Here is a 144,179-nt window from a genome sequence, read left to right on the forward strand (position 1 = left end):
TTACAACTCACTCACTTAAAGCACACTTCATAGTTTATAGTATATTCATAGCTGTGCAACCATAGATATAATTCACGTGAGAACACTTTTATCAATTAAAAAAAAAACCCTTTAGCTATGATTCTTCTGCCCCATCCCCAGCTACACTAGCCCTAAGCAACCATTAATCAAATTTGTCTCTATAGATTTGCCTATTCTAGTTCATATAAATTAAATCATATGGTATGTAATCTTTTGTGTCTGCCTTCTTTCCCTTAGTGTACTGTTTTTAAAATTCATCCAAGGCCAGGCACAGTGGCTTATGCCCGTAATCTCTGCATTTTGGGAGGCCAAGGTGGGCGGATTGCCCCCTGACCTGAGATCAGGAGATCGAGACCAGCCTGACTAATACGGTGAAACCCAGTCTCTACTAGAAATACAAAAATTAGCCAGGCATGGTGGCAGGCACCTGTAATCCCACCTACTCAGGAGGCTGAGGCAGGAGAATCACTTGAACCCAGGAAGCGGAGGATGCAGTGAGCAGAGATCACAGAACTGTACTCCAGCCTGGGTGACAGTTAGACTCCATCTCAAAAAAGAATAAATTTTTAAAAATAAAACCGTTTATCCAATGTTGTAGCATGTATCAGCATTTCATATTTCTTTTTATATCTAAATAATATTCTAATGGATGCATGTACCATATTTTATTTATCCATTCCTCAGTTGATGGGCATTTGGGTTATTTGTACTTTTTAAAATTTTTTTTAGAAACAGGGTCTCACTCTGTTGCCCATGCTGGAGTGTAGTGGTGCAATCATAGCTCACTGCGACCTTGACCTCCCACACTCAAGTGATCCTCTCACCTCAGCCTCCCAAGTAGTTGGTATATACTCTCCTGGGTATATACCAAAGAGTGGACTTGCTGGGTAAATGGAAATCTGTTTAACTTTTCAAGGAACTGCCAGACCGGTTTCCAAATCAGCTACACTACTTCACTTCCCACCAGCAGCTTAAGAGGATTCCAATTTCTCCTCATTCCCACCAACATGATTATTATGACTTTTTGATTACAGCCATTTTCGTTGGTATGAAGTGGTATCTCATTGTGGTTTTGATTTGCATTTCTCTGATGACTAATGTTTGGCATCTTTTTTTTTTTTCCTGAGACAGAGTCTTGCTCTGTCACCCGGGCTGGAGTGCAGTGGCACGATCTCAGCCCACTGCATCCTCCAACCTCCACCTCCTGGGTTCAAGCAATTCTCCTGCCTCAGCCTCCCAAGCATGAGTATCTTTGCATGGGCTTATTTGGTATTTTATATTCTCTTTGGAGAAATGCCTATTCAGATCCCTTTGCCCGTGAAAAATTTCTTTTTAAAAGGTTAAGTGCAGATTAGATTCTTATTCTCTGGATAAGTCCTAATTGGATCAATCAGAGTTCTTCTGGTCCTTTGTAGTTCAATGAATCTATAGTTTAAAAGAATGTTCATATCTGAAGTTTGATTTTTATAGAATAAAAGCTGAAGACAAAATGCTACACAATGTTCTGTCTTCCGCAGAGGTGAGTTTTTTGAGTTGAGGGTCTGCGGAGATGCGTTTCAGGAAGATCCTTAGCTTGAGGGGCAAGTCCTGCAGAATGGGCTCTCCGTATTGGTGCAAAACCTGGCACAGATCGGAGCCAGGGGGCTAAGGGGCTTCATTTCCTTGGGCATTTTAGAATGACTGCCTGGGGGGGAAAAAAACTCGATTTTGTCTGAATTACAACATCACAGGCTGATTCATCTTCAACCCCCACTGAAAGGGTGTAGCTGAGTTGTTTCACCAAACGTATGATGTTAAAAATATTTTTAAGTGCTGTTTTTTTCTTTCTTTTCTTTTTCTTTCTTTCTTTTTTCTTTTTTTTTTTCAACACATGATTCCTTTCATGCTTCCTTGGGTAGCATGAAAATATGCAGCCCAAGAAAGGCAGTTCGGCAGGGTCTCCATATAAGAATGCTCAGCCTTGGTGGAAACGCCAGTGCTTGGCTTCCAGCCCTTTCCCTTTCTTCTAAATGAGTTGCTCCATTTATGTGTGAACACTTTCAAAATATACATAAACATTTTTGTTTTTGGAGACAGGGTATCTCTCTGCCTAGGCTGGAGTGCAGTGGCACAATCTTGGCTCTCCCTGTAGCCTAGGCTGGAGTGCAGTGGCACAATCTTGGCTTGCTGCAAACTCCACCTCCCGGGTTTAAGTGAGTTTCCTGCCTCAGCCTCCTGAGTAGCTGGGATTACAGGCACACACCACCATGCCAGGCTAATTTTTGTATTTTTAGTAGAAATGGGGTTTTGCCCAGGCACAGTGGCTCATGCTTGTAGTCCCAGCATTTTGGGAGGCTGAGGCAGATGGATCACCTGAGGTCAGGAGTTCAAGACCAGCCTGGCCAACATGGTGAAACCCAATCTCTCCAAAAAATACAAAAAATTAGCTAGGTGTGGTGGCAGGCACTTGTAGTCCTAGATACTCGGGAGGCTGAGACAGAAGAATCACTTGAATCAAGGAGGCGGAGGTTGCGGTGAGCCAAGATCGCGCCATCGCACTCCAGCCTGGGTAACAAGAGCAAAACTCTACCTTAAAACCAAAAACAAAAACAAAAAATAACAAACAGGGTTTTGCCATGTTGAGTAGGCTGGTCTCAAACTCCTGGCCTTAAGTGATCCACCCACCTTGGCCTTCCAATGTGAAGGGACTACAGGCATGAGGCACCATGCCCAGTTAAAAATATTTTTAAGTGCTGTTTTTTTCTTTCTTTTCTTTTTCTTTCTTTCTTTTTTCTTTTTTTTTCAACACATGGTTCCTCTCCACTGTCCAGGCTAGAATGTAGTGGGGTAACCATGGCTCACTGCAAGCTCAAGCGATCCTCCTACCTCAGCCTCCCGAGCAGCTGAAACTACAGGTGTGTGCCACCATGCTTGGTAGAGGCAGGATCTTGCTATGTTGCCCAGGCTGGTCTCAAACTCCTGGACTTAGGCAATTCTCCCACCTTGGCATCCCAAAGTGCTGGCATGAGTCACCATGCCTAACCCTAAGTTATATTTTTAAAGCCTGCAGTCTCGGCATTCCAAAAACTAAGACTAATGATGTTAGAAAGGAAATAAGTATGTACCTGTTTGTATGTAAGTTGATGTGGTGTTAAGGTTGAGAGTTAGAGTAAAATGTTCTACTTCAGGGGCAGCTGAAGGCACCACAGCTAATCACGTGAACACGATATGAGCTCATCGAGTAAGAATTAAGGAAAAACATATTTCTTCCTTTCTCCTCTTTTTTTTTGTTTGTTTTGAGATGGAGTCTCACTCTGTGACCCAGGCTGGAGTGCAATGGCACAATCTTGGCTCACTGCAACCTCTGCCTCCCAGGTTCAAGTGATTCTCCTACCTCAGCCTCCCAAGTAGCTAGGATTACAGGCACGTTCCACCATGCCTAGCTAATTTTTGTATTTTAAGTAGAGATGGGCTTTTGCCATATTGGCCAGGCTGGTCTAGAACTCCTGACCTCGGGTGATCCACCCACCTCAGTCTCCCAAAGTGCTGGCATTACATGCATGAGCCACTGTGCCCAGCCACTGGTATGTCTTTATCAGCAGCAAGAAAACAGACTAATATACCAAGCAACTGGTCAATATCACAGGGGCTAGAGAAACTTCTAGGATTTGTTATTTTAAAATGTTCTTCAAGATGGGCACAGTGGCTCACCCCTATAATCCCAGGAGTTTAGGAGGCCAAGGTGCTCGCAGCTCACTTGAGGCCAAGAGTTCAAGACCAGCCTGGGCAACATAGTAAGACCCTCCCCAATGCTGCCCCACCCCACCCTGCAATGTCTACAAAAAATTTTTTAGAACATTAGCCAGGTATGGTGGTGCATGTCTCTAAGCGTTCAAGGGTGCAGTGAGTCATGATCACACCACTGGACTCCAGTGTGGGTGACAGTGCGAGACTGTCTCTAAAAAAACTAGTAAATACATAACTAAATAAAATGTTCCTCATACATTTTGCAGTCACCCTGTAACCATTCAATCACTGATTCTGAATCTACATAAATTCGGATATCAGACTCTTGGTAAGACCCTTGAGCAAAATGACGTGAAGACACCTGGCCACAAGCCAACATGTTGGAAGGAGCAGTCCTGGCCACTTGGGAGGCTGAAGCAGGAGGATCTATTCAGCCCAGGAGTTCGAGACCAGCCTGGGCAACATAATGAGACCCCTGTCTTAAAAAAAAAAAAAAGTGTCATAGAATGAGCATGAAGAAGCAAGGGAGGAACAGCGCTGAAGAACTGATAGGCTCTGCGGGGTGATGTGCCCTACAGAAAGGAGTCCACATGTCTTATGAAACAATTTAAGAACCAAAAATGTGGAGTTTGGCTTTAACTAATGCTCTGAATTAATAAAAAACAACAACAAAATGCTATGCCAGGTGCAGTGGCTCATGCCTATAATCCCAGCACTTTGGGAGGCTGAGGCAGATAGATTGCTTGAGGTCAGGAGTTCAAGAGCAGCTTGGCCAACATGGCAAAATTCCATCCTACTAAAACACAAAAAATTAGCGAGGCATGGTGGTGCATACCTGTAATCCCAGCTACTTGGGAGGCTGAGGCAGGAGAATCTCTTGAACCCAGGAGGTGGAGGTTACAGTGAGCAGAGATCACAATACTACACTCCAGCCTGGGCGACAGAGTGAGAATCCATCTCAAAAAAAGTAAGAATAATAATGCTAAATAGAGCAAAGCTAGGGCATCGAGAACCAGGAGAATACAAGGCAAAATTGATCTTTTGTTTTGTTTTTTTGAGATGGAGTCTTACTCTGTCTCCCAGGTTAGAGTGCAGTGACAGGATCTCGACTCACTGCAACCTCCACCTCCCAAATTTAAGCAATTCTCCTGCCTCAGCCTCCAAAGTAGCTGGGATTAGAAGTGCCCACCACCACACCCAGCTAATTTTTGTATTTTTATTAGAGATGGGGTTTCACCATGTTGGTCAGGCTGGTCTCGAACTCCTGACTTCATGATCCACCCACCTCGGCCTCCCAAAGTGCTCGGATTACAGGTGTGAGCCACCACGCCTGGCCAAAATTGATGTTAATCTGTCATATAATATAATTACATCCCATAAATATCTACAATTTTTTATTTTATTTATATTTGGTCTCTGTTGCCCAGGCTGGAGTGGTGCAATCACAGCTCACTGCAGCCTCAACCTCCCTAGGCTCAGATGATCCTCCCACCTCAGCCTCCCAAGTAGCTGGAACTACAGGTGTGCACCACCACATCCATTTAATTTTTGCATTTTTCATAGAGGTGAGGTCTTGCCATGTTGTCCAGGCTGGTCTTGAACTCCTGAGCTCAAATGATCCTCCCACCTCGGCCTCCCAAAGTGCCGGGATTACAGGCATGAGCCACCCCCTACAGTCAATATTTACAATAATTAGGTGTCAATTAAAATAGAAGAAAAAAATAATTACAAACCCAGTTGATACAGATTTATGTAATATGGAATTTCCTGTTGTTTCCATACAAATTTATCTTTGCCTATTTGACAGAGCAATTTCTCTTTTCAGTATTGAGTAGTGAATAGAATATCAAAATCTGTAGGCAAAGAACCTACTCAGATAGTTTCAAAACTGAATTTGATGACACATTTGTACCCAATCAGAGTGGCTGGCCCCCAGCAACATGAGCTTTGAATTCTCAAAGGCCCATAGCTCCCTTTCCTTGCAACACCTTTGGGAGCTTGGGCTAGCCTGCAACATCTAAATGCCTGTGCAGTGTGGGCCCATGAAGCTGGCAGGATGGGCTGTAGAAACGCCCAGGGGCAGGAGCCAGCTGACCTGCTGTGGGTCACAATAGCAGCCTGGTGTCTCCATGGTGACCTCTCTTGAGTCAGGAGGTCAGAACTGTGGGATTGATGACATTCCACAATGATGTCATCCCACAATGATGGACCAGCCATAGTGCAGAGAACAGCTCTGACTGCAGTTAAGTCATCCCAAAACCTCACATCCAGGTAAGACAGTGTAAGAATTTCATCTGCACTGAGGAACAAATTAGCGTGATACTGGAGGGAGTTTCGCTGTGAGATCCAGGAGGTCCCTTTAGCTCGTCTCCTCGAGTCACCACAGTCATACCCAAAAGGAAAGAAAGGTCAGAGGAAATGATTTGTAAAATCTATTACACAGAAACCAAGTATGAAACAATGACGATTTCATGATGGCTCATTGTTCCTTGGTATCGTGCCTTACACGAGCTGGAGACTAACTCTGTGTCCTCAAGGAGGCCCAACTCTTGATTAGAGTTGTCCAAAAGAATGCTGGTTATTATCCTAAGGATCTGCGTAGCCATCCTGAAACAGTCAGAAATGAGTCTTTATTTCACTTAGGTGGTTCCAGGGAGAAGCCTTTCCAGGACCCATGTGTAGTCACAGCAGTTTTCCCTAATCAGCATCCTTGCAGCACTCAAGTGAGTAGAATTATCAGATTTTCTTGCCTCTATTCACTGTGAATTCTATTCTTCATTTCCTTTAAAACAAAAAGCTCCTGCTGTTTTCTCCTATAATTACAATATTTGTTTCTTGATCATTTCACCTTCTATTCACCAATTAATTGAAATCCAACCATTAGGATTATCTACCTTGCTTTTTCCTACTGGGGGAAAAAAAGTGCATAAAAGCAGTCTGGTTTTTACTGCCTTCAGTTTCTCAAGTCTCAAGATGTTCTGTTTAAAATCTTCAGAGTCTCTATTTTGTCTTCCGTATATTATGTTTGTATCCCCTCGGAGGCTGAGTATATTTTACCTTATTTTTCAGAGATTGATAAAGTCAAGTAATTCATTTTCATTACAGGAAAACAAAATCAATTCCTAAGTAGTCAAAAGACTACTTACTTAAGGAACCACCTGTTTAACTTCTTTTTTTTTTTTTTTTTTTTTTTTGAGATGTAGTCTCACTCTGTCGCCCAGGCTGGAGTACAGTGGCTCAATCTTGGCTAACTGCAACCTCTGCCACCCTGATTCAAGCAATTCTCCTTCCTCAGCCTCCCAAGTAGCTGGGATTACAGGCTCCTGCCACCGTGCCTTGCTAATTTTTGTATGCTTAGTAGAGACGGGGCTTCACCATGTTGGCAAGGCTGGTCTTGAACTCCTGACCTCTTGGTCCACCCACCTTGGCTTCCCAAAGTGCTGAGATTATAGGTGTGAGCCACCTCGCCAGGCCCACCTGCTTAACTTCTTCTGGAACTTGATCCGCTAACTAAGGGTGAAAAAGCCTCAATGTCATCTTATAAAGAAAAGTATTAGTTACCAGGGACTTGTCAGATGGGAATACCTTTATTACACAATGTACAATTTAGATCTTCCTAAACAGTTTTGCTTTCTTCTGTCATTTGTCTGTGATGGAACCTCAAAGACACTAACTACTATACAAGACAGTTTTGTGTTGGGGCATTGTGTTAGCTTTCCAGCAGAGTTAAAATTCTGGAATGCAGTTATACGCCTCCAAATGAAAAATACCAGCCCGGTACAGTGGCTTACACCTATAATCCCAGCACTCTGGAGGGCTGAAACAGGAGGATCACTTGAGCCTAGGAGTTGAGGTCAGCCTAGGCAACATAGTGAGACCCTGTCTCTACAAAAAATAGAAAAAATTAGCCAGGCTTGGCCGGGAGCAATGATTCATGCCTGTAATCCCAGCACTTTGGGAGGGCAGATCACCTGAGGTCAGGAGTTCAAGACCAGCCTGGCCAACATGGCGAAACCCTTTCTCTACTAAAAATAGAAAAATTAGCCTGGCGTGGTAACTCATGCCTATAATCCCAACTACTCAGAAGGCTGAGGCAGGATAATTGCTTGAACCTGGGAGGCAGAGGTTGCAGTGAGCCAAGATCATGCCACTGCACTTTAGCTTGGGCGACAAAAATAAGACTCCAACTCAAAAAAAAAAAAAGAAGAAAAGAAATTAGCCAGGCATGTCGGAGTGCATCTGTAGTCCCAGCTACCCAGGAGGCTGAGGTGAGAGGATTCCTTGAGCCGGGGAGGTCAAGGCTATAGTAAGTCATGACTGCACCACTTCACTCCAACCTGGTGACAGAGTGGGACCATCTCAAACAAAAAGAAAAAGGAAAAAGAAAAGAAAGAAAGGAAGAAAGAAAAAAGAAAAATGCCTAAGTGGCCACATACCTTAAGTTCATGTCTGCTACTCTACGGGAAACATACTCAGCTCTCTTCTCTGCGCCGGGTTCATATACTCTTGTTCCTAGTTCACACACGCTTGGTCACCTGCCTTCCAAAGCACATGGCAAACCAGATGATGAGAGCAGCTGACATGTGGAGACAGCTGTCATTTTATGTTGGCAGCTACAATAAATGACATTGTCTGATGGGGGAAAATGAGCAGGGAAAACACTTCCAAAAAACAGGCAGAAATATAAGAGGTGAAATCCCAGAGTTTCAGAACAACTTTAGGGCAAGCAATCCTATGTGGCCTCTGTCTTCACCACCCTACTACAACACAGGGAGAGGACTGAGTTTATGGTCCCCAGATGCTGGAGTCGGGAAGATCCCTATGGTGCTGTCCAACTCTCCTAATTTACAGATGAGGAAGCAGAGGCCTCGGGAAACGCTGAGAGTCCAGTTCAGGATCACAGCTGGTTAAGGGTGAAACTACGACTACAACCAGGATCCCCAGACCCCAAGGGCCAATGTTTATCCTATATGCCCCATGCTGGAAAAGTGAAAAATAATTCAGCGTTTCAAAGGGTTTTAAAAGGCCAGGAAAGAGTTAATAAATGTTTAAAGAATTTTGTTGACAAAAATGGTTGAAAGCTCATTGGTTACATATAAGAATTAAATGAGATAAAGCATAGAAGGTTATCACTCAAACGCAAAGAAATCAACATGTCATTAGTTATTATAACTTAAAAATCTGGTATACAAAAAAGTGCTTTTTATAGAAGTCAGAGGAAAGTAGGTTGAGCTTTTTTTTTTTTGGAAGGAAGACGATCTTTTGACCTCTTAATATTAATTTCATCTAACTTCTTTTTTTTTTTTTTTGAGATGGAATCTCACTCTGTTGCCCAGAGTGGAGTGCAGTGGGGTGATCTTGGCTCACTGCAGCCTCTGCCTCCCAGGTTCAAGCTATTCTCTTGCCTCAGCCTCCTGAGTAGCTGAGACTACAGGCACTCGCCACAACGCCTGTATTTATTTTGTATTTTTAGTAGAGACAAGGTTAATTTTTTTTGTATTTTTAGTAGAGAGAGGCTTTCGCCATGTTGGCCAGGCTGGTCTCTAATTTTTGACCTCATGCAATCTACCTGCCTCCCAAAGTGCTGGGATTACAGGCATGAGCCACACACCCAGCCTGATCTAACTTATTTAAAGGATCATTCCATATCGTTAATGTTTTTAATGAGAGGTGGGGAAGTATATTAGATGGTAGGAGGCCTGAATCGTTGAAGACACCTGAGAAAAAACTAGTTATTTCCTTGGCACAAAGTAAACCTACTACTCCTGAAGTATAAGAAAAAATATAAAAACAATAAAAATAACCCTCTTGATCAAATAATTTTTTGTAATCAACTCGTCCTGATTATTAGTGCCTACGTGTTCATCCTATTATTCTTACGTGCATTAGTGAATTCCTTTACTTTTTTATCTCTCAAGATTCCAGGAGTAGATTAGTGGATTCCTTAAATGTTAAAGAAACCCTTGTCTGTAATTCCAGCTACTCTGGGCTGAGACAGGAGAATTGCTTGAACCCAGGAGGTGGAGACTGCAGTGAGCGGAGATTACGCCATTGTACTCCAGCCTGGATGAGTGAGTGAGACAGAATGAGACTCTGTCTCAGAAAAAAAAATAAAGAAAGAAACCCTTGCAATCACAGAGAAAAAGGGCATTAGAACGTAAAGTGACTAAAGTTAAATATACTACCACCAGTTTCCTGCCAATGGCTGCAACTATGAGATGTGGATCGATGTCACAATTAACACTCCATTATGTATGTCCTCATAATGCATGAGGTGAAATGTGTATGTCATGTGTCCACATTGTAAGATACTTGCTGTAAGCAGCAAAAAGATAGGAAGGAAATTCTACAGGCCAAATCACATGTGAATCTCCCCATTCTCCCTCTCCCCAAATATTGGTTTAGGAATTCTCTGAGGTTTGAAGGTTATGAATGTTATCAACCAAGGATTCAGAATTGAGGTAAAAATACTGTGAAAGATAGAGGGAAAAAAATCAGTAATTGAGGTCTAAACCAATATCTTTCTTCTCTCTAAGGAAATGTATTTTTAATATAGTAGTTTTATTGAGATCTTAATATAGGCTGGGAGCAGTGGCTCACGCCTGTAATCTTAGCACTTTGGGAGGCCGAGGCAGGCAGATCATGAGGTCAAGAGATTGAGATATTCATAGACCATGAAGTTCAAACTTTTATTATTTTATTTTATTTTATTTTATTTTATTTGGAGATGGAATTTCACTCTTGTCACCCAAGCTGGAGTGCAATGGCACGATCTCAGCTCACTGCAACCTCTGCCTCCTGGGTTCAAGCGATCCTCCTGCCTCATCCTCCCGAGTTGCTGGGATTACAGGTGCCCACCACCACACACAGATAGTTTTTGTATTTTTAGTAGAGACAGGGTTTCACCACGTTGGCCAGGCTGGTCTCAAACTCCTGACCTTAGGTGATCCACCCACCCAAGGCCTCCCAGAGTGCTGGGATTACAGGCATGAGCCATCGCACCTGACCAAAAGTTCAACCTTTTAAAGTGCACAATGCAGTGTTTAGTATACTCAGTAGGTTGCACATCCATCGCTATCACTCTTTCATCACCCTGAAAGAAAACCCTGTATTTAGCACTCACTGCTTCCCCAACCAACCCCATGCCCAGGTCCATGCTTACATCAATCTACTATCTCTATGGATTTGCTGATTCTGGACATTTCCCGTAAATGGGACCAAAAAAAGTTGTGGTCTTTGTGTCTGACTTCTTTCAGGCAGTCTAATAAGCTTAAGGTTTACCCATGTTCTACATATATCGTTACTTTATTCTTTTATTGCCAAGTAATATTTCCCTATATAGTTTGACCACATTTTGTTTATCCATTCAGCAGTAGATGGGCAGTTGAATTGTTTCCACTTTTTGGTTATCATGAATAATACTGCCATGAACATTCATGTACAAGTTTTTGTGTGAACATATGTTTTTATTTCTCTTATGTATATACTTAGAGGTGAAATTAGTGAGTCAAATGGTAACTCAGGCTGGACTGCAATGGTGCAATCTCAGCTCACTGCAACCTCCGCCTCCCAGGTTCAAGTGATTTTCATGCCTCAGCCTCTTGAGTAGCTAGAATTACAGGTGTGCACCACCACACTCAGCTAATTCAGACTGTTTTCCAAATTGGCTGTACCATTTTATGTTCCAGTTAGCAAAATATGAGGATTCAAATTTCTCCACATTCTTGCCAATACTTGCTATTGCTTTTTTTATTAAAGCCATTCTATTGGGTGTGAAGTGATGTCACATTGTGGTTTCCATTTGCATTGCCCTAATGGTGAACAATGCTGCACATCTTTTCATGTCCTTAGTGGCCATTTGTATATTTTCTTTGGAGAAATATCTGTTCAAATGTTTTACCCATTTTTTAATTGGGTTGTCATTTGTTATTGGGTGTAGGGTTTTTTATATATTCTGAATATAAGTCCCTTAATAAGATACATGATTTGTGAGCTTTGCACAGTGGCGGTATCGTAGCCATTGAGGTTTATCCAAGGTGCGATTATTGCTAATTGAAAACTTTTCCCAATACTCCACTATGATGACTTGAAATATGATTGGCACTGGCAATTTTTGACAGTCTCTATGGAGACTGAATTAAAAAAAAAAAAAAAAAGATAAGTGATTTGTGGCCAGGAGCAGTGACTCATGCCTGTAATCCCAGCATTTTGGAAAGCCAAGACAAGTAGACTACTTGAGGTCAGAAGTTCAAGACCAGCCTGGCCAACATGGCGAAATCCTATCTCTACTAAAAATACAAAAATGAGCTGGGCACGGTGGCGCATACCTGTAATCCCAGCTAATTGGGGGCTGAGGCAGGAGAATTGCTTGAGCCTGGGAGCCAGAGGCTGCAGTGAGCTGAGATCACGCCACTGCATTCTAGCCTGGGCGACAGAGTGAGACTTCATCTCAAAAATATATATGATTTATATATATTTTCTCCCATTCTGTGGGTTGTCTTGTCACTTTCTCGATGGTGTCTTTAAAAACACAAAGGTTTTAATTTTGTGAAGTCAAACATATCTATGTTCCTCTTTTGCCTTTGTGATCTATCTTGATGTCATAGCAAAAAATGATTGCCTACCCCAAAGCAATGAAGATTTAGTCCTATATTTTCTTGTAAGTATTTTATAGTTTAGCTCTTACATTTAGTCTATGATCCATTTTGAAGTTTGTATGACGTGAAGTATGAGTCCAGCTTCATTCTAGTGCATGTGGATATCAAGTTGTACATGCACCAATCTTTCCACAGTGAATGGTCATGGCTCCTATATTAGCCAGGGTTCTCAAGAGAAACTGAACCAATAAGAAATAGGCTGGGCACAGTTGCTCACACCTGTAATCCCAGCACTTTGGGAGGCCCAGGCAGGCAGATCACTTGAGGTCAGGAGTTGGAGACCAGCCTGGCCAACATGGTGAAACCCTGTCTGTATTAAAAATACAAAAAATTAGCTGGGTATGGTAACGCACGCCTGTAGTCCCAGCTACTCAGGAGGCTGAGGCACAATAGCTTTAGCCTGGGAGGCAGAGGTTGCGGTGAGCCAAGATCATGCCACTGCACTCCAGCCTGGGTGACAGGGTGAGACTCGGTCTCAAAAAAAGAAAAAAAGGGATCAAGATTTATTTTAAGGAATCTGCTACATAATTATGAGAGATGGCAAGTTCAAACCCTGGAGGGCTGGCTAGCAGGCTGGAAATTCAGGTATAAGCTGATGTTGCAGTCTTCAGTTTGAAATCTGAAGGGCAAGCCAGCAGGTGGAGATTCTGGCAGGGTTTCTGTGCTGTGGTCTTGTAGCAGAACTTTTCTTCCCCCGGAAACCTCCATCTTTGCTTTTAAGGCCTTCAACTGATTGGATGAAACCCACCCACCTTATGGAGGGTAATATGCTTTACTTAAAGTCAATAGATTATAAATGTTAAATCATATCCACAAACACTTTCACAGCAACATCTAGACTGCTGTTTCACCAACAGCCTAGCCAAGCTGAAATATAAAATTAACCATCACAGTACCCTTGTCAAAAATCAATCTGACAACACATGTAAGGTTTATTTCTGGAGTCACTATTCAATTCCATTGATCTATATGTCTATCCTTTATTTCTAGAGTCACTATTCAGTTCCATTGATCTATATGCCAGTAACACAGTGTCTTAATTATTATAGCTTTATGATAAGCCTTGAATTCAGCAAGTGTGAGTTTTTGAGTTTTGTTTTTTTTCAACTGCTTTGGCTACTCAGAGTCTCTTGTAACTCCAGTTGAATTTTTAGAATCAGTTTGTCCAATTTACATCCCCACCAACAGTGTAAACGTGTTCCTTCCTATTTCTCCACAGCCTCGCCAGCATCTGTTGTTTTCTGACTTTTTAATAATCGCCATTCTAACTGGAGTGAGATGGTATCTCATTGTGATTTTGATTTAGATTTCTCTAATAACCCAGTGATTATGAGCTTTTTTTCATTGTTTGTTGGCTGCATAAATGTCTTCTTTTGAAAAGTGTCTGTTCATATCCTTTGCCCACTTTTTGATGGGGTTGTTTATTTCTTGCAAATTTTGTTTAAGTTCCTTGTAGACTCTGGATATTAGACCTAGGTCAGATGGATAGATTGCAAAAATCTCCCATTCTGTAGGCGATTCTCCCACCTCAGCCTCATGAGTAGCTTGGATTACAGTTGCCTACCACCACGCACAGCTAGCTTCTGTATTTTTAGTAGAGACAGGGTTTCACCATGTTGGCCAGGCTGGTCTTGAACTCCTGATGCACATGGGTGTGTTACCATATCCATCCCTTTGATGATAGTTTCTTTGGCTGTGCAGAAGCTCTTTAGTTTAATTAGATTCTATTTGTCAATTTTGGCTTTTGTTGCAATTGCTTTTAGTGTTTTAGTCATAAAGTCTTTACCCATGCCTATGTGCTAATTGGTATTGCCTAGGTTTTCTTCTATGGTTTTCATGGTTTTAGGTTTTACATTTAAGTCTTTAATCCCACCTGAGTTAATTTTTGTATAAGGTGTGAGGAATGGGCCCAGTTTCTGTTTTCTGCATATCGCTAGCCAGTTTTCCCAACACCATTTCTTATATAAGGACAGTGTGGTGATTCCTCAAGGATCTAGAACTAGAAATACCATTTGACTCAGCCATCCCAGTCTGGGTATATATCCAAAAGATTATAAATCATTCTGCTATAAAGACACATGCACATGTATGTTTATTGCAACACTATTTACAATAGTAAAGACTTGGAACCAACCCAAATGCCCATCAATGATAGACTGGATAAAGAAAATATGGCACATATATACCATGGAATACTATGCAGCCATAAAAAGAATGAGTTCTTGTCCTATGCAGGAACATGGATGAATCTGGAAGCCATCATTCTCAGCAAACTAACACAGGAACAGAAAACCAAACACTACATGTTCTCGCTCATAAGTGGGAGTTGAACAGTGAGAACAAAGGGACACTTGGAGAAGCACATCACACACCGGGGCCTGTCAGGGGGTAGGGGGACAAGTGGAGGGAGAGCATTAGGACAAATAACTAATACATGTGGGGCTTAAAACCTAGATGACGAGTTGATGGGTGCAGCAAGCCACCATGGCACATGTATACCTATGTTACAAAGCTGCACATTCTGTGCATGTATCCTAGAAGTTAAAGTAAAATTTAAAAAAAATTCAGCTTGTCCATATCTGAAAAAACAAAAGCAGGTGAATTTTAATTGGGATTACCTTGAATCTATAGATCAAGAAAGGGGGTATCACCATATTAATAATATTAAATCTCCTAATCCATGCATACAGAATGTGTTTCCATTTATTTAGAGCTTCTTTAATTTCTTCCAACAATGTCTATAATTTTCAGCATACAAGACTTACACTTCTGTGAAAGTTACTGAATGTTACTTTGTTACTGACTCTTATTCTTTTTTGATGCTATTGTAAATAAAACTGCTTTCTTAAATTCATTTTCGGACTGTTTATTGCTAGTGTATGGAATTACAATTGAATTTTATATATTGATCTTGTATCCTGCAACCTTGCTGCACTTGTTTTGTTTGTTCTAATAGTTTGTATGTGTGTGTGTGCTTGTGTGAATTCCTTAGGATTTTGTTTATATGAAATGATGCTATCTGTGACTAGAGAGAACTTCCAGGCCGGCGCGGTGGCTCATGCCTGTAATCCCAGCACTTTGGGAGGCTTAGGTGGGAAGATCACAAGGTCAGGAGATAGAGACCAGCCTGGCTAACATAGTGAAACCCCATCTCTACTAAAAATACAAAAGTTATCCCAGCTACCGGGGAGGCTGAGACAGGAGAATTGCTTGAACCTGGGAGGCAGAGGTTGCAGTGAGCCAAGATCATGCCACCTCACTGCAGCCTGGGTGACAGAGCAAGACTCCCTCTCAAAAAAAAAAAAAAAAAAAAATAGAACTTCCAGTAAAATATTGAGTAAAAATGGTCAGAATAGACATTCTTGTCTTGATCTCAGGGAGAAAGCATCCAGTTTTTCTCAACTAAATAGGATGTTAGCTGTGAGTTTGTCACAGCTGGCTTTCATGAAGTTGAGGAAATTTCTCTTTATTCCTAGTTTATTGTGTGTTTTAATAATGAAAAGAGATTGGGATTCTGTGAAAAGCTTTTCCTGTATCAATTGAGATGCTCATATAGTTTTGATACCTTATTAATGTGGTATATTATGTTGATTTTTATATATTATGACAACCTTTCATTCCTGGGATAAATTCCACTTAGTCATAGTAAATAATCCTTTCTATATATTATTTAATTCAGTTTGCTAGTATTTTGTTGAGAATTTTTGTCAATATTGGTCTATAGTTTTTTTTGTTTTTGGCAGCAGGGCACCAAAACAAAATTTTGGGCCTTATAAAAATTATTTACTATATCTAAGCTTTGCTTATATTTTCTGCAAAGTTTGAGAAGGATTGGTGTTAATTGTTGTTTAAATGTTTGGTAAAATTCACCAGTAAAGCCACCTGGTCGGGGACTTTTCTGTCTTTTAAAATTACGAATTTGGCTGGGCACGGTGGCTCATGCCTATAATCAAAGCACTTTGGGAAGCTAAGGCGGATAGATCACCTGAGGTCAGGAGTTTGAGACCAGCCTGACTGAATGGTCAACCCCATCTCTATTAAAAATACAAAAATTAGCTGGGTGTAGTGCCATGTACCTATAGTCCCAGCTACTCAGGAGACTGAGATGGAAGAATTGCTTGAACCCAGGAGGTGGAGGTTGCAGTGAGCCCGCATCGAACCACTGCAATCCAGCCTGGGTGACAAAGGAAGACTCTGTCTCAACAAATAAAAATAAATAAGAAATAAAAATAAAATAATGTAACTAATTCAGTCATTTTGCTGAAGGTTTTTCTTTGTGAATCACTTTTGATTTGCATTTTTCTAGAAATCTGTCCACTTTATCTAGGCTGTCTAATTAGTTAGCATACAATTGTGTATAGCATTCTAATTATTTTTATTTCTGAAAGTTGGGTAGTGATATCTCCTCTTTCATTCCTGATTTTAGTGTTTGAATCTCTCCCTTTTTTTCCTTGGTCAGTATAGCCAAAATTTGTCAATTTTGTTGATCTTCTCAAATAAACAATTTTTGGTTATTTTTATTTTCTTTTTAAATTTTCTATTTCATTTATTTCCTTTTTAGTCTTCTTTCTTTTTCTTCTTTCTCTTCCTTCCTTGTTTTATTTCTTTCTGCTTGTTGTAGGTTTAGTTTGCCCTTCTTTCTTTAGTATCTAATGAAGCAGGTTATTAATTTCTCCTTTTCTAATGTATGTGTTTACAGCTCTAAGTGTCCCTATGAGCACTGCCATCACTGCATCCCATAAGTTTTGGTATCTTATATTTTCATTTTCATTCATCTCAAAGTATTTTCTAATTTCTCCTGTGATTTTTGTTTTTCAATATAGAGAAGGGGTCTCACTCTGTCACCTAAGCTGGAATGCAGTGGTGCGGTCATTACTCACTGTAACCTTGAAATCCTCGGCTCAAAGGATCCTCGCATCTCAGCCTCTCAAGAATCTAGGGCTACAGACAGTTGTCATCATGCCCAGCTAATTTTTTTATGGAGGCAAGATTTTGCTATGTTGCCTAGGCTGGTCTTGAACTCTTGGCCTCAAAATATCCTCCCACCTCAGGCTTCAAAAGCATTGTGATTAGAGGTGTGAGACCCCATGCCAGGCCATCTTGTGATCTCTTCTTTGACCCACTTGTTATTTTGGAGTATGCTGTTTAATCTCTTGCGAATTTCTCAAATTTCCTTTTGTTCTTGATTTCTAATTTTATTACATTGTGGTCAGAGAACATACTTTGTATGGTTTCAATCCTTTGAAATTGACTGAAGCTTGTTTTATGGCCTAACCTCTGGTCTACCCTGGAGAATGTTCCATATTCACTTGAGGAAAATGTTTACTCTGCTGCTTTGGGGTGGAGTGTCTTACACATGTCTTTTAGATCTAGTTGGTTTATCTTGTTCATGGTATTCCATTTATCACTGGTCTATCTAGTTATCCTGTCAGTTATTGAAAGGTGGGAACTGAAATCTCAAACCATTTTTGTTGAATTATGTATTTCTCCCTTAATTCTGTCAGGTTTTGCTCTGTGTATTTTGCTGCTGTTAGGCACATGTGTTTAAATTTGTTCTATCTTCCTGATTTTTTATTATAAAATTGTTCTCTTTATCTCTACTGACATTTGTTGTCTTAAAATCTATTTTGTCTAAAATTAAGATAGCCATTGCACCTGCTTTTGTCTTTTTGAGATGGAGTCTTGCTCTGTTGCCCAGATTGGACTGCAATGGCACCATCTTGACTTACTACAGCCTCCACCTCCCAGGTTCAAATAATTCTTGAATCTCAGCCTCCCAAGTAGCTGGCACTATAGCTGCCTACCACCACACCTGGCTAACATTTGTATTTTTAGTAAAGACGAGGTTTCACCATGTTGACCAGGCTGGTCTTGAACTCCTGACCTCAAGTACTCCACCCACCCCAGCTTCCCAAAGTGCTGGGATTACAGGCGTGAGCCACCATGCCCAGCTTTTGTATTTTTAGTAGAGACAGATTTCACCATGTTGGCCAGGCTGGTCTCAAACTCCTGATCTGCCTGCCTCAGCCTCCCAAAGTGATGAGATTACAGGCACCTGCCACTACGCCCAGCTAATGTTTGTATTTTTAGAAATGGGGTTTCGCTATGTTGGCCAGGCTGATTATCTGCTTTTGAATACTGTTTGCATGGTGTGTCCTTTTCTGTCCTTTTACTTTCAACCTATTTGTGTTCTAAAAAAAAAAACATTTAACTTAAAAATGAAATATTTCTACTAGGTATATTTTTGTTTCAGGTTTTAAAATGCAACAAATTATTTTTTAAAATCCATTTACCACTTTTAAATGAAAACAATTAACATCAAGAAAATAAAAGGTATTTTTATTTTCCCCAACTCTTAACCAGTCTTTGATTTAACTTATAAGGATTTAGTCTTCAAAATTAATTACCATCTAATGGTCCACAATTCTGTTTATGCCAAATCAGCAGAGGAAAGAAATTCCTAACCAAGGAATGCTGCTCAGAAAGTACTGTACCATGTCTCCAAATCCCTGAGGATCAAGTTGGAAAACTGGAAGCAACAGAAAACACAATAAGGTAACTGATTTCACCTGGGGAAAAGTCACTTCCTTTTTTGTTTTTCTTTTAAAAAGACAGAGTCTCACCATGTTGCCAAGGCTGGTCTCAAACTTCTGGGCTCAGGAAATCATTCCACCTCAGCCTCCCAAAGTGCTGGGATTACAGGCATAAGCCACCATGCCCGGCCAAAAGTCACTTCCTAAATGTCAATGTACAAAGTATGTAGGACACCTATGTGTAGCTAGTTGGCTATTTTATTCTCTAGCAAAGCACTGCCCAATCAAAATATAATATGAGCCACAAATACAAATCACATATTACATTTTAAAGTTTCTAGTAGCCATATTTTAACAAGTAAAAAAAAGTGAAATTAATACATTTAACAATAGTTTATTAATAAATATAACTAATATATTTTATTTAACCCAATATATTAACATTCCTACATGTGACCACTGTAAAATTGTTATTCTTGATTTCCTACTAAGTCTTTGAAATTTACTGCGTATTTTACCCTTAAAGCATGTCTCAGTTCAAACAAGCCATATTTCAACTGGTCAACAGTCATAATGGCTAGTGGCTACCTTACTAGGTATTACAACTGTAGCACTGAAAGTTGGAAATAGCCTTTAAATGCTCTGTGATAATCAAATCAAACCTGATTTTTTTTTCTTGACCACAGATTTTTTTTTTTTTTTGAGACAGAGTTTTGCTCTGGTTGCCCAGGCTGCAGTGCAATGGCAGGATCTAGGGTCACCACAACCTCCACCTCCAAGGTTCAAGCAATTCTCCTGCCTTAGCCTCCCAAGAAGCTGGGATTACATGCATATGCCACCACACCTGGCTAATTTTGTCTTTTTAGTAGAGTCAGGGTTTCTCCACGTTGGTCAGGCTGGTCTCGAACTCCCGACCTCAGGTGATCCGCCCACCTTGGCCTCCAAAAGTGCTGGGATTACAGGTGTGAGCCACTGCACCTGGCCTTAACCACAATTATTGTACATTCCTGTAACATGACCACTTATATAATGGGAATACAAAAATGCAATAATCTAACAGGTAGATCTGCAATCAGAATTAAAGTTACAAATTTTAGGGGCTGCAATCTGTATTAGCAATGACAGTCACCATTTATTAAGCATTTACTCTGTGCCAGGCACTATGCCAGGAATTTTAATCGGTAATAAAAAACACTTCTGTTATGCCTACTTCATCAAAGAGGAAACTGGGCTTGATGAAGGTTAACTTGGGCAGATTACAGAGCATATAAGTTGTGAAGCTATCATTTAAACTTGCATATTAGCTGGCTCTGGAGCCTCTGTTCCTTGCCTCCCTAAAATGAGTCCCTCCACCTGCGGATATCCACTGAACCTGAAATACAAAATCAAGAGAAAATGCAAAAGAAAACAACCAAGTCAAAATTTTCCTGGCCTGTGTTCCATTCCACAATTCACTGAGGGCTTCCTGTGCACCAGGTCCTTCAGGATTGTTAGGGTCCCACTTGCCCTGGCTGGGGTGCACTGACTGTATGTAACAGAGTGCTTCAGAGCAGGAACTTGAAAGTTTTGATAAATAGCTGAAAAAAAGGCAAATAGTTCAGCATATTTTCAACAAACAATTTTCCAACCGCTCCCATTTTTTTTTGCTGGCTCTTATCTAGGCAACAGGTAACATCGGTATTAGAGTCAGAAATCTTACTTATCATCCAACTGTCTATTGAATATCTGTCATCCATTCCATATACTATTTTACTCTGCACAATTGGGAGACTAATAGAAAATATGCAAATAGATTTTATATAAACATAAATGTGATACACATGACTATGCAGCAGATGCAGCTTTAAGAGTAATTGTCTAAGGCGAGTCACTGTGGCTCGAACCTGTAATCCCAGCATTTTGAGAGGCTAAGATGGGAGGATAGCTTGAGCCTGGAAGTTCAAGACCGGCCTGGGTAATTTAGCAAGACCCCATCTCTAAAAAGCAAACAAAAAGAGTAATTACTTGTTTAAGGTCTCATTTAACTCTCAAATCCATCTTACTAATAAAAGATGATAATTACTGAGTATCTACTTATGCAGACACCATATAAGTGACTTTACCTACATTATCCTAACTTTCAAAATAATGAAGAACTATTATTCCAATTTTACAGATAAGAAAACAAAGCCAGCATTCTTTTTCATTGTACCCAGTTAATTATTAATAAAAATAAGAATGCCATCAGCTTACACTGGCATAGTTACAGATTATAACACTTTGATTTAAATCATCTAAATTGACCCTCATAACAAATTGTGGTATCAAGAGCATAAGAGCTTAAAACTACCAGGATGAGGACTCATAGAGACCTGAGGCAACTTAAAAAAAATTATTTAGTTGGGAGAATCTTATGTTACTTACATTCAGCACTCTGCAAACCAGAAAGGGCAGACAAAACCAAATTCTGTCCCAGTTGAGAAAAGCTTCCACAGAGGTCTTATAAGCCTAACTTCTCCAAACTTCTCCCATTTCCAGAACACTTGCATCAAGATGGGAGCCCATAAAACTAAAAGCATTAGGAGGAGAGGATTCTGATGCTCTCTAGTTAAGGAGCCTGGTCTCCTGCTGTATTACAAATAGGTCACACCCAGGCTGAGCAGTACTTCCTAACAGCAAAAATGCTGGACTACCTAGGATTTCATGTACCATTGAGATAAACTTTTCTTTGCCCCCCACCTCCTCCTTTTTTGTAAGGGGTTGCAAATGCTCTAAGCAAATGTGCCTCCAGCACTTAATGAAAGTAAGTCTAATAAACTGTAAGGGAAAGGAGCTGGCCATTCACAAGATAAACCACTAAGTACATTAATTTGGGGCAGTTTTGGTTTTTATTTTTATTTTAATGTGGCCAAAGCAGCTAATACGGAGTGAGCAAGACTCAACATTTTCTATCCTTGCATTTTTACTTCCAATTATAAGGTAATGCTAGAAGAACTTTTACAATAATATACTTTTTATTATCCCTATTTTATAGATGAGAAATTGAGGCTTAGTGATATTAAGCACGCAAGGTTACATAGCTAGTAAGAGACTAAAGATCCAAACCCCCTAGACTCAAGTTCAAGGCTCTTTACCTTCCACCATTTGATGTCCTTGGGAAATAAGTCTATACTCCTGTGGGTTGCCTTTATGCAATATCTACGTTCTTTTCTTTTCTTTTCTTTTCTTTTTTTTTGAGAGGGAGTCTCGCTCAGTCGCCCACGCTGGAGTGCAGTGACACAATATGGCTCACTGCAACCTCTGCTTCCTGGGTTCAAGCAATTCTCCTGCCTCAGCCTCCCAAGTAGCTGGGATTACAGGCATGTGCTACCACATCCAGCTATTCTTTTTTGTGTGTGTATTTTTAGTAGAGTGGGGGTTTCACCCTGTTGAAACCCCTGACAGGCTGTTTTAGAACTCCTGACCTCAGGGAATCTGCCCACCTCAGCCTCCCAAAGTGCTAGGATTATAGGTGTGAGCCACCACACCCAGCCCCTGACTTATTTTTTTTTTTTTTTTTTTTTTTTTTTTTTTTTTTTTGAGACGGAGTTTCGCTCTTGTTACCCAGGCTGGAGTGCAATGGCGCAATCTCGGCTCACGGCAACCTCCGCCCCCTGGGTTCAGGCAATTCTCCTGCCTCAGCCTCCTGAGTAGCTGGGATTACAGGCACGCACCACCGTGCCCAGCTAATTTTTTGTAATTTTTAGTAGAGACGGGGTTTCACCATGTTGACCAGGATGGTCTCGATCTGTTGACCTCGTGATCCACCCGCCTCGGCCTCCCAAAGTGCTGGGATTACAGGCTTGAGCCACCGCGCCAAAAATACTCTTATAAACAATAAGAGTTTATGGGAAATGGGCTTCTAAGTGCAGTCTCCAAAATGGCAAGCTTGCAACTGAAAATACAGTCCCCACCTAGGAGGTTTTCTGGACACCAGAACTGGTCTCATTGTTAGGACACCTGCTATCTACCCCAGGTTTACTGGAATTGCTCCTACTTGGGAGGGGGTGTCTTTTCATTCATTAACCTTAAAATTCTTCTTCCCTTTTGATTGGATATTTAAAATGTTAAAATAAGGCTGGGCTGTGATTTCATGTTCTAGCAGTGGATGTCACCACTAACACAAAATTGTTTTGTTTTTATCCTGCCTGAAATAATATTAGGTTTATGCTTTGCTTCATTAGAAAACAAGCTCTGGGCCGGGCGTGGTGGCTCAAGCCTATAATCCCAGCACTTTGGGCAGCCGAGGCGGGTGGATCACAAGGTCAAGATATCGAGACCATACTGGTCAACATGGTGAAACCCCGCCTCTACTAAAAATACAAAAAAATTAGCTGGGCACGGTGGCGCGTGCCTGTAATCCCAGCTACTCAGGAGGCTGAGGCAGGAGAATTGCCTGAACCCAGGAGGCAGAGGTTGCGGTGAGCCGAGATCACACCATTGCACTCCAGCCTGGGTAACAAGAGCGAAACTCCGTCTCAAAAAAAAAAAAAAGAAAACAAGCTCTGGCCGTGCATGTGGACTGAGGCCTGTAGTTCTAACACTTTGAAAGGCAAAGGCAGGAGGATCACCTGAGCTCAGGAGTTTGAGACCAGCCTGGGTAACATGGCAAATCCCCATCTCTACCAAAACGACAAAAATGAGCCAGATGTGGTGGCATGTGCCTGTAGAACAGCTACTTGGAGGGGCTGAGGTGGGAGGATTGCTTGAGCCCAGGAGGCAGAGGCTGCAGTGAACCCAGATCACATTACTGCTCTCCAGCCTGGGTGACAGGGAGACTCTGTCTCAAAATAATAATAATAGGCTGGGCGCAGTGGCTCGCGCCTGTAATCCCAGCACTTTGAGAGGCTGAGGCAGGCAGATCACGAGGTCAGGAGATAGAGACCATCCTGGCCAAGACATGGTGAAACCCCATCTCTACTAAAAATACAAGAATTAGCCAGGCCTGGTGGTGCACGCCTATATAGTCCCAGCTACTCGGGAGGCTGAGGCAGGAGAATTGCTTGAACACTGGAGGTGGAGGTAGCAGTGAGTGAATATCACGCCACTGCACTCCAGCCTGGTGACAGAGCGAGACTCCATCTCAAAAAATAATAATAGTAACAAGGTCCTTATTTTGACAAAGCTGCAAACTTAATTGGAATTTCTATTATTTAGTAACTATTAAACGAATATATGTAATCTACAGACTCATTGCCAATAAAAACACATATCACAACAGGTGCTAAAAAGTAACTGGAGACCAGGCCAAGCCCTAAGCAAGCCTCTAGGCAATTTATCGTCTTTTGCTGTTAACCTCGTCATTTGAATGAGTTGTTTTTGTCTGTAATTCTTAAATCGTAATTACCTTAGCTGATTAAGAAACCTCCTCAGAATCTAAACACCCCCACTACACACCAAAAAAATAATCAAAATTAAAAAAAAAAAAAATACTGCCCCAAAGTAATGTGCATAGTGGTTTGTCCTAGAAGAAATAAGGTGGCATAAGAATGAAAACTTATCACATCTAAGAAATATAAATTCATGAAACCCCGTCTTTATTAAAAATACAAAAATTAGCTGGGCATGGTGGTGCACGCCTGTAGTCCCAGCTATTCAGGAGGCTGAGGCAGGAGAATTGCTTGAACCCAGGAGGCGGAGGTTGCCGTGAGCTGAGATCATGCCATTGCACTCCAGTCTGGGTAACAACAGCGAAACTCTGTCTCAAAAAAAAAAAAAGAGAGAGAGAAATATAAATTCAACAAAGATAGGTCTGCAGACCTCCTGTAGAGAAACCATCGTCATGGCCCAAAACTTTCTAAGGGAATTTTCTCTAGGAATCAATTAGAATTCTTAAAAAAAAAAAAAACTTGGCTGGCCATCACAATTGCACGTGGATCCCAGGGCTCAGCCTAGATTCTGGACACAGTGGCCAAGATTTAAAAATCATTCACCAAAGAGCAAATGTTTTGACTTTCAAAGAGCAGAACTACAGCAGAATAAGCAGAATAGCCAACAGGAAATTAAATTCCCTAAGTTAAATACTAAGTACTGCCAGCAGTACAGAACTACTCTCCATCTCACCCAATATAAAACCTTCTCACTAGAGATATAGTGTCCCTTTGAGGCAGAAGTGAATTTAGTATCTGGGAGCAGTGGCTCACACCTGTAATCCTGTCATTTTGGGAGGCCAGGGTGAGGCGGGGGAGATTGCCTGAGGTCAGGAGTTCAAGACTAGCCTGGCCAATATGGTGAAACCCCGTTTCTGCTAAAAATACAAAAAAGTTAGCTGGCCATGGTGGCGCACACCTGTAATCCAAGCTACTTGGGAGGCTGAGGCATGAGAATTGCTTGAACCCAGGAGTTAGAGGTTGCACTGAGGTGAGATCGCACCACTGCTCTCCAGCCTAGGCGACAGAGCGAAGCTTCCACTGTCACCCTTAGCCCAATGTATTGGATACAACAGGGTCTCAACAGAAGTACCCTTTGATTTGTGCACTGCTCTCTCTGCCTTTGGCAGCCCCAGCAGTTAAAGAACATTGAGTGTATTATCTACGCATTAGAATGCTGAAATTGAAATTATGCCTCTGGGTTCCTAGACTGAGACTGAGGTAGGTATCAGCCCTGTATATCAGTGCTCCTTTAGGAAGAAAGGTTTCTCTCTGCATGTTCCCCAAGCATGGCGAGAACAGAACCCCAAAACAAGGGATTCAAGGAAACAGTTACAGATCCTGGGGTGGGGGCATGTCTGCTACGTGGATATCCGAGGATGACCGATGCCTGGAGGGAGAGCCCAGGGCTGAGTAACCCCTCTTCTGGGCAAGCCCGAGGCGTGAGTCACTGGCGAGCGGGAGAAAGGGGCGGCCTGAGTCCACAGCCCTGAGGGAGGTTGGAGGGTCTGACAGCGCGAGGAGTCTGTGGATGGAAGGGAGGTAGTAGTGGGCCTAAAGGGGCCGCCTTCCCGGGGATGAAGGGCTGGTTCCCAGGGATAAAGGGACCGAGGGGATGGGGCCTGCTCCAGCGGCCGTGGGGAGGGGCCGGGAGCCCGCAAGGAGGCCGGCCAGCTCGCGGCACCGAAATCTCCCGCGCTCAGGAGCTGGCCCCTCCTCCCCGGCCAGGCCCCAGGCCCCTCGCCGCGACCCGGCCCGCCGGCGGGCTCCTCCCGCAGTCCCCGCCACGCAGCCCCGGCCTCAGCCCAGGTCTCGACCCCGACCCGAGCCCTGGCCCAGCTGCGAAGCCGCCGGCCGGCCCCACCCGCGCACAGCCAGGCGGCCCACGGCGCGCGGACAGTGACGGCACCGCAGGGTGCGTGGCCAATCGGCGCAGCCCCCGAGGAGGCGGCCTCGGCACCGCCCCCCGCTCCTAGGACCAATGAGGCGGCGGCGCCCGCGGCCCCAACGGGGTGAGAGGCCGCGAGGCCCCGCCCCGTCCTCCCCTTTCCCCTTTGCCCCGCCCTTCCCGCCCGGCCCGCCCCCCCGCCCCCCCCCGCGCCCCGCGCCGCCGCTGGTGCCGGTCCCCGCGCTGGGCCCGCCCCCGCTCCTCCCGCGGCCCGCCAGCGCGCCTCACGGCTCCTGTCTCCCCTCCCTCCTTCTCTCTCACGCCTAGCGCAATGGCGGCGGCCGCGGCGGAGCAGCAACAGTTCTACCTGCTCCTGGGAAACCTGCTCAGCCCCGACAATGTGGTCCGGAAACAGGCAGAGGTAACCGAGTTCGCCGCCCCCATCTCCGCGCCCTGGCCGGCGCGCCGACCTTTCCCGACGCTGGCCCCGCCGGGCCTCCGCTGGTCCGCGGCTGCCGCGGAGGCTGGGCCCGGCGGCCGGCGGCCAGCGGCCGCGCAGCCCACGTGTGAGGCGGCCCGTGGCGCCCGGTCGTGCCCCCGGGCTTTTCCGGCCATTGCTGCCGCGGCGCCCGGCGCCAGTTAGCCTCCCGCCGCCGCTCGCACCCACGTGCGGCCGCTCCCGACCCGCTGCCCCCGCCCAGGTGTGGGGTGCCGGGCGGGCCCCGGGCCCCAACTTCGCTGGCCACCCCCACTTCCGAGCTGCCCGCTCGCCCTTTTCCCGCTCTCTCCCAGCGGGAGCCCCCACCAACCTTCCAGCAGCCGTCCCCACCCAGCCTGGCGCTGTGGGTCTCCCAAACCCTGGCTGCTACCTGACCCGTCACCCCTGCTTCTGCCCCCTGCTCATCTCCACACCGTCTGTCCCTCTCTTTGAAATGTGTGCCCTGCCTTGTCGCTGCTGCCTTTCCGCTTGTTTCCATTTAGTTTTCTTTACCATTTTAGTTCCTAACATCAGAAGCCAAATTTCCCTACCCTCTTCCACCCTCGTTTTGTGAAGTTGCCTTTAGGGTTTCCTTCTATGCAGTTTCCACCTTACTCTGGGTTTATAATACGCTTACTCTGCTCTTCCTTCAGATAAATTTTCTTTGCTCTCTAGAGAATCGTGGGATAAATGGGATGTAGTGGGACTTCCGTTGTTTAACTGGTCCGGTACCATATGTTTAAGTCTTCAACTTCATGAAATCTAACATGAATCTTTTTCAAGCCACCTCTGGTTCCTGGCCTCCAAAATGTGGAGATAGTTTCAAGTGACAGTATTTTAAATATCTGTAAGCTCATTTACCAAGTTCACTAGAACACTGATGGTACATTGTAAGTGTTGAGACCACGATTCTTGTGAGATACTTAAGGGGAGGGAGAAAGTTTATAATGTATTATCATAGCTTACTGCCAAACTTGATTACATATGGAGTTTTTACAACCATGCGATTGAAGAGTTTTATAAGGTTAAGTGAAGGATGTTTAGCCAGATATTTTTACAGAGCAAAAATTAATTTTACATATAGCTAATGAAATTGATGACAGGTCCTCTTCTGAAATCAAGACTTTTACAGGTGTCTTTAAAACCACAGTGTTGTTAATACTTATTTTGAATAGATGGTGGATATGCTGGTTACACTTAGAGGTTTTATATTAAGTAAACACACTGAAAATTCTGTTATACCTGAAAAGGAATTTTCAAATATTCACTTTATTAACTTTTTATTTATTATACGTGTAATACATGTTCAGGGTAAAAATTCAAACAGTTAATAGGATAGTTTTTTATCCCATTTCCCAAAGCTGACCACTCTTAAATGTCTCATGAATCTTCTCTGAAAATATATCTTAACATACACATTCATTTTTTACTTGAATGGGCTTATAATACACACTATTTTGCAACTTGGATTTTTCACTCAGTATATTTCACATTGGTTCATAAGTGAGATTTTTGGCAAACTATAATTTATACATCATATGGATAGATATTTATATAAGCAACCCTCTATGAAATGGATATTGAGGTTTCCAGTGACCTGCTCTTTTAAAAATAGTACTATGCCCAGGAGTACATGTATACCTATCTTTGCAGTTTGCCAAGTTTGCTTGTAGAATACTGAAAAGTAGCATTATTCCTAGAAGTAACATGCATGTATTGCACCAGTTTGCCTTGGGGATGTGATGATGTTAAAAAAGGAAATTAATGCTTTCTGCTAACTCTTGAGATAATTTTTCGTCAAAATAAGTTTTTAATCCCAACCCATAATAGAAATTTCCGTGTGTTACAAAGCAGAACAGCATTGTAATTAGTAAGCTAGTTTAATTCTCCCTCTTCCCTCCAATTGCTTAAGTCTATTGTCAAGCCTAGTGGGGAAGCTCTCTTCTATTGAACTAAATACCAGTGTCTGGTTTAGCTTGAATTCCAATTGGTGCCTGTTGTAAATCTTTTATCACTTACATCACTTTGGGGATAGTTATCAGCATTCAGCACATTTTCTCATCAAGAGCATTTGGAAATTAGTATTGTTATTCTTTTAGTCTCTATTCCTAGTGAAAAGATTCATATACGAGGTTTTGACTTTCTTTGTGTATCCTGAGAATATATTAATACGTAAAGTAAGTACTGTGATACAGAATTTTCTGGTTTGACCCCCAAAAAAGTAAATATGAAGCGAAGCTCCCTGGTGCCATATAACACCCTTTTCTTTTTTGCCTAATGAAACAAGCCTTTTGTAAGAAATCAAATGAAATAAAATTAGCATTAAGTCTGATATAGCAAATATAGAAATATTTTCTGTGAACTAAAGAATTGGCCAGGGCTCAGTAAATACCTTTGTAATTTACTCATTCAAAATAAAAATACTTAGTCAACACATAAATACCAAATTGTTGACTAAGGCGACTTCTTTTGTATTCAAATATGGTTTTATGTTTGGTTGAAATCATTGAAGGGACTTCAAAACTCTAAAAAGTTAAAACTTTTTCCATTGTGTGCACCATTAGACAGGCTTTATATTTTATTTCTATTGTGATAATGTGAATAAACTTGAATAAATCATTGACAAGTAGTACAAAGTAGAGTTTTTATGGTATTTATGACTAGACTTTTTATATGATATAAGCTTAAGTATTTACTAATCATTACTAAGGTTCTCCATACAGACTTTATTCCTCATTGATTCTAATAGCAAATTTCATTTAGTGTTTTTTGTAGAGACAGGGTCTTGCTATGTTGCCCAGGCTGGTCTTGAACTCCTGGCCTCAAGCGATCCTCCCATCTCCCAGTATTGGAATTACAGGCATGAGCCACCACACCCAGCCCATTGTTGAGATTTGAATGGACAGACGATAACACTGAAAAATATACCTGCTTGTTGAGGAACCAGGGTCTTAATAGATAAAAGTCATGGGTCCCCTTTTTTCCTTTTCCTCATACAGGGTAGGCTTTATGCAATGAGATAAGTACACATGAGCTTTTCTTCTTCGTGGGCAGGGAAGAGGCGGAGGAGAAGTCTTTGCATTGTGTGAATTGTATAAGGTGGAAACAAATAGAATTGAAATTTTGTTTGCCTCAACACTGGTAACATTCACTGAACCTAACTGGACTAGTGCTAGGAATAGTATTAGAAACAGTCTTTATAATTGCTATACTCTAATGTGCTAGATACTCATATGGAAAGATAAAGAGGTACCATCCCTGTCTATTTGGAAATTAGACTGCGTAACCATTATCCTTGACCATTGTGGTGGTATTGATAGAATACTGTATTTGGATTACGATAATGGAACGTATCAGATGGAGAGAACCCTGTCTCAGCAGAAATCATCTGTCACTCATACTAAACTCTCACACTATGGGCTTCTAATTCATTATGGAGTAGAGTTTAATATTTGACCCAATGTTAAGTCTACTAGAGTTAGCATAGTCACACCATCAGTTCCCCCTGGGCAGGAGTAGAGAGCCTCAGGTTTTATATTAAGTTTTCTGAGAGTGCTAGCCTCATAAAGGAATTTTTACAAAAACTTGATTTAGACCACTGGAAATGTAAGTGTTAAACACTGATCACATCATCAGTGTATAGTTGGCTAAGCTGGGTGCTTTTTATTGTATAGTGAGATACTTTTTAAAAGGAAACATACTACTGGTATAAGCAGTTGCTTTGGTAAATAATAAGTGAAAAGTCTCAAAGGTTCATAACGATTTTGCAGTCAGCGTTTGAATATCTTTACATAAATTATCCCTTCGGGATAAATAAATTCAGACCATCTTCTCTCCTCAGCTGTGAATACTTTTTGGCAGTTTTCAGCATTGTTATCATCCTATGTGCTTTTTACTAGAATGGAAACTTGAGGTTATCAGAGGATCTTGAATCCTCCTTTCCCCCCAAAATCTTTTCTTCCCCAGACAGATGATATTTGAAAAGTTTGAAAACTGCAGCACTGTATAAATAAAACTGTTTTTTTAATGAAGTGAAATTGAGAGCTTTCGGTACCAGAGAGATTTTGAATGTGGTTGGCCTTACAGGACCAGAGTTCTGTCTGCCATTCATTGTCTGTGATCTTGGGCACATCATTAACTTGTAAGCTTTTGTTTCCTTATCTGTTAATATCTCACGGATGCCATGTGGCCCTGAGTAAAAGCTTTAAGGTAGATGTGGATTCAAAATAGCCTTGTTTTTCCTCCCTTGTCACTTTGTTCCAGAAAAGCCAGGTAGCTATAGAGGTATGGTAACGGTGAGGGCAGGTGAGCGCTAAAGAAACCCTAAATTGCTAGATAATGATGGATTAACATTTACTTACTAAGAAGCTTCTTAGAGGAAACAATTCCAAATGTACTTAAATTGATTTCTTTTCCATAGTGAACAAATACCATTAGAATTCTTGGACATGAATCTGCACTTTTCTGGACAGCGTATAGTGGTTCTTATTTTTTAATCTGTTCTGATCATCTGTCTGTTAATTGGTGTCAGCTTTTTATTATTAACCAATTTGTTGTGATTTTACTTTATTAACAGACAATAGAGTGTCCTGAGTCACAAACCTCTTGCTAATAATCTACAAAAGACATTAAAGCCTCCTGACCAAATTTATCCTGACCACATTCATTTATGTATGTAATATGGTTTTAGTATGATCTTTGCTTGGAAGAAATGTAACATAAAAAATTTGAATACTTTGTTTCTCTGAATACTTTGTTCCTCTGACTTACTTCCAGTATGTGTCTGATGGTTCTAAGTAGTGGTAATTTGAACCAGTGGTACATCATTCAATCTAAAAACTGTTAACAGTTTCTCATAATGTAAGGTGATTTTAAATAAGCACTAAAATTTGCAGCACAATGGCATAAGTCACATTTGGCAATTTTTTGACTCTCTTAGGCCTTGAGTTTTGTTAACCAGGGAGCAAAAAATTGGGAAAACATGCACACACATGAGAAACATTTGTTTAAGAGAAAGGAACTTGGTAAGTAACCTGGTAGACATCTTCTATTCCCTAACATATCTGAAGTATATTTCATGTCACAGAAGGTGTTAACACCAGACCTAGATTAAATAATTACTGATGCATCCTTCCCACTCTTTATTTCTTTCACTGGTTTACCCATGGAGTTTTCTAACATTCTTTCCTATTTTTTTAAATGTAGGAAACCTATGAGAATATCCCAGGCCAGTCAAAGATCACATTCCTCTTACAAGCCATCAGAAATACGACAGCTGCTGAAGAGGTACTATCTTAATATTTGTGACTATTACATTCTTAGAAAACAAGTTTTTAGATAATGATCAGAGTAGAAATGAGAATTGTGATTTTCCACATAGACTTTACTAGAACTTTGAACTTATTGTTTACTGAAAGCTACCTAGGAGTTAATCATGTAATTTTTTTAAGTACTTTGTATTAAGAATGAGAATTGCCTTTTTTGTATAAGATAATATGTCCAGGATAGATGAATATTAATGGTTTTATTAAATTTAAGTGCTTTGAATTTTTTTTTTTTTTTTGGAGATACAATCTTCCTCTGTTGCCCAGGCTGGATTGCAGTGGTGCTATCTCGGTTCACTGCAACCTATGCTTCCTGGGTTCAAGCAATTCTCCTTCCTCACCCTCCCTAGTAGCTGGGATTACAGGCATCCACCACCATGCCGGGCTAATTTTTGTATTTTTAGTAGAAACAGTGTTTCGCCATGTCGGCCAGGCTGGTCGTGAACTCCTGACCCTAAGTAATCCACTCCCCTCAGCCTCCCACAGTGCTGGGATTACAAGCATGAGCCACCCTGCTTGGCCTAATTTAAGTGATTTTTGTAGCTAAAAATTTTCTTTCCTTGAAACAATTCGTTGTAAAGGAGTAACTTAGTTCAGTGTTTTGATATGTTACCAATCTTTTGCCTATCTTTAAAAATTTATGCTTATAACTAGCTCTAGATGAAGTGTGTATACTAAAGACATACTTAGGAACAGATACATTTTCTAGAATATTTTATTAGAATCATGGTTTTTAGCTAGTTACCTGGTTACTTTACCAAAATCAAATTTGCTTTTGTGTCCTTTCTTTTTTTTTTTTTTTTTTTTTCTTTTTTGGAGACAGAGTCTCACTCTGTCACCCTGGCTGGAGTGTAGTGGCTTGACCTCTGTTCACTGCAGCTTCCACCTCCCAGTTCAAGTGAGTCTTCTGCCTCCGAAGTAGCTGAGACTAGAGGCGCATGCCACCATGCCCAGCTAATTTTTGTATTTTTAGTAGTGATGGGGTTTCGCCATATTGGCCAGGCTGGTCTTGAACTCCTGACTTCTTGATCCGCCTGCCCCCCCCACCCACCACCACCTCAGCCTCCCAAAGTGTTGGGATTACAGGCATGAGCCAACCTACCCAGCCTGCTTTAATTTTAGGAATTCTTTTTCCCTATGGTAAAACAAGGCTATTTTCTACGATTTTATAGTTTTCTGCTACTGGTGGAGGCATTTCATAGCTGATTTTCCCCCCATGGGTTAATATCCTCATAAATATTGAATATCTCTTTACTTTGGGAAAGGTATAAAAATGCCCAAGTCTAGAAAATGTTCTAACTACAAAATACTACGTTTAGAGTCATAGTGTAAGAATTTTTTGCTAACAGTCAAACTGTATGTAAAGTGCTTATCCTTCATGGAAGTAAAATCACACCAAACTTCTACATCATGTTTCACCTGACTTCTTCCAGTAACTTTTCTCTAAGCAGATGAATAGTCAAGCAGTTTAGATAGATAGCAACTTCTTGTTCTCTCATAGCACTTTAAAAGCCATATAAAAGTATCCTAGGTTTTTTTTTTTAGATGACAAGAGGTACTTTGCTTTTGTATCATGGTCTTTTCTGTAACTCAAAATGGATGTCAGATGTGAAGAAGAACCATATGCAGGGTAGCTTCTATCACTAAAAACAGATGACTGTTCTAATTATTGAAGATTAGTGCAAGTTAGCTAGTAAACAACTTTTAAAGCCAAGAAGAATAATGAAAATTACTGAATTTTATTTTTTAAACTTGGATTAAGCCTTATTTAAATCTTAACTTGATTTAAGAATTAGTGACAGCATCTTGATTGTGGCTTTATAGTTTTCAGTATATGTGTGAGAAGAATTGCACATGAGTTTTAACCACTTTTATAAGAATTGTAACCACTTTCTAGAACATGTTAAATATTTGTAAAGGTTTCTACCTACTATAATTTTCAATAAAGAGATTTCTCAGTGAAAAGTAATGGAGAAAAAAAAATAGCCAATTTTATTTCCATAGCTTAACATTTTTTGTTGGTCAGATTCCCAAAGTAATAATCGTGATAATGAGTAACATCAGCCTGGAGAAAGCAAGAGCAGGAAAGATTAGGTTCAATGTTCTCAATAGTTTATTGGTTTGATTTGATAAAATTTTAGAATGGCATTTGTCTTAGCGTTTCTTTTGATAATCTCAAGTAATGTTTTTGTTGTTGTTGTTCTTTGAGACGGAGTTTTGCTCTTGTTGCCCAGGCTGGAGTGCAGTGGTGCAATCTTGGCTCACCGCAACCTCCGCCCTCTAGGTTAAAGATTCTCCTGCCTCAGCCTCCCAAGTAGCTGAGATTACAGGCATGCACCACCATGCCTGGCTAATTTTGTGTTTTTGGTAGATACAGGGTTTCTCCATGTTGGTCAGACTGGTCTCTAACTCCTGACCTCAGGTGATCCACCTACCTCAGCCTTCCAAAGTTCTGGGATTACAGGCGATAGCCACCGCACCCGGCCTGATAATCTCAAGAAATGTTTTACAGAAAATACCAAATGTAATTACACAGATTTGAAAATGAGTATCTAAGAAGGCACATGTTGAAATGGATTAGCATGTTTTAGGTAGTGGGAACTTGTAATGTTTGTTTGCTTGAAAGAAGCATTTTATCTAAGATGCTAATGAAAGGGCAGTTTTATAACAAGTTAGTCCAGGTTGGGAGCCTAAGGTTGGATGGGAAAGGCACTTGATATTCTGGAATGAGACCAGACAGAGAAGTAGGAAAAGCATTCATTATAGGGTTTACAATTTAAGATTTGTTTTTCTGCAAAATCATGTGTTAAAAATAGGAATTAAAGACAGGTTTATCATTGCTGAGATATGTGTTCCTAATTGAATTGTAATGTGTTTAAGAGTTTTCCTTATATTAAGTAAAAATGGCTTATTTTGTAGCACTTTCTATATAATAGACTAATGTAATTAGAAAAAGTTACATATGTTACTTCTTTAGGAAACTGACAAGGTACCTTGAAATACAAATATACAACAGTGAAATACATCAATGGCAGAATGAATCTAGTTATTAACAATGTTATCTATTTATAGGCTAGACAAATGGCTGCTGTTCTCCTAAGACGTCTCTTGTCCTCTGCATTTGATGAAATTTATCCAACACTTCCCTCTGATGTTCAGACTGCCATCAAGAGTGAGCTACTCATGATTATTCAGGTGGAAACACAATCTAGCATGAGGAAAAAAATTTGTGATATTGCTGCAGAACTGGCCAGGAATTTAATAGGTGTGTATGCAGGTGCACTTGTGTTACCAAAAGCATGGGTATATTCTTCCTTTGTTTTTTTTGTGTGTGTTTGTTTGTGACGGGGTTTGGCCATGTTGGCCAGTCTGGTCTCGAACTCTGACCTCAGGTGATCCGCCCACCTCGGCCTCCCAAAGTGCTGGGATTATACCATGCCCATCCCCCACTTTTTTTTTTAATGGAATCTTTTAGAGTAAAATTTACAAGTACCTGAGTACCATTTATTCTGTTCAAAATGAGTGTGATTATGGATTTTGCATTTAGAGCCAGAAATTACAGATGTTCTGAAATCCAGTCATAGGACTCACCTGTTGGTATTCAAAATACCCATGTGAGGCTGGGCACAGTGGCTCACGCCTGTAATCCCAGCACTTTAGGAGGCCAAGGTGGGCACATCGCTTGAGTCCAGCAGTTCAAGACCAGCCTGGGCAACATGGCAAAACCCCATCTTTACAAAAAAATTAGTGGGCGTGATGGTGTGCACCTGTTGTCCTAGTTACTTGGGAGACTGAGGTGGGAGAATCACCTGAGCCCCAGAAGCTGGAGGCTGCAGTAAGCTATGATCATGCCACTGCACTCCAGCCTGGGCAACAGAGCAAGACTGTCTCAAAACAAAAAACAAATCCATCTGGAAAAGTAATTTCATAATTTGCTTGAAAATTGGCAGTTATATTCCCTCCTAAATTTATAATGTTTTAGAAGCATGGGCTAATTAATGATGTAACCTACTTTGTACATTAAACTTGCCAGTTGAACTAAAAATTAGTGACTCCAGTGCTTTTGCTGTTGTGTATGTATGCTGACAAATATATACATATACTGTTATACGGCTGTACTATGTAAAAAAAAATTTATTTATTTTTTTTTTTTGAGATGAAGCTCTTGTTGCCCAGGCTAGAGTGCAATGGTGCCATCTCTAGCTCACTGCAACCTCCACCTCCGGGGTTCAAGCGATTCTCCTGTCTCAGCCTCCTGAGTAGCTGGGATTATAGGCATGCGCCACCACACATAGCTAAATTTTTTTGCATTTTTAGTAGAGACTGGGTTTCTCCATGTTGGTCAGGCTGGTCTCAAACTCCTGACCTGAGATGATCTGCCCGCCTTGCCCTCCCAAAGTACTACCATTCTTGGCCTATGTACATTTTTAATGCCCAAAAATATTTTTTTAAGTGAGGTAAAAGGCAAACATCATTAAAAATGCATTTTGCTAAAGGTAAAAATCCTTTTTGATCAACTAAAAATACTAATAATGTAATCGAACATGCTACTTTTTATTCTTGCTCAAAAAGCTTTATTTCCACTTGATCTAGGTCTTGGGAGAGGGTTCCAGTGTGGTTTAAAAGCTGCCTAATTGCTGGAGGGAGAGGCTCAGGCAGAAGGCCTGATTCTTTGATTGGGGGAGGACCCTTAGAGGTCACTGGACTTTTAGTGTTGTTTGATGAGCCTTTTGAAGAGACACTTGCCCAACTCAGTCTAGGAGCCAACTAGTCTATGTGGGTCAGTCAGGTTTCACTCCCTCATCTAGGAAATGTCGCTCCAAGAAGTCACAGAGATGGGGATCTGTGCAGGCTGAACCGAGGGCATGAAGATTCAGAAGGGCCTGGTTCCTGGTTCCAGTTCTTCTCCAGGGCCATGGCTGCTTCCATGGTGTCCTGGGTTTGCCCCACTCATCTTCAGACTTCTGCTCCTTCTAGAAGAGGGTGTGGCCATGGCCACTTCTGGGTTTTTTTGTGGGTTTTTTTTTTTTTTTTTTTTTTTTGGTGGAGGAGACAGGGATTTATAAATGTGATTGTAAGCACAGCTTGTTTAGATGGTGTTTTTAATAGTTGAAATCAGAGCTAAATGGTAGATTATTGATTGAGCTTAGTACATTATGACACTAATTTTAAAATCTCACCAACCAGTAATGCAGTAAGTTCTTACTCAATTCAGCTAGCAGATTGTATCCTTTCTTGTATCAACCATTTCTTAGAAACTAATGGGGAATGTGTCAAGTTTTGTATTTTAGATGAGTTCAAATTAATTTTGAATGTTTTTTAAAGGAAATCTTGCTCTGTTGCCCAGGCTTGAGTGCAGTGGTGTGAACACGGCTTACTGCAACCTCTACCTCCCAAGTTCAAGTGAATCTCCTGCCTCAGCCTCCAAAGTAGCTGGAACTGTAGGCATGCACCAATATACTCAGCTAATTTTTTTCTTTTTGAGATGGAGCTTTGCTCTTGTTGCCCAAGCTGGATTGCAATGGCGCAATCTGAGCTCACCGCACCCTCTGCCTCCAGGTTCAAGCAATTTTCCTGCCTCACTAAGCCTCCTGAGTAGCTGGGATTACAGGCATGTGCTACTGCAGCTGGCTAATTTTGTATTTTTAGTAGAGATGGTTCTCCATGTTGGTCAGGCTGGTCCCGAACTCCTGACCTAAAGTGATTCGCCCACCTTGGCCTCCCAAAGTGCTGGGATTACAGGCATAAGCCACCACACCTGACCAATTGTTTTTTTTTAGTAGAGACAGGGCCAATTGGGTTTCATCCTGTTGGCCAGGCTGGTCTCAAATGCCTAACCTCAAATGATCTGCCCTGCTTGGCCTCCCAAAGAGCTGGGATTATAGGCGTGAGCCACTGCACCGGCCCTAATTTTGAATATTTTTAAATTGCTTAGAAAAATTCTACTTCAGGTTTTAAGTATGAAGATATGAATGTTTATAGGTGACATCGTTTCTCATTCAGAAACACTTAATAATGGAAACATTTCCAAAGTATTCAAAGTGCTCTCATTTTTTAAAGCAGTTATTTTATTTCCCCTCAAAGCATCAACTTTAGGTTGAAGAGACAGATTAAGGATGTTTTGTTTATTTAATGTCAGCTTATCAGCACACTTGTCATTCCACAAAAGTTCAAATATGGGGGGATGTTTAAAAAGAAAACATCTATAATTCATCTGTAAGTTGTATAACTCTTAAGGTCTTCATGGCAATATAACCACAGAGTGTTATAAGTGGCACAGTAGAATTTTGTGGTCACTTATTTTTATTACAAAGTATTATTAAAAATCTTTTAATCTCTTTAAATAATAAACATATTAATAACATTCTCTGGTACTGTTTGCACCAAACTGCAAAGTGTGTGAGTACCCTGTATGGGTCCTGAGATTCTAACCCTGATGTCTTCTCAAGTTCCAGAGTAATTGTTACTTTGGTTTCACGACCTTGCCATCAAATACTAGCTTTGCCTGCTTTTTAAACTCTTCTGTAACAATGGTCTATATAAAGGGGTCAAGCAATCAAATGTTTGTACCGTTAAAAGTGGTGCCTTCTCTTCAAATTCCACTCCTTAGGAATAACCTCTGCTGGCCAGGTGCAGTGACTCAAACCTGTAATCATAGTACTTTGGGAGGCCAAGGCTGGTGGATCAGCTGAGGTCAGCAGTTTGAGACCAGCCTGGCCAACATCATGAAATCCCATCTCTGCTAAAAATATAAAAATTAGCGAGGCCCAGCTACTCCAGAGACTGAGGCAGGAGAATTGCTCCAACCAAGGAGGCGGAGGTTGCAGTGAGCTGAGATTGCGCCCTGGCACTCCAGCCTGATTGAAAGAGCGAAACTCCATCTCAAAAAAGAAAAGAAAACGGAAAAAGAACCTCTGCTAATATCTGTGTTTATGTAATCCAAATATAGAGTTGTTTGGTTTGTTGGTTTGTTTGGTCTTTTTATTTATTTATTTACATGGTTATGATGCTATTTCTTATTTTTATGGTTGAAGGACAGAATATCTTGGAGTTTTAAAAAATAGCAACAGTGACATTTTTCAGTAATCCATGTTTTGAATGAGGCTTATGAAATGAAAGCATTTACTCCTAGTCTATTGAAGTTCTGACTTAACGCTTTATGTCGGATTTGTTTACTTTTAGATGAGGATGGCAACAACCAGTGGCCTGAAGGTTTGAAGTTCCTTTTTGATTCCGTTAGCTCTCAGAATGTGGGACTTCGGGAAGCTGCCCTTCACATTTTCTGGTATATACGTTAAGCTACTTTTTTGAGACCTTTGATTTCATGAATGCCCTAAACACCTTTTAATTGATTATTTTAGCCTAATTTAACTTTTTATACTTAAAATGAAAATAATGCAAGTTTTCCACCGCTTGCTTGCTTTCTCTTTGTCTTTTATGATTCTGAAAGTTTTATTGAACAGTTTCCTCTCCTTTACTTAGAGATTAACCTAGTACTGAATGTAGCTTCTGTGAAACCACTTTAATAATGATGTCTTGAGGAGGAGGAGCATGCAGGTGAATCCCCATTACGTGTTCTGGGTCTTCTGACCAAGTTTTATAATAGCTTATCAAACCAGTATTTTTATAAGCAAATGGTCTGAGTTTAGAATTAAGTGATTATTCTTTGCCCCACTGTGTTACTTTTTCTACTGCACTTAGAATGTGGTCAGTATATTAGATTTATACATTTTCAAGATCATACACATTTTAGGCATTATATCATTTTCTGCTTTAGTTGCCAAGTGTATCTTTGTTTATATCAGTAATTCAGATTAGAGAATGCAGATGGTCAGAGAGCATCGTTAACTGTAGTTTTCATCAGAAAACCTGTGGTTGCTCTTGTCCCATCCTGCACTCCAGGTCAGCTTTCGACTGAGAGTAATAAGGATAAAAGCATGTAGCTGGGAATGGGCTGCTGAGTAGCCTCTAACCCAGTCCATACTTCTCCAGTATGTTTTCATTCACTTAACCCAAAATCAAGATTGCTTAGAGGATGGGTAGATGATGTTCAACCTAAGGATTAATGCATACTGAGTCAGGTAAACAAATAGTTCATTAGAGATTCTAGTTCATACTTTACTAAGATATTAATATAATGTAGCTTTTAAAGAATGTTTGGATTATCTTTTAGGAACTTCCCTGGAATTTTTGGGAACCAGCAGCAGCACTATTTAGATGTCATCAAACGGATGTTAGTTCAGTGTATGCAAGATCAGGAACACCCATCGGTAAATAATTCCAATCCTATTAATATTACCATCTATTTTCATCTAACTTTTGAAAGAAATTAGTGTGTTAGGAGGTTGTTTTTACTTTTATACTTTAAAATATAAACCTCAGTTTTACTGATAAAAAATAACTTGATCTTGAGTAGGAAATCTTAAATTTGCATTTATCAAAAATTTTTTGTGTTTGACATTTTTTCTTCATTTTAGATCAGGACATTATCTGCTAGAGCTACAGCTGCATTTATACTTGCAAATGAGCATAATGTTGCTCTGTTCAAACATTTTGCAGACTTGCTGCCGGGATTTCTACAGGTAGGAAAACAGTATAGAATAACTCATAATTATATCTTACTTGGTTTTCATTAGCGTTCTTTAATGCATTCATTCATTTATACAACAAATGCATATTGCCTCTTAAGTTCTGGCACTAGGGATACAGGAGTGAACAAAACATAGGCAAATCTCAGTCTCCATTGAGCTTATGTTAACTGCCTGTAAGGACACTTTTAGTCTCTTACAATATTTATAGTTATAGATGTTTTTTGTAATGTAAATGGTGGAAGCAGTTATGTACTTATTATTGAATATGTAGATTATTTTAGTTAAATAACCTGTGAGATTTAATGCCCATTTTACGTAACGAAAAACTACTCTTGACTACAGGATGTGTAATAGTTTGTGTTATAATGTAAGTTTTTGGTTAATTCACATTATTGTTAAGGATGTTAATGTTTTAAGGATACTTTCTGCTTTAATCAAAGCAAAATAAGATTAGACAAGGTAGAGCATATGTTCAAGACAACTTGTATCTATGCTGCTAGGAAAAAAAAATTTTTAAATAAAATGTAAAATATTGGACAAGTTAGTGGTTCCCAATCTTGTCAGACTCCCAAATCCCTCTTTTATGACAATCTTTTGGTAATTTTTCATATACTTCTTAAAAAATGAAATGCATAAGTAATGTAACATATATATATGCACAGTATTTTAGAATATTAATATATGGCCTTAACTAAATACAAAGAAGAAAATTTAAAAAGGTATAATAAAATGACATGCTTTTCCTTATGTAAATGATCAGACAGGACTACACTAAAAGACATAATAGACCGGGTGATCTCTAAGTGATCTGTACAAATGCAATAGCTAAAACTGGACTGATAACAAAGATGTCATTGGCAAGTCATAAGATTTCCTAAAATAGTAAGGTTCTGGACAAAGCAAAGTAGAAATTGAGTGTCTCTTATTCAGAATGCTTGGGACTAGAAGTATTTCGTATTTCAAAATTTTTTCAGGTTTTGAAACACTGTATTGGTATTATACTTAGCAGTTGAGCATCTGAAGTCAGAAATCCAAAATACTCAAATGCTCGTTTCCTTTGAATGACGTATCTGTATTCAAAAAGTTGAGGATTTCAGAGCATTTTGGATTTGGGATATTCCACCTGTATGTATCCATTCGAGGGGGGATAACAATTGTTAAAACCGGACAAAAAATAATATGTGGGTTAGGTTTTAGGTTCAGATCATTATAAAGAGTTTTTTCTTTTTATAAGTGTCTGGAGTTTGTAATAATGTGAAATGCATGATGAGAAGATCATGTAAGTCCCTTGTGCTTGTGTCACAGATGCAGGACATTTAGCATCCATGGCCTTTGCCCATCCTCCACCATGTGACCATCAAGAACTATCTCCTGAGAGAAAACCATTCCTCTTGAGAAACACTGAGTTAGAGAGGATTTAGAGGAGCTAAAATTGAGTTTCCACATGAAAAAAAGTTACTTAAAAGATTTAGTGAACACTTCTCTCTCCATGCTATCACAATGAAAAGATTGTTTTGTGACAAAGTGTTAACTATAATATACTATTGCTTTAGTAGTTTATTATCTAAAATCTACTTACTGTTGAAATCTAATCCCAGTTTTCTTCCTCTGGAATTAGAGTAAGTTAAAGGAAATAGATAACAGTAAACACAAAATGCATATGTTAATACCACAGTGAGCAAACAACATCAAAGAGAAATAAAATGGATAATATTGGACACTTTAAATGTATTACAGGTTCTGCTACTTAACTATGTGCATGAAAAAAAGTACATGGATATAGAAAGGACAGAAGAGCCAGGTGTGGTATTATATATAGCTCACATGTATGGTCCTAGCTCCTCAGGAGACTGAGGCACAAGAGTTGAACGGTACTGTGAGCTATAATTGTGCCACCACACTTGAGCCTGCACAACTGAGCGAGACCTTATCTCTGAAAAAAGAAAATAACAAAGGAAAGGGACTCTTGGTAGCCTTAAGTTTTATTGTAGTGGTTATTATAGTTTCACTGATTGTCATTTTGACTCAGATGTAAATCTGTTTTGTATGTTTCCGGTTAACATCCATCAAAAGGAAGGTATACATGTGCCTGCAGGTAGAACATATGCATAATGTAGACTGCTACACTATTTAGTGAAAACAGTTTAGTAATGTTTCTCTATTGTCAGCATCTTAGGAATGTTTGGCTAATGAGGCATCATAAAGTGAATCTTCAGCAAAGACTTCCTATTTCATCTTTTTTAGGCTGTAAATGACTCGTGCTACCAGAATGATGATTCTGTCCTAAAATCCCTAGTTGAGATCGCAGATACTGTTCCAAAGTATTTGCGTCCTCACTTGGAAGCGACTCTACAGCTAAGTCTAAAGGTAAATTAAGTACATCAGTAAATGTTCTGTTTGTTATTTTCAGGGACTAATCTAAACTATCAAATGTATACAATTATGTCTTCTTTGTAGTTGTGTGGAGATACTAGCCTCAACAATATGCAACGCCAGCTTGCCCTTGAAGTGATCGTCACCCTCTCTGAGACTGCAGCTGCTATGTTAAGAAAACATACCAATATTGTTGCACAGACTAGTAAGTCAACGGTCTTCAGATAGTTAATGTGTAATGTGGCCAAATTTTTGGATAAATTTGATGAGGGTTTTGTAATTTCTCAGATTGTTGAGAATAGAATGAATATCCTTTTAGAATCTTATTAATTTAGGGAAATGCATCTCAATACATGCAAGCACAGACCCCCACATTGTGGTTATGCCTTTAAGACTTTGCAGACACCCTGAAATCTGGTGTTAAAAATTACATTTCTAGAGTGGACTGTGACAGACTCTATCATTTATATGTTAAATATTGGACACAGTTAAGAGTCAAAAATAATTCATAAGGGATATATAGATATACAGTAGCAAGCTGCAAAACAAGATAACATGTCTGGTACTTACCAGTGAAGATAGGATTAGAACAAGGTCTAACACTTTCGTCATGGCTCTGTCCACTATATTATGTTGCTGTGTTTCATAGACCCCTATTGCAGCAGAAACTTAAATGACTGTTGTGCTATGGAAATAACTACTATAAAGTTTCATTGTGCTGGGGTAAGGGTCTGAGAACCTGATCGTTCTCTGGCCTAGCCATTTCTTCATGAGCTAATGAGTACTTGAACACTTGATTTAGAGGGTAAATACATCACCAGATTTACTTTGTAGTGGTACCTACACTGGGCACCACTACAAAATTTGTCTTACACTGAGATACTGGTTGGAATTTTAGAAACATTCCCATTAAAGTCGGGAACAGAAAAATATCTCCCTTATCACTGTTTTGTTGTACTGACTGCCCCAGCTCATGCCAGTAATCCTAGTACTTTCGGAGGCCAAGGTGGACGGATCACCTGAGGTCAGGAGTTTGGGATGAGTCTGGCTAACATGATAAAATCCCATTTCCACTAAAAATACAAAACATTAGCCAGGCGTGGTGACACGTGCCTGTAATCCCAGCTACTGAGGCTGAGGCAGGAGAATTGCCTAAACCTAGGAGGTGGAGGTTGCAGTGAACCAAGATCATGCCATTGCACTCCAGCTTGAGCAACAAGAGCAAAATTCCATCTCAAAGCAAAAAAAAATTGGAAACAAAAATACTGCTTATTTGTAGGCTATGTGATTATTGTCTACAAAAAATTTTAAAGACTCAACAAATAAACTGCTAATCAAAGGGTTAAACAAGATTCTTAGATATGAGAACATTTTATTGTAAGTGTTCCATTATGCATAGTAATCACTTAGAAAATTTTATAGCAATGAGTTGTTGTAACTGGGAATAAATAGATGTATAAGACCTTTATGAAGAAAGTTGAATAACATACTGAAAGACTAACAGAAGAACTAAGTATCAGTTCTCAGATTAATCTAGGGTTAATATAGGGTTAGGATAGAACTGATCCTGAAATTTTTCTGAAAGAACATCGGGCCTGGAGTAGCCAAGACAATTTTAGCGAATAAAGTGGTGATCTTGCCCCCTCAACTGACTTTAGAATGCACCTAATGGTGCAGGTGTTGACAGTGGATCGGATGGTACAAAGGGTAGAGTGTAGGAGCAGATCCACTCACATGGGAACAAAGCTGTTTTAAAAAGATAATAGATCAAAAGTTTTTGGGGCCAGGCATAGTGGCTCAGGCCTGTAATCCCAACACTTTGTAAAGCCAAGGTGGGCAAATTGCGTGAGCTTAGAAGTTTGAGACCAGCCCGGGCAACATGGCAAAACCCTGTCTCTACCAAAAATACAAAAATTAGTCAGGCATGGTGGTACATGCCTGTGATTTCAGCTACTCAGGAGGCTGAGATGGAGGATTGCTTGAGCCCAAGAAGTCAAGGCTGTGGTGAGCCAAGATCGCACCATTGCACTCCAGCCTGGGTGACAGAGCAAAAAGAAGAAAAAAAAGCGTTGCTAGGATAACTGGTTCTTTCTTTTTCTTTTTAATATGTTTATGGGGAGCAGGTGGTGTTTGGTTACATGTTCTGTAGTGGTGATTTGTGAGATTTTGGTGTATCCATAACAGGAGCAGTGTACACTGTACCCAGTGTATAGTCTTGTATCCCTCATTCGCCTCCCACCCTTTCCTCTGAGTCCCCAAAGTCTGTTGTATCATTCTTATGCCTTTGCATCATCATGGCTCAGCTCCCACGTAATGAATTGAAAACATAACTGGTCATTTCTATGGAGAAAAGATAATTCCATCTCTAGACAGCTTATTAAAAAAATAATTTGAGGGGTCAACCTAAGACCTGAATATTATCTTGCATGCTGGAACTAGTTAAAAAAGTTAAGACCTAAGTACTACAGATATGTAATGCTTAATAGTAGAGAATTTTTTAAGACTGAATCACAAACCAATGTTGTAAACATTGCCAAATTTGCAACTGCTAAAACAATTTTTCCACCAGATACACCGTAAATGAAAAGATAAGCCGCAAACTGAAAGAAAATAATTACAGTGCACACAATCAAGTTTTGTTATCTAGAGAATACACAAAGCCTGAGAATAGGACAATCATTGCTTTTTTTTCTTTAAGACAGGGTCTCACTCTGTCACTCAGGCCAGAGTGCAGTGACTTGATCTCAGCTCATTGCAGCCTCCCAAGTAGCTAGGACTAGTGGAATGCACCACCACACCTGGCTACTTTTTGTGGTTTTTAGTAAAGATAGGGTTTCACCATGTTGCCCAGGCTGGTCTTGAATTCCTGGGCTCAAGAAATCCTCCCGCCTCAGCCTCCCAAAGTGCCAGGATAACAGGTGTGCACCAGCAGGCCCAGCCAGGAAATTCATGGCAGAGGATTCTGAAATAGCTAATGAATCCTGCTAAGTCTCAATAAAAACAAGTGTAATTGTGGAATAAAAGTTTTGTCCAAAAGTTTGACAATATCAATTGTTGATAAAATCTGTATGTGTTGCAAAAAAGCAAATTGCCAAGGTACATATGTTATACCATTTATTATACAAAAAAATGAAGTCTTGAGGAGTTTCAGCAGGAGAATCACTTGAACCTGGAAGGCAGTGGTTGCAGTGAGCCAAGATATTACCACTGTACTGCACTCCAGCCTGGGTGACAGCAAGACACCGTCTTCAGAAAAAAAATCTTGAAATAGTACTATAATTTTGTATAGAGATATAGAAATTGGTTCAAATATAGAAAAAAAATTGAGGAATGAATCATTGGTTTTGTGATGATGCTTCTTACCTCTGATAATGGGGGAGAATGTAAACAGATTTGGGAATTTGATAGGAGGGCTTGCCTTATGAATGTTACTTTTTAAAGAAAAGATATAAGCAAATATGACAAAAGGTTAAAATTTAACCAGATTTTGAGGGCACAGACAAATAATTGTCCTGTCTTGCTCTATTAGAGGCAAAGTAAATCTTAAAATTTTTGTTTATAAATAGTGATATAGATAAAATGAAGTCACAGTCTTCAGAAATAATTGTTTACTTTAGTTCCTCAGATGTTAGCAATGATGGTTGATTTGGAAGAAGATGAGGACTGGGCAAATGCGGATGAACTGGAAGATGATGATTTTGACAGGTAATCAAACCTAGTGTCCAGGGTGGCAGTGAGAGCCCTAGGGCTCCAAGGCCCGTCTTCACCATTGCACCCTGTAACCTGAAGGTAAACTTTCAAGCCTGAAATATGGGGACCTCTGCCTTGCTGTTGTATGCATTGCTGTATCACATTTTCTTAATAGTATTTTCTTTAGTTTTCATGTATAATTTATATTAATAAAATTTATGTTTCTTGCAAATTCATAAAACGTACTTTAACAAGTGTGTAATCAGGAATGGAAAGATAACTACAACAACAAACAAGGAGGCTTGTCTTTTTAAAAAAAAGTGTGACGTGAAATACAGCAAGTAAAGTAGCTATGTTTTTTACTTACTCTAAATTATTTTCAAAACTTGTAATTTGTTTTTTAAAATGTGTATAAAGAAGCTTTATTGTGATAAATACTTTTAAACACAGAGACTTCACTTAGAATAATTGTTTCAACAAAATTCCCTGCAATATACATCATATTTTCCTAGTAAAAAGCAATTTAACTTTAGGATAGAAAAGAACCAGTGGTGACAAGATCAGAATCACACTGGGTGACAGTAACACTGGAATTACTATTGTACTTATTTATTTCAGCTTAGGAAGTCCCATGAATACAGAAAAACTCAACCAAAATCTGTATTCACTATGAAGTGGTAGTGATGGCCCCTTACATGTATATGAAACATAGCACCTCAGAGCTATGTTATTTTAATCAACTTTATTAGTAGTCTCAGAGGTATATGAGAAATGGAGACTGAAGATTGAGTGATTTGTCTGAGGTTATGTAGCCAGTTAATGAACTGGGGTTAATTACCATTTCTTTCATTCTTCCCAATGCATTATACTACCACCTTTTCTTAAAAAGAGCTGAAATTGGGTGGGCACGGTGGCCGATGCCTGTAATCCCAGCACTTTGGGAGGCCAAGGCGGGTGGATCACATGAGGTCACGAGTTCGAGACCAGCCTGACCAACATGGTGAAACCCTGTCTCTACTAAAAATATAAAAATTAGCCTGGTGTGGTGGCAAACACCTGTAATTCCAGCTACTCAGGAGGCTGAGGCAGGAGAATTGCTTGAGCCTGGGAGGTGGAGGTTGCAGTGAGCTAGTTGAGATTGCGCCATTGCACTCCAGCCTGGATGACGAGTGAGACTCCGTGTCAAAAAAAAGACCTGAAATTATTCCCCTAAAAGGCTTGGAGTCAGTATAAACTACATTTTGAGACTTAATCCCATTGTTAAAAATGACTGATTTCTGTCTTTAATACTGTTTTATGAAAGTAGTCTTTCACTGGAAATCACCTGATACCGCTGAAGAGAAGACCAGGGCTAGGTCAGATTTCCTTTCTCGGTCTGTTACTGTAATGTGCTGCTACCTGTCCTTTAATTTGCCCTGTAAATGGCACTTGAAGTTATTCAGTTTAAGAAACTATGTTTTCTAGACTAGATGAATAAGATTTTTCTAATCTGTGAGTAAACAGGGCATAAATATATTTTCAAGATGAGATTTTTTAAGTCTAAAAACCTGTTCTGAAGGTAATTTATAGCTTCATGTTTATATTATTGTCTGTTTACACAGTAAAGATAATGCACGTGAAATTCGCTACTGATCTTGTAGTTCCAAGCCAGCATAAGTGCAAATGCATTTATGTCCCCATCTCTTCAGTTTTCAGAGGAAACAGTAGAATTGAGTTTCACATAACCATGCATGGTTTTTGGCAGTGCAGTTTGTACCCCTTTAAAGGTGAATAAGCTCACAGCGGGGAAAATTACGCATTTTCTGCACCCTTTTCAGTTTTCTATGTTCTGTTCATTGATAAGGTTGAAGACTGTGTTTCTAGGAAATGAAATACACAGGGCTCTTGCAACACTGCTTTAATGGGAGTCTTGAAAATGTCAGAGCTGTTTCTGAAAACAGTTTTGAGCTAGTCGGGGGTAGGGGTGGTCTTGAAAAATAAGATAACATGACTTTCTAAACTATGGTGGATTATGATATTTACTTTTTTTTTTAAGCTGTAGGGTTTTTAACCCCTAATTTTAATTCCATATTTAAAGACAGCTTGAATTCTTTCTCAGTCCTAGTTTAATAATAATGTGGTTAGAAGTATGTCTGTACAGTATACTGTTTCTTTTTTATTTCAGATATATTGAATACATAATTTTGTTTCTGTGTTTAGCAATGCAGTTGCAGGTGAGAGTGCTCTAGACCGAATGGCTTGTGGACTTGGTGGAAAGCTTGTTCTGCCGATGATCAAGGAACACATTATGCAAATGCTTCAAAATCGTAAGCTGTGTTCTTCAAATGCTACAATAGTGAAGTAGTGCCTTTCTGAATCTTAAATTCTAAGATAGGTTTAGACTGTTAAGACTTAGTCTTTGTGTTTTTATCATCCATATTTAACTCAATTCATTTATTTTACTGATAAAATTGTCAATCCCAAAGAAAATATACAGATTTACTTCCTAGCCAAAAATATTTAGGTTTGAATTTGAAAATGACATTATTATTTGAATGTGTTCATGATTCAAGCATAATAATCTTCCTTCACCTAGTATCTTTTATTTTTAAAAGAATAATTCTAATGTTATCAGAAGAGAAACCACTTTGTTTTGTTTTGGTTTTTGTTTGTTTTTTTCTTTGAAACAGAGTCTCACTCTGTTGCCCAAACTGGAATATAATGGCACCATCTCAGTTCACTGCAGTCTCCACCCCCTGGGTTCAAGAGATTCTCCTGCCAGATTTATACATTCCTCCTGTGTTGCTGGGATTACAGGCATGTGCCACCACACCCGGCTAATTTTTATATTTTTAGTAGAGACAGGGTTTCACCATGTTGGCCAGGCTGGTCTTGATCTCCTGACCTCAGGTCATCCACCCACCTCAGCTTTCTAAAGTGCTGGGATTACAGGCATGAGCCATTGCACCTGGCCTAATTTTTGTATTTTTAGTAGAGACAGGATTTTGCTATGTTGGCCAGGCTGGTCTCGAACCTCTGACCTCAAGTGATCTGCCTGCCTCAGCCTCCCAGAGTGCTGATTACAGACATGAGCCACTGAACCCGGCCAAGTTGCAAGTTTTTAAATTCATATTCACAGATAACCACTGTTAACAGCTCTCTGAGACTTTCTCAGACCCCATTTATACATATATGAAGAGGCTTTTTAAAGTGAATATACAATATGGACACACCATATTTTTTAAGCTTTTGCTCAACAGTTTGTCGTATTACCACATAACAGTCTACCTCATTTTTTAAAATAGCCACATACATTCCACAATCCCCATTCCATGCTAATTGTTTTTATTGATTACAAATAATACTAATGCAAACACTCTTCTACAGAAATTCTGGCTTATGTGAATATTTTTATAGGGTAGATTTAAAAAAGCAGACATGAGGGTCAAACCATTGATACAGGATCTTTGGGGTTTTTTTTTGGTTTTTTTTGAGACGGAGTTTCGCTCTTGTTACCCAGGCTGGAGTGCAATGGCGCGATCTCGGCTCACCGCATCCTCCGCCTCCTGGGTTCAGGCAGTTCTCCTGCCTCAACCTCCCGAGTAGCTGGGATTACAGGCACGCGCCACCATGCCCAGCTAATTTTTTGTATTTTTAGTAGAGACGGGGTTTCACCATGTTGACCAGAATGGTCTCGATCTCTTAACCTCGTGATCCACCCGTCTCGGCCTCCCAAAGTGCTGGGATTACAGGCTTGAGCCACCGCGCCTGGCCTTGTTTTTTTTTTTAATTGAGATGGAGTCTCGCTTTGTCATACAGAGCTGAAGTGCAGTGGCATGATCTCAGTTCACTGTAACCCCCACCTCCCAGGTTCAAGCGATTTGTGTCTCAGCCTCCTGAGTAGCTGGGACTATAGGCGCATGCCACCATGACTGACTAATTTCTTTTTCTTTTTTTGAGACAGAGTTTTGCTCTATTGCCCAGGCTAGAGTTCAGTGGCACAATCTTGGCTCACTGCAGCTTCTGCCTCAGCTTCCCGAGTAGCTCCTAAGCCCGCCACCACCCCAGCTAGTTTTTGTATTGTTTAGTTGAGACAGGGTTTTTCCATGTTGGCCAGGCTGGTCTTGAACTCCTGACTTCAAGTGATCTGTTCTCCTTGTCCTCCCAAAGTGCTGGAATTACAGGCATGAGCCACTGCTCCTGGCCTGATACATACTTTTAGAATCAAGTAGTCTAGTCAAGCACTTTTTCTGTGCATTTTTTTTTTTTTTTTTGAGACAGAGTCTTGCTCTGTTGCCCAGGCTGGAGTGCAGTGATACGATCTTGGCTCACTACAACCTCTGCTCCTGGGTTAAAACGATTCTTCTGCCTCAGCCTCCCGAGTAGCTGGGATTACAGGCAGCCCCGCCAACACACCCAGCTAATTTTTGTATTTCTATTAGAAATAGGGTTTCACCCTCTTAGACAGGCTGGTCTTGAACTCCTGACCTCATGATCCACTCCTAAGTGTTGGGATTACAGGCATGACACCACGCCTGGCTCTGTGCATTTTTCTAATAGTAAATATACAAATGTTATTTTATTATGTGTGTGTGTGTATATACACACTCATACCCTTTCCAAAAAAAAATTTTGTTCCTTTTTTCCAAATAAGAACTTTTTTACATCTCTCCCTACCAGAATGACGTTTATAGTGTCTAATTGCTATTCCATCTGTAATTTTTTTCTGTAGCTGACTGGAAATACCGGCATGCAGGATTGATGGCCTTATCTGCCATTGGTGAAGGATGCCACCAGCAAATGGAAGGAATTCTAAATGAGATAGTAAATTTTGTTTTACTTTTTCTTCAGGATCCTGTAAGTACCAGTAAATATTTGACTCCAAATTGTTAGTGTAGCTTCATGTGGAAACCTTATTGCTTTTACTAATGAAAGGGAACATCTTCCAGCATCCAAGAGTAAGGTATGCAGCCTGTAATGCTGTGGGACAGATGGCTACAGATTTTGCACCTGGTTTCCAAAAGAAATTTCATGAGAAGGTAAGTAACAAGTCCTCAAACACTCAAATCAGACTTTAGGAAGAGGGTGGACGTTGCAGCATGCACGCTTATTTGGTTTCATTTCATAGGTGATTGCAGCTCTGCTGCAGACCATGGAAGACCAAGGCAATCAACGGGTACAGGCCCATGCAGCTGCTGCCCTCATTAACTTTACTGAAGATTGTCCCAAGTCACTGCTTATTCCATACTTAGATAATTTGGTGAAACATCTGCATTCCATTATGGTACTTAAGCTTCAAGAGGTAAGTTTTAAGATCTGTAGGCTACTTTCTGTTTGTAAATTAATTTGGGTTGATTTGATGGGTAAGAACTGGTGAAAGAACTTGCAGCGTGACCATAAAGAATATAAAGGTAAAAAACTGAGGAAGATATTCTGAGTCATGGGATGGTAAGTAGAAAAATTCAGATTTGACCAAAATTTGGGCTGATAATTGGAATTGGGAACGATAACAGGTAAAGGTCAGGTAAAAATCAGTGTATGGATCACCCTGAAGGTAAGAGAGAAGTTTTTGAACTCTGATTTGTGTGAAGTGTGAAAAACCATTCTGTATTCTTAAATGCAGTGGGAAATGATTATATGATGGGAAATTAGTGTAGTAGCATTGTGGCGAGGCATATATATAAAAGGGAGAAGATTTCATGCAAGACCATCATACTGTCATTGTCCAGAGAGCTCATGTGGTAATAGTGGAAGAGGAGGCTCCAAAAAGACATTTCATGGGAAGTATTAAGAGTTTGCTTCTGGCGGTTTGAATTTTAAAAGTTGAAAGGGCCAAGCGTGGTGGCTCACAGCTGTAATCCCACCACTTTGGGAGGCTGAGGCGGGCAGATCCCCTGAGGTCAGGAGTTCAAGACCAGCCTGGCCAACATGGTGAAACTCCATCTCTCCTAAAAATACAAAATCAGCCGGGCATGGTGGTGCACGCCTGGAATTCCAGCTACTTGGGAGGCTGAGACAGGAGAATGCCTTGAACCTGGGAGGCAGAGGTTGCAGTGAGCCAAGATGGCACTACTGCACTCCAGCCTAGGTAACAAGAGCAAAATTCTGTTTCCAAAAAAAAGAAAGTAAAAAATGTTTACTATTGTAACCAGGTTGACAGAAATGGAGAAGTTGTAGAATACAAAAACAACATCATTTTTTAATATCCAAGTAAAAATGATTGTAGTTACAGCTTAAGTAAGGGATGCAGCCTTGAAACATTTGAATGATATTAGTTAGTCCAGCACAGCGCGAGAGAGATGTAGATGTGAAAGCAAGGATTTTAGCCCAGTTTATTGTCAAATGCAATGAAAATGGATTACTACTATAAAAGTGAAATGAATAGAAGGCATAGAAAATAAAAGATATAAACCTCTCAAAATGCTATAAAAGTTTCCAGTGCTCTCAATTCCTGTAAATATGAACTGGTAGCAAATAGTTAACAAACCATAGTTTGTGTAGCACTGGTGATTGTCCAGAGGGCAAGACAAACAAGAAATGCAATATCTCAGAAGCCAAAGAGAGAGGACTTATAAGCAAAGGCTCAAGTGCTCAGTATCACATGACAGCAGACTAAGAATACGATAAAGGAAACGTGCCCGAAGGCAGACCAAGATGGACCTAAGTTGAAGGTAGATAGGTTGGTGGTTAAATCAGTAATTGGTGGATCCAACGTAACTTTACAGGTTTGGGTGGATGGCTGTGTTATGAAAGTTCCTGTGTACCCCTGCCCTTCCTGCAGTGGGGCACTATGTGGGTTTTTAAAGGTAAGTGGAAGGAGTGGTTGGGATTGAATGGTAGTAGGACAGTGTTCATGAGCAAGAGTTATACAAAGAGAAGATAACTTAGTCTAGGAGGAAAGACGTTGCTCTGAGGCCAGCAGCACAGCCCAGACACTAAACATCGAGCAGAGGTTGAGATGCAAAAGAAGGATGTAAGATAACTTCCTCAAGACATGGTTGAGTGTGTAACACAAGGCGAAGAACTCTGCTGAGGGCGTGGTTGTAGTTGATGTGGGGAATTATGAAAATCTGGAGTAGTGACTGGGTCAGGTTCTTATGAGTCAAGAATTGTTTTACTTGACATATATATACGCAGAGAGAGAGACGGAGTCTCACCCAGGCTGGAATGCAGTGACACAGTCTCAGCTCGCTGCAACCTCTGCCTCCCGAGTTAAAGTCATTCTCCTGCATCAGCCTCCTGAGTAGCTGGGATTACAAGTGTGCGCCACCACACCCGGCTAATTTTTGTATTTAGAGTAGAGACAGGGTTTCACCATGTTGGCCAGGCTGTTCTTGTACTCCTGACCTCAAGCGAACTACCTGCCTCAGCCTCCCAAAGTGCTGGGATTACAGATGTGAGCCATCACGCCCAGCCTGTTGTTGTTGTTTTTGAGACAGTCTTGCTCTTTTCACCCCAGCTGGAGTGCAATGGCGCAATCTTGGCTCATTGCAACCTCTGCCTCCCCAGTTTAAGCAGTTCTCCTGCCTCAGCCTCCTGAGTGCCACCACACCCAGCTAATTTATATATATATATGGGGTTTTTTTTTTTTTTTTTTTTTTTTTTTAGTAGAGACAGGGTTTTACCCTGTTTACTAGGCTGGTCTTGACCTACTAAAGTGCTGAGATTACAGAAGAATTATTTTAAAATATTGCTGATGAGAGGGGCGGGCCCAGCACAAATAGGTAGGAAGCATTTGTAACCAGCTGGGTAGGAGAATACCAGATCTTTGGTGCAGAGAAAAAGGTCACTCATCTGTGGAAGAAAGGCAGCAACATTCCTTGGTGTCATCTTCTGGGGAGGGTGAGTTAGAAGATAAAGGAAAGGGCCAAAGAGGGGATTTTCTTTATGACATAGCACAAAATAATAATCATAGAGGAAATCAGTGAAGAAAAAATGAATATCAAGTGTAGTCATTGAAGTTGATGAACACAAAAAAAATTGGGTTTGTATTTGTACTCAAGAGCTAGCTGCGATGGGCCAAGCACAGTGGCTCACACCTGTAATCCCAGCACTTTGGGAGGCTAAGGCAGCGGATCATCTGAGGTTAGGAGTTTGAGACCAGCCTGACTAACAAGAGAAACTCTGTTTCTCCTGATAATACAAAATTAGGCAGGTTTGGTGGTGCATGCCTGTAATCCCAGCTACTTGGGGGGCTGAGGCAGGAGAATCACTTGAACCCAGAGGCAGACGTTGCAGTGAGCCGAGATCGCGTCATTACACTCCAGCCTGGGCAACAAGAGTGAAACTGCATCTCCAAATAAATAAACAAATAAATAAAAGAACTAGTTGTGCTTTGAGATGAGACAAAAATGAGTAAGGGGTGCTATGCTAACAGAAGAGAGAAAAAGTCCCACATAAATAGTTCAACACAGATTCTTTTTATAGAAATTTCCTCTAAAACCTACATTCTCTGCTTCTGGAGGGGTGGTCTCATTCTGCTGTTTCAGAAAAGCATTGAAGAACTTGAAGGGAGTAGTAAATTGTAAATTTAGATACTGTAGTAAACTGTACATTTAAGTTTTCCTTTGAAGTAATTTGTGTCTCTTTTTTCTAGCTGATTCAGAAAGGCACCAAATTAGTTTTGGAACAAGTCGTGACATCCATTGCGTCAGTTGCAGATACTGCAGAAGAAAAATTTGTCCCCTACTACGATTTATTTATGCCATCCCTGAAGCACATCGTTGAGAATGCCGTTCAAAAAGAACTGAGACTTCTGAGAGGAAAAACTATTGAGTGCATTAGCCTCATTGGTCTGGCTGTTGGGAAGGAAAAAGTAAGTGATTTCTATTATTTTAAATTTACTGTATATAACTTGGCTGTGGATGCATTGAGAGCACTAGAGGGATTTTTTTCCTTCTGATAAACCAGTTTCTGAATTCTTGTTTGTTTTTTTTTATCATGCTCTGTTTACATTGCTCCTGTTTTGTATACAGATTAATTCCTACCTTCATCTTCTTTTTTTTCTTCTTCTTTTTGATTTGGAGTCTCACTCTGTCACCCAGGCTAAAGTGCAGTGGCAGGATCTCAGCTCACTGCAACCTCTGCCTCCCAAGTTCGAACAATTCTCCTGGGTCAGCCTTCCAAGTAGCTAGGACTGCAGGCGCCTGTCCCCACTCCCGGCTGATTTTTGTATTTTTAGTAGAGACTGGGTTTCACTGTGTTGGCCAGGCTAGCCTTGAACTCCTGACCTCAAACAATCTGCTCTCAGATGTGAGCCACTGCACCCCACCTGTCTTTTCATTGTCATTATTAAGGTTTCTTTTTAGCTCCGCTGTGCTCTTGATAGCCTCCCTTTTCCCCACCACACACAGTGTATCCGGTGGAAGGTATGTAGAGTTCAATATCCATGTTCAGTTCCCTTTAAATATGTGCTTGGAAACATGTCAGTTGCTTTCTTATTAATCTCAAATGCATCAAGTATCCTAAGAGAGAAATCTGTGCATACATATCTTCAGAAAATAATTACAAAGGACCATTGGCCAGTGTGTTTCTCAGCCAACATCTCAGAATTGTTTAAGCTCATGCAAAAGAAGTTTCTCTGTCACTGAACCCTCGTGTTCTGACCCTCAGAACTATCGACATGCAACCTCTCTGTCTTGCCTTCTTCAAAACCAGCATCTGTATTAGTTTATATTTGAAACTGGTTTCTGTGAGACACCACTAAAACATTGGTATGTTTTATACCAGTAAAATATTTGTATGTCCCATACGCTGTACATCTGGCTTTTGAAGTGTCTTTAAAACGCTGCCTGTCTATACAATGCCTGTCTAGAACTGCAAAGAGTTAAGTGAAAATCATAGATAAAATTTTTTTTTGCAGTGAATTCTGTAAACAATCCAAAATTTTCTTTCTCAATTTGAATTCAGTTTTACTGTTTGAAATACATAAGGCGTAGACTAACACCTGATGGCATTAGAAGTACCTTTATACTGCAGCTCACCGCCCATCGGTGGAAAATATATTTTTCTAGAAAGTGCACTAAATCTGTCACAATATAGATGAGAATTTTTCAATATGATAGTCTTATCTGTGGAGCTTATGACCTATGTAGGCAATGTAGTCGATTTTTTGGGCAATGCTTTGCTAGTTACACAAGAAGCAGAATTGGGTATCAACAAAGGTGTCCCTATATGTTTTCCTCTAGTTCATGCAGGATGCCTCAGATGTGATGCAATTATTGTTAAAGACCCAGACAGACTTCAATGATATGGAAGATGATGATCCTCAGGTAAGTGGTCTTATTACATTTGGCTTGATCTGCTCATGGGCTGTGGACACCACAAGGTTCAATATATTTAAAGCAAAATGAGCGATAGGTTTCTTGACATACAATCAACCCCTACTGGCAGAGACACTATTTTCCTTCTGTTTCCTCAGTCTGTTGTAGATTGCTCTTGCGTTCTCTGACTCTCACTCAAGTTTGGGTGTTTGTGGGTTCTATCCAAGGCTCTCTTATCTTCTCACTCCTGTGGAATAGTGTTACTCACAGTCATGGCTTCCAGTTTCCTCTATATGCTTGCAACTTTCAGACCTTCAGAATTGATTCATTTGTCCAATCATGTAATAGACATCTCCATTTAGGTGTCTCCTAGCCCTTTGAAGGCTGCATGACTTCCCTCCCCTGGCAGAAAATACAGAACCCAAGAATCTGAGAACACACTGCTTATCTCTCTCTGCAGATGAAAATACAAAGACATTTCATTAGGAGGAACCCAACTGCCTCCCAACACACATGCACATGTACGCATAGGCATACACACCCAGCTCATCCCTGCTTACAGTTCTCATCCTTTACAAGATTTTCCAGAGCTGTTCAGTGTCAGTGATGAGTACTTCCAACTTTGTGTTACAGTAACATCGTAAATATGTACCATAATCTTGATGGTATTCCCAACGCCTAACATATTGTTATATGTTAGGCAGTCAAATAATTGTTGAATTAAATTTTGACTTTACATAGCCACATTGTAGTAGTTTCTCATAGTTTAAATAGGAGAGCATACCATTTTGCAAAGAAAGCATACATGTATGTTTGTATGTGCAGAGACAAAAGGCAGGAGGGATACTTAGCTGACTAGTGATAGTGGGGAGGCTGAGGAGACTATAAGCTGTAGGGAGGGGTGGTAAGGATGAGGTGTGTTGCTCACCTTTGTATCAGCCAGCATATAGTTTAATGCCTTGCATGTGAGAATCACTCAGTACCTATCTGTAGAGTGGGTGGACTTGACTTTTACATACAGAATCATTAAGAGGTGGGGCATGTGTCTGTGTATATTCAATAGATAAGTAGGTAGGTGGATGACAGATACCAGGAGATAAGAATCACTTTCTAGCTTGCAGGGATGGTGAATGGAACCAGATTCTCTAGGTAATTTGTAGATGATGAAGTCTGTAAACACAGTAATAGGAGAAGAGGTGTCTTAAATATACTCAGCCACTTATAGCATGTTTTGTTTCTTGGGTTTTAATAAATGTTTAATGAATAGAGTGGCAGGCAATAGGGATGCAGAGTCAGATAAAATACATTTCTGTCTTCAAAAAAATTGTAACTGGAAGTTGGTGAAATGTTTGGTTTGGTTTAGGTGATTAGTTTCAGATGCTAAGAAAGAAGACTATAATTACCTACTGAAAGTAGAAAGAAATACACAAGGTTCTGGTCTTTTTTTGTCTCACCTTCTGTTCGTATTCCAGTGCAGGGCGAGTTCACAGGGATTTCATTATAGATTCTGAACCTTTTAAGTACCTAACGTTTAAAAACGCTCTTTATTAAAGTACCATGAACATATCAATAAAACATTATTTCTGTGAAATAAGGAAATGACTTTCTTTATCACATTTACCCATTTTTTAATCTATTTTAATTTTAAATTTTTTCCCCAGATCTCTTACATGATCTCAGCATGGGCCAGAATGTGCAAAATCCTTGGAAAAGAATTTCAGCAGTACCTTCCAGTGGTTATGGGGCCTTTAATGAAGACGGCTTCAATTAAGCCTGAAGTAGCCCTTTTAGATAGTAGGTGTCTTTAGAAGGACATATTGGTTATAACAGTTCTCTCTTTGTTATTATTTTTCTTATGCATTTGTTTTCTCCTCCATTAATAGCCCAAGACATGGAGAATATGAGTGATGATGACGGCTGGGAATTTGTGAACCTTGGAGATCAGCAAAGCTTTGGTATTAAAACTGCAGGATTAGAAGAAAAATCAACTGCTTGCCAGATGTTGGTAAGAGAGCACTATTTTTGCTAAACTTTTATATCTTACATACATTTCATATGAGGGCTTTTAATAGCTGCTAAAGAAGTTATTTTGGAGAGCCAGGAATATGTTCCTTAAAAAGTAAAATGTTCTTTCCATTTTAAAGAAATCATATGGATAAACTTTATCAGTGCTGTTTTAAATAGCAAAAAACAGTGAATAGCCTAAATTCCTGTTAGTGGAAGGTAAATGATAAATTATTGTGCCCTGGAATAATATACAGCCATTACAAAGAGTGGAGAATATAAGCTACAAGAGGGAAGGATTTTTGTGTGTTTTTTGTGTGTTCTTAGTCTGTAGTCGGTGGCCATGGAATATTTTTTAAACAAATAAACAGAAGTGTGTTCATGCTAGTTAGTGTAAAACGAAACTGGTATGATTTCAATTGTGTAAAAAAATAGATATGGCAGGAAAATCGAAATGTTCAGTTATCCCTTATTGGTGTTTATGGCGTGTGTATGTGTGTTTAGTTCCTAGTTTTTGTTTGTTTGTTTTCTTTATGAGCATGTGTTTTAAAGTGAAGGATAATACCTATTTTTAAAGTTAAATTTTAGAAATTATGGTATATTACAAATTTAGCAGTTAAGTAAACCTAAATAAAAGTTGCTTAAATTTTATTTTGTATTTATATTACTGTGTTCTAATTCATTTAAAAGTGTATTTATGATTGTCATCTTCAATGATTAGTATCTATAAACATTTGGATTTTTGTGAGTTTTTCCCCCCCTCTCTCATCTGGAGAGCAAATACAAGTAATAACATCTTTAAACAAAATTATCTAGTCTTTTCATGTAGTAGAAGAGAATGGAAAAATTGTTTAAAAGACTACTACACTTTTTTTTCTGTTTCACTATTGAAATGATTGTTTAAAAATACAACTTAACAGAATCCTGTTTGCCGCAGATTTACAAAGTAAATGCTACTTTCAGGTTTTTTTAATATCTTTCAGAATGATTTTTCCTCAATTACGTTATATATTTTGTTTGATATATTGCCGAAACTTGGTGAATTCTCCCATACACAAGAAATTAAAAATGTGAATGATTCCAGCCTTTGGATGACTATATATATGACAATAATTTCCTTTTCTTTTTGTCACTCACCAGTACTACAGTCATTTTATGATCTATCTTTTAAAATTCTTTTTACTTGGAAGACTAATTTGACAGTCCTACATGCAACTTTAAATGTAGTTCTAGTCAAAATACAACCTCATGTGGTCTTTATGATTTTGCTGTTTGTTGATATTAATGCTTGAAAACTAACATGAATCTTTATTTCTTCCTAATACTTTGGTTGCAGGTTTGCTATGCTAAGGAGTTAAAGGAAGGCTTTGTGGAGTACACTGAGCAGGTTGTCAAACTGATGGTCCCTTTGCTGAAATTTTATTTCCATGATGATATCCTACAACTTTTTAACACAAACCATGTCTAGATTTAGTAAACTTGTAGTTTCTTGAAGTATTAGACGGTGTTCACTGAAGTAGACATCACCATGATAGTTTGTATTTGCACTAACTGCACTTTGAGATGATAAACTCGCTTCTCTGCATGTGCCTTTGTCTCCACCTGCACCAAAACATGAAAAAGAAAATGTCATCTATCCTCTATTTGTCAGCTTTCTGTGGCCCTCCTAAGTATTTTAAGGATTAATATTTAGTTAGCAAATGACTACAATTATATATAGTTGCTACTTTCCCCAAATATCTTTTAGTAAACATTAAGAAAATAAGACTTTTTTTTTTTTTCTTAAAGAGATGATGTCTCACTCTGTCACCTGGGCTGGCGTGCAGTGGTGTGATCAGGGCTTACTGAAGTCACATCTCCCAAGTAGCTGGGACCCAGGTACATACACTGTGCCCAGATAGATTTTTTGGTAGAGAAAAGGTCGCCCTATGTTGCCCAGGATGGTCTCAAACTCCTGGGCTCAAGCAGTCCTCCTTTAGCCCTGCAAAGTTCTGTGATTACAGGTGTAAGCCACTGTGCCCAGCAAGACCTATCTTTTTTTTGAAACGGAGTCTCGCTCTGTCTTCCAGGCTGGAGTGCAGTGGCACGGTCTCGGCTCACTGCACCTCTGCCTTCTGGGTCAAGCAATTCTCCTGCCTCAGCCTCCTGAGTAGCTGGGATTACAGGCATCTGCCACCATGCCCAGCTAATTTACCGTAGAGACGGGGTTTCACGATGTTGGCCAGACAGGTATTGAACTACTGACCTTGTGATCTTCCCGCCTTGGCCCCCCAAAGTATTGGGATTACAGGTGTGAGTCACCATGCCCAGGCTGGCAAGACCTGTCTTAATAGGTTAGAGATCCACTGATAGTCAACTTTCTGTAGCAGTGAGAATCCTGCATTTCAAATGTGAATAGCACCTTTGGGGAGAAACATTGAACATTGCATTCTTTTTTTTTTTTTTGAGACAGAATCTCACTCTGTCACCCAGGCTGGAGTACAGTGTTGCAATCTCAGCTCACTGCAACCTCCACCTCCCAAGTTCAAGTAAGTGATTCTCCTCCTCGGCCTCCTGAGTAGCTGTGATTACAGGCATGTGCCACCATGCCCAACTAACTTTTTTTTTTTTAAGTAGAGGCAGACTTTCACCATGTTGGCTAGGCTGGTCTCGAACTCCTGACCTCAGGTGATATACCCACATCTGCATTCCAGTGTTTTGCTTCTCAACATTATGATAGTTATAATTAATTTTTTTCTGGTACATTTTATGGCTTTACACACAAGAGAGTGGTAGAGCCCAGACACAAACCCAGATCTGACTCCAGAGCCCCTTTGTCAATTCCTCTTACAGTATCCTGTAGTGGTGTCCTCTACCTAAGACAACTTTTACTCAACAAACACTTACTTCCCAGGATGCCAGAGGACAAAGCAGAATTGCTTATAAGAGGAATCAAGACCTTATTTTATAAATGAGATTAGATAGGGAAAAGCAATTTCGTCTTTATTGAAAACTGAAAAGGCCAGCGTAGAAAGAGGGTCCTCGGTAGGTTTTTTCAGGAACATGCTTTAGTTGCATTTATTAGAAACATGCACTACCTAAGGTTTTGAGGTAGGTACACCTTGAGGCCTGCTAATGGTCATGGGTCCTTTCATAGTCATTTTTGTGTTTTGATTTACATTTGAGCAGTAAGCAGCCCTTCATTGCTGCTGGACTCAATTCCTGCCACTGTTATAGGTAACAGAGAAGACAGAAGGTATGTCTTGTGGGCAGGGGAGACTTGTATTTTTATACATGCTTTATATTTAACACAAGCTTTTGGATAGCTGAAGTTGCCTAGTACTCCTATTAGTGCAGTGAACATGAACCCTTTAACATTTAAGCAAAATAATTAACAGTCTTTTGAGGTTCCTTAGTGATTGCATTTCCTTAACAATGAAACGTGTTCGAGTGGCAGCAGCAGAATCCATGCCTCTTCTCCTGGAGTGTGCAAGAGTCCGTGGTCCTGAATATCTCACACAGATGTGGCATTTTATGTGTGATGCTCTAATTAAGGCCATTGGTACAGAACCAGATTCAGATGTCCTCTCAGAAATAATGCATTCTTTTGCAAAGGTGAATATTTTTCTCTTAAACAATATATATAAGGTTGTCATTCATTAGTCTCGCTAAAAGTTAAAAAAAGAATTTTGAGACAGTCTTGCCCTGTCACTCAGGCTGGAGTGCAGTGGTGTAATCTCAGCTCACTGCAACCGCCACCTCCTGGGTTCAGGCAATTCTCATGCCTAAGCCTTCCAAGTTGCTAGGATTACAGAGGTGTACCACCATACCTGGCTACTTTTTGTATTTTTAGTAGAGACGGGGTTTCATGGTGTTGCCCAGGCTGGTCTCAAACTCCTGGCCTAAAGTGATCTGCGTTGGCCTTCCAAAGTGCTAGGATAAGCCAGCTAAATTTTTATATGCTGTGATATATGATTTTTTAAAAAATAAATAATGTTAAATGTATTATTTTAATATTTTGATATTGTGTTTCTTTAAAAAAGGGTAAATTTACCCTGGAAGGGCGGTACAGGTAGAGACAATGCTACGGGCAACAACATGAAGCATGCATTCTTTGGAAAAAGGGAAGAAACTGAATACTCTAGTATTTCAGTCTTGAATAGTTTCTGTCATTGTGTGCTGAATGATCCAACTGCAGAAGCTTGGATATCATCTCCAGTTTCTGTTCTTTCCATTTGCCTAAGTTCCCCTCTTTTTTGTATTTGTAGGTTTTCTTGTTTGTTTTTTGTTTTGAGATGGAGTCTTGTTCTGTTGCCCACGCTGAAGCCCAGTGGCGCAACCTGCAACCTCCCCCTCCCAGGTTCAAGCGATTCTCCTGCCTCAGCCTCCTGAGTAGCTGGGACTATAGGCACATGCCACCAAGCCCGACTAATTTTTTGTATTTTTAGTAGAGACGTGGTTTTACTGTGTTAGCTAGGATAGTCTCTATCTCTTGACTTCATGATCCACCCACCTCAGCCTCCTAAAGGGCTGGGATTACAGGCGTAAGCCACTGTGCCCGGCGTTTTTGGGGTTTTTTTTTTTTTTTCATTGCCCCATCTCTTTATTCTGCTGTTGAAATAGCCTCACTTGGTCTACTCCATATGTCTCCCTTCCTTTCCTCTCAGTTCATTCTCCTTTCCTCAGAACCACCTTGCTCTTCACTGAGTCACTTCCTTTCTCATACAGTGTCACTCCCATTTTGCACAACTCTAGTTTGCTCCAATCTTGGTTTAAGATTTACAATTTCTTAGCATTTTTATGTGGTCTTATTTACACTTCTGCAATTCAGAATTGCTTCTGTTTTTCCAAAGCATGCTTCCATACCTTTGCCTATATTATTTCTTCTACCTCTAGTGCCCTTCCTTCAATGTTCTCTTTGTATGGTTGTGTGTACTGAGTATGGATATAGCAGTTGCGTTCCTTAGGAGCTGGGGTGTGTGTGTGTGTGTGTGTGTGTGTGTGTGTGTATGCGTGTGTTCCATCTTTGAATCCTCAGTACCTAGCGTAATGCCTGGGTCCTAGGTATGCTTAGTAATGTTTAAAAGAAAATATTTTTTCTAACTCCACTCTCTAAAATGCTGTCATTCTAACAAATACACTAAGCATATGTAAATAATTAATCTTCCAGGATACTGGAAGTGTCTTCATTTTTCCGTATGATTTTTAGTGGAGTTTAACTTTGGACTCTAAATACCCCTAATCTTGTGGGTTGCTTTCTTTCCTCACCCTCATTAGTGCATTGAAGTAATGGGAGATGGATGCCTTAATAATGAACACTTTGAAGAACTGGGTGGTATATTGAAAGCAAAGCTTGAAGAACATTTTAAAAATCAAGAATTACGACAAGGTAAGTTTTCCATCCATGCTTTTATTTCTGAATATAATCCTTGACCATTTTGGTGATCATTTAAAAACATTTATTTGGGTGTGTTTTAGTTAAAAGACAAGATGAAGACTATGATGAACAGGTTGAAGAGTCACTACAAGATGAGGTAAATTCTTCCCTTTGGAACTTATTTACATGACCACTTACATCAGAAAGACTTGTAAATGCCTCAGTTTCTAATTAATTTGACTTGACATTCTGATGTAATTATCAGTCTTTAGCAGAGGAATCTGATGTATTTCATCTCTTAATTTATGAATAAGTAATTTGAAATTAAACTGATACGTCTTTTGGTGCCATGTGCATTTGGTTGTAATACCTCAGTCTTCAAAACACTTTGAGGTTTACATAGTTCATTTACATACTGCTGACAACAACCATTTGCATTTTGTGGTGCTTTCTCTATTTTAAAGATGAATAACGTAAAATTCCAGTGTTAAATGATTGCCTACAGTCACACTGTTGACAATCTAGGGCCTTTTTCACCATGTTACTTAGTTCTCTCATCAAACCACCTAGGACTGTCAAGCTATTTCATTGTGTGTTTAGAGGCCAGCATCTCACATGTGGCCACTTGGTGGGCCAGTGCTGGCATGTAGGTGGTACCAGTTCCTGAAGGTGCTCACATGCTTGTAGGCCCAAGTTGCTGCTAACAACAAGACCCCAGACTCCCCACCATCCCACCCCAAAATGAGATTTATTCTGCTGAAAACAAAAAGTAAAAATAGTAAAAACTCCTTTGTTTCAGAATGTAGAAATTAGGGACAATTTTTCAACCCATCTATCTTAAGTATGTTCCAAGGAACATCTTTGGAGTGAACACAGTTCTTGCTACACACCTTTGATTAGAGACATGCTACTCACTCTTGAAGGTTATTCCAGTCTCCAGACTCTTGATTTACCCTTAAGACAGGAATGAAAAATTTATTTTCTGCATTTTTTAAGGTTTTTATAAATGTTACTGTTGATAATAAAAAACATACTTTTTAATCCATATGGATGTGTGTGTGTGTGTGTATGTTTTTTAGGATGAAAATGACGTTTATATTCTGACCAAAGTGTCAGATATTTTACACTCAATATTCAGTAGCTACAAGGAAAAGGTGTTACCGTGGTTTGAACAGCTGCTTCCATTAATTGTCAACCTCATTGTAAGTGTTACCTCTCTTAATAGTCATTTTAGATAGTTTACCTGGAATTCTTTCATTGCAGCATAAAATCTAATGCTTGAAGTTAAAATGGGTCTCAGAAATGATTGTTTCCATTGTACATCTTTGATTTTATCACGTTGACTTCATTGCCCTGGATATTTTCTCATTCATTATGTTTGAAGATTTCTAACTTGGTTTCCCATAGGCCAATTCAGTTCTAACACATCTGAAAGACATACAAGTGATTTTTTTTTCATTATTTCAGGTTATCTGTGCCCTTTTAAATTAATAAAAGGAAACAGAATGATTACTTCTTTTTTAGTGGACTGTACAGAATTAATTTATTTTTGCTGTGTACCTACCAGCAATCATGGATTATCGATAATGGACATATATATATAGATATATATTTTCCCTCTCTCATACATTTGATTTTTTTTTATGTTTTACGGACTTATTTTAAAGCAGTTTTAGATTCACAACCAAATTGAACAGGAGGTACAGAGATTTCTCATGACCCTCAGCGCCACTGACACCCTGCATCACAGCAGTAGATGAACGTGTTTCCATTTGTGGACGTACATCAACACATCATTCAATGCGCTATGTATATTCAGTTTTTTAAAAATGTATTATAAATTAGCAGCTATCTCAGATGTTTGGAATTTTTTCTTTTTGGCTTTCAATTTTGCGTTTTATTGTATTTAGTAGTGCATTACATTTTTTAAAAGATTCAAGCACACATGACTTAGCTTGTTGAATAAATGCTATAAGTTCTTTGCAGCTTTTTTTATTCCTATATTTTTTTAATGTAACATTACCATTGTCTTTTTTTACAAAGGAAATTTATATACAGTGCTGCTACTGTCAGTTCTTCTGTGTGTTAGTGTCAGGTTGTAGCGTTCTATAACATATCACACAAATCTATGTATTGAAATATCATTGGTCACAAGAAGTGGTTGTTACTGTGTTTTCTTTTTTTTCTTTTGCCTATATCAGGAATTGTCAATATTTCTTTACATTCTTTATGTACACCAGTATTTGAAGCTTAAAAGAGAATCTCTTTTGTAGTGTCCACATAGACCATGGCCGGACAGACAATGGGGATTATGCATCTTTGATGATGTCATAGAACACTGTAGTCCAGCCTCATTTAAATATGCAGAATATTTCTTAAGACCAATGCTCCAATATGTATGCGATAACAGCCCAGAAGTCAGGCAAGCAGCTGCATATGGCCTGGGAGTCATGGCACAGTATGGTGGAGATAATTATCGCCCTTTTTGTACAGGTACCTTGGTTTACATTCAGTTACATGCGTTTCATTCCAGACATCCTGTTTATTCCTGACTTACTCTCTTTACCACACTCCCAAACATTATTTGCCTGTTTCTGCTGTAGTCTGTTTTCAAACATCTGATTTGTAGCATTTAGGATTTTAGATGATAAAGGGATGATTTATTCTCATAGAATCAAAGACTTCGCCACCCCAGCCTCCCAGGGTACATTTCTCTTTGGGTTTTGGTGATATACCACAGCCTCAGCATAAGACTTTTAAAACTTATTGGGGAATATAGTTAAGCAGCTTCTAAAGCCCTCGGGTGATGTGGTGAGTACTGTTAATCTGGAGGCTACTCATCTCTCTCGGTCTCTAAATTAGTAGAGTGCTAGTGCTTCTGACGATGCTGCGCAGTCTCCCCTTTGTTACCATTCTGTAATGATGTAGCCAAGAAGACAACACGTCCGTTACACTTTAATATTTCTTCACCATAACATCTGGACCAAATACAAAAATATGTATGTTCATTTGCATGAAAATGTGAGGTTTTAGCTGAACTTTTTCTAATGCTTACTTTAGAAGCACTTCCCCTGCTGGTAAGAGTTATTCAGTCTGCTGATTCTAAGACCAAAGAAAATGTCAATGCTACCGAGAACTGCATCTCAGCAGTAGGGAAAATCATGAAGTTCAAGCCTGACTGTGTAAACGTTGAAGAGGTGCTGCCACACTGGTTGTCTTGGCTTCCACTACATGAAGATAAAGAAGAAGCTGTTCAGACTTTCAATTATCTGTGTGACCTGATTGAAAGGTAAGAAAGCAGATTGTAAGCTTATTTCCTTCCACTCCACAGTGCTTCCTGGTTTTTCTTGCCTAACATCAATCTTTCAAAGTTGAACCACAGGATCTCTGAACAGTCCTCAGTTGTATAGGTTTATAATAGTGCTGTCTTTATATATCATATTAAGAAACCATATCACAGTTAACATTGCCCTTATAAGAAGGTCTAATTTTGAGTTATTCTTTGTGGAATTAGATTCAACAGATGAGACACTTTAATCATTTATTTACTTTTAAATTTTTTTTGGTAGTGGCAAGATCTTAACTGTTTTGCTCCGCCAGTTCTCAAACTTGGCCTCAAGAGATCCTCCCACCTTGGCCTCCAAAAGTGCTGGGATTACAGGCATAAGCCCCCACACCTGGCCTAATGGCATGTCGTTTAGTGTCTCTTTTCTAAGTCCAAGTTCCCCCTAAATATCAGTCAGATCTAGGCTCTGTTGCTATTAATTACTAGTTTTAGCTTATGAGTAAATTCAAAGGCTACAACCACTGGAGTCTGTAGCAGTAGTCTGACAGGCATATTCTTCGTGCCTGTTTAAGTTCATGTAAAAAATGTGTTTGAGTCGTCCCACTGAGCACATCATTAAGGAATGTAACAACCATCCTGCAGACTACACACACCTTACCTGCTCCTGCATCTGAAATGACCAGGTTTTAATCATGCCGTTTGATCATCTCCCTTGGAAACAACTACTCTGAAATTCTCTTCATGACAAACACTAGAATTCTTAAATTCACTGTCAGATTTTTTTTCCCATTAAACTTGCCTGAGTTTATTTCCCAGCTTATTCTTGAAATGTTTATATAATCCTTTGAACTTCAGATTTGTTTTAGAAACATTTAGTAGTAGCAAAATAAAATTTATGTTAAACTGTTATTCTTAGTAATACAATACTTTTTTTTTACATGACATATTATTTGTAAGGTATTTAGAACATTCTGTTGTTTGGAACTTAAAGCGGTCCTAAGAGATGAGCCCAGTATTTGTTTCTCTAATTTATATAGGAAGAAACTAAAGAGCTTATATGTAAAATTGGCTGGTTTTCTTCCTACTGAATTTAAAAGGCCATTGATTTTAATGAACACATAATCATATTTCTCCTTATAAATTTCACTTATAAAGGTTTTCTTCCCTTTTGTCAGTAATCATCCAATTGTTCTTGGCCCAAACAATACCAATCTGCCCAAAATATTCAGTATAATTGCGGAAGGAGAAATGCACGAGGCAATTAAGCACGAAGATCCTTGTGCCAAGCGTCTGGCCAATGTCGTCCGCCAAGTACAGGTAAGCTGATTTGGTTACATTGGGGAAGGGATAATAAAGCCTTTTTTCCTTTATATTCCTCTGAGAAAAGAAACTAGAAATCTAATGAGCTAAGGAAATTTTATTTTTATAGTCTCTTGCCTCCAAGCCTTAAAAGTGGATTATACTTAATGTAATCCATCCATGTGTCCTTACTATTTATTAGAAAGAAAACCTTCATCTTGGGACATTTTGAGCCTACCAGTTGGTGCTTAACACAAGCTTATTATGTGTAGTTTTTCTGCCTATCTGAAGGGAAAAAACAAGATTTAATAATAACTTGTCACCCACCAAAAAACTTTAAATGATTTTTTACTTCCTAAATTTGTGTGGTATATGAGTTACTTTAAGATGTTATCTGCTTAGTGTAGCTTTATTGATGCAAAAATAAAGAAAACTTACTGTAAATGAAGTGAACTTCAATTGCTTTTACAATGATATTCACCAAATTAAGCTACCTAGGGAGAACATATTTTGGCATTATTACAGTCTAGTCTATCTATGATGATGATTAAAATCCGTCTGAATGAGCATTTCGCTGTGTCTAAGTGTGAAAATGTTTCTTTCCCTAGACTTCTGGAGGACTGTGGACTGAGTGCATAGCACAGCTCAGTCCTGAGCAACAGGCCGCCATTCAGGAGCTCCTGAACTCTGCGTGAAGGGCCTTAATGTCACCCACCAGAAAACTAACTCCAAATAAACGTTTACCCTTTTGTTTAGGTTTCTTTGTTTTGTTTTTGAGCAAAAGAGATTGGTAGTGTTGTGTGTAGGCCATTCTTCTGGAGAGCCACGAGCAGGAAGAGCAGTGCTGTGTTGCGGAACGGATTTCTACCAGAACACTGAAGGTGCTCCTGGGAAGCCCTGCAGTAGCATTCAAGAGTATTTTTCTATTGGTATAACCCACCCATCTGAAGGGGAAGGGGAAATAAAATTAATGTTTCTTGTTAGACATAAGGAAACTTAAGGAAAAACAGCTTTAAGAACAGTTACTCAGCGTAGATGTGTGTTCACACAAATTGCTCTACACCCAGTGTTCATTGTTAATTGGAGTGTGAGTCTTTCTGTAGGGTAGAAAGAAGCCTACTACCCAGCAAACCAGTAGACCCAAAAGTTGAAAAAAAAAACTGATGACATAAAACAAGCATGAAGATGGCATATTTGATGTCACTTTGGTTCTTTTTCCTGGAAGGCTTATACAGTGACTCAGTTGGGAAGCTTTCCAGCTTCCAGCCCTTGAATGTGAAGTGTCATTGGCATGTCTGGCAGTAGTCTCTCATTCACTCCTCAATAAACAACATTGAATGCAAAAGAGGCTTGTGTAAAAACTCAGTACTGTCTGTCTTGGATTCATTTCATGTTTTTAATATAAGAATGATTAATATTTTTTTAAAGGGATAGCTATCAGTAATAGCTAAGTGTTTTTTCCCCTAATATTTTCCTTGTGCAATTCAGACTTAAGCATCAAGTTTTTACCATCTTCCGCTGTAAGCTAAGTTATGATACCTATTCCATTCACAATTGGTGTCCTTTTTAAGGTTTGCAAATTTCAATCAATTTTTTTTTTAAGCTAGGATTGTTCTGATTAGCTCAAAAAGATTTGGCTTTGTATTTCCATTGCAAAGTATAATTGCTATAGAGCCACACACAACTTGAACTTTTAATTATAAGTATTATGGCTAAAGATATTTACTGAAAATTTCAGTAAAATGTGTGAATGGTTTTTTTCTTTATGTATTAACCTCATAGCAGTAAATGACTTGCTGTTGTTTAATTTTTCTAAGGCATCTTAATAGACTTCTGTTGAAAACTTCAGTGTTAACGTTTTTATAGTTTGTACTAAATTTAACCGTGATATAAAAATGAATTTTATGCATAGATCAGAATTTTAAATTAAAGGTTTTTTCTTTAAATGGTTTGTATTACTTTATTAAAACTCAATCTGAAATGGAATCAAAAATAGAGTGGATTACATATAGATGGTTTACTTGTTAGCAGATGCTTTTCATATATATTTTCAGTTTGCAGCACAACAAAATTAGCCTGGAGGCTTCCGAATCTAGCAAAACAACATAGTAAATGACTTCACCTGGGCAATCCTTGCTTTCAGTAGATAAAAGCAAGGGGCTCTTGTAATGTGTGGTAATATTTGGAGCTTTATAGCCTGTACTCCTGTGGGAGAAAAAACGGGAATTGGAGTCAAAATGTGTCAAGACGACCCCTTTCTGCTTTCTTAAGTAGCATCTGAAAAGCCAATTCATGTACTGATGCCGTCAGCTAGAGCAGTATAGGTTTTGTTTATTTAAAATTATAACTACAGTTTAGATTGCTGCTACACCTGCAGAAAAGAAATGTGTTAAAAACATGGCACACCTGCAGAAGTTCAGATGACAGTGTGGTCAGAAGATGTTTTTTGAGAGAACCTAGTGGTTTGCTGGGCACTATGCTAAGCACTTAGGGAGCAAGAACCTCCTACCTTCCAGTTTAAATACTTGTGGGATTGTCAGAAAATGTACTTAAAGCAAGGTTTTAAGTGCTCTGATAGATGCAGACTGGTGCATCCTCCTTGCTACAAGCAGAAAAGCAAAGAAGTAATTGGAGTTGAATCAAGTTAATAGTGAAGGTTGGTAGTAAATGCTGTTACTGTGACATGATTCTGAAATCCAGAGCTCAGAACTAACTGTAAGATATACCATGAACTAACAGTTCCTTGAAATGACCTGGAGAAACATTTTTAATACCTCATTCTGTCTATGCAAGATGAAAATTCATGGAGTTTTTTCTTGGCTTTTATACCAAATTTAGGGGCCTTGCATGTCAGCAAGTGATGATATATTGTTTATAAATGCAAGCTATTTCTGGAGGGGAAAAAAATGTGTGTGGCTCTTACATTTTCTGGGAATTTTGTAACAAAGAAGTTACATGCACAAGTGTTAGAAACTTTTGGCATAACTTTTTTTACATGCTGTATCTTTAAGAAAAGTAAAATTGTCTTCGAGCTGATTTGACACTTCTGTAATGAGAGGCAATCTTATCATAACTCTGGAGTTGCAGTTTGACAGAACCATCAGTAAAGACATAAATAAATGTTCTTGGTGCACCTGGTCTCATAATAAATAAGCGGGTAGCGGGGGTCGCAAACTTACAGTCTTGCAGGCATTATGTTTTTATGATCTAATCTTGTGAGTGGTTGCCTGTTTAAGCAACTTTAAAGGCTAAGGAGCTAGTTAAGTGTTCTACTTAATAACTGCCTCGTTCTGCCTAGGAGTATTGTATCAGTTTCCTGTGTTGCACGGAAATCACTGTGGGCAAGGGGTGGTGACGGGCGCCTGTAATCCCAGCTACTTGGGAGGCTGAGGCAGGAGAAGCACTTGAACCTGGGAGGTGGAGGTTGCAGCGAATCCAGATTGTGCCACTGCACTCCAGCCTGGGCAACTGGGTGAGACTCCATCTCAAAAAAAAAGCTACTTTGTTTCTCTTAACCTTCTTTGCCACAAAAGATTTATAGCCAAAACCTGGCATGTTTGCTATTCCTAAGCAGATTTTCCTTCTCAGCCCTAAAAGTATGAGTACCACTAGAAGAAGAAAGTGAATGACTCGCAAGGTATGCACGTCACACTTGGGAGGGGGCTTGGATATGTATTTCCGGCACTGGGAACTTGTGATGGGAGATGTTGGGGAGCAGGGGTTAATTCTAACAACATCCTGCACTAGACTCGCACCCATTTTCTCCCACACAGCTGTAATCCTTACAGTGTCTGCCGGACAATGACAATATTTGGTGTGATTATTTCTTTTTTCTTTTTTTTTTTTTTTTTGAGATGGAGTTTCAATCTTGCTGCCCAGGCTGGAATACAATGGCGGGATCTTGGCTCACCACAACCTTCACCTCCCGGGTTCAAGCAATTCTTCTGCCTCAGCCTCCTGAGTAGCTGGGATTATAGGTGCATGCCACTATGTCCGGCTAATTTTTGTATTTTTAGTAGAGACAGGGTTACACCATGTTGGTCAGGCTGGTCTTGAACTCCTGACTTCATAATCCACCCACCTCAGCTTTCCAAAGTGCTGGGATTATAGGCATGAGCCACCGTGCCCAGCCTGGTGTAAAATTATTACTATGTATTATTTATTATATTTGAATGGATGAATACAAACATTTTAAAGATAAATTGTAGCTAAATTATCTACTTCCCAAAATGAGTTAAAAAGTGGTACAACATTTTTTTGTAAAACATTACAAAAATTATTTTTCAAAATTCCACCAAGGCAGCAGAGTGTAATTCTGAAATTTGTTCTTTCATGATGATTGATTATCATTTCTGTCCTCTTGACTAGCATTCAGATTGTAATGGAAACCGGAATAGCGCCACTTGCTATGAATCAGAAATTAGTTTCTCTATTTCCCTGGAAGTTTTGTAACAGATGGGTAGAAAATGTAAGAGTTTGAATCAGCCTGACAACTTGCTCCTGTGATATTAAGGTACACCTTGAAAGATCATGGTGCTGTATGGTTAAGACCAGAGGTTGGCAAACGTGTTCTCTAAGTTTTAGATGGTAAATATTTTAGCACTCCTCACCGAACAAGTTTGTGTTTGCAAGCTCTATGGGTCTCTGGCCAGATGCTTAGCCATTGCAGCACAAAAGCCATGGACCATAGTAGACAAATGGGTTTGGCTGTATCCCAGTGAAACTTGACAAAGACAAGCTAGCCATAGTTGCTGACCTCTGAATAAAATCACTGCATCAGTTAAAAAATCCCAGTCTACCGTGTACTCAGTTTACCTAACCTCTGTGTGCCTTAGTTTTCTCTGTAAAATGGGAACGATAATAGTACATACATTATAGAGGATTGAAATGGATTTAGAAGCCAGGCATATTAAGCACTGGCTATTAGAATTACCTAAGCTCTGTTAATATTTCCAGACAATTTCAGCAAACTTTCTTTTTGAGACAGTCTCACTCTGTCACCAGGCTGGCATGCAGTGGTGCAATCTCAGCTCACTGCAGCCTCCGCCTCCCGAGTTCAAGCGATTCTCCTGCCTCAGCCTCCTGAGTAGCTAGGACTACAGGCGCATGCCACCACGCCCAGCTAATTTTTGTATTTTTGGTAGAGATAGGGTTTCACCATGTTGGCCAAGATGGTCTTGATCTCTTGACCTCGTGATCCGCCTCCCTTGGCCTCCCAAAGTGCTGGGATTACAGGCATGAGCCACCGCGCCCGGTGTTTTCCCCCCAAGTTCTGTAATCAGCCTTGGCATTAGGAGGAAGCCTACCTAGAAAGTTGTGGAAAATATTGGGAAACTGCAAAGTCCAGTGAAGTTGTGCCATAAACGTGTGTGTGGACTGATTTTACTTTCTTGACATTGCTTCTGGTGTTTGAAGATGCCTGATCTGCATAAGACATGTCCCTGAATACTCTGATTATCTCTTCTGGAGCTCCACCCTAAAAAGCAGCCGTTTGTCCCTGTCTGGAAAAGACATGCAGACAGACTTTGGTGCAAGAGCTGGTTTATTCTGTTTACTGAACCATAGGTCCCCAGGGACTTTTGCCTCCATGCTGACATTAATCTGGCATCTATGTAGGATGAGATCACTGTCGAGGCCATTGTACAGGAGTGGACAGCTGGAAAGCTTTGCGCCCTGGGGTCATACTTCCTGCCCCCACAGTTTCCTAACTGTGGCCCCTGCAGGAGCTCCTTCATCTCTTATGTAAAACCAAATTACCAGCTACCACACAGGCTTGTAAGGCTTAATACATGTATAAAGCACCTAGAGCAGTGCCTAGCATTGTAGAGTTGCTATTTTGAGTACACATGTTTGAAGAGTACACATTTGGATAGCATTTGTTTTAGCTAGTATCAACCTAAAAGAGCATCTCTGAGAAGAAAAGATGTTTATTTGGGAGTAGAGCATTACGATGGGAATGTGCATGCCATCATAGAGTGCATTCAGGGAGATTAAGGAAGAAAAAGATTTTTGTGAAGTTTTTTGGTTTGAGTGGGGTTTTTTGGTTTTGTTTGCTTTTGTGATGACAGAGTCTCCCTATGCTACCCAGACTGGTCTTGAACTCCTGGGCTCAAGTAGTCTTCCTGCTTCCGCTTCCCAAAGTGCCGAGATGATAGGCGAGAAGAGAACGGGTTATAAAGGAAGACATGAGGATTACATCGTTGTTTTGAGATTATTATCCCTGACTGCACAGGTTGGTAACAAGGGTGACGCCCGTCCACGGTTGACAGGCAGTTGGATATATGCAGAAGTATTTTTGATCGGGGGTTGCAATGGCCTTTGTGCAAGGCTGTGATTTTTATGGTCTTTGTTAATCATGCATACAGACATGAGAACCCTCTCTCTGACCTTTTCCATCTCTGTTTGTCAGGTATTCTTAACATTATGACTCTTTTCTCTCTCTCTTTTTTTTTTTTTTTTTTTTCCAGACAGAGTCTTGCTCTGTCACCCAGTCTGGAGTACAGTGGCACAATCTCGGCTCACTGTAACCTCCACCTCCCAGGTTCAAGTGATCCTCCTGCCTCAGCCCCCCTAATAGCTGGGATTACAGGCATGTGCCACCACACCCGGCTAATTTTTATATTTTTAGTAGAGACAGGGTTTTAGTATGTTGGCCAGGCTGATCTCAAACTCCTGACCTCAGGTGATCTATCTGCCTAGGCCTCCCAAAGTGCCAGGATTACAGGCGTGAGCCACTGCACCCAGCCTAATGACTCCATTTTGACTCTGACCATTTTCAAACTAGTTACCTATGGCATAAAACATGCAAACCATGGAAAATGGAAGTATTTGCTAACCAAGAATTTGATTGACTTTTATTAAGCTATGTGACCAAAACTATGTTAGGCTTGCATGATAAGGGGCTGAGTAAAACATGGACTCAGCTACAGGTGACATTAAGGAACAGTAAAGGGTGCACTGGGTGTATGTATGAAGAAATCAAAGAAATCCACTTAACACTGCAAACAGGATGAGCATTAAGCTGCCTCAATTTCGGCATCATAGCAAACAACACCAGAGATAAAAATACTCATGCTCCTGGTCATTGAGAAATCCCTCCCCAGGTGAGGCATTTTCCAGCCTTGCTACTCTCAATTGGGGGTGTTCTTCGGCTGCTGCAGAGGTGACCCAGAGTGGGACGTTTGTGACCAGGCAGGTCACCTTATGTGCTCCCTTGGGAGGTGAGGGGGCCAGACAGGCAAACAGGAAACTTTGGTCTCCCAAACTGTCTTATACCCAACCCCAGATGCTTCTTAGGGGCAGTATTGCTATGAGATAGTCCCCTTTCAACTAACTGACGGTTGGCAATGAAGAAAGAACCTGCCAAATTATCTTTAGCCATTTAGAAAGTTGGCCTCCACCCCCAAAGCAGTTACTGTCTTGTTTCATCCATATTCCTAGAAAGCTAATGGGGTGTGTGGTCTTTTTGGTCCCAGCACTGTGCTTCTGCTGCTATTGCTTAATCTCACACTCCTGGATTTTTCTCAAACCTTCTCTGATTCAGGGATAACTGACATGTTTTATCTAGTTTTAGGAATTTAGCCATTGAGGCCAGGCGCAGTGGCTTACACCTATAATCCCAGCACTTTGGAAAGCTGAGGTAGGTGGATCGCTGGAGCCCAGGAGTTCAAGACCAGCCTAGGCAACATGGAAAAACCCCATCTCTACTAAAAATACAAAAAGATAGCCAGGCATGGTGGTTCAGGTGTGTAGTCCCAGCTACTTGGAGGCTGAGGTGGGAGGATAGCTTGAGCCTAGGCTCGAGTCTGAAGCTGCAGTGAGCCATGATTGGATCACTGCACTCCAGCCTGGGTGACAGAGTGAGACGGTGTCTTAAAAAAAAAAAAAAAAAAAAGCCATTGGAATAAAGCCCCTTTTGAATAGGAAATGTTGAAAGTGAAAATATTTAGGCACAGTTAGGGCCCTATTGCATTTTCTAATTTAAAAAATATATAGTTTATCACTAACGGGTTAAAGAAGACAGTTGTGTTTCAAGAAAAATACAGCCCATCACTATCTTGAGTGTTCTCCAATTGGTTCTTATGGGGAAAGGCTGCCACTAGTACAAATGATCAATAGCCAAAAGACAAAGGCGCACATTATAGCTGATATTTCAAGAAGAGTAAAAGTACGAAACAGCAACGTGGAGACTGACGATGTGCAGAGGTGCTGACTGCGATCCGGTCTTGAGTGCAATGACTGGCACGAGCAGCAAAGCATCCCAAGGCAGCCCTAGTGGAAGATCTGAGGATGCCCCAAAGTTGGTTGTTTCACAGAATGGGTTGCCCCTTGCTCCTGGGATAAGATCCTAAAGAGTCTTGGGACTGTATCTTCAGCTACAATCATCTGTCCAGTTACTCCAGCAGCATGGTGAGTGAGGGACTGGCACTGGCCTTCAGGGCGGCCACTCGCCCAAAGCTGCTGCCTTCCCCCAGCAATTTGCCCATGCAATGGGAAATACCAAGAGGCTATTCCCAGAAGCAGGACTGATTACATCCCCTGTCATCCAACTCATTACTTAAACCCTCTCCCTCCCAAGGTCTCCAACAGACTTCTGCCAGATGAAGGAGCCTGCATTCACAGGCCTTCTGCTGCTTCTAGAGCTGCTGCCTTGGCTTAGGTAAGGCGCTGTTTTTCCTGATCCTTGCTTGTGCTTTATGGCAAATGTTTTCCTCAGGCCTGTTTCCCTTGCAAACATGCTATCCTAGCAACACCGGCAAGGGAGGGATATAGACGAGAATGCATTCTTTGTTAATAATGTCTTCTGGGCGTGCCTCTGGTTTCCTCTGCCATGTGTTTGGTGAAGGGTGCTGGTGAGAATTAAATAGAAGGATGTAACTGACATGCTCAGGACAGCACTTGCTCAGCACTGGCAGTGGCTACGGTGACAGCTATGCTCAGACCCAGGGGACCAGCCCCCCAGTCATTTGAATATTCTATAAAGCCAAGCAAGATTGAGAACCTGCTGGAAATCTGAGCTTCCTGCTTCTAAACTCATCTGAAACTTTGGTGGGAAATATTGTAACTTCTTGAGAAGAGATGAGAAAAGATTTCTAAAATCCGTTGTCAGGGTTGTATAGAGAAAGAATGTTCCTTTTGTTTTCACATTATAAACTATAAGGGTATAAGGGTATTTTCTTCTCTCTCTCTCTCTCTCTCTCTCTCTCTCTCTCTCTCTCTCTCTCTCTCTCTCTCTCTCTCTCTCTCGTTACTTTGTTACCCAGGCAACTCTAAAACTACTGGCCTCAAGAGATCCTCCCACCTTGGCCTACCAAAGTGCTGGGATTACAGGTGTGAGCCACCACACCTATTTTTTTTTTAATTGTTTTACTTTTTTACATAATAGGCCACCTGTACGTAGTTCAAAATTCAAGACTTATGAAACATTATTATTCAGTGAAGTCTCTTCCCACCCTTACTCTTCAGCCGTCTCCACCCAGCTTCCTCCTCTTGTCCACAAACTTCATCCAGACAGAACCTTTTCACTTAATGTAATTCATAACCTTCTCCTGGAAGGAAATTAGTGAAATGCCTGCATGTCTTTCTGATGGGTGGGAACTGTTCTAAAAACCATCTGCCCAGCTGGTTAACCCAACCTGGATTCTTTAGCCAGAAATTATGTAAGTCAACAATGGTTAACTACATTTGTTTTTCGCCTCTAAAATATCTCTGCTACAGAAGAAATCTTTGAAATTGGTGCCTTTATGGTAAATTTATAGCACTCCATAACTAAATTATCTGAAAAGGTTTTTTTAAAATGTCCTCCCCAGAAGGAAAGACGATCAATTCTTATCTATCGTTCAAGGTTTATAAATATTCAGGAGGCTTTTCAGAATAAAAGGTAAATCATTTTAGCTGGGAGTACTCAAAATTTAACCCTGCTAAAGATGAAGGTTAAAGATCTTTTGCCCTTTTTAATAAAAGACAACCTATAGTAGGCTCAGTGCTGGTTATCTTCAAAATGTTAAAAATAGCATCATACTGAGTGAGAACCTGATTTCATCTTAAACTAAGTGGCATCGGGCTACGTCTCCTTTATTACAGTTCCGCATATGAAGCTCTATTCTCATTGGGGAGCGTATTTTCAAGTATCTATTTTAAAAAATTATAACGATCACTTGTTTTTTAAAATTTAATCACATTGCTCTGTTTTTAACATTTATTTTATGGTTGCCTTCTATTTATGACACATGGGTTGGGCTCAGTGGCTCATCCCTGCAGTCCTAGAACTTTGGGGTGCTGAGGTGGGAGGATTGCTTGAGCCCAGGGGTTCTGGGCTGCAGTGAGCTATGATTATACCAAGGCACTACAGCCTGGGTGACAGAGTGAGACTCTGTCTCCAAGACAAAAACAAAACAATTACCAGTTTTTCATTTGTAGTAATGATTTAAAATTTTCTCTTTAAACATTTCAAAAAAAAGTCAGTTGATTTTTTTTTTAATTTTTTTATTTGTTTATTGTTATTGTTGTTTTGAGATGGAGTCTTGTTCTGTCACCAGGCTGGAGTGCAATGGCATGATCTCGGATCACTGCAACCTCCGCCTTCTGGGTTCAAGCAATTCTCCTACTTCAAGCCTCCCATGTAGCTGGGACTACAGGCATGCACCACCACACCAAGCTAATTTTTGTATTTTTAGTAGAGATGGCGTTTTGCCATGTTGACCAGAATGGTCTCAATCTCCTGCCCTCATGATCTGCCTGCCTCAGCCTCCCAAAATGCAGGGATTATAGGCGTGAGCCACCACACCCAGCTTTCTTGTTCTAAGCGGACAAGCCTTCTTAAAGATCACAGGAAGCTCTAAGATATCAGTTAAATATGTCTCCTATAACAGGGTCTTGGAAACAACATAGAAAAGAAATTTTCTGTTTGTTTACAACTGGAGTTTAGGCCCCTGCAGAAATGCTGATAGCCCTGTGGGCACAGAATCCAGACAGTGGGGGAGGGAGCATGGGTGTTTGCCCAGCAGCAAAGCATGGGTACTAGAGGAAGAAAGTTCTGGTTTCTGCGCTAGATTCAGCCTCATTCCGCAGCCCCACTCTGACCCCGTGTTATGAAGATACTCATGAGTGGCCAGGTGCAGGGACTCATGCCTATAATCCCAGCACTTTGGGAGGCCGAGGCAGGCGGATCACCTGAGGTCAGGACTTCAAGACCAGACTGGCCAACATGGAAAAACTCCGTCTCTACTAAAAATACAAAATTAGCTGGGTGTGGTGGCGCATGCCTGTAGTCCCAGCTACTCGGGAGGCTGAGGCAGGAGAATCACTTGAACCCAGGAGGCGGAGGTTGCAGTGAGCCAAGATTGCACCATTGCACTCTAGCCTGGGCAACAAGAGCAAACCTCCACCTAAAAAAAAATAGTTATGAGTAAAGGTGATTAGCTCTATAACATTCGATGTGGCCCTTTCTAAGTGTGTAGGACACAAGAAGGGCAAAGCGTTCCTCTCTGCCAGAGACAGGTGAGCTCAGATCCAGAGGTGGTGACAAGTTGCAGCAGGTGGCAGCAACAAGAACCCACACAGACCCTCCCCTCTAGTCATGTCCCTGGCTGTGGATGGGTCAGTGTCAATATGGGGTTCCGTCAGTGTCATGCAGGCACAGGAAGCACATGCCAGGGGCTTGGTCAATTGTCACTATGAAGAGGAAGGAACTTTCAGCAGCACAGGCGCTCCCATTCCCTGTTTGGAGGAGAATGACAGCAGCAGGTGGTGGAAGACAGAAGGGAAACGAGTTTCAGGTAGCTAGGGGGCCACTCTCAACTTACCTAAACAGCCAAGAGCAGGGAGGGCTCAGCTCTGTCACTAAACAGGTGAATGGCTTGGAGCCAGCTGACCTATGAACTGAAATGGTGACGTTAACCAGGACTATAGGGGCTGCAGCGGGTACAGCTGTCTTCCACCAGATCCCCTGAAATTTTGTGTGTGTGTGCACAAAATACAAAACACAGTTTACCTTTCTACTATAGTCAAGTGTAGGATTCAGTGGCATTGATTACATTCACAATGTTGTGCAGCCATCACCCCGCTCTGCCTGCAGAACTGTTTCATCATCCCAAACTGAATCGTTGTACCCGTGAAACCACTCCCCAGCCCCAGTCCCTGGCAACCCCCCTTCTACTCTGACTCCATGAATGTGGCTTCTCTGACTCTTCAGTGGACTTGCACAGGATGTGTCCTTTTTGTGTCTGGCCACTTTCACCTAGCAACATCCCATGGTGTGACATGTGCCAGCATTTCCCTCCTCGTCGGCTCAGTCATAGTCCATTGTGAGTAGTCACATCTGTCATTGGCCATGTGGGTTGTTGCCGCTTACTGGCCTAGCTTTCATTTTGTTTTGTCTTTCTGAGATAAAGTGCTTTGTCACCCAGGCTGGAGTGTAGCAGCACCATCTCGGCTCACTGCAACCCCCACCTCCCAAGTTCAAGCGATTCTCCTGCCTCAGTAGCTGGGATTACAGGTGCATGCCACCACACCTGGCAAATTTTTTATACTTTTAGTAGAGGCAAGGTTTCACCATGTTGGTCAGGCTGGTCTTAAACTCCTGACCTCAGGTGATCCACCCACCTTAGCCTCCCAAAGTGCTGGGATTACAGGCGTGAGCCACCATGCCCCGCCCCAGCCTGAATTTGAGTTGCATGTATATTCTCTATCAACGGTGTGGATTTGCAAAGACGACTTATCATTTTCTGCCTCTGTTTGCTCATTGGGAAATAGGGAAATGCTTCCTTGGCATCGTTGCTGGGAGCATTGAGCACAGGCGGGAATGCAGAAGGCCTGGAAACCACGGGCAGACGCCTTGTGCTGCCCTGAGCCCGGAGTGGGCCTGCCCGGCCCTTGTAACCTACATCTCCTTTCCCTTAAGAAAAGGAGAGTAACAGATAGGTTGATAGCATACAGAGTAAAATAATAAGATGGAATTTGTGGTGACTGATTTATACTGTGATTATCCTAAAGCCTAAGAATATTATAGTCAAAAGTTTTGCTCTTTTATCTGAAAATGCATGCAAAATGTGTTTTTTATGACATATTTTAAGGATTCATCCTTGCTGAATTATGCTACAGGAAAGGTAATTGTTACCTCACCAAATGAGTATGTGGAAAGTCTTATTACTGGGTTGTTGTTTTCTTTTTCATAATTCAGAATATCAATAGTTTGCATTCTGAGCAGCTTATGTGTGGTTTTCATATTCTATTTTGGATGGCCTTTTTGGTTATTAAAAAATGTGTCTCTCTGGCTGGGCATGGTGGCTCATGCCTGTAATCCCAGCACTTTGGGAGGCTGAGGTGGGCAGATCACTTGAGGCCAGGAGATCGAGACCATTCTGGCCAACATGGTGAAACCCTGTCTCTACTAAAATATAAAAAAATTAGTCAGGTGTGGTGGCGTGCTCCTGTAGTCCCAGTTACTTGGGAGGCTGAGAGGGGAATCACTTGAACCCGGAGGTAGAGGTTGCAGTGAGCTGAGATTGCACCACTGCACTCCAGGCTGTCGACAGAGCAAGATTCTGTCTCAAAAAAAAAGTCTTTCTGGCCAGGCATGGTGGCTCATGCCTGTAATCCTAGCACTTTGGGAGGCCAAGGTGGGCAGATCAATTGAGGCCAAGAGTTTGAAACCAGCCTGGCCAGCATGGCAAAATCCCATCTCTACCAAAAATACAAAAATTAGCTGGGTGTGGTGGTAATCCCAGCTACTCAGGAGACTAAGGCAGGAAGAATCACTTGAACCCCAGGAAGTGGAGGTTGCAGCGAGCCGAGATCGTGCCACTGTACTCCAGCCTGGGCGACAGAGCAAGATCCTGTATCAAAAATAAATAAGTGTCTCTCTGGAGAAAACTGAGAACCTTGAGGGGGCAGCAGAGGAACATCACTCACTGCCTTAAAAAGTTAGAGAACGACTGGCTTCTGGAGCTTCACCATTTGGGAAAAACTGCTTCTGTGTGAGCATTTCTAAAGAAGATACCAATTAGATGAGAAATCCGTCAAAGCTGAGGACTTCTTTTTAGGTGTACGGCGCGGCTGCCCTTTCGCTGCCGTCGGGGCTGTGACTTCATCCTTCCATGTTCAACTGAATTCAGAGGACAGATAAGTGAGAATGCAGCGCTTCATGAACTGTAGAACCCTGGGGGCAAGAAAGGTACAAATGATTCTCCACCTGAGCCGTCCTGGGTTAATGATTAGTGTGTTTGTACTGTCTCTTCTGATCCCCCTCCCTTGTTGGAGAAAATGATTTCATTAACAACATAAAATTGGTAAGGCTTGAGGTCTGAGCTATTATTTAAGTAAAGTTATTTTGAAATTTTTGTTGTTTTTTGAAACAGGGTCTCACTCTGTCACCCAGGCTGGAGTGCAATGGCGCGATCTCGGCCCACTGCAACCTCTGCCTCCCATGTTGAAGTGATTCTCCTGACTCAGCCTGCAGAGTAGCTGTGATTACAGACACCTGCTACCATGCCTGGCTAATTTTTGTATTTCTAGTAGAGATGGGGTTGTACCAGGTCAGCCAGGCTAGTCTCAAACTCCTGACCTCAGGTCTCGAACTCCTGAACTCCACCCACCTTGGCCTCCCAAAGTGCTGGGATTACAGGTAGGAGCCACTGCACCCACCCCTCCCCACTTTTTTTTAAAGAGATAGGCTCTCACTCTGTCACCCAAGGCTGGAGTGATGCAATCATAGCTCACTGCAGCCTCAAATTCCTGGGTTCAAGCCATCCTTCCACCTTAGCCTCCCAGTAGCTAGGATTACAGGCATGTAGCTCCACACAGACAATGTTTTTTTTTATTTTTTTCTAGAGATGGGATCTCATTTGGTCTCAAACTCCTGGCCTGAAGCAATGCTCCTGCCTTAGCCTCTCAAAGTGTTAGAATTACAGGCATGAGCCACCGCATCCAACCTTAAGGCAAGATTGAGATGCCAGGGTCCATGCATTCTCACTTGAATTATGGCCTGCTACGATATGGTAAGCAAATGAGTGAGAAGAATTTGGAGAACCCATGAGAGTTTTATGACCACATAATAGGATTCAGGGAAGCATTGAGGATAAATATTAGAAAATATGAAAAAAAGAACTGTTAACCCTAAAATACAGGCTAAGCTAGCTCTATGTACTTAACACATTTCTGAAAAAGAATACATGTTGTATATGGTGAATACACTTTAGATTCTAATAGATGTCACACATCCCCACGGAGAAAATGATAGCCTCTATATATGATGAAACACAGCATGTTGCATAACTCTGAACTTGTGCAATTATATATCTTTTGTCATTATTGCCCATTTTAATGCATTTACCTCTCCCACTCAAAGTAAGCAAAAAGAATGCTCAGTTTATTGACTTCTGTGTATAGCAAAGCCAGACATGGTGGCGGGCACCTGTTACCTCAACTACTTGAGAGGCTGAGGCAAGAGGGTTGCGTGAGCGCAGGAGATCAAGGCTGCAGTGAACTGTGATTGTGCTGTTGTTGCACTTTAGCCTGGGCAACAGAGCAAGACCCTGGTGACAGAACAAGACTCTGTCTGTGGGGGAAAGGGGGTAAAAAAATAGCTTGTGTGTGACACAATATGTAGATATGCGGTGATTTTCTTTAGAGCAAAAGGGCAACCCCATGACTCCAAGGGTAAGCATGGAAATTTCCCCTATGTGGAGTAAACATCTTCATTTGTGTTGCCCTAGAAAAAGGCAGATCCTAGATTTGGACCTGGGGACTGGAGAGGCAGGCTTTTGAGACCAATCACTGTGGGTCTGGTGTCTGACTGGCCCAAGCCCAAGCAAGGGCACTTTCCCATTGGAAGCTCAACCAGCCTCTGCCACGTGGAGCCAGCCCAGACTATCAGGGACAACTCTGTTTCTTTTTTTTTTTTCTTGAGACAGAACCTCCCTCCGTCACCGGGCTGGAGCGCAGTGGCACGATCTCAGCTCACTGCAACTTCTGCCTCCCAGGTTCAAGCGATTCTCCTGCCTCAGCTTCCCAGGTAGCTGGGACTACAGGCGAGCATCACCACGCCTGGCTAATTTTTTGTATTTTTAGTAGAGAAGGTGTTTTACCGTGTTGGCCAGGATGGTCTCGATCTCTTGACCTCGTGATCCACCTGCCTCGGCCTCCCACAGTGCTGGGATTACAGGTGTGAGCCACCACGCCTGGGATTGATTCTGCCCCCAAAGGGGCCCAGGATTGGTTCTGCTCACAGTGGCCGGAGGACTGAGGTAGATGAGCGCTAGGTTGTGCCTCCCTCCATGATTTCCAAACTCTAAGTGTAGTCCTATCCAAGGTTGCAGTCTGGTCCCGGCTTAACCACTTCTGGAACAACTCCACCCGGGGGGTTGCTCCCTGTGCCATAGCAGAATGTGGGGGAAACGAAACTGCTACCCGGCCGTGGACTCTGGCGTGACACTGCTTTGGCTCTGTGCACACAGCAGGGAGCTGCAACCAGACTGCTCTCTCCAGACTTGTTCTGCCAAGTGTGGGCCTGGCCCGCTGCTGCCTCTCACCCCACTTGCTTCCATTGTCAGTTCAGGCCCAGCGTGAAGGCATCAGATTGGTGGGACTCAGGTTCCCTCTGAAAACCTCTGCAATTATGGGCACGGTGGCTCACACTTGTAATCCCAGCACTTTGGGAGGCTGAGGTGGGTGGATCACTTGAGGCCAGGAATTCAAGACCAGCCTGGCCAACATAGCAAGACCCCATCTTTACTAAAAATACAAAAATTAGCCAGGCGTGGTGGCACATGCCTGTAATCCCAGCTATTTGGGAGGCTGAGGCAGGAGAATCATTAGAACTCGGGAGATGGAGGTTGCAGTGAGCTGAGATCACGCCACTGCACTCCAGCCTGGGCGACAGAGTGAGACTCTGTCTCAAAAAAGTAAAATTGAAAACCTAGCCACAAGAGAGTCTGGAAAGCATAGTTTATATGTTTCCAGATTTTGCAAAACCCGAAGGCACACTAGAAAGACGAGGAAAACACTGAGCCAAGCACTACGCAATGCTCACTGCAGAGCCCGTCTGCGATCTGTGGGTGGAACCCGAGGCTGGGGAAACTCCCTGGATTTGACAAGGTCAGCACTTGTCAAACCTCAGCATGCACCACAATCACCCACAAACCCTGTTCAAATGCAGTTTTTGATTCATGAAATCAAAGGTGAGTTCTTTTTGAGTCTCTCTCTGTTGCCCAGGCTGGAGGGCAGTGGTGCAATCTCAGCTCACTGCAGCCTCTATCCCCTGGGTTCAAGGGATTCTCTCAGCTTCCCAAATAACTGAGACTGCAGGCACCCACCACCACGACTGGCTAATTTTTGTATTTTTAGCAGAAACAGGATTTCGCTATGTTACCCAAGCTGATCTCAAACTCCTGAGCTCAGGCGATCCACCCACCTCGGCCTCCCAAAGTGCTGGGATTACAGGCATGAACCACCGCGCCAGGCCAGGTTCTGCATTTGTAACAAACTCTTGAATGATACTGATGCCACTGGCCAGGGAACCACACTCTCAGTATCAGGACTGTATCACACAGTTAGTACCAGGCAGATGCTTTGCAATATTCCACTGGGATATTGCAAAGCATCTGACTCACAGAGTCGTTGTGAGGATTGACATAGTTAATCCACATAAGGCATTTAGAACAGTGAGCTAGCACTCAGCATGGGTTGTTGTCATCAGCAGCACCAGCCAAGGTCTTAGGAAGAGTCAGGGCAGGAGCAGTCATCCTAGTCCCAAGTACCTTACTCCTGATATGAAGCCTGGATGGAAAGATGGAAAAGGAGATCAGTGGGTAAAGAAAAGTGCAGGGTGGGAATTTAAAATGGTGCAGCCACTGTGGAAGACAGTAGGATGTTTCATTTTCTCAAAAAATGAAACAGGCTGGGCGCAGTGGCTCATGCCTATAATCCCAGCACTTTGGGAGGCTGAGGCAGGCGGATCGTGAGGTCAAGAGATCAAGGCCATCCTGACCAACATGGTGAAACCCCGTCTCTACTAAAAATACAAAAATGAGCTGGGCATGATGGGACACCTGCAGTCCTAGCTACTTGGGAGGTTGAGGCAGGAGAATCGCTTGCACCCAGAAGGTAGAGGTAGCAGTGAGCTGAGTTCGTGCCATGTACTCCAGGTTGGCAGCAGAGCGAGACTCTGTTTCAAAAAAATAAATAAATAAAACAGAATTACCTCTTGATCCAGCAATTCCACTTCTGGATATAAACCCAAAAGAACTGAATACAGAACGTTAAAGAGATATCTATACACCCGTGTTCTTAACAGCATTAATTACAATAGCCAAGAAGTGAAATCAACCACTCCAGTGTCCATCGACAGATGAATGGATACACAAAATGTGGTCAGTCCATACAATGGAATATTTAGCCTTAAAAATGAAGGAAATTCTGAATTGTGCTACCACATGGATGAACCTCGAAAGCATTATGCTGAGTGAGAAGTGGGGAGAAAGGTGGAGGGAGTGTCAGGGCATCTGTGGCCTCCAAACCATGCTGAAGGCTTGGGATTTTGTTCTGAGTGAGTTGGGTTTATGCTTAGGAGATCTGACTTGCATGTTAGGAGGATTGCAATGGTGAGGACTGTGCAGAGGAGTCTGCCTGCAGAGGAGATGGAGGCAGGCGAGAGCTGATGCCTGCGTGAGCCAGTCATTTAGACCAGATGGCAGAGACGGGCAGCAGAGGTTGGGTTCAGTGGGTATTTTAAAGGCAGAGCCAACAGGAATTGCTGGCAGATTGATGGGGATATAGAGCATGCATGTGAATTACATACATTTTCGTGTGTGTGTGTGTGTGTGTGTGTATGTGTGTGTGTATTGTGTGAATGTGTAGAGAGACACTTGCTTTGCTACACAGCAGACTTACCTCTGAGGAGCTGGGGTACAAGTCTGTATTAATTGAAGTCTTTTCAGAAACATGCTTTACTTTTGTAACAAAACCAAATCAAGGTAAACAAATAAACATATAAATGGACCCTGGTCTCCTTGTGAAGGTCTTCTAGGGGCTAAGTGTATTAGAAGTTTCAAGCTGAAGCTGAGAGGAGAGGAAGGGTGTCACAGGGTGGCTGAATGTGTCCCTGTGGGAAGAAATAGATATTCAAGTATTTAGGGAGTGCCTACTAAGCTAAGCCTACTAAGCTGGTAGCTATGTACCAGCGAATTGTTGGGATTAGAGTAGTCAATAAGACCACACCATATACCTTCAAAGCCGGCGAGGGGATGCAGCTAAATCAATGGGAATTTGTGCAGCTCTGTGCTGGTACAGTGATGGGGAGTTTGGGATGTATAAACAAAGACCTGGCCGGGTGCAGTGGCTCATGCCTATAATCCCGGCACTTTGGGAGGCCAAGGTGGGTGGATCACGAGGTCAGGAGTTCAAGACCAGCCCGGCCGAGATGGTGAAACCCTGTCTCTACTAAAACTACAAAATTAGCCAGGCGCAGTGGCACACGCCTGTGATCCCAGCTACTTGGGAGGCTGAGGTAGGAGACTTGCTTGAACCCCGGCGGCAGAGATTACAGTGAGCCAAGATGCGCCACTGTGGTTCACCCTGGGCGACAGAGTGAGACTCCGTCTCAAAAAAAGAACTGCATCTAGGCCTGGGGTTGCACTATAGGCTGTCTGTTCATATCTCCAAAAAATTGATATTGAAACCTAATCTCAAACAAGATGGTATTGGAGGTGGGGCCTTCGGGAGGTGATTAGGTCATGAGGGCAGAGCTCTCATAGATGGCATTAGTGCCCTTATAAAAGAGAGCTTGGAAGGGAGCTCCCTCACCCCCATCAGCAAGAAGATAGCTCTTTTTTTTCGTTTTTTGTTTTTTTGAGACAGAGTCTTGCGCTGTCGCCCAGGCTGGAGTGCAATGGCGCCATCTCAGCTCACTGCAACCTCTGCTTACCAGGTTCAAGCAATTCTCCTGCCTCAGCCTCCCAAGTAGCTGGGATTACAGGTGCCCACCACCACGCCTAGCTAATTTTTGTATTTTTAGTAGAGGCGGGGTTTTACCATGTTGGCCAGGCTGGTCTCCAACTCCTGACCTCATGATCCACCCGCCTCAACTTCCCAAAGTGCTGGGATTATAGGTGTGAGCCACCGCCCTGCCCAGCCAAGAAGATGGTTCTACGAAGCAGGAAGCAGGCCCTCTCCAAACACCAAGTCCACAGGTGCCTTGATTTTGGACCTTTGGACCTCTCAGCGTCCAGAACTGTGATAAATAAATTTCTGATGTTGACAAGTCACCCAGTCTGTGGTAGGTTTTGTTTTGTTTTGTTTTTTTGAGACAGAGCCTTGCTCTGTAGCCCAGGATGGAGTGCAATGGTGCATCTTGACTCATTGCAACCTCTGCCTTCCAGGTTCAAGCGATTCTCCCACCTCAGCCTCCTGTGTAGCTGCGATTATAGGCACCCGCCACCATGCCCAGGTAATTTTTATATTTTAGTAGAGACAGGGTTTCACCATTTGCCCAGGCTGCTGGTCTCGAACTCCTGACCTCAAGTGATCTGCCCACCTCAGCTTCCCAAAGTGCTGGGATTACAGGCGTGAGCCACTGCACCTGGCCTCTAGTAGTTTTGATACAGCAGCCAGAACAGACTAAAGCAGGTGGGGAGGGTGCTCCAGGTAGAAGGATCAGCACAGGCACAGGCCTGGCAGGGGGACCACATGGTGCACTACAAGAGCTGAACTGGCATAGGAGCTGGGCAGAGCAGTGACATCAGGGGCGGGCGTTTCTGTTGTCAGCTCAACAAAGAGAAGTCATGGGTAGCGAGATTCAAAAGACACGATGGCTTTAGTCTTTCTCATGATTAATTTGAGACAGATAGCTGAGATGCTGTGACAAGCTTGGCATATTCATACTTACAGAGTGAGTGCAAAGTGACCTCCATGCAGATGGGAAAGCTAATGAATTGAGAGACGATGGATAGCTCCTCCCTCTTCAAAGAGGGGAGTCCCTTGCAAGGTTTCTGATGTGAAGGTGAGGTTCTAAAGCTGAGCTGCCAACCGGCAGCCCCCAGCACGCATGGCCTTGAGCTTGAGACATTGCTAGCACTTTGGATGGGATGTGCTGCAGGTGTGAAATACGTACCTGACTGCGGGAGACAGAGCATGGGAGAGAAAGAGGACCTCAGTAGTAATGGAATATATGGATTCCATGTGGAAATGATGTTATTGGATAAATTCAGTTCAACAAAATATATTGTTAAAATTAATTTTACTTTTTTCTTCTTACTTTTTTTTTTTTTTTTTTTTTGAGATGGAGTCTCGCTCTGTAGCCCAGCCTGGAGTGCAGTAGCTCGATCTTGGCTCACTGCAACCTCTGCCTCCCAGATCCTGGTTCAAGCAATTCTCCTACCTCAGCCTCCCAAGTAGCTGGGATTACAGGCCTGAGCCACCACGCCCGGCCTCTTCTTAAAGTGTGGCTACCATAACATTTTTAATTACATACATGGTTAACGTAAACTTTCTCTTTTCTGAGATGGAATCTCACTCTGTTGCCAAGGCTGGTGTACAGTGGTGTGATCTCAGCTCACTGCAACCTCCACCTCCCAGGTTGAAGCAACCCTTCTGCCTCAGCCTCCCAGGTAGCTGGAATTACAAGTATGCACTACCACACCTGGCTAATTTTTTTATTTTTAGTAGAGACAGGGTTTCACCCTGTTGGCCAGGCTGGTCTCAAAATCCTGACCTCAAGTGATTTGCCCGCCTCAGCCTCCCAAAGTGTTGGAATTACAGGCGTGAGCCACCACACCCAGCCCTAACATTATATTGCTATTGGACAGGGCTATTTTTGAGTGCCTTAATCTGCCGAAACAAAATTCGAAGGAATTTGTTTAAAGTGGTTACCTCTGAAACCCCAGAGCCTCATGCAATTATTTTTCCCTGAAAATTTCAGGTCTGCCAGCTCTCTAGCCCTGTCTTGCTTGAGCCTAGATTTTTATTTTATAAGCCATGCTTCCAGTAATATATTCATCTTCGAAGAATGAATTTTGAAGTTACAGAGTCATGCTTTTGGTAAGAAGGAATAATTTTTTTTTGAGACAGAGTTTGGCTCTTGTGGCCCAGGCTGGAGTGCAATGGCGCGATCTGGGCTCCCTGCAAACTCTGCCTCCTGAGTTCAAGCGATTCTCCTGTCTCAGCCTCCCGAGAAGCTGGGATTACAGGCATGCACCACTACGCCAAGCTAATTTTGTATTTTTAGTAGAGACAGGGTTTCTCCATGTTGATCAGGCTGGTCTCGAACTCCCAACCTCAGGTGATCTGCCTGCCTCAGCCTCCCAAAGTGCTGCGATTACAGGTGTGAGCCACCGCTCCTGGCCTAAAAAATTGTTATGAGTCCTGCCTGTAATCCCAGCACTTTGGGAGGCCAAGGCGGGTGGATCACGAGGTCAAGAGATCGAGACCATCCTGGTCAACATGGTGAAACCCTGTCTCTACTAAAAATACAAAAAATTAGCTGGGCACGGTGGCGCGTGCCTGTAATCCCAGCTGCTCAGGAGGCTGAGGCAGGAGAATTGCCTGAACCCAGGAGGCGGAGGTTGCGGTGAGCCGAGATCCCGCCATTGCACTCCAGCCTGGGTAACAAGAGCGAAACTCCGTCTCAAAAAAAAAAAAAAGAAAATTGTTATGAGTCCTTAATATCTCGTGATTTGGATCGTGCTCACTCAGGGCTATCAAAGCACAAAAAGCAGCTGCTCCACTCTTCCTGTAGCCACATCCCTGGAGCCAAATGGGCAGTTCAAGCCTCGCCTGCCGGCATCACCCTGGCTCGGAGCCAGCTGCTGTGGTCTCCAAGGGAGCAGGAAGGCAGATTCTTCAAGTAGTTGTTGCCAAACAAGAATACCTGAGAAGTGGGCCGGGTGCAGTGGCTCACGCCTGTAATCCCAGCACTTTGGGGGCTGAGGTAGGCGGATCACTTGAGCTCAGGAGTTCAAGACCAGCCTGACCAACAGGGTAAAACCTCATCTCTACTAAAAATAGGAAAAAAAATTAGTGTGGTAGTGTGTGCCTGTAATCCCAGCTATTCTGGAGGCTAAGGCAGGAGAATCGCTTGAACCCAGGAGGTGGAGGCTGCAGTGAACTGAGATTGTGACACTGAACTCCCCTGGGCGACAGAGCGAGACTCTGTCTCAAAAACAAAAAACAAAAGCCCCAAACCTGAGAATTCCCTCTAACTGTATTCCCTTCTTCCAGTGGCTTCAGTGAAATTCTCATGCACACCAGCCTTTGACCACTTTCTTCTCTTGTCCTCTTTGTCCCAAAGCCGTTGGTTCCCTCCTTGCCCCCAGGAGCTCATCCTCATGGTTCTCCCCACGTTGGCAGCCCTAAACCACCTCTAGAGTTTCATGGGACTTGGTGCAAAGCATGAACACAAGATGCAAGTGCTAAAGGAAAAAGAAAAAAACCTCTCATGATGGTTCAGGACCATCCCGATAGGTGAGACCACAGCAATGGGATTTTGCTGTGGGAGAGAGAGAGTGAGCTCAGCTCCAAACACAGCATGGGCAAGTAGGAAGTTACAGCCCAGGAGCAGGCAGGAGCCAATGGGTGGAAAATTACTAAAAGGAAAATCACGGGTAAGAAGGAGATTCTGACTGAACCCTCCTAACAGGGTTCTTGCTGAGGACAGGCCTGGGCAATCACCTGGGAAGGGGGAGACTGGGGACCCTGACCAGATATCAAAGGTGATTAGATGGTGGCCAGGGGGTACAGGAGGTGGGTCTTGCTAAACTGACTTAGCAGGGTTCTTGCTAAACCTGGATTTTACAAGCAAGTGCAAAGATAGGCCTAGGAGAAGGTTCGGGACACTGACTAAAGTTTTGTCAAGCAGAGAATCTTCGCCACAAGCCAGGCCAATCAGAATACCCCGGGAGTGTTCTAGCTGAGGCCTGGGGAGGCAAATTCCTTTCTTTTCCAACCCTAGGCTGTAAAGATAGGGACCCAGGTGGGGTTAGTGGTCACATGTGACAGCAGGTGTGCGGTGGCAAAGAAGCCAGCACGCCCAGGGGAGCAGAGTAACCGCCCTGGCTTGCCCGCCCCCTCCCTGGGGCCGAGGGGAGGAACCTCCCAGCACACATGGAGCCCAAGTATGGTCCACTGTTTAGGAAGCTCCGACATAGCCGGCAAGAACCCCTTTTGTGTGCAGGCTGTTGGGGTTGGGTCCCTGTCGCTTGTGGTGGGGGAATTCTGACTCCTTTGTGGGCAAAGACGGTTTGGGGACCCAAGACCATCTGGTTTCAAAGGCTGTGCTCTTCCCCTCCCTCCTCCTCCCCCCGCCACACAGGACAGTCCACCTCCCGCAAGATGCCCTCAACACAGAGCTACATTTCCAAGAGGTTTTTTAATCAGGGAAACTCCCTTTCAGGGGGGTCATCATCTGCTATTCTGTCATCGTTTCTGACCTTTTCAACCATAGCCAATGCTCCTGTGAGTAAAGAATATTGGCCAGGCGTGGTGGCTCATGCCTCACCCATGGTGGCTCATGCCTGTAGGCTGAGTTGGGAGGACCACTTGAGCCCAGGAGTTTGAGACCAGCCTGGGCAACATAATGAGTCCCCATCTTTACCCAACCCCCAAAAAAGGATATTGAGGTTCAGCTGACAGTCATTGATCGTTTATACTGTGTCACAGATTATGCCTTTTCATAGAATACTCAAAAGGATTCTCTGATGTCATAGTTTCTGTATTTGACCAATGAGGAAACTGGGGCTACATGAAAGTAAGGAATGGGCCCAAGGCCATTGGTAATCTCCGCCTCACTGATCCCCAGTGTTCTCTGTGAGCGCTGTCCTTAATGAGCTCCAAGACTTATATGGCAGTCTCTGGTGCCTTTCCTTTTTTATTTTTTCCTTTTTTTTTTAAGGTGGAGTCTCACTCTGTTGTCTAGTGGTATAATCACAGCTCACTACAACCTCACTGTCCCAGGTTCAAGCATTTCTCCTGCCTCAGCCTCCCGAATAGCGAGTTCTACAGGCACACACAACCATGCCTGGCCAATTTTTTGTATTTTTAGTAGAGATAGGCTTTTGCCATGTTGGCCAAGCTGGTCTTGAACTCATGCCCTCAAATGATTCACCCACCTTGGCCTCTCAAAGTGCTAGAATTACAGGCATGAGTCACTGTGCCTGACCTCCTTTTTTTAATTAAAAAAAATATACTATTGGAAACTTCCTATGATGCTGATGAAAATGCAAAATTGTTCAGCTACTGTTTGACTCAAAAAGTTAAACATAGAATTACCATATGACCCAGCAATTCCACCCCTCAATATACACCCAAAAGAATTGAAGGCAGGGCCTCAGACAGCACATGCACACACATGTTCACAGCCACAGCCAAGTGTCCATCAATGCATGAATGGATGAACCAATTGTAGTATATACGTGCGAAGGAATAGTATTCAGCCATGGCAAGGAGCGAAGTACTGTTACAGGTTCCTGTTAGAGGAACCTTGAAAATGTGCTGAATGAAAGAAGCCAGTACAGAAGGCTGCACGCTGTGTGATTCCATTTATATGAAATGCCCAGAATTAGAAAATTCATGGAGATTGGTGCTTGCCATGGGGTGGCAGAGGGCGCGGCGGGGAGGGAATAGAGAGAAACTGCTGAAGGAAAACAGCTTTATTTTGGAGTGACGGAGATGTTTGGGATCTAAATAGAGGTGTGGTCACACAGCATTGTAGACATTTGGTTGTGTTTTTTGTCTGTTTGTTTTGGTACAGCCTTTCTCTTTTTTTGAGATGGAGTTTCACTCTGTTACCCAGGCTGGAGTGCAGTGTCATGATCTCGGCTCACTGCAACCTCTGCCTCCTGGGTTCAAGCGATTCTCCTGCCTCAGCCTCCTGAGTAGCTGGGATTACAGGCACGCACCACCATGCTTGGCTAAGTTTTGTATTTTTAATAGAGACAGGGTTTCACCACGTTGGCCAGGCTTTTGCCATGTTGGCCAGGCTGGTCTTGAACTCCTGACTTCAAGTGATCCACCCACCTCAGCCTCCCAAAGTGCTGGGATTACAGGCGTGAGCCACTGTGCCCGGCCCAGCCTGTCTTTTCTTATGTAGCTTGGCTTCTCCCCTGCCCCTCCTCCCTATATCCTCACATCAGCTGTCTCCACCACAAGTAACTCATGTCCACACTGTTTCTCTGTGCTCTTATAATCACATACAGACATTTTATATATATATGTAGACACACACAAGAGGTCTTAGTCGTTTCATAAAATGGGATCATACCATACATACCTTCTACATTTTGTCTTTTTCACTCAGAAATTACCACTAAATACTGACTCAAGTACTGGTATAACTCTAGTTTGCTTTTTTTTTTTTAGACGGAGTTTCGCTTTTTTTTTTTTTTTTTTTTGAAATGGAGTTTCGCTCTTGTTACCCAGGCTGGAGTGCAATGGTGGGATTTCAGCTCACTGCAACCTCCGCCTCCTGGGTTCAGGCAATTCTCCTGCCTCAGCCTCCTGAGTAGCTGGGATTACAGGCACACGCCACCATGCCCAACTAATTTTTTGTATTTTGAGTAGAGACGGGGTTTCCACATGTTGACCAGGATGGTCTTGATCTCTTGACCTCGTGATCCACCCGCCTCGGCCTCCCAAAGTGCTGGGATTACAGGCTTGAGCCACCGCGTCCGGCTAGTTTGCTCTTTTAAATGGCTGTATATTGCCTTTCTAACAAACATTGATTGAAGACCCCCATCCAATCTACAGTGTTTACTGTAAGTCCTTACTCTGTTCTCCCCTCTCAGCTCCATCTACAAAAGGACTCTGAAAACCCAAGGTCAATGAGTCATGTACTTGTAAACTGGCTTTCCGATCATGCAACGGACATGCTTATGGTGTCCCATTCCAGCCCTCTGGGGACCACTGACATGCATTTTTAATTTTTTTTTTTTTTTTGAGACAGAGTCTCACTCTGTCACTCAAGCTGGAGTTCAGTGGCGTGATCTCAGCTCACTGCAGCCACTGCCTCCGAGGTTCAAATGATTCTCCTGCCTCAGCTTCCTGAGTAGTTGGAATGACAGGCGCATGCCACCCCTCATGGTTAAGGTTTGTATTTTTAGTAGAGGCGGGGTTTTATCATGTTGGCTAGGTCAGTTTCGAACTCCTGACCTCAGGTGATCCTCCTGCCTCAGCCTCGCAAAGTGATGGGATTACAGGTGTGAGCCACCATGCCCGGCCGACATACATTTTTAAGATGGCCAAGGTCGAGGTGCAGTTTGTGTCAGGAGCAAAGGTCATTTGTCTACACAGGGACTGAACCCAGCGCTTCCGTCTCATTATTACCATGCTTGAGCTAAGGAGACACAGTCAGTGGCTGAAAAGAATTCGTGGTGCAGACAGCATCTCTCTTCCCATGGGTCAGTAATAATCAAAACAATCTTTTGAAGCAAACAAAACAAATAATTGTGGGTCTTTTCCTGTGTTGGAATGGAGTTATTTTCCTCAGCTTACTAATAAGGGTTGCTGGTTAGTCCCACAGGTGGTTTAGGAAAAAAAAAAAAAAAAAAAAAAAACAGAAGAAAGAATCCCTGCTTTTGTTATTCGATTTGCTGTCGGTGGAAACCGTTTTCACTTCTTTTCTGCAGGCAGTGGAGCAGGCAGGCAGGGAGCTCTCTTCTTACATTCTCAGAGCATACCCAGCACAGCGGGCAGCCTTCATCCCTGGAAGGTGCCAGCCATGGTGATTGCTCTGAGGAATGAATGAGGGGTCTTTGCTAATGAAGATTGAGCCATGTGCCAGGTAAGGCTGTCATCCTCAACGAGGAGATAAAAATGAGATGTGGCCTCAGGCTGAGCCTCAGATGTTCCACAGGCTTCTCCCAGGAGATGGAAAACATGATGTTGCTGTTTATCAAAGGCAGGAAACTAATGACCATGTTTTAGCAGGAAAACTTCCAGATTTTCTGGAGTTTTCGAGTTATGCAATTCAGGGGGGCTCTTTTAAAAATAAAATACAAAAATATATTGCCTTTGCACATTTTATAAAAACTGGTGACAGGGAAGTATGTTGGCAGGGGTCTTGCAAAGAACTCATGCTGGGAAGGACCCCTGACGCTTATGCTCCATAGTGTAAATGCACCCTGGATTTGAGGACCTACTGTATGCTAAAGGTTTTCACATGTTCTGTCATTAAACTCTCCCATCGATCTTGTGTTTTTGGTATTAGCACCTCTGTGTTTTCAGGGTGTTAAGAAAATTACTTGCTTTTTTTTTTCACTTTCTCTTCTTTATACTTTTATGGTTAATTTAAATTTTCTTTCCTTTTCTTCTTCTTCTTCTTTTTTTTTTTTTTGGAGACAGAGTCTTGTTCTGTCGCCATGCTGGCTGGAGTGCAGCGGCGTGATCTCAGCTCACCGCAACCTCCGCCTCCTGGGTTTAAGTGATTCTCCTGCCTCAGCCTCCTGAGTAGCTGGGACTACAGGTGTGCACCACCACACCCAGCTAATTTTTTTGTATTTTAGTAGAGACGGAGTTTCACTATGTTGGTCAGGATGGTCTCGATCTCCTGACCTCATGATCCATCCGCCTCAGCCTCCCAAAGTGCTGGGATTACAGACGTGAGTCATGATGTTTGTTTCTTTGTTGTTTTTTGAGACAGGGTCTCACTTTGTCACCCAGGCTGGAGTAGAGTAGCACCATCACGGTGTGCTGCAGCGTCAACCTTCTCAGGCTTAGGTGATTGTCCTGCCTCAGCCTCCCAAGTAGCTGGGATTACAGGCATGTGCCACCAAGCCCAGCTAATTTTTGTATTTTTAGTAGAGACGGAGTTTCACCATGTTGGCCAGGCCGGTCTCGAACTCCTGACCTCAAGTGATCCACTACCTCGGCCTCCAAAGTGTTGGGATTACAGGCACGAGCCACCTTGCCCAGCTACGTTTAACTTTTTGTTATAGAAAATTTCAAAGTCTCCTCGAAATAGAGAAATCAAAGACTGCCCCAAATAGAGAAAAGAGCCTAATGAACCCCTATGTAACTGCCACCCAGTTCCACAGTTATCAACATTCTGCCACTTTGTTTTATTTTTCCCCTCTTTTTCTTGAGTATTCAAAAGCAAATCCCAGACATCAAATATCTTACTTGTAATACTTTAGTACATCGCACCACTGAAGAGTCATTCTTGAGAGGTTGTTTTTCTTCTTTGAGGATACATACTTACCAATTAGTGGCAAAAGTTGGTCGCCAAAAACAAACACAAGATACAAAGTGAAGCCTTGACATACATCCAGATGACATCTGTGCTGGACTGTAACTCTGGCAGCATATTTATTAGTATCAAATGCCTTTTTCTGTGACTGCTGCAAGCTGGCACTGTGCCAGGTCCTGGGAGACAGAAGTTGAACCAGTCACTGCCATGTCCAGTGGGCAGCATAGAGGACTTGGTAGAAATGGTCCATGAGGACACAAGCAGCTGCCATATAGCAACTAAAGATACGACGGACAGGAAGGGCCTGCAAGGTCACACAGCTAGCAGCAGATTAGTGGGGCAAGGCTAGGAAAGACCATCCCATACTCCACTACCAGTTTGGTGCTTGGGAATCAGAGAGGGCATGGGCACCTGAGGGGAAAGGATTTCCTGCAGTCCAGGGCTGTGCAGGATCCAGAATGACATCATCCAAGAGTAGACCAAGATCCAAAATGGAGCTTTCACATACGTTAGGCTCCAGAGGAATGCCAACGTGGATTGTGGTGTTGCTGCTGTTGAGATGGAGTCTTGTGCTCTCACCCTGGCTGGAGTGCAGGGGCACAATCTTGGCTCACTGCAACCTCCCCCTCTCAGGTTCAAGTGATTCTCCTGCCTCAGTCTCCCTAGCAGCTGGATTACAGGCACACGCACCACCATGCCTGGCTAATTTTTATGTTTTTTTAGTAGAGACAGGGTTTTGCCATGTTGGCTAGGCTGGTTTTGAACTCCTGGCCTCAAGCAATCCGCCCACCTTGGCCTCCCGGTGTTGGGATTCCAGACATGAGCCACCATCTCCAGCCGAGTTTTGTTTGCTTGTTTTGTTTCTTTTCTTTTTTCTTTCTTTTTTTTTTTGAGACAGAGTCTCACTCTGCTGCCCAGGCTGGAGTGCAGTGGTGCCATCTCAGCTCACTGCAAACTCTGCCTCCCAGGTTCAAGTGATTCTCATGCCTCAGCCTCCTGAGTAGCTGGAATTACAGGCATATGCCACCATGCCCAGCTAATTTTTGTATTTTTAGTAGAGACAGGATTTTGCTAGGTTGCCCAGATTGGTCTCAAACTCTTGAGGTTAAGCAATCCTCCTGCCTCTGTCTCCCAAAGTATTGGGATTACAGACATGAGCCACTGTGCCTGTCCTGTTTTTTAAAAATACACCCATTCAGCTAGGCATGGTGGCCCACACCTGTAACCCTAGCACTTTGGGAGGCATCACCCGATGCCAGGAGTTTGAGACCAGCCTGGCCAGCCATGCCCAACATAGAGAAACCCTGTCTCTACTAAAAATACAAAAATTAGCCCAGTGCAGTGGCGCACACCTGTAATCCCAGCTACTTGGGAGGCTGAGTCAGATGAATTACTTGAACCCAGGAGGCGAAGGTGGCAATGAGCAGAAATCCTGCCAGTGCACTCCAGCCTGGACAACGGAGCAAGACTCTGTCTCAATAAAATAAAATAAAATAAACACATTCAAAGCACCACATCATACACATGCAAAAATATACTATGTCACTCATTATAAAGGATTTTAAGAAACTGCCACAGCCACCGAAACCTTCAGCGATCACCGCCCTGATCAGTCATCAGCCGTCAGCATCCAGGCAAGGTCCTCCACCAGAAAAAAAATTATGACTCGCTAAAAGCTCAGATGAGCATTAGCATTTTTCAGCCATAAAATATTTTTAATTAACTGATTTCCTGTTTAGAAAAAAAAAATTCAGCTCGCCGCCAGTGTTCATTTGATTTGACATAAACAGACCCTTTAAGGCTAAAGAAAATTGGACTGATTTTCAATGTGAAAATAAAATATAAAAACTATTCTTGGATTTATTTTTAAACAGAACTTGCCTCTAATCCTAATGTAACAAATGTATATGATGTTACATTAGGATCAGAGGTGAGACTTCCCGGGGCAAACAGGAAATGGGTTGAGGTCTGTACATTGTGTCTTTAGACGTAAGGCTATTTCACACTAAATAGATGATGTTGTAAGATAAACATAACTTCTATCTGCATTGGGAAAACAAAAACTGTGTATGACTCACTTTACTGCAATATTGGCTTTATTGCAGTGGTCTGGAACTGAGCCCGCAATATCGCCAAGGTATGCCTGGAGACTCTAATTCCCTCTTTCCTTCCACATTTATTAGTTGGAATTCGTTTGTAAGAAAGAGCTGTCCTTCCACCCCATGTATTTATTTGATTATTTCTATCAATATGGAATCATAGCAATTATTTTGTTCTAAGGGCTAAAATGTAAATACAGTCTTTGTTTATTTATTGTACGCTCAATTTGTTCCAGCTTTGGACATTAGGAGTCCTTCAGGTTGAGTGCTATGTTCTTTCAAGAAGCCCCCATTCTTTTTGGGGGGCTTCCTACTTCTGGCCCCAGTATCATCTTGTGTTTTCCCTGCCCCAGCCTTGGAACTAACCACTTCTCCAAGGAGCCCTGGTATGTATTAGAGAAAAATGTTTAGAAACCAAGATCTGGATGCTAGATGTGCTCATTGCTACAGAAGGGTCATTGCTTCTAAGTACTCTAAATGGATGGAACTAGGAAATGTGTGTATACAAATCCACATGTTCATACACACACACACACACACACACACACTTGTGTTTCTACATCTGTCTGTCTACATATATAAACCACAAATTTTTTTTTTAGTTATTTTTATTTTTTTGCATTTTAGGTTTTGGGGTACATGTGAAGAACATGCAAGATAGTTACATAGGTACACACGTGGCAGTGTGATTTGCTGCCTTCCTCCCCTTCACCTATATTTGGCATTTCTCCCCATGCTATCTCTCCCCAACTCCCCACCCCCTGCTGTCCCTCCCCTCTTCCCCGCAACTGACCCCAGTGTATAGTGCTCCCCTCCCTGTGTCCATGTGTTCTCATTGTTCAACACCCACCTGAGTGAGAACATGCAGTATTTCATTTTCTGTTCTTGTGTCAGTTTGCTGAGAATGATGTTCTCCAGGTCCCTACAAAGGACACAAACTCATCATTTTTGATGGCTGCATAATATTCCATGGTGTATATGTGCCACATTTTCCCTGTCCAGTTTATCATCGATGGGCATTTGGGTTGGTTCCAGGTCTTTGCTATTGTAAACAGTGCTGCAATGAACATTTGTGTGCATGTGTCCTTATAGTAGAACGATTTATAGTCCTTTGGATATATACCCAGTAATGGGATTGCTGGGTCAAATGGAATTTCTATTTCTAGGTCCTTGAGGAATCGCCACACTGTCTTCCATAATGGTTGAACTAATATACACTCCCACCAGCAGTGTAGAAGTGTTCCTATTTCTCCACATCCTCTCCAGCATCTGTTGTCTCCAGATTTTTTTAATGATCGCCATTCTAACTGGCGTGAGATGGTATCTCAATGTGGTTTTGATTTGCATTTCTCTGATGACCAGTGACGATGAGCATTTTTTCATATGTTTGTTGGCCTCATGTATGTCTTCTTTTGTAAAGTGTCTGTTCATATCCTTTGCCCACTTTTGAATGGGCTTGTTTGGTTTTTTCTTGTAAATCTGTTTTAGTTCTTTGTAAATGCTGGATATCAGCCCTTTGTCAGATGGGTAGACTACAAAAGTTTTTTCCCATTCGGTTGGTTGCCAATTCACTCTAATGACTGTTTTTTTTGCCGTGCAGAAGCTGTGGAGTTTGATTAGGTCCCATTTGTCTATTTTGGCTTTTGTTGCCAATGCTTTTGGTGTTTTGGTCATGAAGTCCTTGCCTACTCCTATGTCCTGAATGGTATTGCCTAGATTTTCTTCTACAGTTTTTACGGTGTTAGGTCTTATGCTTAAGTCTTTAATCCGTCTGGAGATAATTTTAGTGTAAGGTGTCAGGAAGGGGTCCAGTTTCTGCTGTCTGCACATAGCTAGCCAGTTTTCCCAACACCATTTATTAAGCAGGGAATCCTTTCCCCATTGCTTGTTTTTGTCAGGTTTATCAAAGATTGTATGATTGTAGATATGTTGCGTTGCCTCTGTTCTATTCCATTGGTCTATATCTCTGTTTTGGTACCAGTGCCATGCTGTTTTGATTACTGTAACCTTGTAATATCATTTGAAGTCTGGTAGTGTGATGCCTCCCACTGTGTTCTTTTTACTTAGAATTGACTTGGCTATGCGGGCTCTCTTTTGGTTCCACATGAAGTTTGAAGTGGTTTTTTTCCAGTTCTATAAAGAAGGTCGTTGGTAGCTTGATGGGGATAGTGTTGAATCTGTAAATTACTTTGGCCAGTATGGCCATTTTCACAATATCGATTCTTCCTAACCATGAACATGGAATGTTTCTCCATCTGTTTGTGTCCTCTCTTATTTTGTTGAGCAGTGGTTTGTAGTTCTCCTTGAAGAGGTCCTTTACGTTCCTTGTTAGTTGTATTCCTAGGTATTTTATTCTCTTTGTAGCAATTGGGAATGACAATTCGTTCTTGATTTGGCTCTCTTGAAGTCTGTTATTGGTGTATAGGAATGCTTGTGATTTTTGCACATTGATTTTGTATCCTGAGGCTTTGCTGAAGTTGCTTATCAGTTTCAGGAGATTTGGGGCTGAGACAATGGGGTCTTCTAGGTATACTATCATGTTGTCTGCTAATAGAGACTATTTGGCTTCCTCCTTTCCTATTTGAATACCCTTTATTTCTTTTTCTTGCCTGATTGCTCTGGCTAGAACTTCCAGTACTATATTGAATAGGAGTGCTGAGAGACGGCATCCTTGTCTAGTGCCAGATTTCAAAGGGAATGCTTCCAGTTTTTGCCCATTCAGTATGATATTGGCTGTTGGTTTGTCATAAATAGCTTTTATTATTTTGAGATATGTCCCGTCAATACCAAGTTTATTGAAGTAAACCACAAATTTTTAACTAGCACCTCTGATTCTAATCCTTCACCACTGAGTTCATTTTAACCTTTCTTTATTTGGAAATTCTTTCTCTAGCAACGAGAAACCTGGCTTTTGTTATCTGTAGTTCACCTGCTTATTTGCTCAATCCTAGTCCACCCTGAGTGATTTCAGAAGTTCTAGCCCTGTGAGAACACATTTATTATGTGTTTCACCACACCCGGCTAATTTAATTTTTTGTAGAGATGAGGCCTCGCCATGCTGCCCAGGTTGGGTTTAAACTCCTGGACTCAAGCAGTCCTCCCGCCTCGGCCTCGCCAAGTGCTGGGATTGCAATGTGAGCCACCGTATCCCACCTCGTCAGTTGTCTTTTGACTTTGCTTACATTTTGTTGTTGTTGTGTTATTCAATTTTTTAACATAGTCAAGTATATTAATCTTTACTTATGGCCTCTGGATTTGGGATCATAGTTAGAAAGTCTTTCCTTGTACCAAATTTAAAGAGAGATTCACTCCATTTTTTCCCCTAGACTTTGTATCTTTTCATATTTTAAATTTCTTAATGAGGGCATGGCATTTAATGTGTGCGATTCTGGTGGTGACCAGCAAGGATGTGATTCACCAAAGCTACCTGGGTGCCTGGCCTTGTTAGTTGTCTTTTGACTTTGTTCATGTTTAGTTCATGTCTAGTTCTTTTCCTGCCCGACCACCCCCGTTAGTGCTGTCATGTGACTCATTTGTGACACAGTTATGATCATCTGCTGGTGTTTGTACTTCATTGGGGGTATGTGAAGGATGTGTGAAACATTACTATAGTTCTAAGAGTCAGACCTACAAAAAATACACTCCAAGAAATGTCATTCCTTTTTATTTCCTGTCACCCCACTTCATTTACCCCTTTTTCCTACCCCACTCTCTCCCTCATAGATAATCAGGCAGTGTCTTTCATATTTCCCTTGAACAAATAAGCAGAGATATAGGTACTTTCTTGTATTCCCTTCTTTCTTTCTTTCTTTCTTTCTTTCTTTCTTTCTTTCTTTCTTTCTTTCTTTCTTTCTTTCTTTTCCTTCCTTCCTTCCTTCCTTCCTTCCTTCCTTCCTTCCTTCCTTCTTTCTTTTCTTTCTTTCTTTCTTTTTTTTGAGACAAAGTATCACTCTGTTGCCCAGACCGGAGTGCAATGGGATTACAGGCGTGAGCCACTGTGCCCAGGCCGTTTCCTTCTTTCTTACATGAAGTTTAGCATACTGCAGATAATCTTTTACTCTTTGATTTTTTCACTTGACAATATGTCCTGGAAGTACAATGGTGAGAACATGGCTCACTGTAGCCTCTACTTCCTAGGCTTAAGTGATCCTCCCACCTCAGCCTGCCTCCCAAGTAACTGGGACCACAGGTGCATGCCACCATGCCTGGTTAATTTTTGCATTTAGTATAATTTTTGCATTAATTTTTTATTTTTTTTTCTCTCTCTTTCTTTCTGTCTTTCCCTCCCTCCCTCCCTTCCCCTTTCCTTTCCGTTCCTTTCCCCTCCCCTCCCCTTTCTTCTTTCCAGAAAGAGTTTCTCTGTGGCCCAGGCTGAAGTGCAATGGTGCAATCTCAGCTCGATGCAACCTCCACCTCCCAAGTTCAAGCAATTCTCTACCTCCGCCTCCTGGGTAGCTGGGATTACAGGCTCCCACCACCACGCCCGGCTAATTTTTGTATTTTTAGTAGAGACACGGTTTCACCATCTTGGTCAGGCTGGTCTTGAACTCCTGACCTCGTGATCCATCCGCCTCAGCCTCCCGAAGTGCTGGGATTACAGGCATGAGCCACTGCGCCCAGTCAATTTTTATATCTTTCATAGAGACTGAGCCTCACCATGTTGCCTAGGCCAGACATGAACTCGTAGACTCAAGCAACCCTCCTGTCTTGGCCTCCCAAAGTGCTGGGATTACAGGTGTGAGCCATGGTGCCTGGCCTTGTTAGTTGTCTTTTGACTTTGTTCATGTTTTGTTATTCTTATTCAGTTGTTTTTTAACATAGCCACGTTTTTTAATCTTTACTTATTGCCTCTGGATTTGAGGTCATAATTAGAAAGTCTTTCTTTGTACCAAATTTAAAGAGAAATTCACTCCATTTATTTTCCCTAGACTTTGTATGTTTTCATATTTTAATTTAGAGTCCTGATCCACTTGGAGTTTGTGTTTGTGTATGCAGGAAAATGCAAGTTTAATTTTCCCTTCCTCCAAATGTTTATGTAATAGTCCCAGCACCATTTATTCAAAAGTCCATAGGCTGGGCGTGGTGGCTCAAGCCTGGAATCCCAGCATTTTGGGAGACAACGGCTGGTAGATCACCTGAGGTCAGGAGTTCAAGACCAGCCTGACCAACATGGTGAAACCCCGTCTCTTAAAAAAAAAAAAAAATCCCTCAAGTCCATTCTTGGCTGGTCACGGTGACTCATCCCTGTAATCCCAGCACTTTGGGAGGCCAAGGCAGGCAGATCACAAGGTCAAGAGATTAAGACCATCCTGGCCAACAAGGTGAAACCCCGTCTCTACTAAAAATACAAAAATTAGCTAAGCGTGGTGGTGGGTGCCTGTAGTCCCAGCTACTCAGGAGGCTGAGGCAGGAGAATCACTAGACCCCGGGGAGCAGAGGTTGCCTGCCTGTGCTCCTGCAATTCAGCTAGGGTGACAGAGTGAGAGTCTGTGTCAAGGAAAACAAAAAAGTCCATTCTTCCCCCATTGATTTGAGATACGACCTTTGTTGTATACTAAATTTCCCTGTGAATTTGAGACTAATTCTGGACTTTCCATTCTATTCCAATTGTCTATTTATCTGTTTATGTGTCAGCACCACACTGTTTTAATTATGGAGGCTTTAGCCTATGCTTTAATGTTCGATAGAGTGCATCTACGCTTGATTTGTCACTGTTTCTCTGCTATTCTTCATGTTTGTTTTCCATAAGGACTCGAATTACATCATTCAACTCCATAAAATAGCTTGTTGGTATTCTTATGGGGTGGGCTTGCATTGAATTTGTAAATTAACGTAGGCAGAACTGACACTTCGTAAATGTTGAGTCATTCTATCCAAGCAAAGGGAATGTCTTTCTTTTGGTTCATCAATTTTTGTCTTTCAGGAGTATTTTAAAACTTTTGTCACATAAGCTATGCACATGTCTGTTGAGCTCTCCTCCTGTTTGCCCCATTGGTGAAGAAGGGATTCCCTGCCTTAAATAGCCTTTGATACCGAGCATGCCACCCTGCCACTGGGCAGATGAGCAGGGGAGCAGATCATTACATAGGCTCACAACCCAGGGGAATAGGACACTGCCTACCATATGGGGCCACCTGGGGCTGCCAGCGAACTAGCAGGGACTGCGGGAGGCAGACTTCAGAGTAACAAAGGGTGGAGGTGCCTCTGGTCCCGTGGGAGGATACAATTGGTTGTTTGGGTGAAAATGGGGAGCCTTTTCCCTGGGTGCAGAAAGTCATATCTAGCAAGAGCAGGGAACTCATGGTGGAGCTGTTAAGGTCCTTGAGAACCAAAAATCTCAAGGCAGCGCGGAATTGCGGTCCTACTTGCAATGTCTTGTTAAATTTATTCTTAAGTTGTTTCTCTTATTTGCAGCTTTATAAATGGGTTGCTTTTACTGTTCTGTTCTGTGGCTAAACAATATATTTGAAAGCCTAACAGAGGCTGCAGAGTAAAGCAGCTACCATTCAGAGACACAAGGACAAAAAAAATCTCAATTTTACAACGGAAAAATCAGAGAAGATATTTGTGGAGCAATTAGGACCAAGCATTACCATCCCAGGTCAGCTCCCTTGTCAAGCTGTTCTGCTCTGAATGTAGAAGAGCAACCTTTATAAATCCTCAGGAACAGAAAGGGCTGCCATTAAAAACCATTCATTTCAAGGATCATAAAAAATGGGCAATTTAATTTGCATTTCAAAAGTAGACTCAGGAAAGATAAATTTGTCAGGATGACTAATGGGGAAAGTTTCATGGTGTGAATTATCTTTGGTCTTCATGGAAAATATGATATATAACAACAAAATATACAAAAGGAGCTAAAAAGATTTAAAAGCAGCCACCTTAATGATTTAACAAAGATCACGGAGAAGGCAGTGAAACCAACTGTCCCTCAAAAGGAACTTCAAACCATTTTTTTAAATCCATGAATAGCAACGTGAATGTCTCATTCATTTTTATTCAGCAACTATTTATTGAGTGCCTTCTAGCAGCCAGTGTTCTTTCTAGGAGCTGGTATTCAGAGGTCAAGTTTAAATCCTGGCTCTCAGATTGCTCATAGGACTTACAGGGAAGATGAGCCAGCAAGCAGATGTTACAGGTCATAGGTGCCACAGCTAACAGGTGACACAGGGCTCTACTTGAGCTATAGGAGGAGGTGAGGAAGGGGTCAGGAAGAAAGGACTTCTCAGTGGGATGGAGGGGATTTTAACCAAAATTTCAAGGGTAAGGAGGAGGTATGCAGGCAATGAAAGAGGGGAAGGGAATTCCTGGCAATGGGAAGAGGGTCAGTATTCAGGGACATGGGAAGTGAGGCAAGTGGCTGGGGCTTAAGACAAAATGAGATGGTGGCTGGACAGGTGGACAAGGTTTACATAAGAAGGATCTTGCATTTCATGGGATGACTTGGGATCCAATTCTGAAGGCAATAGGAGCGTGGAAGCATTCTCAGCAGGGGGGATAGAGTCCAGATCTGGAGTTCGGGAAAAGTCCTCCAGCTTTGTTGAGATTGGCAGGCTGTAGGCTGGGAGGGCAAGTAGGCAGACAGTGCAGTGGTCTAGAAGGAAAGATCTCAGGGCCTGGAGGTGGAGGTGCTGAAGACCAATGGGACAGAGATGGGTTGTTTTAAGGAAAAAGATGCAACATGACATGGTCATTGACTAGACTTGAAAGATGGGGCCCAAAACGGGAGGAGGATGATTGTCCCAAAGCTTTTTTACTTGGATGGCTGAGATTTTAGGGTTCAAAGATGGTTAAGTTCAATTTGTCATGTCATGTGCTGAGTTTATTATACTTGGAAGTCCTAGAAAGTTCACCAGACCAGTAGTTCTCAAACTTGTATGTGCTTCTTGATGTCGCCTGAAAGCCATGAGTAGATACCTGATTTATAACATCTGAAATGTAATACAGATATAATGAGATGAAGAATTAACTCCAAGAATTGCTTTGGGAGAAATGCTTCCATAAATGCTTGTGGTGGGAGGTGAGACTAGGAGAGCAGGTAAGGAACTGTGGGGTGCAGGCTTTGCTGGAGGACACCCACTGGGAAAGGGGGGCATGGTGGGTGGTGCTGTGGGCAGGTCCTGAATATTAGGGAGGATGCATAGATCCCTAGTGGTCTTGTGGGGTGGTGGGGAGAGGGGAGACGTGTGTGCATGTGCATGAGTGCATGTGTGTGTGCACGTGTGTGCATGAGTGCGTGCATGCATGTATACATGAGTGTGTTGTACATCTGTGTGCATCAGTGCATGCACGTGTGCATGTGTGCACAAGTGTGTGTTCATGTGTGTCTCATGAGTGCGTGCATGCATGTATGCATGTGTGCGTGTGTGTGTGCATGAATGTATATGGGTGCATGAGTGTGTGCATGAGTGTGTGTCTATGTGTGCATGAGTGTATGTGTGCATGTATCAGAATGTGTGTGTGTGCATGTGTTCATGAGTGCGTGCACATGTGTGCATGTATGTGTGTATACATGTGTGCATGATTGTGTATGTGTGCATGTTTGTACATGAGTGTGTATATGTGTGTGCATGTGTGTATGTGTGTGTGCACGTGTGTGTGTTTGAGGCAAGGCTGAGTTCTGCATCCAGGCAGTGCACAGCCAAATATCACCAGCAGCAGGGACAAAGGGCCTGGAGATCTCTTGAAGTCCATAAAGAACATCTCAACAAAGCAAACCATCCTGGTGGTGAAAGATAGCAGCATGTGACAGACACACAGGAACCAAATTCTCTGAAAAGGAAGAGTCCCCAGGTGAATTTCAAACCCAAACCCAAGAATATAATGGATCCAAAGACAAGTTAAAAAAAAAAAAAAAGGCAGACTAAAAATTACCCTGAGTGTAAGAAACAGGAGTTTTTACAATTTACTTTTTATTTGTATATATTTAGGCAGTACAAGTGCAGGTTTCTTACAGGCATATATTGCAGTCTGGGCTTGTAGTGTCCCCACCGCCCAAATAGTGAACACTGTACACAATAGGTAATTTTTGAATCCTCACCTCCCTCCCGTCTTCTGGAGTCTCCAATGTCTGTTATTCCACTCTGCGTGTTCATGTGTACCCCACTGTTTAGCTCTCACTTACAAGTGAGGTATTTGACTTTCGAAAGCATGATCTCCAACACAACAGACTTTACACAAAAGCGTGGGGAACTGTCAACAGTGACACATCAGAATGATCAAAGGCACAGCAAGTAATGAAAACACAGCATTAAGTGTCACACATGATAGCAAAAATAAAAATTGACGAAAAGGTGACAGATATCAGAAGAAACAATGAGATTCTACTTGGATTCCTTAGTACCCTGCTTTCAGAATATAGCAAATCAACTAATCAAAAGAATGATCAAAAATCACAGAGCTGAACACCACCATTAATAAGGTAGAATTGGCCAGGCATGGTGGCTCACACCTGTAATCCCAGCACTTTGGGAGGCCAAGGTAGGCAGATCACCTGAGGTCAGGAGTTCGAGACCTGCCTGACCAACATGGAGAAACCCCGTCTCTACTAAAATACAAAATTAGCCAGGAGTGGTGGCACATGCCTGTAATCCCAGCTACCTGGGAGGCTGAGGCAGGATAATTGCTTAAACCCAGGAGGCAGAGTTTGCAGTGAGCTGAGATTGTGCCATTACATCCCACCCACGGCAACAAGAGCAAAACTCAATCTCCAAAATAAATAAATAAAGTAGAATTAACAACAGCTACAGAGAATTCAATTTAAAAAATTAGAGAATATACCTTTCAAAATGTATACCTCACACCCCAAATAATTATATTTTATGTTAAGAATTTTCAAAGGGTTGGACACAGTGGCTCACACCTGTAATCCTAGCACTTAGGAGGCTGAGGGAGGAGGATTACTTGAGTCCAGGATTTGAGACCAGCCTGGGCAACAGAGTGAGATTCCGCCTTTCCAAAAAATAAAATAATTAGCCCGATGTGGTGGCATATGTCTGTAGTCCCAGCTACTCAAGTGGCTGAGGCAAGAAAATCAGTTGAACCCAGAAGATCAAGGCTGCAGTAAACGGTGATGGCGCTACTGAGCTCCAGCCTGGGCAACAGAGTGAGATGCTGTCGCAAAAAAAAAGAAAAACATAAATGCAAGGAGATAAAAACGATATACAGATAAGCCATGTGTTGATTAAATTAGAAACAAAAACAAACTCAAGGTGCATATGATGTAACAGGCACTCTTTTCTACGTTTACTAATATTAACTCATTTAATCTTCACTATAAGCTCACAAAGTGGATACTTTTTTTTTGTAGACAGAGTTTTGCTCTTGTTGCTCAGGCTGGAGTGCAATGGCGCAACCTCTGCTCACCACAACCTCCGCCTTCTGGGTTCAAGTGATTCTCCTGCCTCAGCCTCCCAAGTAGCTGGGATTACAGGCATGCACTACTATGTCTGGCTAATTTGGTATTTTTAGTAGAGACGGGGTTTCTCCATGAAGCACCTCTCTCACTTCTGGCTCTCCGAAGCCTCAGAATCCCTTTCTCACTCCAGCTCACCGTCATCTTTTGAGAGCCTTTGGCTTCCCCACTGCGATGGGGTGGGTGTTCTCCCCTGGACACCTAGGATTTCTGCTCTTGGCTCAGGGTCGCCAAGCATGTTGGTCAGGCTGCTCTCGAACTTCTGACCTCAGGTGATCCACCTACCTTGGCCTCCCAAAGTGCTAGGATTATAGGTGTGAGCCACTGCACCCAGCCAGTAGGTACTATTTTTATTAGCCTCATTTTAGAGGTGAGAGAACAGAGGAAGACAGAAGTTAACTGTCCAGAGGCCTCCCTGGAAAAGTGACAGTCACTGCACCGTGAACAGGCAAAGCCGCCCAGTTCACAGTGCTCCATTCTGTGACCCCAGTGACCCTCAGAGACAGGCCACATCTGTGCAGTAAGACTATCTTCCCACTGGACCCAGAAGTGGACATCTGACCTGACCCATGCTGGGCCAATCAGATTTCATCTCCAGGAGCTTAACCCTGGCCCAGAGAGCCCCTGAGGCTTAACAAGTCTCCAGCTGAGCTCCAAGAAAGCCACAGGCTCTAGTGGACGCAGGCCTCGGGCTGCCAGGCACCTGCGTCCTGAGAGCCATTGTTGGATTCTTCCTTCACTGTGAAGAGCTGCCCAGGGATCCTTCCAGTACTTCCTAGTTTTTCATAAGTTACCCGGTGACCCAAAAAGCCTTAATACGCACACTAAATTTAAAAACCCTTCCCCCAATAACAATGAAATCACAGAGAATATTCACAAACAATAACATACCATTTAAGAAGCAAACTCCACCTATCAAAATTTGTGAGTGCAAGGTTTTATCTAGAAGAAAATATGTTTCTCTAGATACATATACTAATAAGAAGGTAGAAGGAGGATATAAAATCGATCTCATTACAGGATTTAGAAAAGGAAGAGTGATGACTGTTGTTCAGCAGAATGGCACTGAACAAAATAGCAACTAAAAAAAATAGAAAATGTAAACAAACCAGTGATCAGTTCCTCAAAAGGTCAAGCAAAATAATACATCATTGCATCGACTTTTTAAAATGACAGGAAAAATTAAGAAAGTGAAAAGGCGATTAATTCCACAAGAGAGGAAATTGGCAGTAAACCTAAGCCCGCAACTATGTAATACGAATGTGTGGATTAGCTGTGCTTATATGCTCCAATTACACATTTATTAAATCTGTGTGTCTTAAGCCGCGCTGTATCTTTGCTTCTTACCAGCTAATTCCTTTGTTTTTTGTGGGATTTTTTTAAGTGCCTGGTTAAAGAAACCTGCCAGGAATGATAAATCAGAGTCCTCGAATCTCAGAGGATGGAAAAGGCTCCGCTCGGGTGACACAGCTGTGCTCACTGGCCAAGGGCCTGGGGTGAGTGGCCTTCACTGTCACCCAGGCCACTGTCTGTGGCATCACACTGCTCTCACATGGAATCCTGTCCTATGATGCTTGTGCTACTGGGTTGTCTGCTAACGGCAGAAATCCCCAAACCTCTGTCTCGGGAATCCCAAGGCATCTCTCTTGCTTCTGGCTCTCCCAAGCCTCAGAACCCCTTTCTCACTCCGGCTCACCACTATCTTTTGAGAGCCTTTGGCTTCCCCACCGCAATGGGGTGGGCGTTCTGCCCTGGACACCTGGGATTTCTGCTCTTGGCTCAGGGTCCCCAAAGCCTGTCATGAACCCTCGAAGCAATGAAAAGTAAAATCTTGCTTCTGAGGACTAAGCTTTAATTTTTTAAATCTTGCCCAAATTCCTATCTAAGAGGTCTGGGGGGTCATGCCCTACAAACCATACGTTCTCATCAGATGGGTTTTATTTGACCCTTTATATGGGTGACCTACTTTTCAATCTGACTCTGGAATAGTGTTATGACACAAGGAAAAAAATCAAAATAACCCCAAAACATGTTTCTCTGCCATAACTTGAAATGGCCTGCAAAGCCATCCTTTGTGGGGGGACAATCTGCATCTGTGAAAAAGTCTCTATTAACATAGCTGGATCTTTTTCTTCCAATTCTGAAGCAAATAACTAAAAGTCTAGCACTTAGATTAAAGATCTGAGTAGGAAACATTTGTCATCTATTGTCTCTGAGGGCGGCCACTATAAAACTTCAAAAGAACCTCAGTCTCCACAACCTTTTATCTTAACCGGAAGATTTTCTTTCTGTAGATCCCAGGTCTTTAGTCAAACTCAGCGAATTGTCAACTAGAAAATGTTTTAATTTACCTATGGCCTGGAAGCCTCACTTTGAGTTGTCTCACCTTTCCGAGCCAAACCAATGTATTTCTTTTTTTTTGAGATGGAGTTTCGCTCTTGTTACCCAGGCTGGAGTGCAATGGCGCGATCTCGGCTCACCGCAACCTCCGCCTCCTGGGTTCAGGCAATTCTCCTGCCTCAGCCTCCGGAGTAGCTGGGACTACAGGCGCACACCACCATGCCCAGCTAATTTTTGAATTTTTGGTAGAGACGGGGTTTCACCTTGTTGACCAGGATGGTCTTGATCTCTTGACCTTGTGATCCACTCACCTCAGCCTCCCAAAGTGCTGGGATTATAGGCATGAGCCACTGCGCCTGGCCCACCAATGTATTTTATAAATCTATTTAATTGACATTGATATCTCATGCCTCCCTAAAATATATAAAACCAAGCTGTAGTCCGACCACCTTGGGCCCATGTCCCCAGGACCTCCTGAGAGTTGTGTCACAGGCCATGGTCATTTATATTTGACTCAGAATAAATCTCCTAAAATATTTTACAGAGTTTGACTCTTCATCGACACTTCTTGGAACAGGAAGAAGGAAAAACAGCAGCAAGAGACCGACACAAATTACAATAGCCGTAAATTATCCTGGTGTGGTTGTGAATGGTTGCCCAGAGGACTGGCCATTGACCTGAGGCTGTCAGGAGTGATTCTTTGGGTGTCAACTGACAAGGCAGGTTCTGGAAAGGAGCTGGGAGAGCTGGCCACAGAGAGAGGTGCTGGAACCCCTGACAGCACAGTTACCATTCTTGCATATTATCTGTAAGAAGAAAAATACAGTTTTTCAGACTCCAGTAAATATCAAAGCAGCCCAGAGACAAATTTATTTTTTCTATTTTTTTAAAGACAGTAAGTATAGGCTGGGCATGGTGGCTTACACCTGTAATCCCAGGACTTTGGAAGGCTGAGGCAGGCAGATCACCTGAAGTTAGGAGTTCAAGACCAGCCTGATCAACATGGTGAAAACCCATCTCTACTAAAACTACAAATATAAGCTGGGTGCCATGGCATATGCCTGTAATCCCAGCTACTCAGGAGGCTGAGGCAGGAGAATCACTTGAACCCAGGAGGCAGAGGCTTCAGTGAGCCAAAATCACACCACTGCACTCCAGCTTGGGCAACAAGAGCAAAACTCTGTCTCAAAAAAAGATTGTTTTGTTAGAAATACATTATTGCAAATAGAAAATCATTACTAATGTATGGTCATTCATAACTCTTATTTTTGAAGATATGACCCGTATGTATAAGTAGAATTCCGATGTCACAAAAGAAATAGCACTAGAAGATAAATCCTCTCAGCAAGGCAGTTTACTTCTATAGAAGGGTGTGGCTCACAGATGGAGGGAGCAATGGTGGCAGCATGCTTGGACAAGGGGGGAAGGGGTACTTATGCCTGATGGGGGTCGTCCCTACTGCTGTGTCATTCCCCTATTGGCTGGGGTTAGACTGCACAAGCTAGACTAATCCCTATTGGCTATTTTAAAGAGAGCAGGCGTCCAAGCTGGAGTGGCAGGATGGGTGTTTTGGCAGGGAGGACAGTTACAGGTGAGTCAGAGCAGGCAGCCAGGGGTGACCTAGGTCAAAGAAGGTGACCAGAGCAGGTGACTGGAGCAGGTGACCAGGATGAGTCAGGATGGAGCCGGGGGCCAGGGGAACAGATGTGAACTACTGATGAGAGCCAGTGGAGAAGGTTGTTTACTGAAACTGCAAGGAAGTTAAACTTTAAAATAGAGAATAAGAGAGCTGAACACACTGACATACTGATTCTCTGAAGAGAAACTTGGGGTTCACTATAACAAGCATTTTAGATATTTATTCTAATACAACCATTGTGATTTATCAGATTAGTAATACTAGACATTCAGATTGATAGTGTTTCATTAAGAATTTTTATCTCTACATTCATGAGGATATTAACCCCCCCCTTTTTTTTTGGTAAAATCCATCTGGTTGTGGTATGAGGGTAATTACTGGCCTTATCTAATCTACTAAGATCTTTTTGAGAATGTTGAGGGCTTTTTCCTCTTTTGTTGTTTCTTTCTCTCTTTCTTTCTCGTCAAAAGGCAAAATCACAACAAATTTAGTTTTAGATCTCATTGGTTTGTATTTGCAGTTCATGAATTAAGACAGCCTCCAATCTACAAAGAGAATGTGAGCTCCCGCCAGCTAACCGCAGGTTTTGGAAAGTGGGGAAACAGAACAATAGAGGGAAAAAACGGATTGGTTCGTATCAGGTTCCTTTTCGGAAGGGTTAAAGCAGAAGGAACTTCCTTATTACTCAAGTAGTCTGAAATCTCGTTGTCAGGAAAAACTGATCTGTTTTGGGATCTGTTTACTTCCTTAAAGCTTCAGTTTGTTATGTGGCATTTAGCATAAGTGACTCCATTTGGTTTGGTCTGGTGGACTAGGGCCTCGTGCAGGAGTTCAGTCCAAGAAAATAGTTTCTAATAATTTCTCTCTCTCTCATCAGGGAATCAACCCAGTTAGGCTCAGCTATAAGTTCTTCTGGCTTTCTGTGGATAGCGATCTCTGTCTCCTTTCAATATTCAACGTCTGCAGTGTTGTTTGGGGTGGGTAGCTAAGAGGGGAGCTCAGACCTGTGTGGTTTCATATGTGGGATAAGGGAACCCCTTTTACCCGCTTTCTTCTATGATTCTCTCCACGTTCTTCAGCTGACAGGATCCCTTATCACCACCGCCCTGACTCCACTGCCCAGAAATGTGGGATTTTTACCTGAATGTTGACTGCTTGCTCTGCCCCAACAGAGCTCTGCCACAGATGTTTGCCCTTGGGGCAAACCCATGAGAGAAAGGAGAAAAACAGAATGGAGATTCCAGCCCCCTTCCCTCTCCCACACACTCTTCAGACAGCCCGGGCTACTTTTCTAGATGACTTTGGCCAGAAATAGCAGAATGCCATCTGAATTTAGTCCCCCAGCTCCGTGACTGGATGACTGGAACTCAACTTCAAGGCAAAGCCATGAGAGAAATGAAAAAAAGAGAGGGGAAGAAAAAAAATCTGCAAACTCATCTCCACATTTTCAGCCCCTCCACAATCACGATCTGCCTGCTTTTCTTTTCTTTTCTTTTTTTCAAGCAGAGTCTTGCTTTGTCGCCAGGCTGGAGGGCAGTGACATGATCTTGGCTCACTGAAACCTCTGCCTCCAGGGTTCAAGGGATTCTCCTGCCTCGGCCTCCTGAGTAGCTGGGATTACAGGCGCATGCCACCACGCTTAGCTAATTTTTGTATTTTTAGTAGAGATGGAGTTTCGCCATGTCTTGGCTAGGATGGTCTTGATCTCTTGACCTCCTGATCTGCCCGCCTCTGCCTCCCAAAGTGCTGGGATTACAGGCGTGAGCCACCGCACCCACCCACCTACTTTTGTTTGCTTTGCAAAGTCCTTGGAAGGTTGTGTTTGTTGATGAAAAGGGTCAAACTTTGTAAAATATTTGAAGAGATTTACTGTGAGCCAAATATGAGTGGCCAGTGGTCAGCAACACAGTCCTCAGGAGAACCTGAGAACACGTGCCCAAGGTGGTCGGGATGAGGCTTGGTTTTGTTGTTGTTGTTTTTCCTTTGTTGTTGTTGTTTTTCTTTTTCTTCTTTTTTCTTTTTTTGAGATGGAGTTTCGCTCTTGTAACCCAGGCTGGAGTGCAATGGTGCAGTCTCGGCTCACCGCAACCTCCGCCTGCTGGGTTCAAGCAATTCTCCTGCCTCAGCCTCCTGAGTAGCTGGGACTACAGGCTGTACCACCATGCCCAGCTAATTTTTGTATTTTTAGTAGAGACGGGGTTTCACAAGTTGGCCAGGATGGTCTCGATCTCTTGACCTCGAGATCCACCCGCCGCAGCCTCCCAAAGTGCTGGGATTATAGACATGAGCCACCGCGCCCGGCCTACAGCTTGGTTTTATAACATTTTAGGGAAACATAAAGCATCAATCAATACATGTCAGATATACATCGGTTCAGTCTGGACAGCCAGGACCACTAGAAAGGGGGTAGGCTTCCAGGTCATAGACAGATTCAAAGATTTCCTGATTGGCAATTGGCTGAGTTATTATCAATAGAAAGGAGTGTTTGGCTTACGATACAGGGTTGTGGAGACCAAGGTTTTATCATGAAGGTGAAGCCTCCAGGTGGCAGGCTTCAGAGAGAATAGATTGTTAATAGGAAATGGGAAATCATTATAAATTTGTCATTGTTTCTGTCTCACAGTTCGCAATGAGCTTCCTGAAATAGACTGGACTTCCCTCAGACTGAGAACCTCAGAAAGCTCTTCACAGGGAAGAGAACAGAGTCCACGCTTTGGTACCTGCCGGTGCTGGCTGTGCCCACCTCACCCAGAGTTGCCGGCATGTGCCCTCCCACCACACGCCCTGTCCTCCAGGAACGCGGAGCATCCTGCAGTTCCTTGATGACCTTTAGGATTCCGTAGCTATGCACAGGTTTTACTCTCTGCCTTGAATGCCTTTCTCCTCCTGATATGGTTTGGCTGTGTCCCCACCGAAATCTCATCTTGAATTATAGCTCCCATAATTCCCACGTGTTGTGGAAGGGACCCCGTGGGAGATAACTGAATCATGGGGGCGGGTTTTCCCCGTACTGTTCTCGTGATAGTGAATAAGTCTCACGAGATCTGATGGTTTTATAAGGGGAAACCCCTTTCGCTTGATTCTCATTCTCTCTTGCTGCCACCATGTAAGATGTGTCTTTTGTCTTCTGTCATGATTATGAGGCTGCCCCACCACGTAGAACTGTGAGTTCCCTAAACCTGTTTTTCTTTGTAACGTACCCAGTCTCATATATGTTTTTATCATCAGCAGAGTGAAAATGGACCTCCTCACCCTTCAAGAGCCTTAATTCTTTTGAAGTCTTTTTAAATTGATAGTCCAGGAAAAATCAGTCACATCTTCTCTGTCCCCAGAGCTCTAGCTATAGCCCTTGTTACAGTGTATTGTACTTACTGGCTTTAAATATCTGTTCTACCACTAAACTATAAGTTCCTCGAGGCCACTTTTTATTTTTGAATCCACAGTGTCTAAGCCTGTTGCAGGGCAGGTGGGAGCAGCTTGATAGGTGATTGCTGAATGAATAAGCAAACAAGCAGGGGAATAGGAGGAGATCTTAAATACATCTGTTACAGTCTTGCAAATAGTTACTCAGAGCAAATGAAAATGGACGGTCATGCACAGCAAAGACTGTAGATCTAATTACCTTGTCTCTGCTAAATTGGGCTAGGAGGTTTAGCAGGAATAAAAATAGTAGCAGATGGCCTTATTTAGCATATACCCTTTCCATTAATTTAATGTAACATTCACACACTATTTTCTGAGTACACGTGCTATAAATAGTCAATAATTTGATTAGGTGTTAAGTAACCATATCAATCCAGTAACACAATGATAGTTAAATAAAGTTTGCAATTATGTAAGAAAGAACATTTTTTAGCTGGGTGTGGTGGCTCATGCCTGTAATCCCAGCACTTTGGGAGGCTGAGGCAGGAGGATCGCTTGAACCCGGGAGTTCAAGATCAGCTTGGGCAACATGGCAAGACACCATCTCTACAAAAAATAAAATATAAACAAATTTGCTGGGTGTAGTGGTGTGCACCTACCTGTGGCCTCAGCTACTTGGAGGCTGAGGTGGAAAGATAACTTGAGCCCAGAAGGTTGAGGCTGCTATAAGCTGTGATTGCACCACTGCACTCCTGCAGTTCCTTGATGATGTCAGCATATTTAGGATTCCATAGTTATGTACAGGTTTTATTCTCTGCCTTGAATACCTTTCTTGTCCTGATACGGTTTGGCTGTGTCACCATCGAAATCTCATCTTGAATTTCCAGCCTGGGTGACAGAGCAAAACCCTGTCTTGAAAAATAGAAAGTATTTTATATAAATATTTCCTATAATAGAGTTAGATATTTGTGGCTGGGTGCGGTGGCTCATGCCTGTAATTCCAGCACTTTGGGAGGCCTAGGTAGGCAGATCACTTCAGGTCAGGAGTTCAAGACCAGCCTGACCAACATGGCAAAAACCCATCCCTATTAAAAATACATTTAAAAAAATAAGAGTGATGGGGTACACCTGTAATCCCAGCTATTCAGGAGACTGAGACAGGAGAATCACTTGAATCCAGGATGCAGAGATTGCAGTGAGCAGAGATCATGCCATTGCACTCCAGCCTGGGCAACAGAGCCAGACTCCATCTCAAGAAAAAGAAATGGAGATATTTGTAAAGTTTACTAAGTACCTAATATGTCCTTGGCTCTATAGTGGCCTCTTTTGTGTCAAGTTAGTTATTACAATAAGCAGAGGGTTTAGTATTATTCCAATTTTATAAGTGAGTAAATAGGCTCAAATATGCTGAATATTTTGTCCAGGGCCAAACATGCTACTTTGTACACGAAGATACAAAAGTTTGGATGCAGATTTTCTGCTTTCTTTCTTTTTTTTTTTTTTTGAGATGGAGTTTTGCTCTTGTTACTCAGGCTGGAGTGCAATGGCGCGATCTCGGCTCACCACAGCCTCCGCCTCCTGGGTTCAAGCAATTCTCCTGCCTCAGCCTCCTGAGTAGCTGGGATTACAGGCACGCGCCACCATGCCCAGCTAATTTTCTGTATTTTTAGTAGAGACGGGGTTTCACCATGTTGCCCAGGATGGTCTCGATCTCTTGACCTCGTGATCCACCCGCCTCAGCCTCCCAAAGTGCTGGGATTACAGGCGTGAGCCACCGCGCCCGGCCAGATTTTCTGCTTTCAAGTCTACTGCACCCTCACTCTCCTGCAGTTGCCTTAAATGGCACACTTCCTCCACTTCTGAGAATGTTCACCTCCTTTACTATATGGCCGCAATATGGAGAGGATCTGCTCTTCTAAGACACACGAAGTTGGTCAAACCCTGACAGTAGCATAAACGCATCTGCGTGGAACCATCACACATATCTGCGGGTTGGTGCCACGAGTCAGTGTTTCCCAGAGGTGATACCAGTAATGGGATGAGTGATCATCTCATGACACAGGAGCCAGGAGAAATCATTGTGTCTGTGTGAAATAATGCAGAGCCAAAATTTGACCTTCTTTTCTGGTAAATAGTATTTGTAAAAGCAATTACTTCTAGCTAGAATAAGGAAAATGAATTTCAAAGTCTGTCAATTTCAGGTTGCTTATTTCACAGTCACAGGAAGAGAGATGACATTTAAGGACCAGGACTTAGCAAGACTAATGTCAAGGATTTTGTTTTTGCTGTTTTTCTTAACTCTGTTAAATGTAAATGTTTTCCTAGAGGCAGAAGAGCGTTTTGTTTGTTTTGCTTTTTTTTTTTTTTTGTAGAGATGGGGTTTGCTATGTTGACTGGGCTGGTCTTGAACTTCTGACTTCACATGCTCCCTTCATATCAAGTGATCCTCCTGCCTTGGCCTTTGAAAAAAAAGAATCATAAACATCCAGAAAGATAGATACCACAAAGATTGATAGGTGAAATTTTGCAGGAGTCCAGTTAGATTTCGTCCTCATAATAGCTGCTTGCCTCACTGTATGTGCATAATTAAGACTCCAAAGGAGTTACATCTTGTGAAGTCCAAGAATTATAATTGTGATTATAAATTCTTTAAAAATATATCTTCGTGGCCGGGAGCAGTGGCTCACACCTGTAATCCCAGCACTTTGGGAAGCCAAGGTGGGTGGATGGCTGGAGGATAGGAGTTTGAGACCAGCCTAGCCAACATAGCAAAACCTTATCTCCACTAAATATACAAACGTTAGCTGGGCATGCTTGTGCACGCCTGTAGTCACAGCTACTTGAGAGGCTGAGGCATAAAAATCGCTTAATCCAGGAGGTGGAGGTTGCCTTGAGCCGAGATTGAGCCACTGCACTCCAGCCTGGGTGACAGAGCAAGAGTTTATAAATAAAATCCATCTTTGTGATTCCACTGTACCACGAGGAATTACAGCGAAGAGAATCATGCAGTTCTGACGTAAAGGCTAGGTGCGAATTCAAGGAGGTGTTCCGGGGGAGGATGACACGCTCCCTTCGTGTCATTGCTTTCCACCGTTGCTGGGTTAGGATAAACTACCAGAGGCGTTAGTGCTCTTGGTGGGCATGCCAATTCTCAGCTTACCCCCCCGCCCCGAGCTCCAAATCCACCTTTCACTGCCTGTTTGTGATACTGGAACATTTCTCCTTGGCCAGCTGCCATGAGCTTAAGCCTTGTCCGTCCGGGGAAATGGAGGAACACTGCAGAAGGAAGGGGCTTGCTATGGTCTGAGTGTACGCCCCAGATTCATGTGTTGGAACCTAATACCCAATGTGATAGAATTAAGAGGGAGAGGCCTTTGGGGAGTGATGGAGTCATGAGGGCCTCACCCTCATGGATGGGATTGGTGCCCTTATGAAAGAGGCTCACGTAAGCCTTCTGTTACATGAGGATGCAACAGGAAGGTGCCATCTTTGAAGCCAAGAGCCAACCCTCATAAGATGTCGAACCTGCTGCTGCTTTGATCTTGGATTCCCAGCCTCCAGCATGTAGACAGTAAATTCCTGTTGTTTCTAAATTACCATCTAACATGTTTTGTTACTGCAGCCTGAATGGACAAAGCCGAGGCTCTTCTGTTTGTTCCTATGGTCATAGACACCCAGTGGTGCTCACACTAGTGAGTTTCAGAGCCACCACCTCTCAGGTGGATTTCCACTGATTTCCACATTTCAGTGTCTCCCTGTGGGCAGTCTTCTCCCTGGTTCTCCAGTGGGCAGAGACTCATTGAGTTCCACCAGTGTGGAATCTTAGCAAATTTCTTCCTGACCCGGTGGGCATGGCCATACCCTCTTCAGCAAGGTCGGGATCCCAGCCCTGGCTGGGGACAAGGTCCCTCCTTTGGATTTCTTCCTTTCTTGGGTGCTCTTCCCAGATCCTAGAGGTAATGGCTGCTCCCTCCGCTTTCTTTACCTATATTCTTTGGGGTTCTCTCCATCCCTTAGTATGTAATCCTCTGTTACAGTGAATCATTCTATATATTGAACTCCTCGTTCAAGTTACTTCGTGGTTCCTTTAGCCTGATTGATCCAGTGAGCTACACCCCTAAAAATTCCTAATAAAGGATACGATGGGTTGAGGGTTTCTGATATGATGACACTGTGTTAGGCACATTACAAACGTCTGATTTAATCCTACCAGTACAACTAGAATGTAGATATCCTTATGTCCGTTTGCAGATGAGGAAATTCAGGTTCAGTGTTGCCCAAGTAAGAAAGCAGAGACCAGGTCTAAGGACTCAAGGCCTGTGCTATTAACCAGGCTACTCTGAAGAATTCCCATTAAGGAGACAATGCAATCTTGACCTAACTAAGGCGTAAGTGCCAATGCGTGGGGGTAGTCTCCATTAGGCAGAGATGAACATGCCACTTTCTTTTTTTTTTTTTTTTTTTTTAATTTTTTATTGGATTTTAGGTTTTGGGGTACATGAGCAGAGCATGCAAGACAGTTGCGTAGGTACACACATGGCAGTGTGTTTTGCTTCCTTTCTCCCCTTCACCCACATTTGGCATTTCTCCCCAGGTTATCCCTCCCCACCTCCCCCTCCCACTGGCCCTCCCCTTTTCCCCCCAATAGACCCCAGTGTTTATTACTCCCCTCCCTGTGTCCATGTGTTCTCATTTTTCATCACCCGCCTATGAGTGAGAATATGCGGTGTTTCATTTTCTGTTCTTGTGTCAGTTTGCTGAGGATGATGTTCTCCAGATTCATCCATGTCCCTACAAACGACACAAATTCATCATTTCTGATTGCTGCATAATATTCCATGGTGTATATGTGCCACATTTTCCCAATCCAGTCTATTATCAATCGGAACATGCCACTTTCATCCACAGCCGAAGTCACACATTTTCTGGGATGAAACATAGATAACTACAGTTGCCTTCTCTCATAAGTGTTCAGTCTGCTCTAGGGCGGACTTCCTTCTTGGATAGTTTTCAGCCAATCAACTTGTCCAAAGACAAAAAAATAAGGGAACGCTCTGCTCGGTCCACAGATAGTCTGAAATTTTTATTCCATAAATCTTCCCTTGACTTTGTTCAGTGACATTTGATTTGCAGATGACTGATCGCCCTAGTATATGAGTAAGCTTCAGCTGGGCTTCTCACTAAACTCATTCATCTGAATTATTCTCTGACAGTTATTTTGGGAGGTCCCACTGAGGTCTGCTCGCTGGAATGTATTCATAGGAGCCTACAGAGACACGCAGTTTGTGGACACTCCTCATGCGACCCCGTGGGTCAGAGCTTGCCTTGTCTGGGTCCCTCTGGTCAGTATCATTTTGTGCCACTTAAGCTCTTCGGCTCTTGGGTGCTGATGATACTTCTTGGCCAGTCTAGTTCTTCTGTGTCCATGTCCATCTTGCGTGGGGACAGGGGAGCTGCCAGACAGATCAAATCATGATAATTCTCTGGAAATGTGATTTTGGAGAACCCCGAGGCCATCTTCTCCCTCCAGAGGCTGATAGGCTGCTAGCTTTCACAGCTACTGTGAGCCTCGAACTTGATTTTCTCTTTTCTTTTCTTTGAGACGGAGGCACACTCTGTAGCCCAGGCTGGAGTACAATAGTTCAGTCTCGGCTTACAGCAACCTCCACCTCCCGGGTTCAGGTGATTCTCCCATCTCAGCCTCCCAAGTAGCTGGGACTACAGGCGCCTGCCACCACACCCGGCTAATTTTGTATTTTTAGTAGATATGTGGTTTCACCATGTTGGCCAGGCGGGTGTGAAACTCCTGACTTCGTGATCCACCCGCCTTGGCCTCCCAAAGTGCTGGGATTACAGGCGTGAGCCACCACTCCTGGACCCAGACTTGGTTTTCAAGACGGCTACAGTTACAGAGAAGGGGATGGGAATAGGGCAAATTAAACTATCACAGAGTCATAGTTCTTAGCACCGCTCAACTGGTTTCCTTGAATAAACACTCCTTGGATTGTCACAAGTCTGATTAATTTCTAGAGTTCTGAGAAAGTTAATTTTGACATTTTTGGCCTGTGTCCTCCTCACTTTCAGAAAAGAGTAGATTTTTGGACATACTAACTCCATTTATTCCAGAAGTGCTTTGACAAAAATGTTTAAGTAAATCCTAAATTTGAACCCTAATTTGATTAATAGTCTTTCTGAATAAGTACAACAGAAAAGAAGGCTGGGCGTGGTGGCTCACGCCTGTAATCCCAGCACTTTGAGCAGCCAAGGCAGGTGGATCACTTGAGGTCAGGAGTTCGAGACTAGCCTGGCCAACATGGCAAAACCCTGTCTCTACTAAAAATAGAAAAATTACCTGGACATGGTGGCAGGTTGCCTGTAGTCCCAGCTAGTTGGGAGGCTGAGACAGGAGAATTGCTTGGAACCAGGAGGTGGAGGTTTCAGTGAGCAGAGATCGTGCCAGTGTACTGCACTCCAGCCTCGGCGACAGAGCAAGACTCCTTCTCAAAAGAAAAAAAAAAAAAGAAAGAAAGAAGGTACAACAGAAGACAGCACAAAACAAAAATCACAGAAATCTGGTATAAATTTCGCCAGAGTTGCCGTATCTTACCCAAGATTTTCCACTGTGCGAGTATGAAGCTTTGTTCCTAAACAGATAAATTAGTAGTATTCTATATAAAAAGGAACTCTGGCTCCCACCCCCAAGTCCCCCTACTTAAGAATCCCTGGGCTCAATGCCTGCTAAGACCTCTCCCACTAGGAGCATGTTATAACTCAGGACATATGTCACATAAAGTCCACTGCAGTATGCATATTGACATGTGTGCAAATGCTGATATGAAAAGTGTTTACCTACAACCTTAAGTCCAAGAAGTTGTGGGAAATGAAAATAAGCTGGAGAGTCGCATGCCCATTTGTATGAGAGATTCTGCTTATCTGACTATTCTTGAACCCCTCTACTTTTTCCTAGCTTTAGTCATTTTATTTCTCTCTAGTTGTTATTTTCATTAAAATTATGCATGAAAAGAATTTCCTCAGTTGAATAATCCTGTGAAGCTTGATCTGCAAAATGGCCAGGCACAGTGGCTCCTGCCTGTAGTCCCACCGCTTTGGGAGGTTGAGGCAGGATGACTGAGCCCAGGAGTTTGAGACCAGCCTGGGCAACACAGCAAGACCCCGTCTCTACAAAATACAAAAACCAGCTGGGTGTGGTAGTCTGCACCCATAGGCTCAGCTAGCTACTCAGGAAACTGAGCCAGGAGGCTCACCTGAACCCAGGAGGTTGAGGCTGCAGAGAGCTATGATTGTGCCACTGCACTACAGCATGGGTGACAGAACAAGACACTGTCTCTGAAAAAGGAAAAGAAAAAAAATCACCCCATTTTACCAGCAATTTTTCACTCTACAGGTACATCTTTTAACTCTGTTAACTAATTTTGACCGATTTTTATTTGGATTTTTCTCTGTTTCCTTAATAACATATGTCTATTGCTATTTCTTGTTTTTCTAAACTTTAGGCATTACCTAATGGCTTCCTGCCATGGAATATGAGGCCATAGCTCTTTCTCCCTCATGTCCTGATGCCCCCACCCTTCCAATAGGGCAATGTTGTCATTTTGGTTAGAACAATAGCCAGTGTTCCATTACTAGGACTATGTAAATAACACTAATAGAGAGCTGTATAATATACTCAGAAATTTTCGTTTCTGACACAACGTTGTGTTTTCTCTGGAACTAATAATTATCTTCTTTAATATGCTGACTTTTTAAAATTCTTACCACTGATTTATCTCCAGACTCTCCCCGTCCCTTTCTTTTCCCTCCCTCCCTCCTTTCTTTTTCCTTCCTTCCCTTATTTTCCTTCTTTCCTTTCTTTTCCCTCCCTCCTTTCTTTCTTTTCTTTCTCTTTCCCTCCCTCTCTATCCCTCCCTCCTTGTCTCTCTCCCTCCCTCCCTCTCTCCCTCCTTTTCTCCCTCCCTCTTGTCTTTCTTCTTTCTTTCTCCCCCCCACCCCCCCCCGTCTGTCTTTCTTTTTTTTGACAGTGTCTCACTCTGTTGCCCAGGCTGGAGTACAGTGGCGCAATCTCAGCTCACTGCAACCTCTGCTTTCAGGTTCAAGAAATTCTTCTATCTCAGCCTCCAAGTAGCTGGGATTACAGGCATGCACAACCACACCTAGCTAATTTTTTGTATTTTTAGTAGAGACAAGGTTTCGCCATGTTGGCCAGGCTGCTCTCGAACTCTTGACCTCAAGTCATCCACCTGCCTCAGACTCCCAAAGTCCTGGGATTACAGGCATGCGCCACTGTGCCCAGCCCTTCCCTTTTTTTTCCTCAAAAAACAAAAAACAAACCAAAAAAACCCCTCAGTGGGAGTCTTCCGATAAGCTCCAAACCACACTAGGAGATGTCTGGGCCAGCTGCCATCATAGGCTCCCTTTTAACCATCATCCTGGGCATTCTCATCTTTCTCCTGAGCTGGAACCCCACGTTTTCTCTTTTCTTGGTTCACTATTATTTTGGTAGCGTGCATCTTCCACTAGCTTTGTGAATACATTTTATGGAAGGTAATTGTTTGAGGCCTTAAAACGTCTTGATTCTGTCCTCCTGTTCGACCGATGCTTGAGCTAGGTGCGAGGTTCTAAAATCTTGTTTCGAAACCTGAAATCACTCCACTGTTGGCCTAGAACTGTGAAACAAATGCCATTGGAGGAAAGTGATCATTTCACAACCCTTCCTGTTCTTTTATCTTCCTTCCCCTCACCTCATTTTTTACTGTTGTTGCATTGAAGATACGAACAACGCTGTTTGGCACTAAAACCAGATAAACCAGAAACACCACTGCAGTCAGGCAAGAGAAGTTTACTGTGTACCCAGCACTGCTAGGAGGTGCAGAGAAGCCAGGGGTGGTCCCTCACTCACGGAAGACACCTAAGCCTAGGAACAAACGCACAGTGTCATCAGAGATAAGCATCATTAGTTGCATGTTTTCTCTGGGTGCCAAAAAGCCCTGATGCCCCCATAGCTATGGGCCAGTGGATCATTAATTTTCCAGAAGTGACAACATTTTTACATGGGTCAGTTTTTAGAATTCAGAGTTGCACTTACCTGAACTAAAGCAACAACAAACAGCTCCAAGGACGAGATGCTACAGGGTCAGCTCTACGTAGCCAGAGAGGACAGAGCCCTCAAGGGTGGGCTCGGGGCATCTCTGGAAAGCCTCACCTGATATACATGAAGCAAGATTGGTTATGGTTTTGTTGTTATGATGGTTTGGTTTTTTTTGAGATGGAGTTTCACTCTTGTTGGCCAGGCTAGAATGTAGTGGCACGATCTCGGCTCGCTGCAAGCTCTGCCCCGGGGTTCAAGCAGTTCTCCTGCCTCAGCCTCATAGATAGCTGGGATTATAGGTGTGCGTCATCATGCCAAAGAAGAAGAACTTTTTTTTTTTTTTGAGATGGAATCTTGCTGTGATGTCCAGGCTAGAACGTAATGGCACGATGTTGGCTCACTGCAACCTCCACCTTCCAGGTTCTAGAAATTCTCTTTCCTCAGCCTCCTGAGTAGCTGGGACTACAGGCACGCACCACCATGCCTGGCTGATTTTTGTATTTTTAGTAGAGTTGGGGGTTTCACCATATTGGCCAGGCTGGTCTCGAACTCCTGACCTCAAGTGATCTGCCCACCTTGGTCTCCGAAAGTGCTGAGATTACAGGTGTGAGCCAGCACCCAGCCAACTTTCGTATTTTTAGTAGAGATGGGGTTTCACTATGTTGGCCAGGCCAGTCTCAAACTCCTGATCTCAATCCACCTGCCTCTGCCTCCCAAAGTGCTAGGATTCCAGGAGTGAGCCAGCACACCTGGCAGGTTAAGTATTGAAAAAGCAGATGGATGATGGGTACATGAGAGTTCATTCAGTAATTTTTCTCTACATAGGTTTAAAATTTTATAGGTAAAAAAATGTTTTAAGTGGGAGGAAGTCAGAAAACTTCATCTAAGGTGTTTTGCTTCATGTATCAGCCCCAATATTAGGAATTACTTAGTAATTAACTGTCCTAAACTCCTCCTGTTGGGTAAAAATATTCAGCCAGTCCAGGGTAAGTTTTCTGTGTGGCAAGACTCACGTCTGCCATTTCACACTTGTTTGCACACACTGTACACATATACTCAAGGTCACTCACACTCACACTCACCTCCTCACTGCACCACTGCACTCAGGGGGTCCTTCGAGGTGCTGTGGGAGCTCTCTGGCGTGGCACAGAGATGACAGCATGGCCTTGTGCTGCCTAAAGCGTGGGTGCTGCTGGAAACATGGCTGTATTTGTGAGGCTAGGTGAAATGAGCTTCTACTCTATAAACACAGGGACTCAGGGATAGTAATACAAATACCTAATATTTATAAGTACCTGTAATATGCCAGGCTCAGCTCCAAGCATCTGACATGTATTAACTCGTCTAACTCATCTTCCCACAACCCTATGAGGTAGAATTTTTCATTTTCTTTTATTTTTGAGACAGAGTCTTGCTCTGTCACCCAGGCTGGAGTGCAGTGGTGCACTCTCGGCTCACTGCATCCTCTGTCTCCCGGGTTCAAGCAATTCTCCTGCCTCAGCCTCCCAAGTAGCTGGGATTACAGGTGCATGCCACCACACCTGGCTAATTTTTGTATTTTTAAGTAGAGACGGGGTTTTGCCATGTTGGTCAGGCTGGTCTCAAGCCCCTGACCTTGTGATCTGCCCACCTCAGCCTCCCAAAGTGCTGGGATTACAGATGTGAGCCACTGTGCCCGGCAGAATTTTTCATTTTCTTGTGTTTCTCTCCGTGTGCTGTGAGCTATGATGTTATTCTTTTTTTCTTTTTTCTCAAGACAGTCTTGCTCTGTCACCAGGCTGGAGTGCAGTAGCACGATCTCTGTTCACTGCAACCTCCGCCTCCCAGATTCAAGCAATTCTCCCAATTCAGCCTCCAGTGTAGCTGGGATTACAGGTGCCTGCCACCATGCCCAGCTAATTTTTGTATTCTTAGTAGAGATGGGATTTCACCACGTTGGGCAGGCTGGTCTCGAACTCTTGATCTCATGATCTACCTGCCTCGGCCTCCCAAAGTGCTGGGATTACAGGTGTGAGCCACCACACCCAGCCAGCTATGAAGTATTTCATAGATATTATTATCCCTTTTTTACAACCGAGAAAATGGAACTTGGTTAATATTGCACTGATAATGACTGAGCCAGGATTCAAACCCAGCCCGATGCAGAGCCCTGCATTTAACCACTGAGCAAGCGTGCATGTGCATACACACACACACACACACACTCTCTCCCTCTCTCTCTCTCTCTCTCTCTCTCTCTCTCTCTCTCTCTCTCTCTCTCTCTCTCTCTCTTTGTCTCTCTCTCATATGCATAGAACGTTTCTGGAAGGATGAAAGTATCAGTGATATGGTATCAGTGGTTACCTTGAGGGAGGGTGATCTTAAGAGGTAGGTGACTTAAGAACAAAATATTTATCATTAAACACCTTTTGGTATTTATCATGTATTCTTTTTTTTTTAAATTATACTTTAAGTTCTGGGGTACATGTGCAGAAAGTGCAGGTTTGATACATAGGTACACATGTGCCATGGTGGTTTACTGCATCCATCAACCTGTCATCTACATTAGGTATTTATCCTAATGCTATCCCTTCCCTGCCCACCCATCTCCTGACAGGCCCCAGTGTGTGATATTCCCCTCCCTGTGTCCATGTGTTCTCATTGTTCAACTCCTACTTATGACTGAGAACCTGCAGTGTTTGGTTTTCTGTTCTTGTGTTACTTTGCTGAGAATGAGGGTTTCCAGCTTCATCTATGTCCCCTGCAAAGGACATGAACTCATCCTTTTTAATGGCTATATTATTCCATGGTGTATATGTGCCACATTTTCTTTATCCAATCTATCATTGATGGCCATTTGGGTTGGGCCTAAGTCTTTGCTATTGTGAACAGTGCCACAATAAACATACATGTGCATGTATCTTTATAGTAGAATGATTTATAGTCCTTTGGGTATATACCCAGTAATGGGATTGCTGGGTCAAGTGGTATTTCTAGTTCTAGATTTTGAGGATTCACCACACTGTCTTCCACAATGGTTGAACTAATTTACACTCCCACCAACAGTGTAAAAGCATTCCTATTTCTCTACATCATCTCCAACATCTGTTGTTTCCTGACTTTTTAATGATCGCCATTGTAACTGGTGTGAGGTGGTATCTCATTGTGGTTTTGATTTGCATTTCTCTGATGACCAGTGATGATGAGCTCTTTTTCATGTTTGTTGACTGCATAAATGTTTTCTTTTGAGAACTGTCTGTTCATATCCTTTGCCCACTTTTTGATGGGGTTGTTTTTTTCTTGTAAATTTGTTTAAGTTCTTTGTAGATTCTGGATGTTAGCCCTTTGTCAGATGGATGAGTGCAAACATTTTCTCCCATTCCGTAGGTTGCCTGAACAACTAAGGCAAATCTCTAAAAAATAAAAATGTCATGTAAATGAATTCTTATATTTAGCTGCAGTAATGTCACCTTTTTAAACTGTGGCATGAGAATAGCTTTAATAAAATTTGTATGACAAACAAAATAATTCCCCTCTAATAATAATTATACTTAGTTCTACAAATCAGTTATGAAGCCCAGATTACCAGTGTCAAGAAAGATTTTTAGTATTTCTTTTCACCTGGCATAGCACAAAAGCATTGCACGTAGCAAATATATACATTACATTTTGTTTTTTGTTTTTTGTTTTTTTTTTGAGATGGAGTTCAGCTCTTGTTGCCCAGACTGGAGTGCAATGATGCAGTCTCAGCTCACTGCATCCTCTGCCTCCAGGTTCAAGTGACTCTTTTGCCTCAGCCTCTGGAGTAGCTGGGATTACAGGTGAGCGCCACCACACCCAGCTAATTTTGTATTTTTAGTAAAGACGGGTTTCACCATATTGACCCGGTTGGTCTCAAACTCCTGACCTCAGGTTATCCGCTACTTTAGCCTCCCAAGGTGCCCAGCCTACACATTACTTTTTTGTTTTTAACGTGACCCAGTGGAAAACCTGAAAAATGACCAGCAACAGTCGTTCTAATGCATGAAACTATGGTTGTAACCGATCACAGATGAGTCAATCCTGCCTCCAGTGTTTGGGATGAAAAATTCATTAAGTGGCTTACAGACTCCCTGGAGAATGTTAAAAGTTGCCCATGAAGCCAGCTGCCTGAATGATGTGACAATTTAGCAGTAGAAAATTGTTTCAAACTGCCCACTGAGCCAAGAAGTTCTCAGGAATTCGTGGGATCACTTGTTGAAGAGCTCTCAAGCCGTAAGCCAGTCCACGCCTCCTCAGATCTAACTGGTCCTCAGAATCGCCTGGGGGTCTTTTAGTTGTTATTTTTAATGCAGACTGCTGGATTCTCCCCAGAAAGTTTAGTAGCTCTGGGGTGCGACCCAAGCATTTCTACACATTTGGGAAGCGCTGGTCTGGTTTATCTATTTACTAATCAAGTTGTAACTCATCTCATTGTGCTGTTGTGAATGACCTGGGTACACAGTGAATAATGAAATGCCTTATAACAATTTTTTTTTTCTGTATGACCAAGTCTCATTCTGTCGCCAGGCTGGGGTACAGTGGCGGAATCTTGGCTCACTGCAACCTCTACCTCCTGGGTTCAAGCGATTCTCCTGACTCAGCCTCCCAAGTAGCTGGGATTACCGGTGCCCACCACCAAGTCCAGCTAATTTTTGTATTTTTAGTAGAGATGCGATTTTACTATGTTGGCCAGGATGGTCTTGATCTCTTGACCTCATGGCCTGCCTCAGCCTCCCAAAGTGCTGACATTACAGGCGTGAGCTACTGTGCCCGGCCACCCTATAACACTTTTAAGGACATATCCTGCTGCATTGAAATAGACTATATGAATTATAAAATAGGAAATAATGATTCACGGGTTCATCACTTTCTAGTTAATTTGCAAGGCCAGGCCTGGTAGCTCATGCCTATAATCCCAGCACTTGGGGAGGTGGAGGTGGGTGGATGACTTGAGGTCAGGAGTTTGAGAATCATCCTGGCCAACATGGTGAAACTCCATCTCTACTAAAAAAAAAAATACAAAAATTAGCCTGGTATGGTGGTGCAAGGCTGTAATTCCAGCTACTTGGGAGGCAGAGGCAGGAGAATTGCTTGAACCTGGGAGGTAGAGATTTCAGTGAACCAAGATGGGGCCACTGTACTCCAGCCTGGGTGACAGAGTGAGACTCCGTCTCAAAAAAAGAAAAGATATTTGCAGATGTTGTAATGGAGGCAGTACAGTGTAGTGGTCAAGGTCCTGAAGTCAGGTCACTTAGCTTCAAATCCCAGCTCCACTTCTTCCTGTCCATGGGACCTTGGACTCATTTGCTCATTGTCATCCTCTGGGCCTCATTTTCTTCATCTACTAAAATGGTGGTGAGCACAGGACTCTCGTGGAGTTTGTTGTGAAGCTCGAATGAGTTAATACTTTTAAGCCCTCAAATCAGTCTGGCATTTAGTAATTACTTGTCAGATATTCACTGTTATTTTATGTGATCTTCACAAGGTATATTTCCAGTTTTATGACTGCGAAAATTGAAATTTGAAGAGTTTAAATTGCTTGTCTCAGGTGAGATAAAAAAATAGTGGAAACTCAAAACCAGATTTCCTGACTCCAGATTCTATGCTGCCTGGCTTTTAAGTATTTATTATTTAACATTTTAGAGTTGTCTCTCATTCTTGCCAGGAGGATTTGTGACAAGAATTTAATATTGATTGACTAAATGACTCTAGAAATAAAAAGCAGAAAGATACATGTCAACAAGAGAGAGCTCACATCAAAAACAGCTATTGACCAAGTAGGAGAAGGTTTAAACAGAATAGGTAAATGACATGTGTAAGAATATGCATGGGTGTGAGATTGACTTAGGTGAGTGAGGTTATGACAATAAAAGATCGAGTGCGCTTTTGCCTGGTCTGCTACTAAAAAGTGTGATATCAAAATTCAAACAAATAAGGAAGTTGCTACCATTTTACATGTATGGCTTCCGAGTACCCGTTTAGCCTCTGTTAGAAACCCCGGGTAGACTATTACCATATCATTGTAAAGATACAGCCCCCTCAAATCAATACAGTGGATTTCAGCTCAACACGGGGATGAAATTGAAGAGACCTCCCCTCAGTATTTGTTTGTTTTTGTTTTTGTTTTGTTTTGAGACACAGTCTCCGTTGCCCAGGCTGGAGTGCAGAGGCATGATCTCAGCTCCCTGCGACCTCCATCTGCCAGGTTCAAACAATTGTCCTGCCTCAGCCTCCTGAGTAGTTAGGGTACAGGCATGCATCACCATGCCTGGCTAGTTTTGGTATTTTTAGTAGACATGGGATTTCGCCGTGTTGGCCAGGCTGGTCTCGAACTCCTGACCTCAGAGGATCCTCTTGCCTCAGCCTCCCAAAGTGCTGGGAATGCAGGCATGAGCCACCACACCTGGCCCCCCTCAGTATTATTGGCCATATGGAAACAGAAAATTATAAGCCCCATAGTCTTTAATTCAACCTTGGCAAGAGATGATAACTGAAACCAGGAACTATAGGCCCTGCTGCCATTTGGTTTTTCAAAAATTAAAAGAACTGGGGCAGTTGACATGGTTCTTTGAGATGACAAGCTTGCAGTCAGCCATTAGGCTCTCTAAATAGACAAGGAAAAGGTTACCAAATATTTACAAACCTGTTACGGTAAAAGTGAAGTTAAATCTATATTTATTCTACATCTCATTATCTTTTTTGTTTTTTTGTGATGGAGTTTCGCTCTTGTTGCCCAGGCTGGAGTGCAATGGAGCGATCTCAGCTCACCACAACCTTCACCTCCCAGGTTAAAGCGATTCTGCTGCCTCAGCCTCCTGAGTAGCTGGGACTATAGGCGCATGCCACCATGCCTGGCTATTTTTTATTTTTTAGAAGAGATGGGGTTTCACCATACTGGCCAGGCTAGGCTTGAGCTCCTGACCTCATCTTGGCCTCCCAAAGTGCTGGGATTACAGGCGCACGCCACCACGCTCAGCCTAACTTTGCACTTTTTTTTTTTTTTGAGACGGAGTTTCGCTGTTGTTACCCAGACTGGAGTGCAGTGGCACGATCTTGGCCCACCACAACCTCCGCCTTCTGGGTTCAAGCAATTCTCCTGCCTCAGCCTCCTGAGTCACCTTGTTGACCAGGATGGTCTCGATCTCTTGACCTCATGATCCACCTGCCTCGGCCTCCCAAAGTGCTGGGATTATAGGCGTGAGCCACCGCGTCCGGCCAACTTTGTATTTTTTTAGTAGAGACGGGGTTTCCCTATGTTGGTCAGGCTGGTGTTTAACTCCTGACCTCAAGTGATCCACCCAAATCTCAGCCTCCCAAAGTGCTGGGATTACAGGTGTGAACCACCATGCCCGGCCAATAGTTAATTACTTGACCCTCCCAATCACTCTATCAAAGAAACAAGATACAGCCGGACAGAGGCCAACCCTGTATTTTTTCCTAGAAGAATGCTTAAGTGTTGCAGCCTATTTATACTTTCAGAGTTGATATAAAAAGCCCCATAAACTCTGGAAGAGGCCCCCTAGGTGATGTTTTCAGATACCATCCAGCTTTCAAATTCCTTAGCTTTATGAATAAATGAGGGCTATCTCATAAAAGAGGGAGCAGATTTCTTTTGGATTGAATGCTGAAATAAAAGTAGTTATGGGAAAAAGGATTTCGGTCCACATAAAGAACTTTTATTTTTTATTTTATTTTATTTTTGAGACTGAGTTTCACTCTTGTTGCCCAGGCTGGAATGCAATGGCATGATCTTGGCTCACTGCAATCTCCACCTCCCGGGTTCAAGCAATTCTCCTATCTCAGCCTCCCAAGTAGCTGGGATTACAGGCATGTGTTACCACACCCGGCTAATTTTGTGTTTTTAGTAGAGATGGAGTTTCACCAGGTTGGTCAGGCTGGTCTTGAACTCCTGACCTCAGGTGATCCACCCACCTCCACATCCCAAAGTGCTGGGATTACAGGCGTGAGCCACCGCACCCGGCCAAGAAGTTTTGAACATCCAAACAGTCCAAAAGTGAAATGGACTGTCACTAGAAGTCGTAGGTGCCCATGTTAGTTTGCTGGGGCTTCCATAACAAAATACCACAGACTGGGTGGCTTACACAAACAAAAAATATCCATATTTTCTCATAGTTCTGGAGGCTGGAAGTCTAAGGTCAAGGTGTTGGCAGGGTAGGTTTCTTCTGAAGCCTCTTTCCTCGGCTTACAGGTGTTGCATTTGTTGGTCCCTAACATGGCCTTTCCTCTGTGTCTTTGTCCTAATCCCTTCTTTTTTAAAACAATTATTTATTTTTTAAATTATATTTTTGAAATAAAAAAATAAAAATATATATAGAGAGATGGGGTCTCACTATATTGCCCTGGCTGTTCTTGAACTCCTGGGCTCAAGTAATCTGCCTACCTTGGCTTCCCAGAGTGCTGTGATTACTTCTCCTGGCCAATCTCTTCTTTTGAGGACACCAGTCATGCTGGATTAGGACCCGCCCTAAGGACCTCATTTTCACTAAATTACCTCTTTGATTCCTTCCTCCAAATACTGATACGCTCAGAGTACTGACGGTTAAGGTTTCAACTTGTGAATTTGAGAGGACACAATTTGACCCATAGCAGTTCCTTCATTGGAAATATCCAGTATCTCTGTCACACATTTGCAGACTGGGTTTCCTTCACTGGGGTGCCACCAGCCCCTCCCACATTTGCAGCCCAGTTTTGACTCGCGTACATGTCTTACACTGGGTTCCCCTGAAAACAGGCCTTAGACGAGGATTCCAGTGGAAGTAGTGATCTGTTTGCAGGTGGTTCCAGGAAACAGTGGTTGGGGTTAGGAAAATGAGTCAGGAGAGGAAAAGGTGGCAACCAAGGGTCCTTTATTAAAGTCTTCATTGCTAAGGACCCCTGGGCCACCAGAAAGATGCACTCTTTTCCCCACCCATGTGGTGGAAGAGCAAGGGCACTTTCCACCAACTTCACTGTTGAGGGCTGCACCTTGGAGACATTCATTTCCTGGTATTTCTATCCTGCCTTGTACAGGCTGAGCAAATTGCCAAAGCCAGAAAGAGCCTCCAGAGTCTCAGGTGCAGACAATTGGCCGTCAGGCCGGCATTCATGAAAGTGGCTCCTGCCAGGAGATATGGGCACAGCACAGACATCTGCCACGTGTAAAAGTTACTTTAGCTGCAGCAGAGGGCAGACTCCCTTAAGGTGACTTATAGCTGACTGGATGTGCAGGAGAACAGGTGGCCGCTTGGTCTCGAATGGACGTGGTCTGCCATGCGTGGGGGGTGAGAGTGTGTGCACAGCAGCACAAAAAGATCATTTGTTTCTTGGATCATGTAAGAACTTTCTTTCATGAGGTCAAGGCTGTTCTTTCAAACGATTCTATTTTAAAAATTACCATGTGAAAGTGCAATCAAGTAGAGTGAAATCTTCCTGAATGTTATCTCTTAAAGTATGGAGCAAAAGAATTTAGTGTTTGAAATTGTATTTTTATGTCAAATAGAATGACGTGGAACTATATTCATCATATTTTGTGTTATTTGTTTAAAAAAAAAAAACGCCCCAAAATGTAGAAAGTACGAGTAGTAGGCGTGTGTGTGTGTATGGGGGGGGGCATATCTGTGCTCATGTTTGTTTATACAGGGATTATCTCTAGAAAGATCCCCAAGTCTTGGCAGCCGTGGTTGCCTGTGGGAAAGTGGGCTGACTAGTGAGTTGACTCAGCTTCCAGTCTATCCTCATTGTAAGGTGCCACCCTGACTGTAGAGGTTAGAAAGATGAAGACTACTTTCCCTGACTCCTTTGCAGCTAGAATCTTGAAAGTGAATGTAGTTCACTCAGTTGGATACACTCATGCACAATTTGGGAAACAGATGAGAGGCACGGGGCCTCTTCCTGAGGCAGCATTTGCTGCTAGGCAAGGCCATGGGGCATGAGCAGCTGAATTCTCCATTCAGGCGCCAGCACCTATATTGTGTGATTGCTGAGAGGCGGTTGTGGTGATGGTGGTTGCAGTGGTTTCTTGACCTCCGGGTCACAGCCATGGGGGCTGCTCTTGAATTGCCTAACTCCAGAGGTAGCCTTTTGTCAGTCCCTTTCCCAGCCCATCCCAAGATTTTGTAAATGTCAAATTCCTTGTAGACATCAAATCTCTTTCTGCTGGAAGTACCTACGATGAAACCCTCACTCATGCAGCATTAGAACTGGGTGGGATGAAATGGAAGAGAAACTTAATTTTCACTCAGTATCTTTTTTTTAAAAAGATTGGTTATTGTGATAAAATTGGTACATTTATTTACTAACATTATGTAAAATAACAAAACTGGTACATGTATTCAATAGAATACATACCAGTGAAAAATAATGAATTACGACTACATGCAACAACATGGAAGAGTTTCACAAACATAATGTGTAGTGACGGCGAGAAATCCAGAGGCAAAGTATCCGTATGGTACGATTCCGTTTATATAAAGACAAAACAGGCAAACGAGATGGTGGATTCGCACCCATCTGACCAACTGTGGTTCATGACAAGATTGTGCTTTTCAATAAAATGCAAAGTTTGTGCATTTAAACAAAATGAAGGATGGGATTCTGGATTCTGATCAGTTACTACTGAGGATGTAGGCTGCACAGCCAGACCTCTCCTGACCACAGCCCCTGTCTCTCCCTGAGCTTGCCTTAAAATTCAGCCATCCTTTGACTCGTCTCTCCTTTAGCAGGAGTCCAACATTGCCCCACAAAAGGACTGCTCCGTAAGTTACTTTAAAATGAATGAAAAAAAGGTTTCTTGGATTTTCTTTGATCCCTTACTATTGTCACATGAGAGCATAGTTGACTCTGTCTAACCTTTCCAAGAAATGGCTTCTTTTGAAAATATGTGGGCAGTTGATAATAATTGGATTGCATTTCTCTTTCTTCTTATTTAGTTTTCAGTTCCCTTTCCAGGACACAGTCTACAAGCAAAATAAAAAGGAAAGTTATACCACGCTAATGAAGTAATCTACCCTGAATGACATTAAATTTTTTCAAACAGACTATGTAAAGTTACCATTAAGTTTTATTGGCAAGCATGCCATCAGGCTATGACTCAGGGGCAACCTAGTCACCCAATATTAAGTTCATTTAGGTAACAGTTGCTAGAGTTATTAAACTCCTTTACAAGAGTTTAATACAAGAGTTATTGTATTTAAAATAATATGAACAAAAATCTGTGACATCCTCAAATTTCTCAGTTATTTCTTTGGGGGAAGTTTATTCTTTCAATATTCTGCTTTTCAAAATTACTACATTTTATGTATCCTTTATTTTATTTTTGATACCGAGTCTCCCTCTGTTCCCCAGGCTGGAGTACAGTGGAGCAATCTTGGCTTACTGCAACCTCTGCCTCTGGGATTCAAGTAATTCTCATGCTTCATCCTCCAGAGTAGCTGGGATTACAGGTGTGTGCTGCCACACCCGGTTAATTTTTGCTTTTTTTTTTTTTTTTTTGTAGAGGCAGGGTTTCATCATGTTGCCATGTTGGCCAGGCTGGTCTTGAACTCCTGACCTCAAGTGATCCACCCACCTCAGCCTCCCAAAGTGCTGGGATTACAGGCCTGACCCAGCATGCTGGGGCACATTTTATGTATCCTTTAGAGGATGAAACTGACCTATTAATTGAAAGTAACAGGAAGGTGACTGGTTTGCATCCCTGCTATTTATTAGTATATGCCTTATGAACAAAAAAAAAAATCTTTCCAGTATGAATATTTGCTAAATTATTTCCCAAAACACCAAATGTCTTAAAGGACACCCTACTGACTAGCCTATTCTCATTTTCATTTAAACTGGGTAAATGAGCTTGTTTATAGAAGTAGGTAGTAATGAACATTTAAATTCTATTAAAACTGTTAAGAAATAAAAATGTGATTGAAGAAAGCAAGTTTCAATGTCTCATCACAATCTAATTATTTCAGAAGAAGGAATCTGACCCAGAGGTATAATTAAACCAATGAAAACAAAGCCTCGGGTCCCTTGTTAATTGATTCTGTACCTTCCTTCAGGGAAAATTGTTTTGTAATTATTTCTATGGAGGGAAGAGCGCAAACTAATGCCAAGTTGGGGCTTCCTGGGTCTTACTGTTTCTTACTGTCCATTGTCATTTTTATTCTCCAGAGAGAAGTGATCAACCCTTAACAAGCTGAGGTATTTTCAGTTAGAGGGTTAATTCCTCCAAGGTCCCTGTATTAGTCCGTTTTCATGCTGCTGATACACCCGAGACTGGGCAATTTACTAAAGAAGCAGGTTTAATTGGACTTACAGTTCCACATGGCTGGGGAGGCCTCATGATCCTGGCAGTAGACAAGGAGGAGCAAGCCACATCATACAGGGATGGCAGCAGGCAAAGAGAGAGATTGGGCAGGGAAGCTCCCCCTTATAATACCGTCAGATCTCATGGGACTTATTCACTAGCACGAGAACAACACAGGAAAAACATGCGCCCATGATTCAATGACCTCCCACCAGGTCCCTCCCACAACATGTGGAAATTCAAGATGAGATTTGAGTCAGACACAGACAAATGATATCATCCCCAAGGATTCTTGATTCTAGAGAGTTCAAGAACTCTAAATTAGAGCCTGGCTTACAGATTACTACAAAGGAATATTTGTCAATGTAGGCAGACAGGGCACAGTTAACTAACTTAGCTCTTTGTTTGCTTGGTTCTAAGTCTTAAGGATTCAGTCCTATGGAATAGGGGTCCATCTGTGCCCTCCACCCCAAACGTCAAGGAATGACCTGAGTCAAAAGCATGGATGAGTGCCTGCGCTCATGCCCATCCCCAGCTCTTGCTTCTGTGGCCTCCTCCTTTCTGCTTGTCTGCCTTGTTTTGTTACTTTTTTGTTTGTTTGAGATGGAATTTCGCTTTTGTAGCCCAGGCTGGAGTGCAGTGGCATGATCTTGGCTCACTGCAATATCCACCTTCTGGGCTCAAGAAATTCTCGTGCCTCAGCTTCCCGAGTAGCTGAGATTACAGGTGCCCACCACCATGCCCAGCTAATTTTTTGTATTTTTAGTAAAGACAGGGTTTCATCATGTTGGCTAGGCTGGTCTTGAACTCCTAATCTCAGATGATCCACCCGCCTCGGCCTCCCGAAGTGCTGGCATTACAGGTGTGAGCCGCTGTGCCCGACCCCTTGTTTATTTTATTTTCTTTTTTTTTTTTCCCCCTGAGATGGAGTTTCACTCTTGTTACCCAGGCTGGAGTGCAATGGTGCGATCTCGGCTCACCGCAACCTCCGCCTCCTGGGTTCAGGCAATTCTCCTGCCTCAGTCTCCTGAGTAGCTGGGATTACAGGCACACGCCACCATGCCCAGCTATTTTTTGTATTTTTAGTAGAGATGGGGTTTCACCATGTTGACCAGGATGGTCTCAATCTCTTGACCTCGTGATCCACCCGCCTTGGCCTCTCAAAGTGCTGGGATTACAGGCTTGAGCCACCACTCCCGGCCCTGTTTCTTTTCTAAATCACATTCTATGCTTTTAAATTTGCTTGGGAAAATTCAACATAGAGCCGTAACCAACTGCCCCAAGCAGGGTGGCTTATACAACAGAAGTTTACCCAGTTCTAGAGGCCAGAAGTCTGAAATCAACCGCTGCCTTCCTCAGGAGGTTCTGAGGGAGAATCTGCCCAGGCCTGCCTCCTAGATACTGTGCTTTGCTGGCTGTCTTTGGCATTTTGGGGCTTGCAGATGCACTGTGCCAATCAATGCCTCTCTCTTCCCGCAGGCTCTCTCTGATTATGTATCTGTGCCTCTTGTCCTCCTCTTATAAGGACACAAGGCATATCAGATTAGACCTCAATGTAACTTGATTACATTTGCAAAAATCCTATTTCTTTTTTTGAGACAGGGTCTCACTCTGTCGCCCAGGCTGGAGTCCAGTGGCATGGTCTTGGCTCACTGCAACCTCCACCTCCCAGGTACAGCTGATTCTCGTGCTTCAGCCTCCTGAGTAGCTGGGATTATGGCACTCACCACCATACCTGGCCAATTTTTTAATTGTCAGTAGAAACGGGGTTTTGCCATGTTGGCCAAGCTGGTCTTGCACCCCTGACCTCAAGTGATTCCCCTGCCTCGGCCTCTCAAAATGCTGGGATTACAGGCATGAGCCACTGCACCAAGCCAGCCATATTTCCAAATAAGGTCACGTTCACAGGTACTGGGAGTGAGGACTTGAACCTGTCTTCCTGGGGGTGGGACATGATAAAACTCACAGCACCTGCTCCATTTTAGCCCCCTGGAATGTTTTACTGAATGAGCCAGTCACCACTTTGAACACCAGTGCAGATACTCAGCTATGACCACGGTGACACCTTCAGGAAATGCTCCTCCCTGGTGGTGGCTGATGACCAGCCCCACAGACTGTCCCTTTCAGCAGGGGCACCTGCACATCACACAGTGGTCCTTGGGGTTCGAGGGTTTGACTTGTCTCTTTGTGGGGACCGTGGACCAGGGCAGTATGTACTATGGTACATAGAGTCACCATATGTTTTCCTGAGTAACTGACTGTTTTTCTTTTTTTTTTTAATTGCATTTTAGGTTTTGGGGTACATGCAAGATTCTTGCATACGCACACACGTGGCAGTGTGATTTGCTGCCTTCCTACCCTTCCTCCCCTTCACCTATATCTGGCATTTCTCCCCAACTCCCCACCCCTCCGCTGTCCATCCTCTATTCCCCCCAACAGACCCCAGTGTGTAGTGCTCCCCTCCCTGTGTCCATGTGTTCTCATTGTTCAACACCCAACTATGAGTGAGAACATGCGGTATTTCATTTTCTGTTCTTGTGTCAGTTTGCTGAGAATGATGTTCTCCAGCTTCATCCATGTCCCGTTAAAGGACACGAACTCATCGTTTTTGATTGCTGCATAATATTACGTGGTGTATATGTGCCACATTTTCCCTTTCCAGTCTATCATCGATGGGCATTTGAGTTGGTTCCAGGTCTTTGCTATTGTAAACTGTGCTGCAATGAACATTCGTGTGCATGTGTCCTTATAGTAGAACGATTTATAGTCCTTTGGATATATACCCAGTAATGGGATTGCTGGGTCAAATGGAATTTCTATTTCTAGGTCCTTGAGGAATCACCACACTGTCTTCCGCAATGGTTGAACTAATTTATACTCCCACCAGCAGTGTAAAAGTGTTCCTATTTCTCCACATCCTCTCCAGCATCTGTTGTCTCCAGATTTTTTAATGATCGCCATTCTAACTGGCATGACATGGTATCCCAATGTAGTTTTGATCTGCATTTCTCTAATGACCAGTGATGATGAGCATTTGTTCACATGTTTGTTGGCCTCATGTATGTCTTCTTTTGTAAAGTGTCTGTTCATATCCTTTGCCCACTTTTGAATGGGTTTGTTTTTTTTCTTGTAAATCTGAGTTCTTTGTAAATTCTGGATATCAGCCCTTTGTCAGATGGGTAAACTGCAAAAATTTTTTCCCATTCTGTTGGTTGCCAATTCACTCTAATGACTGTTTCTTTTGCTGTGCAGAAGCTGTGGAGTTTGATTAGGTCCCATTTGTCTTATTTTGGCTTTTGTTGCCAGTGCTTTTGGTGTTTTGGTCATGAAATCCTTGCCTACTCCTCTGTCCTGAATGGTTTTGCCTAGATTTTCTTCTAGGGTTTTTATGGTGTTAGGTCTTATGTTTAAGTCTTTAATCCATCTGGAGTTAATTTTAGTGTAAGTTGTCAGGAAGGGGTCCAGTTTCTGCTTTCTGCACATAGCTAGCCTGTTTTCCCAGCATCATTTATTAAACAGGGAATCCTTTTCCCATTGCTTGTTTTTGTCAGGTTTATCAAAGATGGTATGATTGTAGATATGTTGTGTTGCCTCCGATGCCTCTGTTTTGTTCCATTGGTCTATATCTCTGTTTTGGTACCAGTACCATGCTGTTTTGATTACTGTAGCCTTGTAGTATAGTTTGAAGTCTGGTAGTGTGATGCCTCCCTCTGTGTTCTTTTTGCTTAGAATTGACTTGGCTATGCAGGCTCTCTTTTGGTTCCATATGAAGTTTAAGGTGATTTTTTCCAGTTCTGTGAAGAAGGTCATTGGTAGCTTGATGGGGATAGTGTTGAATATGTAAATTACTTTGGGCAGTATGGCCATTTTCACAATATTGATTCTTCCTAACCATGAACATGGAATGTTTCTCCATCTGTTTGTGTCCTCTCTTATTTTGTTGAGCAGTGGTTTGTAGTTCTCCTTGAAGAGGTCCCTTACGTTCCTTGTGAGTTGTATTCCTAGGTATTTTATTCTCTTTGTAGCAATTGGGAATGGCAGTTCTTTCTTGATTTGGCTCTCTTGAAGTCTGTTATTGGTGTATAGGAATGCTTGTGATTTTTGCACATTGATTTTATATCCTGAGACTTTGCTGAAGTTGCTTATCAGTTTCAGGAGATTTGGGGCTGAGACAATGGGGTCTTCTAGATATACAATCATGTTGTCTGCAAATAGAGACAATTTGGCTTCCACCTTTCCTGTTTGAATACCCTTTATTTGTTTTTCTTGCCTGATTACTCTGGCTAGAACTTCCAGTACTATATTGAATAGGAGTGGTGAGAGAGGGCATCCTTGTCTAGTGCCAGATGTCAAAGGGAATGCTTCCAGTTTTTGCCCATTCAGTATGATATTGGCTGTTGGTCTGTCGTAAATAGCTTTTATTATTTTGAGATACGTTCTGTCAATACCTAGTTTGTTGAGGGTTTTGGCATAAAGGGCTGTTGAATTTTGTCAAAGGCCTTCTCTTTGACAAAATTGAGATAATCATGTGGTTTTTGTCTTTGGTTCTGTTTATGTGGTGAATTATGTTTATAGACTTGCATATGTTGAACCAGCCTTGCATCCCAGGGATGAATCCTACTTGATCATGATGGATAAGCTTTTTGATGTGCTGTTGCAATTGGCTTGACAGTATTTTATTGAAGATTTTTGCATCTATGTTCATCATGGATATTGGCCTGAAATTTTCTTTTCTTGTTGAGTCTCTGCCGGGTTTTGGTATCAGGATGATGTTGGTCTCATAAAATGATTTGGGAAGGATTCCCTCTTTTTGAATTATTTGGAATAGTTTCAGAAGGAATGGTACCAGCTCCTTTTTGTATGTCTGGTAGAATTTGGCTGTGAACCCATCTGGACCTGGGT

At 42.3% G+C, this 144,179-nt stretch overlaps 1 protein-coding gene, 1 long non-coding RNA gene and 1 other non-coding gene across 7 annotated transcripts; all 3 read left to right on the top strand.

Annotated features, from left to right (window-relative positions):
• The first annotated feature begins 5,947 nt into the window (after positions 1-5,947).
• IPO5 (importin 5) lies at positions 5,948-71,987 on the top strand. 5 transcript variants are annotated; one of them, XM_035292901.3, is made up of 29 exons: positions 5,948-6,155; positions 6,391-6,470; positions 18,849-18,959; positions 26,540-26,633; positions 31,896-31,976; positions 35,087-35,279; positions 39,197-39,299; positions 40,188-40,284; positions 40,492-40,596; positions 42,850-42,972; positions 43,063-43,183; positions 46,596-46,683; positions 48,868-48,974; positions 51,380-51,504; positions 51,597-51,686; positions 51,776-51,949; positions 55,244-55,462; positions 56,835-56,918; positions 58,571-58,703; positions 58,793-58,914; positions 60,250-60,346; positions 62,335-62,507; positions 64,170-64,281; positions 64,371-64,426; positions 65,349-65,471; positions 66,543-66,762; positions 67,330-67,558; positions 68,731-68,872; positions 69,463-71,987. In XM_035292901.3, the coding sequence occupies exons 4-29, from the start codon at positions 26,544-26,546 to the stop codon at positions 69,547-69,549; spliced, it is 3,294 nt and encodes a 1,097-aa protein (XP_035148792.1). In that variant the 5' UTR covers positions 5,948-6,155; positions 6,391-6,470; positions 18,849-18,959; positions 26,540-26,543; the 3' UTR covers positions 69,550-71,987. The 5 variants fall into 5 exon arrangements, with proteins under 5 accessions (XP_035148792.1, XP_078226414.1, XP_035148789.1 ...); XM_078370288.1 differs by having other exon boundaries at positions 18,852-18,959; XM_035292898.3 differs by having other exon boundaries at positions 5,948-6,018.
• LOC118147950 (U4 spliceosomal RNA) lies at positions 11,739-11,879 on the top strand. The gene has a single exon (XR_004734656.2). It is a non-coding gene; the product is annotated as a U4 spliceosomal RNA (small nuclear RNA).
• On the top strand, positions 27,479-31,718 carry LOC144582226 (uncharacterized). Its single transcript, XR_013534654.1, has 3 exons — positions 27,479-27,580; positions 31,267-31,361; positions 31,630-31,718. It is a non-coding gene; the product is annotated as an uncharacterized LOC144582226 (long non-coding RNA).
• Positions 71,988-144,179: the final 72,192 nt, after the last annotated feature.

The sequence above is a fragment of the Callithrix jacchus genome, chromosome 1 (genome assembly GCF_049354715.1).
Source record: "Callithrix jacchus isolate 240 chromosome 1, calJac240_pri, whole genome shotgun sequence".
Taxonomy (NCBI): domain Eukaryota; kingdom Metazoa; phylum Chordata; class Mammalia; order Primates; family Cebidae; genus Callithrix; species Callithrix jacchus.

Bases quoted from the DNA above. Each gene is read 5' to 3' on its own strand.
- IPO5 (XM_035292901.3), top strand. From the start codon at position 26,544: ATGGCGGCGGCCGCGGCGGAGCAGCAACAGTTCTACCTGCTCCTGGGA. The intron at 35,280-39,196 runs GTGTGTATGCAG...GTTTACTTTTAG, and splicing joins ACTGGCCAGGAATTTAATAG to ATGAGGATGGCAACAACCAG. The intron at 56,919-58,570 runs GTAAGTGGTCTT...TTTTTTCCCCAG, and splicing joins TGGAAGATGATGATCCTCAG to ATCTCTTACATGATCTCAGC.